The sequence below is a fragment of the Telopea speciosissima genome, chromosome 6, assembly GCF_018873765.1.
Source record: "Telopea speciosissima isolate NSW1024214 ecotype Mountain lineage chromosome 6, Tspe_v1, whole genome shotgun sequence".
Taxonomy (NCBI): Eukaryota; Viridiplantae; Streptophyta; class Magnoliopsida; order Proteales; family Proteaceae; genus Telopea; species Telopea speciosissima.
The window spans coordinates 49,097,494-49,241,672 of record NC_057921.1 but is presented as its reverse complement, the minus strand read 5'-3'; the positions used below and the strand labels follow the sequence as shown (position 1 = coordinate 49,241,672).

Below are 144,179 nucleotides of genomic sequence, written 5' to 3'. Positions count from 1 at the left end.
CTTTAGTGATGCCCTGCAGGAGGCACCTCCCCGTGCATCGATCCTTTACAAAGAAACGGTCAGGATGAAATTCAAAAAGAACGTTATTATCCTTTGTAAACTGAGAGACAGCTAGTAAGTTTCTTGTAATATCAGGCACATGCAATATACTAGGGAAAATCAAATCTTTGGTTGGAGAAATTATTTGAGTGGAACCAGTGTGAAGAATTTTCAAACCTGACCCATTTTCGACTTGAACCTGATCTGTGCCAGTGTACTCAGTTGATAGGCTTAAGTTGTCCATGTCAGCAGTGATGTGATTTGTTGCACCAGAGTCAGGAAACCAGGTATTATCAGTAGCAACAGATCTATTAAAATCAACACTATTGGCGGCCAGTGGGGAAGCGCCCTGAGTAGGCTGGTAAGCATGATTAAAGCGTTGGCGGCAATCAAGAGCCTTATGTCCAACACGGTTATAGACCTAGCATGTAATCTGATTTTGAGAGTGGGGCTGTGAAGCAGCCACTCCTTGATTAGGTTGACGGGAATAGGTGGTTTTGTAACCACCACGATCATTCTGGCCACCCCGATAGGAAAATCTTCCACCACGAGGGGAATAGGCACCACGATTGGATCTCCCTCCCCTATTTTCAGCAGTAGTTACAGTGTTTATACTGATATTTGTTTTAGACTTTTGCTCATCAAGGAGCCTAATTTCATGGGTAAGAAGCATACCACAGAGATCAGAGTATGAGATCACATCAGTCTGGGTTGTGATCGAAGTCACAAAGGCCTTATATTCTGAGCCTAATCCAGCAAGAGTATAAAGATAGAGATCTTCATTACCTATAGGCTTACTACCAGCTGCAAGAAGATCGGTGATGGATTTAATTTTCAGCAAGTATTCTTGAATGGTAGAGGATCCACGCTTGGTGGTTTGCAGTTGATAGCGGAGCTGCAGTACTCGAGCACTTGATATGCTATTGTAGGAGCTTTCCAGCATGCTCCAGACCTCATGAGATGTAGTACATCCGATAATTTGTACATGAACTGGTTCTGTGAGTGAGGAGATTAACCAGCTCATTATAAGCTGGTCTTGCCGCTGCCAGGTAATGAATGCCGGATTGAGTGTTGGTGTGTCTGTAGATGCATCGGTCCCTTGTTGTTCTGTAGGAGACGCATCTGTTGCAGCTGGAAGGTATTGAGGTGGGCAGGCAGCAACACCAGTGACAAGATCATAGAGATCATAGCCTCTTAGAAGCGGAACAAATTGCGACTTCCATAACAGATAGTTGGAATCTGTGAGCTTGATTGCAATAGCATGGTTGAAAGATGGAAATGGAGAGGACGATGAGGAGGCAGCGCCAAGAGTGGGAAGACTACTAGCAGAGTCCAAGGAACCCTGGTCAAATGATACCATGTTTGAACTGAAGAAATATTAAAGAAGAACAAAGAAAGAAGGAATGAGACAGAAACGTTTTTAATGTGGTTCGGTTTCACTGGATACCTACGTCCATAGCTCTTGTTATTTTTCCACACTCCTAGCCTTCATCTATCCTCTCTTTATATAGAGGCTTAGAGATAGATATGATAAGTTTACAAGGATAAACACTGTGATAAGGATGGGTACAGTGAGTATTACAGTTTGAGTGCACTTGGTCACGATCCTTGAGTTTGAAGGAGTTGGGTTGTAACGCAACCACTTGGTCACGATCCTTGAGGTTGGAGGAGTTGGATTGCATCTCAACAACTACAACAGCCTTGTGCGTTTGTTTAGGGATAATCACTGAGGTGCTCTTATCATCTAATCCATTGATCTCTTCAAGAGTGGTTGTTACGGATAAACCATTATCCTTATCGCTAACAATTAACAAAAAAGTGAGAGAATTGATAATATGACCAATCCAATTAAACAACACCCCCCGCCCTCCAAAAAAAAAAAAAAAAAAGAAAAAGAAAAGAAAAACTCAACTATTTTCATTTTCAGAACAGATGTGGGATTAAAAAAGTACAATGATGGAATTAAATACGACGAAATGGTTGCCTATATTCCACCTCAAAAGAGTCTCATGAATCATGAATCATGCTTCTGTAGTTCATTTTCCAGAACATAGATGAGAATCTCATGAATCAAGCCGATTCCTGCCGTTTTGCTCCGTTTTCGTGCTTCTAACAACTTTCTTTAATTTCCTTCTTTTCCACATAGCATCTCTTTCTCTCCTCTCCTCTACATTTGTATTTTGAATTTGAAAAGAGATTAATTGATGATTTTGTATTTCGTATTTTTTTGTCATGTCATTTGAATCCCAATGTGGTTTTGAGGTTTTCTAGCATTGAAAGAGCATATTTGGATGAGGGAATTTATTAAAGACCCAAGGGTTAAATGATCTGCTATTACCTTTGGATTAAATGATTTATAGTGAAAAGGCTGGGCATGCCACCAGGGTGTCCAGTATGTGTCATCCTCTTGGTTGAATTGACACACAACGAACAAATGCGCAACCACAAGGAAGAAAAGATGACACAAAGAAAAAAATACACAAGAATTTACGTGGTTCAGCAAAACCGACATACATTCACAGAGAGATCCCTTGTTTTTCATCAAGAGAAAAATACACTACAAGAATGGCTTAGGGTTTAGGGTTTAAGCACAAGGTTGCTTAAAGCAATACACCCTACATATCAAGTTTGGAATAATGCAGGTTGCTGCCTCCAGCTAGTATTTATAGGAAAGACAAGGATTTTTAGGTTAGATGGGTTCTATCCAGTGGGGCCTACCACACCCTGATTCTTTATTCAAATAGACTTATATTAAAACATATATTAGGGTTATAGAACATACCTAACAATCTCCTCCTATGTTCTACATATGGTCAGCACCAAGAATATATAAATATTGTTCAAACGAAATATTGAATCAAATAAATAGAATGTTTAAAACTTTAACAGATCACAAAATAAAACCTTTGAATTTTAGATCGAATCTAAATCCAAACAACAAGAAGTTCCACATACAAGTGAAAAATTAAAGAAAAAGATCCTTGCAATCCTTAATGACTTTACTCATCAGTAAATCATCATCATCGAGATCTAGATTTAAACGTTCTCCTCCATCTTCGCCATTCTCTGTAATTTATCAAATATGAATTTTATAAGAAAAATGAATTCAATCATTTACATAAAGATATAAGAGTATTTAGTTCAACAAAAAGAACTTAGTACAATTCATATAATGGCTGAAAATGAATCAAAATTCAACAATGAACATTACCATCAAGTTTCTATACAAGAACAAGACCCTATATAGTCTCTTTCATAAGGACCATATCATGTTTCTTTTTGGAATATTATAATCGTCATATCAATCACAAATGTTGTATCATCAAGTTTAGAATAACACATCATACTATGAAGGACTAGAAGACAAGCATACATAATATCAACGAAACATATTAGAATAATTTTCATATTTCTATGTGGAATGATAAAGTAATGAAACGACATACATAAATTTACTACACCATCAGATTTGGAATGGTTTCACAGACCTCCATACTTAGTAATCTTACCAAATTATCTGAAATATGTAAATTATCACAAATGCTTATTATGGCTAAATGAGATTCGAATAATTCAAAATAACATAGGATTAGATTAAGACCTGCCTAAAAGGTCTTTAATCCCATTTTCCCCGCAGTTTTGAATGTTCGATCTTTGTTCAGTCCCTTGGTAAGAGCATCTGCCATATTATCCTTTAATCGCATATCGATCAAAGTGATGATTTCGTGTTCTGTCAAATAATTCAGCATGGCCTGTTTCAGCTTGATATGCCTCATCTTTCTATTAAAGAGTGAGTTGTTTACTATCATTTTTGTAGCTTGATTATCACAGAATATAGATAGAGAGTTTAACTTCAAACTTCTTAATGGAATATCCATAATCAGATCTTTGATCCACTCTGCTTCATCTCCTCCAAAAGCTAGAGCAACAAGTTTCGATTCCATAGATGACAGAACAATACAAGTCTGACTCTTGGATTTTCATGCAACAACTGCTCCATCCAGTATAAAGATATATCCATTGGTAGATTTACTATCTCCCAAATCTGAGCACCACAATGCATCAGAATATCCTTTCAAAATTGAAGGATGTCCAGTATAGTGTAAGGCATACCTTAGAGTACCCTTAAAGTATCTCATGAGCCTTGTCAGAGCATCCCAATGTTCTTTGCTAGAATTACTAGTGAATCGACTCAGTATGCCTATCGTAAAGGCTATGTCTGGTCTAATACAACTTATTGCATACATGAGACTACCAATCAGTTTAGAATAATCCAACTAATTCATAGTTTCACCTGTATTAGATTTCAGCTGTTGATTATAGTCATAAGGTGTCTCAATCGGTTTGCAATCACTGTATCCCGATTTAGAAAGTAGTTTCTCAATGTAATGAGTTTGGCTAAGAGCGATCCCTTGCCTATCAAAACTTACTTTCATACAAAAAATGGTGTCAACTACACCAAGATCTTTCATGTCGAATTCTTTGGACAAGGTTATTTTAATGTCACTCATTACAGAATGATCAAAATCAAAATCAACATGTCGTCTACATACAAGCAAATAATCGTAATCTTATTTGACACAAATCAAAAGTAAAGGCATTTATTCGAGTTACTGGTATGAAAACCAAAACTCTTTACTCTTTTTTCAAAACCTTCCATGATAAATCCTTTAGGTTGGTTCATGTAGGTTTCTTCCATTAGGTCTCCATTAACAAAGGCCGTTTTCACATCCATTTGATGCACAACATAGTGCTCAATAGATGCCAAAGCAAGAAGAATCTTTATCGTAGCCAAGTGACAGACCGGTGAGTAGATATCAAAATAATCTATCCCACTAATTTGAGTATAGCCTTTAGCTACCAACCGTACTTTATACTGGGCTATAGATCCGTCAGGATTAAGTTTCTTCTTCAAAACCCATTTACAGCCTATCGTTTTAGCCCCTTTAGGCAAATCAACTAGTTGCTAGGTCTTATTGTGCATTAAAGAGCTTATTTCTTCATCAATGGCTTATTTCCATAATAGTGAGTCCCTAGATCTCATCGCTTCCTTAAAGTTGGATGGATCAGCCTCTAAACGGTAAGTCACAAAGGCCTCACCAAAATTCTTGGGTACTCGATCCCTAGTAGCAACACGTCTAGACTCTGATTCAGGGAGCATTGTGAGATGAGTGTCAAAAACAATTGGTTCAAATTCCAAAGGTGATTCTGTAACCATTCCTGTCAAACCTGGTAAGGTTATGCCTTTCTCTTTGAGAAATTTATCCTAAAAACAACACAGCATCCCTAGATTCTATCATCACATTGGTTAAGAGATCTAAAAATCGATCTACAGTACTGTCTTCTGAACATCCTAGATACACACAAGTGTTGGTTCTAGTTCTCACCTTAGGTCTTCTAGGGTCTTGTATCCTTACATAAGCTATGCAACCCCAAGTTTTAAGAGTGTCAAATCCACAGGGATGGTTATGCCAAATTTCATAAGGAGTAGAAGTCAATTTAGAGTGTGGTAACCTATTCAAAATGTGATTGGCAGTCAACACTGCTTCTGCCCAATAACAAGCAGGCATGCTAGCTGTCAATAATATATAGTTTAACATTTCTGCCAACGTCCTGTTCTTACGTTCAGCTATGCTGTTTGATTGAGGCGAGTAAGGAGCAGTAATTTCAAGTATTATGCCCTGAGAGATACAAAATTCCTTGAACTCTGACAATTTATATTCACTTCTAAGTCTTTTAATCTTTAACTTCAACTGATTTTTTACTCGGTTCTTGAAAATCTTAAATTTTTCAAAAGCTTAATCTTTCGATTTTAATAGATAAATATGATAATAACTAGAAAAATTATCTATAAAGTAATTAAATACTTCCGACCACCTCTTGTGATACCCCGAATTTTAGTTTTCGAGATATTCTTATATACATAAATGCATTATATTAAATTTTCATAGATATATATATTTAATACATTCAAATAGGGTTTTCAACAAAAAGGGAGAATGGGTCATGTAGCTGAATAGCTGAATAGGTAGATATATTAATGAATATAGTTCAAAAGTCAAGATTATCAACTTCAACATCCAAATCTAAATACACTTCTCTTTATCTACACATGTAGTTGTCACATGGGTGTGTCCCTTCATTGTTTTCTTCTTCTTTAAAGCTTCAACAATATTTCTGTCGAGAGAATCTCGCAACCACGATCCTCTCCGTTGAGAGAACTTCTCCAACCACTGCGCATGATTATCTCTACCATGCTTGTCCATTCTTTGTAAATATACATTTTATACAGTAAACCCCTATTTTTGAACCAATTCTCTGCAGAACCAAAGTCATCCGGGATTCACGCCAGTTCTACACCTCATTTTTTTTTCCCGTTTGCGTCGGCATTATGTGATAGGTAGGCGGCGGGTAGGATCCCTCTGTTTTGATTTTCTTCAATCAACTGGCACTCGCATTAATACCTTAGCCGTTAAATCATGGCCGGAGCATCCTTTCTTGACTTCCCATTTCGAATTCCATCATCCCCCTCCAACGTACAGGAGTAAGAGAGAGTCTATAAAGCTAAGGCAGGGAAGGGAATGATCTTCATGCCATTAGCAAAGAGAGTGGATTGTGAGAATGAGATGGTAAGAAGAGGTAGTTTGTGAGAAAGTGAGACAAAATAGAGAGACGAAGGTGAGAGGTGGAATAGGGTCAAAGTGTAAAAGAATTTGAGGGAGCTGAGTTGCTTTTGGAATAAAAAGAGGAGGTGCTGTCGCCCATGTAGCAGCTGCGGTGCAAGACTCCACTGTCCAGAACCAGTTTCGCCGTGGAAGACGAAATCACCTGTTAACGTTTCAGGTATCCTTAGCCTCTGTAGTCCTCAACCTTGAGCATGAAATACCCCTGCCCATATGATCATAATGGACCAGATATATATAAACCCACTAGTTTTATTCCCATTCTTTTCACCTTGGTCATGACTCCGGTCATCTTCTCAAGCCGCGGTGACTAAGTCACCAAGCCTAAGACAACCGAATGCTTTCCCTCTTGAATAGTATTGGTTTCAACATAATTGTTAATTTTATATATTATAAGGCTAGTAGTGGATACTTTTCAAATCTAATACTTTATACATATATTTATGATGAATAGTATTACATGACCTCACTATGTTATATTTACATTGGTTTCATTTAATGTTTGTTGGATGATGATTACATCACCCCATTATTTAATATGTTGGTGTCATTGATGGGTGGTGGTGATCCCATTCCTAAATAGTATACCCTATTTTTAAATGAATATAGCCTAGCACCCTGTATGTATAATACTCAATAATCCAGACCAACTTCCGTGCTATGCACAGGCTAAACCGATCTCCGACTTGAATCCATGTTTGAACCAGAGACCCCTGATTATTCCATATACCCCATGGTTATAAGAGGAACACTTGAGTCGCACAACCATCCTAAATAGCTTTGGCATTCCAGAAGGGTCCATGAGAAGCTTACGCCCCATCTACCTCAGCACTAAGCTTCCTATTATATTATTGCTGCTCCTATCTAACTCCCTATTATGTTATTGCTGATTGCATGTCTAGTAATTATTTTATGTTAGTTGCTTTATCTAGTTATTATTTTATGTATCTTTCCTATTCTTCTTGTAATCTCGTGAGCTCAATAGCTAGTTAATGGCTATTCTATTGGATTGAGAAGATAGAGAGAATATGATATTGATTTCTATTTTGGAGGAGACTCCATTAATGAACCTTGATGAATCCTTGGGCAAACCTTGAAGGGCTTCTCTACTGCTTACTAGGGACCTAGGAGAGTTGCTACCCCTTTCAACCTTCTTCTCTATCGATCCTGCACTATAAGTAAACAAACAAAATAATGGTTCTTTGATTGGGTGAACCAAAGTCAAATCGGGGAAGTCGATAGTATATATAATGAACCAAAAACCAAAAATTAATTAGGACTGTCTATGTTTTAAATCATTAAAATTGAAGTAATAAAATGTTTAGATTTTAAATTAAGGAAGGATACCCATGTAGGTGACGTGGACGAATTCACAAGAAACGAGACAGAAAGGGGTTTTCATAGAACCAACGGACACAATGCAATGTGAGTGGAATATCGCCATATTATTGAGTTTTATCGCATTTTATGATTACGCATATTTCATTGCATCATGATTTATGTTTAAGTGAAATGTATTATATTATATGCTTTAGAATGTTATAAATGATATATGAAAATATGATCTTATTTATGATGAGATTTTATGACTAATATGAATTACATGAAAGAAAGATTGAAATAAATGTTAGACTCATGAAAATGAAATGAAAGGAATGGAATGGTAAAGAACCCATGTGACTACCACCCCTTTCCAGTAGGGGGTTAGGTACTGGATGAGGTGTACAGATACTAGAGTGTGATCCTTCCCGGGGTTACGATGCCCGGAATCAGGAGTAGATCATGCCTAGTGTGACAGATGTCCTCCCCGGGGTTACGATGCCCGGAACTAGGAGTAGACATAGTATATTCTGAGATAGCCCTTCCCGGGGTTACGATGCCCGGAATCAGAAGTAGACTATCCCTTATATACCGATGAGATTAATCCCTCCCAGGTTTACGATGCCTGGAACTAGGGGTAGATTATCCATTGTTCAGTGATATGGCGGTCCTCCCCAGGGTTACGATGCATGGAATCAGGAGTAGACCTTAAGTTTATGGCAGTTATGACGACCTCACTTTCTACGTAGGAGTGGTAGTTCACAATGACCAGACCAAATTAATTAAATGATTTATCTTAAGAATTAAAAGATGTACTATATTTTCATTGAGCATGTTTATAGTGTTATTTTCAAATGCCATGCATGATTATATATCTATGATCAAATGTATAATATGTTCAGATTCTATCATCCATGTTTCTTGCATCATAATATGACTGTATTCTTCTCACGGGCTAGTTGAGCTCACCCCTCAATATTTTACAGTTGCAGAGCAGGCTCACATGGAGTGTCACTATACGGAGTGCGTTAAGAAGGCTAGGGGAAAATACTTGATAATTCCTGAGTAGTGGATCCTTGATTTAATAACGCTTAGAGTTATTTCTTTTCTTTTTATGAGTCAAGACAGTTGGTGAGTTTTAGTGTGATAGTAGGTGGTCAGTAGCATTAATGCAATTTGAAGAATAGAATGGGATGTAATGCTTTATGATGATACAAGTTGTGTGATGACTTAAGTAAGAGGTTTTTAGACTATGGTTATGTGAATGAAGTTCTTTTTAGATTTCGGTCATTGACAGAATTACTTAGAATGAATAACTTTCGCTGTGCATTGAGGTGATATAGGCTTAGTTTCCACTGCAATTCAATGATATTTGAGTGATTAATTATCCGCTGCCAATGAATTAAATGTAAGTGAGATGGAAGATCGGTCGTTATCACACGGCGGCCCGCGAGGGCCAGCACCCATATCTCACCCGGATTTGGGGGCGCTACACCTCTGGTAGTGAAACTTTTAAAATCACAAAGGTTAGAATATATTGATTCAAGAAATTGTGTACTCCTAGAAATCGAACGGAAAGATTTTCTAGTCATTTTGGTTTGAGCACACACTTCACATCTATCAAATTTAATCGAAGTGTCTAATGACAAATTATGTGTTTTAGCTAGTTTGAGCAATTTTCTATAATTCACATGTCTTAATTTGCAATGTAATGCTTTAGGATCAAACAAATTTGAACTAACTTGATTAATTGTCTCATTTGCTAAACTCAATCTATACATGCCATGGACTAAATAAGCACAACCAAAATAATGAGAGTTAACAGACAATGTTACTCTACCATCATGAAAAGAAACACATACGTCAGCATCACATAATAGGCTAAGTGAAATTAAATTCTTTCCAAAATAAAAAACTACTTTAACATCTTTCAAAATTAAAGTCTTACCTGAAGACAAAACCAGATTGGCAGTTCCTTTCTGAGTCACCTCCACTGATGTTCCATTGGCAACTGTAATCGTCTCTGCTACTTTGGCTTTCTCAGTCAGCAAGTTCCTGTTGTTGCACACGTGACAGGTTGCTCCAAAATCCAACCACCAATCTGAAGAAGATCTGGCCTCACCCTTTCCAACCATGGCAACAAAATTTATAGATTCAGTCTTATCCACCATTGTGTGGACTTCCTTTTTGGTGTATCAGAATTTCCCTTTTTAGGGTGTCTACGCTCAGATGCATAGTGACCCCACTTACCACAGTTGTGGCACTTGCCCTTCTTCTTGAAAGTAGTTTTTTTGGCCTCCAACTGCTTTGGTTCACTTTTAGGTGGTTTGGATTTCTTAGAAAATATCTTGGGATGTGTAACTATGTTAGCAGCTGACTATTGTTATTTAACCATCTCCAAGTTATTCCTAGCTTTGTTCTCATTTTCGATTCGAATGAATCGCTTGAGATCATCCAACTCCACTTGTACTTTCTTTTTATACATCTCAGTTTTAAAAGAATGCCAAGTCCAAGGTAATTAAAAAATAATAGCACCAACTACGAATGCATCACAAATAGGTAATTTTTCTAGGTTTAATTTAAACCGTAAATTCTCAAGATCAGTTACTTGAGGGAGGATTGCCTTGTTTTCTTGAAATTTGAAGTCCATGAATTTATCCACCAAGTGAGTTTTGGATAGTTCCTCCTCCTTAACTTGAGCGACTAAATTATCCAAAATCTCTTTTACAGTTTCAAATTTACTGTAGATCTCTGCAAGTCTATCTGACAAGCAATTTAGCAAATAATCTTTGCAAAAGTCTTCATCACTAACCCATTGAGATTCCTCAATATCAATACAATCGTTGAAATTACTCGTTACGGTATAGAAAACATTCAGATATTTTAAACCAAACTGAGTTTTCCGTTTCCATGGACTAAACTTAGATCCATTAAAAGTTTCTAATTTGATCATCTCAAACGGAACAACATGTTTCTCCATCTCAACAATTGCTATTTATTTTTTTATTTAAAATAGAACAATCGCACCTGGTGAAATTTAAAGAACTCAATTACCAATTTCAATTCTTCCATGGATTTTATGCTTACTTTTCCATGGTGAAAAGGGCCAACTGAAACTGTATTTGGCTTATAAGCATTTGGATTTTGTTGGTAGAGAACCTTGGGGACTTTGAATATACAACACTTGAAGGGAATTGGAGATTTATGACGAAGCTTTCCTCGAATTGAAGACACCAACCATTTGTTGACATCATTTACGTTATTTGCCAAACTCATTCTCCTTCCAATTGCAGACAAGCAAAAGACCAGAAAATTATATCGGATGAGAACAAGGAGAGAAAAAGAAAAACAATAAAAGCAAAATAGAACTGATGCATATATGTGCGCTTACCCTGTTCGAAATTCTCTAAGGCTAAGTGCATGTAATTTTGATACACGAAATTCTATAAAGCATGTTAAGACATGAAATTGTATAAAGCTTGTAAACACATTAAATTTTATAAGGCATGTTAAGACATTAAATTCCCTATGGCATGTGAAGACGCGGTAATCCCTGAGGCTTGTTAAGACATGAAAATCCCTCAGGCATGTTATGTTGGATACATGATTTTGATACATAAAATTCCCTAAGGCATGATAATGGAATGCATGATACTGATACATGAAATTCTTTAAGGCACGTGAAGTGCATATATAATTTTGATACAAGGAATTCATTGAGACATGTTAAGACAATAAATTACTTAAGGCATGTTAAGACATGAAAATCGTTGAGGCATGTCATGTTGTATACATGATTTTGATATATGAAATTCCCTAAGGCATGTGTGTTGTGGACATGATTTGGACATATAAAATTGCCTAAGACATATTAACTCCCCTTGGGATTTTTGAAAACTTGAAGTCTTGATTGGGAGGCTTCTTCTAGCTTGCATGACCTCACTGCTTTGACTTACTTGTGAGTTATGAGACTACATTGTTGGTAAGTCATTTTCCTTGTATTACACAATATATTCTATTCATAAAAGGGTTAAGATGATTGTGTGTTTACACAAGGTATCACCATCTACAAGGATGGACGGGCAAGGAATTGTAGGGGATAAAGATTCAAGTTTGGTCCTGTCGGCCCAAACCCGCCCTAACCCAACTAAGGGGACTCAGGGTTGGGCTAGAGTTTTATAAAGCCTGGTCCAACCCGACCCTATTGTAGTTGCATTGTCGGGTTATATGGATTAACAAAAAAGTGGGAGAATTGATAATATGACAATCCAAACAACACCCACCCCCCCCCCCCCCCCTCCAAAAAAAAAAAAAAGAAAGAAAAACCCAACTATTTTCGTTTTCAGAACAGATGTGGGATTAAAAAAGAACAATGATGGAATTAAATATGAGGAAATGGTTGCCTACATTCCACCTCAAAAGAGTCTCATGAATCATGAATCATGCTTCTGTATAGTTCATTTTCCAGAACATAGATGAGAATCTCATGAATCAAGCCGATTCCTGCCGTTTTGCTCCATTTTCGTGCTTCTAACAACTATCTTTAATTTCTTTCTTTTCCACTTAGCATTTCTTTTTCTCCTCTACTGTACATTTGTATTTTGAATTTGAAAAGAGATTAATTGATGATTTTGTATTTTGTATTTTTTTGTCATGTCATTTGAATCCCAATGTGATTTTGAGGTTTTCTAGCATTGAAAGAGCATATTTGGATGAGGGAATCTATTAAAGACCCAAGGGTTAAATGATCTGCTATTACCTTTGGATTAAATGAGTTTATAGTGAAAAGGCAAGGCATGCCACCGAGGTGCCCAGCATGTGTCATCCTCTTGTTGGAATTGACACACAACGAACAAAAGCACAACCACAAGGAAGAAAAGATGACACAAAGAAAAAAATACACAAGAATTTACGTGACTCAGCAAAACCGGCATACATTCACAGAGAGATCCCTCGTTTTTTTATTAAGAGAAAAATACAGTATAAGAATGGCTTAAGTTTAATTTCAAATCCTAAACCTACATCCCTCGTACATCCTCTCTTAGTAAACCAAGAACAATCCACTCTCTTATAGTTTACATCTTGCATGTCCCTTGCTTGTCCCTACCTCTCCCCCCATTTTGAGTCCGCCTCAAAATATATAAAGATAGAAAGCTTATCATGCAAGCATTCTTTCCTTGCACTCCACTCAACCCAACTTGACCATCAAGTTACTCATGTGAGTCCTAATGCAATAAATGCAAGCCAAAACCCAACAAATCTTCACCTGGCGAGCATCTTGCCACTTTAGAGAAGTGTTACAATTCCACCTGCTTGTAATTGCTACAAACAAAAATATCATTGGCCTTCGATCAAAATCTACCAGCTACGCAACCAACCCGAATCAACAATTTCTTGGTCTCACCTGATTCGATTACAACGACCAATGAACAAGTGTAGCAAACCAAGTCATCTTGGCTAATTTCTATACCCAAACCGGTATGACCCACACCCCCACCTGTTGCGTCCCTATCTGACTGCCACAACACGACGCGATGTGGTCCACCTCTCAAACCGTTGTAGCCTGCTCCGAGAGATCATCATCACTCACTAAAACCGAAGCGAAAGTCACTCGCTTCTTTCTACACTTGCACATGTTATTCGCTTGAACCACTTGCAGTTTCTGCTCTCTACCTGTATCTCTTGCCTGAGTTCCAATAGGAGCTCTACCTATTTCAACACTCAAGCCTGTACACCATCCGATACCTGATTTGTACCCTTCATGCCCACCTTCAATTTTAACAAACTTGTTCACCGTTGATGCATCCATAAGATCTATACCAATGGAGCGAAATTCACCAAAACCGTGACTTCCACTAAGTTCAGAACGCCAAAAAACCTTAGAAATCCTAACCTTCGTATCAAATTCTCTTCACAAAATCAAATTTTCTGTACAAAGCTAAATCCATACGATACTGGCTTGGCAAATTGCAAACCTCTTTTCACTCTTCTTTTCTCAACGATTCACTTCTCTCAAAAGTTAATATCCGTAATGATTACTCTTTTTTTTTTGTTTTCAATTCAACCCTGAGTAACAAACTCACTGCCTTCTCTTATTAAATAAAAATAAATAAATAAATAAAAAACCATATCTTCTCTTCTTTGTACGAAACTGCAATACCCATTCCCTTATGTGGAAACCCCACCGATCAACCTTTTCCTTTCAATTTTCTTATGTAGTTAATTCTGTGATTGATGTATGCCTCTAACTTATCGCATACTTATCCTTCTCTTTTTTTTTTTTTTTTTGGTTGGTAGAAACCCCATTTTTTAATATAAAGAAAAGGGAGAGGAGGTTTCTAGCATACCCTCTGCCTCATAAAACCAATGAGAATCCATCATTGGGTCGTACCACAAATTGTTTCAAATTGTTAAATCCCAAATAGCCAATCAAAAGACAACTTGTGTCTCTTGTTAGGTGGGAAGGGCATAAAGGGTCAGACTTCAACATATGCGTGCATCTTGTTACTGTAGCACTTATCAACCTCACTAGTTGCTTAGCAGTTGTTAATATTTTTTAAGAGGCAAAGGCTGTGCTTATAAGGGGAACTGCTCATCTTGAATCAAGCCAATCATAGTGATAGAGTTCAAAAACCACATTATGATTTCCCTTTGGCTTCTTCCCCTTCTAGCTCTCCTTCCATTGATTCTCATTCTTCAGAGCAAACATGTGCAGAGAGTCAACCTTCCTCCTGGCCCTCCTAAGCTTCCCATCATTGGTAACTTGCACCAACTTAGTAAGCTGCCTCACCGCTCTCTATGGCAACTCTCTAAGGAATATGGTCCAATCATGCTTTTGCATCTTGGGCGTATGCCTACACTAGTAGTCTCATCTGCTGAAATGGCAAGTGAGATAATGAAGTCTCATGATCTTGATTGTTGCAGTAGGCCTGACTTGATGGGCCCTAGAAGGCTCTCATACAACAACTCAGACATTGTTTTTTCTCCTTACAATGATTACTGGAGGGAGATGAGGAAGGTCTGTGTTCTAGAGCTCTTTAGTGTGAAGAGGGTTCAATCTTTTGGTTCCATTAGAGAAGAGCAAGTTGCTTCAATGATTAGCTCAATTTCGAAATCTTCTCCAACTCCAATTAATCTGAGTGAGATGCTCTTTACCCTCACCGATGATATAACTTGTAGTGTTGCTTTTGGTAAGAGTTACAAGGGGAGAGAATTTGATAATAGCTTTGAAGAAACTATTCATGAAGCTGCCATTGTGTTGGGTACCTTCTCCGGCGCCGATTTTTTCCCTTATGTGGGGGTGGATCTTGGACAAGTTCACTAGCCTCCATGGAAGGAGTGAAAAGTGCTTCCATCAATTTGATGTGTTCTACCAAAGCGTGATTGATGAACACCTAAAAAATGAGAGAGCTGAATCAGAGCAGGAAGATATCATTGATGTATTGCTCAGCATAGCAAGGGATCATAAAAGTGCAGGTTCTTTCACAAATGATCATATCAAGGGAATCCTCATGGTAAGCCACCTATCTCCAATTATAGGTATTTTGGCACCCTCTCTTTAACAAATAGCTTTAAAGGATGAGTTTGACCCAAGTACCCAACTCAAAAACATGTATCTTCCTAAAGGGAGAGGATTTCCCACATTACCAGCATGGGAAGGAATTTGCATCCCACCGTCCTTACTACAGATTTTCATAGAAATTCCTTCTATGTTTCTAATAGCAGGGACAACACTGCTCCCTTAGGTTGGCTAGGCCAAGAGCCCTCCTAAGCTCTCACCTATGCTTGAGTTTTGTTTTGTACTGTTACTAGTGCTTGTATTTTGATTCTTTTACATTGCACATAATCAGTACATTGCTGATCTTTAGCAAAAACAGCATGTTTCGACTTACATACTAGTCTGAAAATTAAAGGTTATCAATCAATCCATGGGAGTCCTACATTTTCAAAATAGATAAATTAAAAATAAAACAAAAACATATATAAGACCCTGATTTGTTGTGAGAGAACATAACGGTGTGAAGATTCCTTCATCTCATGATATTTGAGCATCCTCTCCTTAACGGGCAGCTTTTAAGATTCTTTTGGTAGTACCATATACCTTGGCGGTTCCCTTGTGTTTGGCATCTTATCAAGGCCCATTTCATCTCATGGTATTTACCAAAATACTATAGGATGCCATTTTGTTGGTGTACGATGGATTGGTAGGCTGAGTCTCATGATACTATCCAAAAATTAAATTTCACCTTTGAAATCTCAACCATTCTTTTTCCCTCTTCTCCAAAGGAAATTTATATTATTTTTTGGGTTGAATTATTCTTAATAATTATTGTTTATTCTTTTTTTTTTCAGAATATATTTTTAGCTGGAGTAGACACCAGTGCTGTTACAATAGTGTGGGCAATGACAGAGCTTGTTAAGAACCCAGAAGTGATGAAGAAAATACAAAATGAGGTTAGAAGTACTGTTGGAAAGAAAGGAAAGGTTGTTGAAGCAGTTTTCGATCAGCTTAAATACCTTAAAATGGTAGTAAAAGAGACTCTAAGATTGCATCCACCAGTTCCTCTATTGGTTCCACGGGAAACCATGAACCATTTTACCTTTAAAGGATATGACATTTACCCCAAAACAAGGGTCCAAGTGAATGTTTACGCAATTGGGAGAGATCCCAAATATTGGAAGAACCCAGAAGAGTTCATGCCAGAAAGGTTCATGGATAGCTCAATTGATTACAAGGGAACACATTTTGAGTTATTGCCATTTGGAGCAGGTCGAAGAATGTGTCCTGGGATGAACATGGGTCTTTCAACGGTTGAGCTAGCACTCGCAAATCTTCTCTATTCCTTTGATTGGGGACTTCCTGATGGGATGAAGAAGGAAGATATAGACATGGATGAAGAAGCAGGTGTTACTATTCGTAAGAAAGTTCCTCTCTACCTTGTGCCTATTAATCGTACATGGGATTCAGAAGACAATAACTAGAGAGGAATGTAAGCTATTTTCATTTTTTTTAAGTGATAGAAATTACCCATCCACCCTTTGTTGTATCTAGTTCATGGTGGTGCTCTTTTGTTTTATATATAACATGCAAATTACATAAAATAATTTCTTTGTGGGGATTTTGAACTATAAAGGAATAAAAAGAGGTGGCCGGAACTTCACTTTTCTAGGGGAATCAGAAAAGTTGGAGAATAGGGGAGTTTGAGTAAATATAAGCCAAGTATAAGTGACTGAAAAAATGTACCAAAAAATATTTCTCTCCTAACGTTCCATTTTGAACCCATAAAAAAAAAAACACAATAAAAAATAAGAAACCTTAACTTTCTCTTGGACCCACTTTTTGTTTTTTATATTTTTATAAGGATTATTATACATGTAACAAGAGTAGGTTACGGTTGGAAAAATAACAAAATGGTGAAAAGACCGATACCCCATAAAGCAATGGAAGATTTTGGATAAATTAATTGTGGTAATTTCGACATTTCAGTATTTTTATTTTTTATTATTAAAATGTTATGATTATTTTGTAAATCCGTGGTTCTCTGGTGCTAGAGAGTTAGGGTTTTGATTGCCTTACATGGAAGCCTCCTTGCTGCTGCAACGATCATCATCTTCTTCTTGTTCTTCTTATTTTTTTCTCACTCTTGCTTGTTGCCTAACCCCACACGAGAGAGCAGGCATTGTCTTCGTGAGCAGCAGAAAAGCCCCTTCCCATAACTAATTGCCGTCTGTGATGCTATGCTCTGCGATTAAATGGGTTCCTTTGCTTCATCTGGAGAAGATAGTGTGTCTTACTTGCTTCTTGCTCATCTTCTGTTAGCAGTTTTATCATTATGGATGGTCATTTCATACCTGCTGTAATATCCTAATAACTTAATTTGGCAGATTGAGGTTCTGTTTTTTAACTTCCTAATATATTTCACTACTGAATCATTCCAGATTCCATTCCAGATTGGGAGACAGACGATGGATTGGGCAAAATTCATCATCCCCTCCTTAGTTCTACTAATGTGAAGTTCTGTGGGCACACCCTCGCTACTAGGCTGATGCAAGAAATCCCGATATAGCTAAGGTAATTGTTCACTAGCAGATACAACTTGTATCATTCAAGTTCTCCCATTCTTCTCATTTTTGTATTCTCTTGTAGCTATTATCGGATATGATTTTATTTTGAGGAATCCCAAATTGTATCTTTCTGTTTTTGCTGTTTTTATTTGCATCATTCTATTTTCACCCAGGGGATATGGCTTATTGAGAGAAACCGTATTGAGTTTCCTTTCTCGGTTTATTATCACATGTGATAATAAACCTCCTTCATTTAGCATATTGGATTGAGATCCTAGTTTACTTGTAAAGTCAATATTTTATGTGACCCTGAGAAATATCCTATCTAGTTTAAACTAAGACTAGGAATGTAATCTTTGCAACTTATATATTGTACTCTCTTTGAGAGGAATGAAATCAAGGAATATTATTCACTCTAATATGGTATCACGAGCCTACTAGCTCCACCGAGCTTCTCTTTCTTTTTCTTTCTATCGTTTTCTTCTCCATGATGGGGGACGAACTCAATGGCCTCTCCCCTCATACAACCGTGGACTCCTCCACCTCAAACGTGGCTGCCTCTGACTCTTTGCTTGCCGCTGGCTCTACTTCTTCTCCATCTTTCAAACAGGCACACCACTACATCTCTATCAAGCTTACTTCCAAGAACTATCTTTTCTGGCAGACTCAAGTTGAACCTTTTCTCGAGGGTCAAAACTTGTATGGACATCTTGATGGCACTATACCATGCCCAACCGAGGCTGTTGCTGATGCTACGTGGCTCCGCCAAGACTCTTTGATTCGGAGTTTTCTTATTGCCTCCCTCTCTTAGGAGGTTTTTCCCCTTATTCTTAGTAAGCGCACCAGTCGTGAGATCTGGGAGACTCTCTACGGCCTTTTCTTCTCCTTCTGAAAGCCGTATTATGTCTCTCACTATGGCCTTACAAGACATTGCATAGAAGCCTGATGAACCTGTGTCTCAATTTTTGCAACCCGCAAAATCAATCGCTTCTGGACTTAATGCTGCCGGTCATTCTTTACGGCCGAGCGCTTTTAATCTGCACATCTATCGTGGTCTCAAGATTGAATTTCGCTGAACCCTCTGTCTACTTCTCAGCCTCTTTTGCAAAGTCTACATCTCTCTCTCTCTCTCTCTCTCTCTCTCTCTCTCTCTCTCTCTCTCTTAGTACACAATTTTTACATTCTGGAGATGCTCAATGTATATAAATTATCGGATCGCATTCTGTGTGTATTTAGGAAGTTTAATTTCATATATATGATGAGAATTGCATCACAATCTTGTTTCAAGGTTGGGAATCGATTGAAAAATTCTACATATTAGCTTATATGTACGTAGTCCATAAATTAATATCATTTGGTGATTCAAAAACTGAATATTATTAATTGGGTTTTGCAGTTAGTTAGTTTGCTTCTGTAAATGGTTATTTATAGTTTTTATATATGTATCCTAGCTTACCACAGTTCTTCTCATGGGTTCTCCAGTCACCTCTCACTGCAAAGGCCTTTTACCACATTTCCTGCACATGAAAGGCTTTATTCCATGCTTTCTTTTGTAATGGGTTTGGAGAGTTCTAAAGTCTTTGAGAGGCTTTGCCTTTGGGTGATCTATGTTGTTCCTGCAACCTGGTGCACAGCAGTAGCAAGGTAGTCTGAGCATTGCTGTTGGTTGGGTCCCCCTTAGAGACTCCAGCCCTTTCCTATACTGTGATCCATGCCCTCACATATGGATCTGCAAAAACAAGCATTTCCCACCCACCCACGTACACACAAACACAATTAGGAGAGAATAACCAGCAAAGATGAAAAGAAAAAAAAGCAACAGCTGTAAATTCTAAGAATAGTAGAAGAATAAGTAATCCACTGAATCCAACTAGAACTTCTAAGACAATTTAATCATTATTATTTTTAGTTGGAATCCTACATTTTATATAATTTGTTCTTAATTTGTTGAGGCACTGATGGGTTTTGGAGATTGTGATCTCACTCTGAGATGCAACAATATTTATCTTCCTTTGAACTACACAGGCTCTCAGAAAGAGTGGAGATGAGTTTCCATTTGGTGTTTCTTAATTTTTACTTTTCTTTCTAATGTTTTTATAATGGTGAATTTCAACAACTATTTCCCCTGTAGTCTCAGATACGAAGATGATTTCTAATTTTGGAAAAAGTAGATTAAAGAAATTCATTCCTCTAATTGATTTCCTTCGTCTTTGAAATGAGTAGAATCCATGATGGAATCCTGCAGCAGATGAGCAAACCATAATGCAAATCCATTAGATTAATAAAAAAATGAAGGATTTGTATGAAAAGATTCATCGTTAAGGTAAGGTTCCTATATAACCTTGGATGTCCAATAGTCTCCATGAAGAGAGAAGTGAATTTGAGTTTGGAAAGGAATTCCTATATAACCTTGGATGTCCAATAGTCTCCATGAAGAGAGAAGTGAATTTGAGTTTGAAAAGGAAAACAAATATGTAGATGTGTATTAAGACATCTGGGCAACGCCAGATCTGATAGATTGTTTATGTTTTTAATGATTATTGAACTTATTGGTCCATCTTTACAGGTACATGTGGAGACTCGATCCATTAAAATGGACAATATTGAGAGAGGAATTTTACTACTCATTGTTCAGTATGGGATCATAGAGCTTGTCATGGGAGCAGCAGTAGACAAGAATTGTTCAAAGTTGAGAGATTCATCTTTTTTAGGAAACCCTTGTACAAGGATGTGCAGAACATATTTATAAGGATGATCATTTTTCGAAAATTTTAAACATTTGGTTGTATAGTTTATTTTGGATTGACACGAAAATTTTTTTGGTATATGTTTGAAGTTTTGTAAGTATATGTAGTCTTACTGGGAAAAGAAGAACAAAAAAATATGAGGAAAAAAGAGGAAAAAAATCAATATTTTTAGTGACGGTAGTCTACTGTCCTAAGTAGATAAGAGAGAAACCTTTAGAAGGTGAGAGTAAAACGCCCCTAGAAGATGAGAGAAGAAGTTTTAATGGTAGTAAACCGCCTCTATTTTAACGTATACTGCCTCTAATATTAACCTAAGCACTTCATTTTCTCTCTTATCTTTTAGGGGCGGTTTCCCTATGCCATTGTACTTGGAGCAGTGAGAAGTACAACTTGGATGCTTAAGAATATTTTATCAGATTTGTCAACCTTGCTTATATTGTTAAAAAAATGGGATACTATGGTTATTTAGGGCATAATAGTGATATTTTGTCATGAATAAGAATAATTTGATCAAATTTGGAATATTTGATAATCTTGTTCAAACATGTGTTTTTTGTCAACCTTGCGATATGTTTATTAGTTTGGTCAAACTTAATAACATTTAGATATATTTAGGTGCGATTTGAACATCTTGGTGAAACTTGTGAAAATTAGGTCAAATGATAGAGTTTGATGAAATTACAATTATTTTATTAGATTTTTTAACCTTGTCTTATATTGTTTAAAAATAGATATTATGGTCATTTAGGGCATACTAGTGATATTTATATGATGAATAATGAAATTTGGTCAAATCCAAAATATTAGGTAATCTCGATCAAACGTGTGTTTTTTTTTTTTTCATCCTTGCACTATATTGATCCATTTTAGTCAAACTGAATAAAATTTAGGCATATTTAGGTGTAGTTTGGACGTCGTCAAATTTGTGTAAATTAGGGTCTTTATGGTTAAACTTTTGATAATTTGGTCAATTTTATCAAACTAACTTCATCCTTGTGACATGTTATCAAAAACAAGATTATTTCGACAAATCTTTGTCAAACCTGTGCTTTTGTTGAACACATAAGTTAGGAGGGCTAAAGTGGTGTTGAAGTGTGCGATTAATTGCTTGAAGGTTACAACCAGAGCTCAAGTGTTAGTTAGCCCTATTTGAATCACCACGTCTCTACCTAATCCATTTGCAAACCTAGGGTTTTGTATTGCTATTGCAATATTTGGATGAAAGTGAATTTCTATTTTACTTAATTTTCACAAAATTTTCCAATGTGTCCATACTTTTCCTAAATGTATCTAAATTTTATTCAATTTGATCAAAATTGACCAACATTGCAACGCAAGGTTGATAAAAAAAAAGCACAGGTTCGACGAAGGTTACTAAATATTTTGGATTTAATCAAATTATCTATATTCAAAATAGAATTCATCAGTTTGACCTAAATGACTCTTGTATCCCATGGGTGACCAAAGTATTTTTTTTGCTAAAGATCAGCATTGTATTGATTAAAGGAAAAGAAAAAGAAACATGTTACAAAGATAGAAAAAGAAACAAACTAAGCTGAATCATCGGTTAGAGCTGAAGCTCTCAACCTAGATCACAAAAGTCGTCCTTGCTAGCTGAATTTGTAATAAGGACGCTCGGATGCCTCCCAGGAGATCGCCTGGGCTAGAAAGGTCGGTGGAGAGCTCCAGAAATTGGTTGTTTGTCCTTTTGCTGCATAGTTGGCTAGCTTATCCGCACCCACATTAGCTTCCCTGAAGCAGTGAGTTATGCGCCAGTAGATAGAGTCAAGGAAAGCTGAAATACACTACCATATTTGCAACAAGCACCAAGGAAATTTTCGTGACAAAACACATGTTACCACCGCAGCTGAATCGCTCTCGATCCAAATTCTTTCAAAAAGTATGCCTAAATATGAAAAATATTTCTTCTTTTTCATCAAAATTTGTATCAGTTGACCTAATTTTCAAAAGTTTGACCAAGATGCCAAACTTTACTTAAATATGCCTAAGTAATAACTGAAAGTGGGTAGTATTTAATTCTTCTTGGATCTACACCCAAAATAGCAGAGCATTTAATAACTAAAACTAACTCTTCCAACTTTTTTTTTCTCCCAATGACACCATGCTTCCATGAGCTCCTGCTATCACAGAGAATAAACCCCACAATAATGAGATAAAGTCTAGTCGAGCAGGAATGGATTTTTTTTTTGTTTGTTTCCTATTTTTAGTAAGACCAAAACTAAATCTAGCTGAATGTAAGACAAAACTAATTCAAGCTTAGAATGAAGGATTAAGAACATGGATTGATGAGCATAACCTAGATCTGTTTTCTCCACAAGCATTAAAATATTTAAAAAAAAAAAAAAAAACAGCAATTCCAAGGCCATCACTCACACTTACAAAAACAAAGGTAACTCTGAAAGGAATACAACAATTCCAAGGCCAGAATTTGAAAGAAATTCCATTAAATTAGTCAACATGAGAATCTTGATGGACTCGAGCCATCATCTCCTTATAAAAAAACCTGTTGCTCTTCCTTTTTTTGCTAAAGATTCACCTACATCAATTAAAAGCATGTTAGTTTAATCCAATATATATATATATATATATATATATATATATATATATAAAAGTTATTATATGCATTTATGTGTTGCTGCATTGGCACATATTTGCTCACAAGATCATAATGCAGAGATTTCGACTGTTGGTAATAATGATGACTCTTTTAAAAAGTATATTCCCTTCATTGCTAAGTTGTTTGGTTCTCTTTCTCCCTCTTCTTATGAGTAAAGGCTATGTTGATTAATAGAAGGAGAGTAACTGCCAAAGGCAAAGGTTTTTGGGCCTTAGTTTTAGTTTTTCTTTTGAAAATCCTTGCCTTTCACTAATCCAATGCAATAGATCTGGCAAGTATGGAATGGACTCTGGGGTGTTTGTCTCTCAACCTTCTTAGTTGGGAAGGGAACCCAAAAGGCAATGATTCCTTTAATAGTAGAGAGGAAAAGGCAAAGAAAATTCTTCTCAAACTCTAATTTGACTATTACAGTACTAATAAGCTCTCACAGTGAAACAAATCAGGGCCATTTTCTTTTAAAATTATGTGATCCAGTATGAGGCATTAGTACTGAACCTTTTCCTTTAGCATATGAATTGAGGAATAACCTGTAATATGGAATTATAAACAGTAGCAGATATCAGGTTTAACAAATTAGAACCAGAAAAAAGAGTTTGAAGAAGTGGACTTAAACTATGATTCTTGAATTCGATCAAAACTCAAGAGTTTTGAAAACAGGAATCCAATCTGGAGTTCAATTCAATATCCTGATGTTAAAACTGAAATCAGGATAGCACTCAGATTCAGACATCCAAGGAAGAATCGTAGCAGCAACACATCAATGAGATGAGATAGAGAATCTTACAGAAATAGCAACACAAGGTTGATGGTCACAGCAGCAGCAGGATGGTTGCCTTTTCCTAGTTAAAATGGCCCTATCATGCACAAGTACTGACCCTGATCCTGATTCATCTTCTACTGAGCAAACTATGCTCTTAAGAAACTCATTTTAACCTTGGTCTTGAAAAATTGGTCAAGAACTCTGCCCTTTTTGCTTGCCTCAATTGATTTACTTCCCTTGAATTCTTTAAGGGTTCTCCCAAGAGTTCAAAGTCAGTACAGAACTGCAAGTACTTAAGGAGTTAGGTATCTCAAAAACTCAGCATCAGTGCAGCTGGGTTATCCTCCTACTCAACCTAGAGAAACACTAGGAACACTGAACCCCAGTAGTGAATGGAGTTATTGTTCTGCAAGTTTCTTTACTTCATTTTCTTAAGTGGATGAGAGTGGAGAATAGTTGTCTACTGCACCAACAAACCAATGTTGACCCCATGTGAAGGGCAATAGCCAAATCTGCATTGTTAAAGCCAACCAATTCGAAATCGGCACCTTCAACATGAATAAACCATGGCAACCGACATCTCAAAATCTTCCAAACTACATTCAAGTGACCTTCAGACTGGTCATGCATTAATAGGCAAGCCCTCATGTGTTATTCATGCAGTTTTTCCATGATTTTGGACAAGGCAGTCAGACACTCAGACTTAATTCATCTGAACAGGAACTATGTACAATATTGACAGACATGAACATAGAGGCAATCAAATCTAACTAATTAAATTAAAACTGTAACCAAATTGGTGAGTACCAATGTGTAAAAGTCATTTTAGAATCAGTGTTTCTGTTAGGTACTTGACCAATACGCCAAAAGCTCCGAAGCTGATGGAACGCGTTAAATCAAGCCCTTTAACCTATCCCATACTAGGCTGGCCCAATCTAGTGCCCATACACTATAGTGGGCCCCATTAGGCACATAACAGACCACCACGCTTCCGCAGCCGTCGTCCTCGGCGGCTCTCACTCTAGGTAGCTTTCACTCTGGCGGTAGGTAGCCCTTTTCAAGCGGCTTCACTCTGCTCCAAGGTTTTTTGCCTGGCGGCAGGTAGCCCTTTCTTAACGGCTTTCACTCTACTCCAGGTAGCCCTTCTCCTAGGTAGCCCTTTCCGTGACTCGAACCCTTGACCTGGTGCCCAGCTCTGATACCAAATGTTAGGTACTTGACCAATACGCCAAAAGCTCCGAAGCTGATGGAACGCGTTAAATCAAGCCCTTTAACCTATCCCATACTAGGCTGGCCCAATCTAGTGCCCATACACTATAGTGGGCCCCATTAGGCACATAACAGTTTCTGTATCCGCCGATGTACTAATTCACGGACTTGACAAAATCGACGGGATCAACAAACAGATCATTAGAGGTCGTAAGAGGGTTCAACATATCGGCGGAGACCTTACCTTCCCAAATCGGTGGGAAAAGCCTCACCTGAGCAGCAGGGAGTCTAAGCCTTAGAGGTCGCAGCAGGGTTCCTCTTCCACGATGAGGTGAAGCTTGGGTTCTTCGCAGGGTTCTTCCACGGTGGGGTGAGGCTGGGGTTCACAGCAGCAGGGTTTGTACTCAATTACGATCTTATCCTTGGCAAAAATTCTACTTAAAGTTCTTGCTTTGTTTCTGATTTTTTGTTTAATTTCCAAATGTGAATGTGATTTTACTTAATTATCTTTATAAATTTATTTCCAATTGTATTTTAACTGTAGTTTTAAAGGGGTAATTGATGTCTTGTTATGTTTGGATAAATAACATACCCTTGTTATCTTAATAATTCCCCATTAATATAATATTGAATAAAATTTTTATTTATTTTACAATTTATATCAATATGTAATACTAAATATGAATGTCTTGACTTAGATATTGATCAAATCGAATCAAATTTGTTAGTAAAGTTTGGGTTCAGATTTTCTTTCCTTATAGTATATAAACTTTTAGCAAAAACATTAGATATGTTTAAAAAGAAGCCACCATTGGACCCATATGGTAATTCAAGAGAGGGAGTGAATTGGGTGTTGGATAGGTATTGATGATATTCCAATTTAGCAATCACTTAGGACGGCAATACTTTAAATTGATTTAGTAGTCTTGACCAACATCTACTACCAAGAGCTCCTCACTTTTAACTTTCCATTATCGATTGTTTTTTTTATTTTTTAATGGCTTCAATCAAACCCTTATAGTTGTTTCCTATGTTGGCAACAAAGCTAGTAGTTTATTGGGTTCAATACCTATATAGAATAGCAGATATACGCAACTTTTTTCGATGAAAGTGTAATCTCACAAATCATACAATAATCTCAAAAGATTAACTGATTTTTAGGATTATGGAATGATGAATACACACAACATGTACACATCACACTCACACACCCGATATGGGACTAAACCCACACACCCAGCGCACACAGCGCGATATTTTTTCCTTCTATGAAAGTGCGGAGATACACAACTTGGATACCACGCAAGATGACTTAGCAGCCGGATTCAAGACTTTTTTATTTCTGTTTCTTGCAGCACAAACAAGCGGTGACTAGATACTAAATGTGACTTGCACAGCAAGAATTCTAATCACACACATGGGTACCCTCAATGCGTTGAGTTGGTTTTGATATTTTTCTTTCAATAGCCAGTTAAAAATACAACCTCTGCCTCGTGAGGTGGGCAGGACAGATAGAAAGGGACAGTCCGTTTTTTTTGTATTTATTAATCGATTTTTTAAAAGGCAAAAGCTTTCTATATAAGGGGTACATGCATGCTAGTTTTGAATCAAGCCACTCATAGTTATTGAAGTAGAAAACCACATTATGACTGCTCTTTGGACCATGCCACTATGGCTACTTCCCCTTCTAGCTCTCCTTCCATTGCTTCTCATTCTAAAGAGCAAACAAGTGAGGAGAACCAACCTTCCTCCTGGCCCTCCTAAACGTCCCATCATAGGAAACTTGCACCAACTTGGTGAGCTGCCTCACCGCTCTCTAGGGCAATTCTCTAAGGAATATGGTCCAATCATGCTTTTGCAACTTGGACGCATTCCGAATATAGTTATCTCATCTGCTGAATTAGCAAGCGAGATCTTGAAGTTTCATGATCTTGATTGTTGCAATAGGCCTGATTTGATGGGTCCAAGGAGGCTTTCCTACAACAACTTAGACATTGCTTTTGGGCGTCACAATAATTACTGGAGGGAGATGAGGAAAGTGTGTATTCAAGAGCTTTTTAGTGTGAAGAGGGTGCAATCTTATCATTCCATTAGAGAAGAGGAACTTGCTTCAATGATTAGTTCAATTTCAAAATCAACTTCATCAACTCCTATTAATCTGAGTGAGATCCTCTTTAATCTCAATGATGATGTAACTTGTAGGGTTGCTTTTGGTAAGATTTACAAAGGGAGAGACTTATTTGATAATGGTAAGTTCGGAGAAGCTATTGCTGAAGCTGATGCTATGTTGAGTAGTTTCTCTGGTGCCGATTATTTCCCTTATGTCGGTTGGATCTTAGACAAATTCACTGGGCTCCATGGAAGGCTTGAGAATTGCTTCCAAAAATTTGATAAATTCTACCAACACTTGATTGATGAGCACCTCAACAATGAGAGAGCAGAAGCAGAGCAGGAAGACATCATTGATGTCTTGCTCAAAGTTGGAAGAGATCAAACGGGTGCAGCTCCTCTTACCCATGATCATATAAAAGGAATCCTTATGGTAAGCCAACATAGCTATAGCCTACTCTTTTCTATCTCTCTCTCTTTTTTTTTTTTTTTTTTTTTAAATAATTTAATGAATTATTCTTAATAATTGTTGTTTTTCTTTCCAGGATATATTTTTAGGTGCAGTAGAGTCTAGTGCTCTAACAGTAGTGTGGGCAATGACAGAGCTTGTTAAGAACCCAGAAGTGATGAAGAAAGTGCAAGATGAGGTTAGAAGCTCTGTTGGAAAGAAAGGAAAGGTTGTTCAAGCAGTTGTCGATCAGCTTAAATTCCTTAAAATGGTGGTAAAGGAGACTCTAAGATTACATTCTCCATCTCCTCTATTGGTCCCACGAGAAACAATAAATCATTTTAGTATTAATGGATATGACTTTTACCCCAAAACAAGGATCCAAATGAATGTTTGGGCAATAGCTAGAGATCCCAAATATTGGATGAACCTAGAAGAGTTCATGCCAGAGAGGTTCATGGATGACTCAATTGATTACAAGGGAATAAATTTTGAGTTCTTGCCTTTTGGAGCAGGTCGAAGAAGTTGTCCTGGAACACACATGGGTGTTACAATGGTTGAGCTAACACTTGCAAATCTTTTGTATGCCTTTGATTGGGGCTTTCCTGATGGGATGACGGAGGAAGATATAGACATGGATGAAGAAGGAGGTCTTGCTATTCATAAGAAAACTCCTCTTTACCTTGTGCCTATCATCTATACTTGGAATTCAGAAGAAAATATTGCCTGAATTAGTAATAGGAATCCTATTTTCATTTCCATTTTGAAAACCTTTTTTATTTAAATCTGTTTTCATCTATGTATTAAATAACTTTTATGAATAAAATAAAAAGCGGGCACTTAAAAGAGTTACTACTTATTAATTCATTATTTTAGTTATGATAAGATTTTCCTTTAATTAGTAATTGATGGGATTCTCTGAAATCTTTTATTTTCATTATTTGACGCAAAAGCACTACCTTTTTTTTTTTTTTTTTGATAAGAGCAATAATTACTACCCATCCACCCTCTTTATTGTGTAAGTATATATAGCTTGCACTATAGGACCTGGCTCCTGTCCAGTCGTGGCGGGAGCTTCATCGTCCAACCCCACTAAATAACAAAAAAAATAGGGGTGGGGTGGTCAACTCACATGTGGGGTCCAGGTGGGACCGATTGGTGAAATGACCACCCCACCCTTGTTTTTCTTGTCATTTAGCGAGGCTGGACAATCCAGCTCCCGCCTCCAACTCCCGCCACAGCTGGACAAGATCCTTTTTTTTTTTTTTTGTTCCTTTTAAAAGGATTCATTAGAAAAGGGAGGAGAAAAATACTACAGAACAAACAAAAACCTGGGCATTTCTGGGACAAATAAAGTTAAAAAAGCAAGCCCACCTATGACATTGTCATTAGCAAGATTCAGATTTAGTTGAGGGGGTAGTTTCTAGTCTTTACAGCATCTTTCGTCAAAAAATCCACAACGTGGTTGGCCTCTCTATACAACATATTAACGAGCAACACTATGAACTGGGATACAACAAAGAGGGGGTGGGGGTGGGCATGGGGGATGGGTAGTGCTTATCGTACCAAACAATGAATATAATCCATCAATGACTAATTGAGGCAATATTCTCTTCTGAATCCCTTGTATGTTTAATAGGCAGAAGGTAAAGAGGAGCGAGCTTATGAACGGAACGACCTGCTTCTTCATCCATGTCTATATCTTCCTTTGTCATCCCATCAGGAAAGCCCCAATCAAAGGCATACAGAAGCTTTGCAAGTGTTAGCTCAACCATTGAAACACCCATTTGTATTCTAGGACAACTTTATCGACCTGCTCCGAAGGCAATAACTCGAAATGTTTTCCCTCGTAATCAATTGAGTTATCCATGAACCTCTCTAGCATGAACTCTCTTGGGTTCTTCCAATATTTGGTATCTCTCCCAATTGCCCAAGCATTCACTTGGACCCTTGTTTTGGGATAAATGTCATATCCATGAATAGTAAAATGATTCATGGTTTCCTGTGGGACCAATAGAGGAGCTGAAGGATGCAATCTTAGAGTCTCCTTTACCACCATTTCAAGGTAGTTAAATTGATCGACAACTGCTTCAACAACCTTTCCTTTCTTTCCAACAGAGCGTCTAACCTCATCTTGTACTTTCTTCATCACTTCTGGGTTCTTAACAAGCTCTGTCATTGCCCATACTACTGTAACAGCACTAGACTCTACTCTACTGCACCTAAAAATATATCCTGGAAAAAAAATAAAGAATTAAACAACAATTATTAAGAATAATTCATAAATTTAAGAGAGAGAGAGAGAGAGAGAGAGAGAGAGAAAAGAGCATCTCACTCAGATTAATTGGAGTTGGAGATGATTTCGAAATTGAGCTAATCATTGAAGCAACTTGCTCTTCTCTAATGGAACCAAAAGATTGAACCCTCTTCACACTAAAGAGCTCTAGAACACAGACCTTCCTCATATCCCTCCAGTAATCATTGTAAGGTGAAAAAGCAATGTCTGAGTTGTTGTATGAGAGCCTTCTAGGGCCCATCAAGTCAGGCCTACTGCAACAATCAAGATCATGAGACTTCATGATCTCGCTTGCCATTTCAGCAGATGAGACTACTAGTGTAGGAATTCGCCCAAGTTGCAAAAGCATGATTGGACCATATTCCTTGGAGAATTTCCCTAGAGAACGGTGAGACAGCCACCCAAATTGGTGCAAGTTACCAATGATGGGAAGCTTAGGAGGGCCAGGAGGAAAGTTGGTTCTCCTCACTTGTTTGCTCCTTATTAGAATGAGAATGATACGATCATAGGCTTTAGGATATTCCCTTAGTTGTTAAGGATAAATGGGTAATTAACATTGAAGGATAGATGGGTAATTTTAAGTAGGGCTTTATATAATGTAAAGGTATTGTTTGTTAAAGGGTATGAATGAATATATCAAATCCCTTTCTTCACTCTCTTTTTGTTCTCTTACCTCTGCTTCTTCTCCCCTTTGGTCTCTCCTACTTCTCTCTCTTCGCTTATCTTCTAGTCCTCTGCTCACAGAGGTGCATCATTTGGTCCGACCTGCCGGATCATTTTCTTTCCCAGATCCAGGTTCATAACATTGGTGCTTTCATTGAACCTTCCCCTACCAAATGGATCTATTCTCCCATTACAACAGCTTGGTGCTTAGTTATTATTCATGGGAACAATACCATCCGAACTCTCCGTTGCTCAAATATCTTGAAGTTGAAATCGCCAAGGAACTCGAAAGGATCTACTATCTTGACACAATGGAAGGTGCAATTCTCAGGGAGCACGACGATGCACATGCCAACTCCACGGATTTGGTTTCGGCTGCCCTGAACCAAACCCCACTGGTTCCTAGGGAGACAACGTCGCTTCCTTCTTCGATCCCTGCCCTGATGGATCAGATTCCAGATCAGCAGGAATCTGGGATTGATGTCGTCGTGGATCATGGAGACCAGACCTTCAACGATGCAGCCATGGAGCAGAATCTGGTTGCTTCAATGATCGTGGCAGCAGTGCTCGTCCCTTCCTTCGTCGGTCAGAATCCACCGGGAACAGAGCTCGTTCCTGCCGTTGTATCTTCCCGAATGCACAAAGTCGATCTGCAAAACACCGGCGCAGTGCTAGCTCTTCGTTTCACGGTGATGGAAGAGCGGATCCAATCCATTCATCTCAATCCCTCCCCTGTTTTGCTTTGGAGGGAAATGAAGAAACAAGAGATAGAGGAGGATGGGAACCATCGGCCACCACCGGAGTCTCCACCATCTCTGCGTGTATCAAGCTGCCGGCGTCTCAGCTATTGGACCAGCAAAGCTCCGGACTATATGGACACCATGGATTTCATTTTCTGTTTCTTCCCATTTCTTCAAATGCATTATGTGCCCCTGTGCCCCTGTTAGTAGTAATCACAGTCCGACCATGGCAACAGATATTCAACGAAATGCTCGAGTTCGGCGTCCAAGCCCATTGTTATTACCTACAATGTACTGATCAAGCTCTGTGCTAGAGCTGATCGCAAAGACTTAATCGTGTTTGTGTTGGAACAGATTCTGGATCAAGGAATTGAAGCATGCATTACCTTAAATTCACTTGTGGTTGGCTTCCATGATTTGGACACTGCAGAGAAGATGGTTCAAGCACTGAGAGAAGGTCGGATGGATCTCTGCAGAGTCTTGAGGGCCTTATACGATGATCAATCGATCCAGACTGATGCTGGAATGAGAACTAGAAGAGGAAGTAGCCATAGTGGCAAGGTGCAAAGTGCAGTCATAATGTTGCATCTTAAAATAATCTTAGCAACTGCCACGCAAGTAATGAGATTGATAAGTATAACAAAACACAGATATGCACAGATATAGAATGCTGTCTCTTTCTATCCTTTCCCATCTCACGAGAGGAAAAGGTTGTATTTTGATTGGCTTTTTAAAAGAAAACAATTGGAGCCAAGTTGAGATAAGACGGGTTGATAAAGCCAGTTCGATAGGCGACCTCCCCCCTTGGGTTTTTTTTCCGTGAAGGGGAAGCTGAATTGGACCATAGGAAACTTTTTGGATTAATCATATGATCGAATAGTTTTCCTTAAGCCAAAGTAAAAGAGAATTTTTTGATGGCAGCTTTTCCTGACCACAGCTTTCGGATGGGTGGGAGAGGATATCCCGCAACAGTGGAGATATCTTAAACCATTCATAAATTAGGGAATGTTTTACGGCCTAGGATGATGGCTGAACCTTCCCATGTGGTGAAAGAAAACTTTCAATCTCCTTAATCATATATTTAGCTTGAAATAAGTGATTTTTTAATTTACCAAAAAAAATGTAGATCTTAAGGATAAAACATATTAGAATGGTGCAACCAATATGAATCCTCATTGGTTACAGTTTGGTACGAGCCATTGACAGATTGAATTTTCATTTGATAATTGTTATATGTATGTCTCGAATTCTTGTACCCGTTTCGAATAATGACCCACTCCAACATTTTTTATGACGATGTGGATGGAACTTTTTTTTGAAATCTGTGATGCAGACCGGATGGATATGATCAACCTGATCTGATGGAGGAGTATTTATATTCTTTACCTGTTTTGTTGTAAAGTGAGTGAGATTTGGGTTTTTTTCGTATTAGGGTTTCAAGGAGAGTGTAGCACTGCCGTTTTTGGGTGTTCTTGAGAGATCTCCATTGTATTCATCTTTCATTAGCGAAATATCTTCAGCTTCGCCCGTGGATGTAGCACATCTTATTGATGTGTGTGAATCATGTTAAATCTCTGTGTCATCTTGGGATCCAGATCCTCTACTGCCGAGCTGCCCGGCAGGACCGTGCTGCCCAGACACGGTGTTGTGCGCAATGACTGCCTTACCCCCACTCGGGCAAGGCGTTTTGGTAGGGGTAAGACGGACATTGTGCACAACACCATGTCTCGGCAGCACGGTCCTGCAGGGCAACTCAGCAGTAGAGGATCCAAATTGGTCATCTTGCTCTATTTTTGTTTCTGTTCGTGTTTTTGTTTGGTGTTTGTTCTAACAATACTAATTGCTTTCCAATTCACCTGTTAAAGTCCACACCAAAGATAACCCTGTCAATTCAATAAAAACTTTGCATCTTCACTAAAAATAGAAGTAGAAAAAGTCTCAATGAGAAAAAAAATGCAGTGTGTTGGATGGGTGAGAAGCATTTTCTTTCTTACAATGACACTTCGGGGATCTTAGTAGGGTAACCCATTCTTCTGGTTTGTCACTATCAGCAGAGTCAGTCTCTTGGCCCATCTCGTTTATCCTTGTGGTCCAAGATTAGCGATGTAGATTCCATATCATATGTGACTTAGAGCATTATCACATGTGATATATATGGATGCCGATCCACTAAGAGTTCTCATGTGATTTGGTTATGGTATTTCTAAGAGTCTCAATATGCCTTGTAATATCTAGATTGAGTTTTATTGAGAGAACACGGCAGAATTATACAGTTTATCAATCACTTTTTATTATTTTAAAATTTAATCATCCCACTCCCAAGTCCGGACTGGATAAAATTTCGCTGTTACAGCCATAGTAGGAATGTTCCTGTTACATGTACATGGCTAAACCTCAGCAAACCACGTTTAGTTTTTATTAGGGGCAATTACTATCACTCCCCTACACTTAGCATATATTTACTAAAACTCCCCTCCTTTAAACTTCTTTTTCTAATACTCCCCTACTTTTAAACTTTTACATCTCCTTCTACCCTCTTGTTTTTAAATCCCCAGATTGCCTTTCCTTTTCACTTAGTAACCTGTTAATCCATTTATCCATTCTTAGTGAGTGGTTCACAAGTTGCTTTTACAGAATCAAGAAAGAATCAATCGGTTAACAAATTTTTAACAAGTTTGCTTTTACCAAATAAAGAAAGAAAAACATTGGCTTTTTAGCACGTTGTCTTAAGTGTAAAGCCAATCAAAATCACTTGGAACCTATGCCTAAATGTAAGGAGATGCAACTTACACGCTTGGCTTATGACGAAATTGTTTATCTTCTCTGAAGCCTCCACAATCTCTCTATTTGAAGTTATTTGTAGATATGTCACATTTGGCTGTTAATCCTCTCAAGGCTTTGATCTTTGTTTTTGAGATCCTCGTTTATGTCGAAGAGTAGCTTAGGAGCATTGCGGGGTGTAAGATTGGAAAGCTTCCCATCACGTACCTTGGCCTTCCTTTGATTTCCTCTAGGCTTGGGGTCCATCACTACTCCCCCATTCTCGATCGTCTAAATAAAAGGTTCGAATTATGGAAGAGTAGCCTGCTATCCTATGTTGGTAGGCTAGAGTTGATCCGATCAGTTATGCAGGCATCTTATCTTTATTGGATTGGTGTGTTTGGGATTTCTAGCTAGCTCTATCACCAAGAAGATTGGGCTCTTATGAGTGCTTTTCTTTGGAAAGGTTGTGATAACAATAAATTCTTGCATACTATTAGCTGGGCCAATGTTTGTCTCCCAAAGATAGAGGGTGATCTGGGTTTGAGAAGGGTGAAAGAAGTGAATAAAGTTGGGCTTTTGAAGCTTCTGTGGAAGTTAGCTGCTAAACCAAAAGGTTTGTGGGTTAAATGGATTTACTCTAAATATCTTAAGTATTTAGATCCTCTACTGCCTAGCTTCCTGGCAGGACCGTGCTGCCCAGACATGGTGAGGTGCGCAATGACCGCCTTACCCCCACTCGGGTAAGGCATTCGGGCAGGGATAAGGCAGTCATTGCACACCTCACCGTGTCTAGGCAGCATAGTCCTGTCGGGCAGCTCGGCAGTAGAGGATCCAAATTGGTCTAACTCTATCTAGACTATTTATTATGTCTTAGATGCATTTTGGACTTGAAGAAAGCTCCTCAAGATTAGGCCTATGGCGGCGGATGCACTTAAAACTTTGATTGATGATGAGTCTTCTACCTGTCTATGGGTTGATAATTGGAACCTATGTGGAGTTCTTCTTTCTACATTTGGTGACCGGATCAGATATAATGTCGGATCCTCCAAGCTGGCCTTGGTTTTTTTCCTCTATATTATATGTAATTTTTATCCTCTCCTATTCGCTACCCGAACAGGACCGTCCTGTCCCCTCATATGGTGTACGAAATGACGACTTAACTTCCATTGGGCAGTGTGTTCGGGAAAGGGTTTAGGTGGTCATTTCGCGCCCCGATGTGAGGGGATAGAACGATCCTGTTCAGGCAGCGAACAGGAGACGATAACGATGCATATTATATGATTGCTTGTGGCTCCTTCCCTCAATTTTCCAACTCTTGCTTTGGTGTGGGATCAGCTTCAAGCTATGGATAAAACACCCCTTATTGGGAATGGGGATGTTCTTTAGTGGGTTTTCTCCTCGTAACTAGTGGGGTTGGGCTTTGGGATTTATATTTGTGATTTTATTCCAATGGAAGGATTTCAAAAACGACCGTGCACCATGCTTTGCCATACATGTAACCTTTTTCCTTAAATAACACATTAAGACAATGACAAACCGGGATCCAGTTCTTTTACGGCACGTTGCCTGTAGCGGCCTAATTAGAGTAGACAGAGGGTGCAACACAATGACCGCCTTACCCCCGCTCGGGCAAGGCGCTTGGGCAGGGGTAAGGCGATCATTGCGCTGCGCCCTGTGTTTGGGTCGCTCAGGCAGCTACGGGCAGCGCGCCATAGAAGATCTGAATTGGACAAACCCTCATTGGGGATTTCTTGAGTTGTGAAAAAACCACACGTTGGCTAGGAATCGAGATAGATCCTCTCCCACGCATGCATCATGCTAGCTCAGCATGGGAGAGGATCTAAACAACGTTGGCTAAGGGCTGTCGAGAGTCAGAACTCAAGTTCGCGTTTTAGAAACCTGATCCGAACTCACTTCAAGGTAGCTTATGAAGAAATCATTTTGACGAAGCAGTCAATGACAAATAAGTAATTTGCCACACTCCCCCCCCCCCCCCCCAAAAAAAAAATATATATATATATATATATATATATATATATTAAAAGGATTCATTAAAGAAAAGAAGAGAAAAACAATACAGAACAAACAAAAACCTGGGCATTCCCAGGATAAATAAAGTTAGAGAAGCAGTCCCACCCTACGACATTGCCATTAGAAAGATTAAGATTTAGTTACTTGAGGGGGTTTCGGTCTTTACAGCACCTTTCGCCAAGAAATCCGCAACGTGGTCAGCCTCTCTATACAAAAAATGAGCATCACTATGAACTTGGATACAACAAAGAGAGGGGGGGGGGGATGGGTAGTGCTTATCGCGTCAAGTAATGAATATAGTCCATCAATCACTAATTGAGGCAATATTCTCTTCTGAATCCCAACTATGGCTAATAGGCAAAAGGGAAAGAGGAGCTTTCTTATGAACAGTAAGACCTGCTTCTTCATCCATGTCTATATCTTCCTTCTTAATCCCATCAGGAAATCCCCAATCAAAGGCATACAGAAGATTTGCAAGTGTTAGCTCAATCATTGAAGCAGCCATGTGTATTCCAGGACAACTTCTTCGACCTGCTCCAAAAGGCAACAACTCAAAATGTTTTCCCTTGTAATCAATTGAGTTATCCATGAACCTCTCTGGCATGAACTTTTCTGGGTTCTTCCAACATTTGGGATCTCTCCCAATTGCCCAAGCATTCACTTGGACCCTTGTTTTGGGGTAAATGTCATATTCATTAATAGTAAAATGATTAATGGTTTCCCGTGGGACCAATAGAGGATTTGGAGGATGCAATCTTAGAGTCTCCTTTACCATCATTTTAAGGTATTTAAGTTGATCAACAACTGCTTGAACAACCTTTCCTTTCATTCCAACAGAGCTTCTAACCTCATCTTGTACTTTCTTCATCACTTCTGGGTTCTTAACAAGCTCTGTCATTGCCCACACTATTGTAACAACACTAGTATCTACTCCAGCTAAAAATATATTCTGAAAAAAGAATAAACAACATTTATTAAGAATAATTCATAAATTTAAGAGAGAGAGAAGAGTAAGCTATAGTTATGCTGGCTTACCATAAGGATTCCTTTTATATGATCATGGGTGAGAGGAGCTGCACCTATATGATCCCTTCCTACTTTGAGCAAGACATCAATGATGTCTTGCTGCTCTGATTTTGTTTTCTCATTGTTGAGATGCTCATCAATCACGTTTTGGTAGAAATCATCAAATTGTTGGAAGCACTTTTCAAGCCTTTCATGGAGTCCAGTGAACTTGTCTAAGATCCATCCTACATAAGGGAAAAAATTGGTGCCGGAGAAGCTACCCAACATAGCGAAGGCTTCATTCATAGCTTCTTCAAAGCGCCCATTATCAAATTCTCTCCCCTTGTAACTCTTACCAAAAGCAATCCTACAAGTTATATCATCAGTAAGGGTCAAGAGCATCTCACTCAGATTAATTGGAGTTGAAGAAGACTTCGAAATTGAGCTAATCATTGAAGCAACTCGCTCTTCTCTAATGGAACCAAAAGATTGCACCCTCTTCACACCAAAGAGCTCTATAACACAGACCTTCCTAATCTCCCTCCAGTAATCATTGTAAGGTGAAAAAGCAATGTCTAAGTTGTTGTATGAGAGCCTTCTAGGGCCCATCAAGTCCGGCCTACTGCAACAATCAAGATCATGAGACTTCATAATCTCACTTGCCATTTCAGCGGATGAGACTACTAGTGTAGGCATGCGTCCGAATTGCAAAAGCATGATTGGACCATATTCCTTAGAGAGTTGCCATAGAGAGCGGTGAGGCAGCTCACCAATTTGGTGCAAGTTACCTATGATGGGAAGTTTAGGAGGTCCAGGAGGAAGGTTGGTTCTTCTCACATGTTTGCTCTTTAGAATGAGAAGCAATGGGAGGAGAGCTAGAAGGGGAAGTAGCCATAGTGGCACGGTGCAAAGTGCAGTCATAATGTTGCTTTCTACCTCTATCAGTATGAATGGCTCGATTTAAGACAAGCATGTCACTCTTATATAGAAAGTTTTGACCTCTTAAAATAATCTTAGCAAAGCACAGAGATGCACTGCAGATATAGAAAGCTGTCCCTTTCTATCCTTTCCCACCTCACGAGAGGAAAAGGTTGTATTTTGAATGGCTTTTTAGAAGAAATAAATTGGAGCCCAATTGAGATAAGACGGGATGATAAAGCTGGTTGATATATAGGCTACCCCCCTTGTTTTGTTTTTTCCCCGCGAAAGATAAGCTGAATTGGACTATATGAAATGATTGAGTTTTCTTTAAGCCACAGTAAAAGAGAATTCTTTGATTGCAACTTTTCTTGCCCATAGCTTTCGGATATGGGTGGGAGAGGGTATACCTCAACATTGGAGATATCTTGAACCATTCGTAAATAAGGGGAATGTTTTACAACCCTAGGATGATGGCTGAATCTTCTCATGTGGTGAAAGAAAAACTTTCTCCTTAATCAGATATTTCCTTAATAATATATTTAGCTTGAAATAAGAGATTTTATTTTACCAAAAAAATTGTAGATCTTAAGGATAAAACATATCAGAATGGTGCAACCAATATGAACTCTCATTGGTTACAGTTTGATATGAGCCTTTGACAGGTTGAATTTTCATTTGTTACTTGCTATGTATGTTTCGAATTCTTGTATCCGTTTCGAAAAATGATTCGGTCGAACATTTTTTGTGGTGAATTGAATAGAACTTTTTCAGAGGTCTGTGATTGATAGCTGACCCGATAGATCGACCTGATCTGACCGAAGAGTATTTATATTATTTATCCACTTTATTGTAAAGTGAGTGAGATTTGAGGTTTTTCGTAATTAGGGTTTTAGGGAGAGTATAACAGTGTTGTTTTTGGATGTTCTTCAGAGATCTCCATTGTATTCATCTTCCATTATATAGTGAAATATCTTCACGTAGTACATCTTATTGGTGTGTGTGAACCACTTTAAATCTCTGTGTCATCTTACTCTGTTTTTATTTTTGTTCGTGTTTTTGCTAATTGCTTCCCAACTCACCTGTTGAAGTCCACACCAATATATCCCTGTCAAATCAATAAAGACGAGAGTACTAGGATCCAAAAAAATCCAAAGGATGAGACGCATATTGAGCCTTACCATATAAAATAGTAAGATTAATTCATTGCATTGTGTTGCAGTGTTGGGTGGTTGAGAAGCATTTTCTGTTCAAGTTTTCATCCTTGACGCACAAAGACAAGAGAAATAAGGTCGAAGAGAGCCAAAAAAATAAAAAAAAAAGGATGGGACGGATATTGGGCTTTACTTTTTTTTTTTTTTTTTCTTTGGGTAAATTACATGGGAGGTGTCCATTATTTGAGAAAAGTACACCACATATATCTCTTTTTTGGAAAATGGACATTTGGGGTATCTAAACAAGTTTAATGTTAATCAGACATATCTAATTAAATGGATTTTACAATATTATCCTTTACCCAACACGATGATTGTTGAACTTTCAATTTCGTTTTAATTCCACGGCTAAACAAAAAAAAATTTTAAATTTGAAAACAATCGGTCTTGCAATAGAGATCCTATAATCTTCATGAACATGAATATTAAGGTTAGCATCGTCCCGTTCCATGAAGAAGACGAAGAAGACAAAGATCAAAAACGACAATCTGTATCAAGGGCTACTAGAGTTGGATTCACGGTTTCCGTCGGAATCCGGCATTTGGGTTTCGTTGTCCATCGTCCTCTCTTTCACAAAGCAAGGGTAAAAGAGAAGGATTTCGTCGGGCGTCGAGTTCAGGGTTTCTTTCTTGGTCATTCCTGGGAATCTCGGTCTGAGTCTTCATCCTATTCTCCAGAACGGGAGAAATGGGTCTTTCTCATTTCAAGGGAATCTCTTCCTCCATCCTCTGGGTTGGGAAATGAGAACCCATGAAAGTGGCTCCCTTGTCTCTTACTTTCCTGAACTAGGAATCAGAAATTTGTACCAGCATTTAGGTTGGAACATAGAGCACTCTCTGGGTTCTCTACTTTCAAACCACATGTCTTTGTTGAAGTGCTCTCTGGTTTCATTAGATTAGTCCTCATGACTGGTTTTTTAGCTTCAGAAGCAACGCAAGGTTTAGAATGATGGGAATTCCTTGCATTCTGGAAAGAACTCACTTGCAAATAACACTTCTTCTTCTTTGCACCAGAAGTAATTGTAATAATTCGGCATTAATGGATCTTGTGTCTTGATCATGGATGTCATTAACTAAAAGACAAGGTTTGGGATTTCTGATCTCTCTGTGTCTCTCAGTGTAATTAAGAGCTGAGAAGGAATGGATGTCATTAACTGAAGGCAAGTAAGGTGCTGTTTAAGAAAATTTAATTTAATTAATCAAATCGACATTGTTTTCATCTCTTGAAAAAGTCCAATAAAAAGAAAACCAAGCGCACGCAGACGAAAATGAAAACTAAAGACAAAGGCGGAGCAGAGCAAGCAAGAAACAAGAAAGGTGAAAAACGGAAGAAACAAAAAAAAAAAAAAACCAAAACTAAACTAGATCTGAAAACAAAAACCGACAGACAGATCTAGAAGAAATAAATCAAGAAAGCAAAGAAACGAAACAAGAACTAAAATTATTCCAAGACGCCGAGAACGGAACGCAACACACAGGTGAAACAAAAATTGTGAGCATCATCGGAGCTACGTTCGGTTGTAAACAAACACACAGTAACAGGGAAAGTTGCTCACTGCAGCAGGGAGACCCTTCTTGTCTTCAATCTTAAATTTCAAACCCTAAGATAGAAGACGATGAACAATCGTTAAATCAGGCAGGAGAGAGAGTGCCATTGGATTTCCTCCATTACCACTTTGATCTCCGCCGGCAATGATGATAGGCGATTCTTTGCCAAACCCTGGGTTTTGCTCTTTGCCGTGGAAATATGAGATTGGAGGATCTAGATCCTCTACGGCCCATGTATAGCAGCGATCTAACCGGCCCTGTGATATGAGTGTGACACGTGTAAAGTTGATGATCCAACGGTCACTTTTAAAAACTTTGAGTTAAGACGGTTTAGCCATATGATAAACTCACCCGAACCGGTCTATGTTTGCCAAGCCGGACCGGTCTACAACTTAAACAAATGAAACGATTTGGAACCATCGTCCCATTTTCAAAATCTGAAAACCCTAAGCTTTCTCTTCTCCCTCCTCGTTCAAACCCACCCCCATCGTCTTCGGTCTCTTGCACTCTCTTACCTCCTCTGGTCTGGCCAATGTCGAAGTCGTGTACGTCCCTTCATCGTCTTCCAATTTGTGAAGAGACCCTGTTGGCGAACCTTGAAGGTGGGATTCAAAAACCTAGAAGAAACCCACCCCCATCGTCTTCCTCCTCTGGTCTGGCGAAGGTCGAAGTCGTGTACGTCTCTTCCTCGTCTTCCACTTTGTGAAGAAACCCTGCTGGCGAACCTCGAATTCAAAAACCCAGATCTGGATCTGGGAAAGAAGAAATAGGGGAACTCTACTGTGAGAGAGACCCAGCTTCGCTCTTTCTGTTTGTGTGTGAGTAGATGACAATTTAAGCCTCTCTTTATCTCTATCTCCCTGTTATCTCTCTCTCACATGCTCGACCTTCCTTCTTTGTTTTCTTTTTTCTTTTTTTTGATACAGAGAATTATAATTATAATTAAAGAGCAGAAATGTCTGAAGTACATATACTAGATCTATTACATCTGGCCTGAACAGCTAAATTATGAGCAAGAAACACAAAAGCTCTATTTTGTTTACATAAGTTAAAGCTGTGAAAAACTCCCAAAAAATGCTTAATGTCCCAAAGCAGAGTAAACAGTTCCCCTGGCCATTCATTGGTAGATTGGGTGAGCCATTGGACTAGGTCCTTCCTTCTTTGTTTTCTTATACTGTTAGTTTTCACTATTAGTAATGAACCTCAAAGTTGTTCGTCCTGTATTATTGCTGGGTCTGCTAGTTTTAGGATTATTAGGTGGCGTTGCTATCTAGGTTTTCTTGGGTTGATTTTGATTTTGCTCAGTCTGTTTGAAGCTGCCAAACGGCCAATCTGGGTTATATTTATGTTTTATGTTTCTGTTTTTCCTTTTTTTTTCCCTAATTAAGATTGATTGGATTGATTGTTCCTGTGGATATGGATGGAATTTGCTTAAGAGTGGTAACATCCCTTTCCTTGATGGTGTATTTTTTTTCTTGCCTAAGGCTGTACAGTGTGGAATGAACCACTGAGAATGTCTAGCCAATTCAATATTCCAGAGTCTAGTATCATGCAACTTCCATAGAAGAACCAAAACTTTGGAGTTTGTTATAATATGAATAATATAGTAGTGGACTAAGCACAGATTCTTGAAATTTTTGCAGATTAGAATTCCATCTCCTTGCTAACCTTTCTACAAGAATATATAAATCAATGAACAAGTGAGAATTTAGAAATAGAGTATTCTTTCTCAGAACAGGAATGGTCAAACTGCTGTACTTTAGGTCACATATTCTACCCTTAGAAATCCTAGACATATAAGCAAAATTGCTTTTTCTCAGATCTGTTCTCTTTCCGGCTTATTACTTTGCCCTTTTGTTTGATGTTGCAATATAAGTTAAATCTTGTCCATTTGTTTCTGATTCAACTGCCTCCATTTTATGCCATGTATTATTATTAAAATTTGTAAATGATTTGATTTTGGTTAAGTAAGTTGTGTCAAAAGTCAGTAATCTATGTGCATTCAGATGCCACAAACCTTGTTTCAAAACCCAAGAAAGAAAAAGAGTTTCATGATTCATGGGATAAAGGAATGTGATACTTTCACAAGAAGGTTTATACAGATAGGTGAGTCTTTAGCTCAAAAAGGAAGAGCACTTGGGTTTGTTCCCAGGAGATGATGGTTCGACCCCATCGAGATTCATACAGCGTCATATTTGGTTTATTTCTTTCCTTGTCCGATTAGGTTTGATTTCTACTTTTGAATTATATGTATTCCTCAGATTTGCCAAAGACTAATGGTACAAGGCCTTCCGGGAACAACAGTTTGCACTGGCCATTTGATGTTATCCATAAAGGGACCAAGCCTGGTTTTCCTGTGTTTTGGTTTGATATAGAGATCATGTTTTGCAGAAATGAAAGAGAAGAACTGGATATAATTTTTAGACAAACACAAAAAAAAAAAGAAGAAGATGAGAAGTAAATTCAGAGGCCCTTGCATCTCAACTATAGCTCTCCCAAATCTTTTTATGTTTTTGTACAATTACTATGGATGAAAGGGGCTCCAAAACTAACCAGTTGGTTAAACAATCATCCAATTCATAGCACAAAGCACAACCACACTGCTGGCAAAGAGAAATCATCACAAAAAATGATCAAGAAACATATTTCAAATTTCACTAAACATGCATAAGACCATAAATGGTGTTTTTATTCTCAGCAATACTGGTAAAAGCTTCATTACAACCCATATTAGAGTAATGACACCCTCAACTACCCCATGAAAGATAAAAGACAAGAAGTTCACACAAACAACCCACTTAGAACTTCAACCACACAAAAGTTAAATACAAAAATCTCACAAAATGAGATTAAATCCACATCTCATCATACACCAGAGTCATAATATATGCAAATTCTTCAGCTCTCAGAAGCCATATATCTTGATCTGTTCTTTCTTAATAATGCCAGCCTTCCCCCCCCCCCCCCAACTTCTCGTCCCCACAAGATTACCATCATAGCAAAACTCCTTCTTGAGGGCCATGAGTATCTTCTCAGAATTATATTCTGCTTTCAGCCTTTGCACTGTTGTCAAGCTCTTCTTTCAATTCCTCTGTTGTATACTGATGTGTACGTTATCCGTTCCCCAAGTGGAGCCAGTCTTTAGCCTCAGCAAATGGATTAAAAGAAGAAGGGATCTCCACGTCGAGTTCAACCATGTACTTTGAATGGTGAAAGATTTGAATCCTGTGAACATAATCGACACATTACATCTGTTAATATCAAACACAAAGGATTTGCACACTTGAAAACCATGAAAGTTCTCAAGGCCAAAAGGAAAACCAACCAGGGCATATAGTTAATTCGCTTGATCATCAATTTTTTTCTTTTATTTTGTAAAGGATTCAACAAGAAATCAAATATGATAAGCAGTAAGGATGGCAATGATCCACTAATCACCCAATGGACAAGTCCATACAAATAACATTATTTTTTTTTCTCTCTTAAACCCAAGAAATACCAGAATCCTCCTTGATATTCATTTCTCAAACCCACTGGGCAGAATGGATTGGTAAAACAAATATGAATAAACAACCAACCAAGCCCATCTCCATCCACATCCACATGAACAATCAATCTTAATAGGGATAGAAAGGAAAAACAGAAACATAAAACATAAATATAACCCAGATTGGCCGTTGACAGCTTCACACAGACTGAGCAAAATCAAAATCAAACCAAGAAAACAAAACCCAGATAGCAACGCCACCTAATAATCCTAAAAATAGCAGACCCAGAAATAACTTTAAGGTTCATTACTAATAGGGAAAACTAACAGTATAAGAAAGCAAAGAAGGAAGATCGAGTATGAGAGAGACAGATAACAGAAAGATAAAGATACAGACAGAGAGAGAGAGAGATGCTTACATTGTCATCTACACACAAACAGAGAGAGCGAAGCTGGGTCTCTCCCACAGTACAGAGCTCCCCTATTTCTTCTTCTTTCCCAGATCCAGATCAGGATTTTTGAATTCGAGGTTCGCCAGCAGGATTTCTTCACGTACACGACTTCGACCTTCGCCAGACCAGAGGAGGTAAGAGAGTGCAAGAGGAGGAAGACGATGCGGGTGGGTTTCTTCTGGGTTTTTGAATCCGACCTTCGAGATTCGCCAACAGGGTCTCTTCACAAAGTGGAAGACGATGAAGAGACCTATACGACTTCGACATTGGCCAGACCAGAGGAGGTAAGAGAGTGCAAGAGATGGAAGACGATGGGGGTGGGTTCGAACGAGGTGGAAGAAGAGAAAGCTTAGGGTTATCAGATTTTGAAAATGGGACGATAGTATCAAATCGTTTCATTTGTTTAAGTTGTTGACCGGTCCGGCTTGGTAAACATAGACCGGTTCGGGTGAGTTTGTCATATAGCTAAACCGTCTTAACTCACAGTTTTTAAAAGTTACCGTTGGATCATCAATTTTACCCGTGTCATGCTCATATCACAGGACCGGTTAGATCGCTGCTATACATGGGCTGTAGAGGATCTGGATCCAAGATTGGAAGTGGAATAGTCATCATGTTGAGTAAAGTATAATATTATAAAATCCATTTGGTTAGTTACACCAGAGTACCAGACTAGTTTTAAACTTGTTTAGATACCCCAAACGTTTATTTTCAAAAAATGAAAAAATGAAATATCTATGTACTTTTCTCAAATAATGGGCACCTCCCATGTAATTTACTCTTTTTTTTTTATAAAGATATTGGGCCTTACCAATTGCCATATAAAACAGTAAGATGCATTGTGTTGGGTAGGACATGTAGCCTTGCAATAATAGGGGCAATCCGGCCATTTTTCTGGCTTGTCACTATTAGTGGATGGGGTTCCTCTGTAGCACGACATGGTGTGTAGTGCACCATCCAATGGCTCTGTATGTTTGGACACGCAATCTGAGCATGCAAGGCTATTGAATGATGCACTACATGCCATGTTGTGTTACAGAGGACCCAAATCCCACCATCAGCAGAGTCACTCTCTGGGCCCGGCCATCTCATTTCTCCTTGTGGTTCAAGATTAGGGATCCACCACTTTTTGTCTGATTGACCTAATCAATATATATATATATATATATATATATATATATATATATATATATATATACCAGTAGTTTTATCCAAGATGCTCAATAAAAATATGCAGTAATGAAAATAAATACAAGTGAAAGCTTGAAAATTGCCTTGTGTGCGGAGCAGGTGCTGCAGTCCTTAATTTGGACCGGTCGCTGCACTCGGAGGGGGTAACCCTCTTCGGTCTACCGTTTTGCAGGTAGTCTTTTGCTGTGCAAAAGTAGGCGGCTGAGCCGGCCAAATATTTTGAAAGTAAAGTTTGAAGAAATAAAACTTGAACTTATATATTACTTGGAGAACTTGAATTACAATCTTGATACAGGACTTTGAAGTAAACTTGAAGGTAACTGGTAACTTACAGGTTCTTTGAAGGAAACTTGAAAGCCTGAGATAAAGGCTTGGGACTTTGAGTTACAACTTGGACGAATACTTGAAGAACACTTGAATAACACTTGAAGAATACTTGATATATATTACACTTTGAACTTGAAGAAATAAAATTAAAATGTTTTAAAGGGATCTCTGTTAGATCCTTTGATGCAAGAGAACTTGAAGAGTTGGGTCGCAGAGGTGCTGCGTACTTGTGTTTTTTCTCTCCAAAATTCTCCTCCTCTTGCTTTGAGAAGACTAGGGATCTTATAGAGCTTGGGAAGCTTTGGATGCTTTACTTTTCCATCGAAAGTAACCTTATCTTGAAGGAATCTTTGGCAGAGCGGAGTAAGCATGTGGGCATGGGCCCAGACTGTTGAAACTTGAGGCAAACTTTTGACTTCGGAGGCAAAGGCGCCGAAAGTAACTTTGGAAGGTAGTGTTACAGTAAAATTGACTTTTTACTATTCACTACTTTGTTGGTGGATCTTGGACAAGTTGAGAAGAATCTTCAAAAACCGCACTGAGGCATTCTACGTGTAAAAACACTGTTTTCCTCATTGGTTTGGTTTAGACTGGGTCACTGTATTGGACTAGGCCCAGTGGTGGCTTAAGACCAGAGATAGTAGCTGGGACACATCTTTGGATACAGCCACGTGTCAACTACTGTGCCATTCTTTTGGTGTCGTCATGGCTGATGATTTTCCAACATCAGGGCTTGGAAACTAACCCGTGGGCTTATGGCCTAGTTTTCTGGATGTCTGGCCCATAGAGCGTCTGGTGGATCTTGCTGACGAAGAAGAGAACTGTTGGCTTATGAAATCCAGCCCATCATCAGGTTCTTGAGCAAACTGGCCTTCATGGAGATGGGGGTCTATGGACCCAACACTGGAGTCCGTGCCTTCTCCTTCTTCAATATCAAGGGCCGCAAGCTGGGCCTCGATTTCTGCTTGTTTGGCCTTTAATTTAAGGCGTCTACTGTTGCTAGACTTGTCTAATTTTTTCGAAAGGGCTACTTGAGGAGTAACTTTTGTGATTGATTGGATGAGGGCCTCAGGGGTGCACCTGCTAAGGTCACACTTATCCCACCATTTGACCCTAAAATTTCTTATGAGAACAGGGATGGAACAGTCGGGGTTTTCCGCCCATTCGATTGCATATTCCCAATACATAATCCAAGCCAAATGGCAATGGATGAAGAATCTCATAAGATCAGGTTGTTCAGGGATCTGTTCAGTATGCTGACAATATATGTTGAAGGCATCAAAAACTGGATCTGGTAGGATATCTTGGATTGGCCCATAGGTGGTCCACCATCGAGGGAACCAATGGGGGATTTGGCTTGAGAACTTGTAGTCAAAACAGAAAAACCATGAATATTGGTTCTTGCTATTTTGATAAAAGAAAACATGGTGCCATGCATCCATATAATCAAAATAGTGGTACTCTTGTGGTTGGTAGGTTTGGGAGAACCGTTTAGGAGTGAGGGGATGTGTACACCAATCTTTTGAGCTGATTATTTGAAGGATGGTTACTGAAGTATGAGCAACAAGGTTTGGATCATTTTTGTCAAAATTCTGCTTGAGATGGATAGAATCTGTATCAACAAGAACAAATTCATAAAACTCTTGGGTTTTTGAACTATTTGGGGAATAAAAATTTCAATCTTTGTAAAAGACCCTTCGAGCAATTTCTACAGGAGTTTTGCAACCTTTGGTGAACTGGTCATCTAGGGCAAAAAGGTCTTGATAAGCTTGTTTAAGAACATATTGGCTCTTGGGAAGGTTCTGGGAAAGAACTGGTTGGGAAACTGTTGTGGAAGAACTGGGCTTGGTAAGAAGTTGGGAGGACCTTGTATTCGAGACCATTTGGGTCGACTGGCTAGCCACAACTTAGGTGAAGGGGACACTTGCAACTCCTGTTTTGAAAGGAGAAACTTTGACTAATTGATTTAAAGGGGCAGACTTGGTATAAGTGTCTTTTGATTTAATACTGGTTTTTGCTTTGGGAGGCTCTTTGGGAGCCATGATTACAGATATGATTTTGGGATCCTGCAAGAATTCACGGGTCAGGAAATCATGAATTAAATTCATTTCTCCTTTAATATAAGTTATATCAAAATCAAAACTTGATAAAAGGGCTTGGCATCTTGCAAAAATTTGTTTTGATGCAATGTTTTGAACATCATTTTTTAAAACTTGTTTTGTAGCACTACAATCGACTCTAACTAAAAATTTTTTGTTTAGTAAATCACTTTGAAATTTTTGAATACAAAGGACTACTGATAAAATTTCTTTTTTGATGGTACTGTAGTTTTGTTGAGCAGGGTTCCAAATTCCTGAAGTGAACTGGACTAATAGTTCTTTGTCATTTTGGACTTGTTTAAGAATACCTCCGTAACCAAATTCTGAGGCATCAGTTTCTACTATTTTGAAGAGTGTTGGATCTGCTAGATTTAGGCAAGGGATTTCCTTGACAAGCTTCTTGATGTCCGGACTCACGTGGTAGATTTGAAGTCCAGGGGGTTTTTCTTGAGCTAGTAAAGATCTTTACATAACGAGAGAATAAAATCTCGACATAATTGAGGCTTCCTAAAACCTTTGTAGTTGTTTTTTGTCTAGAATTTGATCAGGGAATTTGTCAGCAAATGCTATAGACCTTTCTATAGGAATAATTTGGTAAGTGACCTAAGAATCTAACCTTTGTTTGGAACAACTCCATTTTCTTCTGCGAGAGGACTAGCCCACTAGTTTTCATGGTGTGGAAGAAACTCCTTGGGTACTTGAAATGTTGTTCCATGGTTTTGGAGAAAATTAGGACATCATCAATGTAGACTATTATGAACTGGCTGAAAGGATTGAGGATGTCATTCATGATATTTTAAAGTTTGCTGGGGGTATTTTTTAATCCAAAAGGCATTACATTCCATTCGTAATGACCAAATGGTGTGGTGAAAGCAGTTTTGTAGTGATCTTCTTTGTGAACTTGAATTTGCAAGTATTCAGATTTGAGATCGAATTTGAAAAAGATGGTAGCTTGGTAAAGTCTCTGGAGTAAATATTTTTTATTGGGGATGGGGTACCTGATCCACTGTAAGGCTTCATTCAGGGGTTTGTAGTTAATGACTAGCCTGGGTGTTCCTCTCTCTATTTCAGCATTCTTGTTGACGTAGAAAGCAGCACAACTCCAAGGAGACTTGCTTTTGCTTATTAAATTTTTGTTAAGAAGATCTTGGATTTCTTTTTTGGATACCTCTTGTAATTCTTGAGTCATTTGAATAAGTCTAGCTCTGGTAGGAATATCTTTGTCTGAGAAACTTGGTTCATATGGAAGACGGACAATATGCCTACACCTATGCCAGAAGGCATCAGGAAATTCTGAACAGAGTTCTTTTTTAATTTGGATTTTGATGTTAGAAATTTGTTTCTGAATGGTTCTATCTTGGAGTCTCTGTTCAATGGCTTTGTGAATGACTTCTTGTTTCAAATATTGGAGGTGCTTTTGTTTATTATGGATTAGGCTTATAGTTGATTGTTTCGATAGAGCAACTGTTTTGAGCAAATCTATTTCTTTTGTCTTAGCTGGTTCGAAGAATTCAAAATGAACTTGTTTGCTTAGGATATTGGTTGTGATTCCTTGGTTTGACACAGTGAAGGGTTTTATGAGTTCTAGGAAAGGTTGTCCTAGAATGATTTCAGTGTTTAAGTCTTTTACTAATATGAACATTTGTTTGAGGCAGATTCCTTGGTTGCAGATGTGAACATCTGAAAGTTTGTAGTTGACATTTAATCTTGACCTGTTTGCTCCTGTTAACTTTTGGGTTATTTTTTCAAAATATTGGGTCGGGACTAACCCTTCTTGTATACAGTTTATATGTGCTCTTGAGTCAATTAGGGCTATAGTACTGATCTCGTGGGAGGAAGATATGACAATAGTTATATTGACATACCACTGTTGGCAAGTGACTTTGTTAATGAGATCAATAAAATCTTCATTATTATTTGGTAAAGACTGTGTAATGTTACCTTCTTCCCCTGTTTCTTCTTCCCCTATCTCGATTATTTGCTTGAACTTTTTTAGGTTTGCTATGTCTGCTTTTATGTTTTTTATTTCAGTTTTTAAATCGTTGGTAGTGGCTTCTAGGTTAGCAACCCTTATTTGGTCTGGATTTTGTGAAGGAGTAGGAGGTTTATCAAACTTTTTATAAATATTTTTTATGTTATTAGGGGTTGCCTTAGTTTGGGATTTTGCAATGGAGACTTGTTGTAAGAGTTCTTGGGCATGTTGTAGGTATAGAGTTTTGGTGTGCATATCCTTGATTTGATCAACAAAATTGAGGAATTCTTCTGGTTTGTTAAAAATTTTTATTCCTGAATTTGCTTGTATCATATTGATAGACTTTGATGATCTGGAATCATCATAATTTTTACAAAATATCCCTTGACTACAATTACAAGGAGAAGCTTGTTCATCACTATCTAACTCTATTTTGTTTATTCCATCTTCTTGGGATTCTATTTCACTTTCGAAGCTGTTCTTTTCTAAGTCAGCTAGGAGTTGGATTTTTGTATCATCAGGCATTATGAGTGAATTGATCTTTTTTGCTAATCTGCAGTACTTTGCTATGTGGCCTGGTTTACCACAGTTATAACATTCAGTTTTAGTGTTTTGTGTTGGTTTTGATTTTGGAAAGGACTTCTTGTAAGGTCTATCTTTTTGGGGCTAGGTCTATTTTCTAATTTGTGGTCCGGGTCTTTTTGGGTTTTGTATTTATTTGAATACCTATTCTTGGATTTCCTATTATGCCTATGGCTCTTATGTCCCTTTTGGGAAATGGTTTTAGGATCAAATCCAAACTGTTCGCAGAATCCTCCTAACTCTTTTTTGTAGGATTTTGATTCTTTCCTAATTTGTTTTCTGAGTTTGATGTCTGTACACAAAGCTAATCCTTCTTTGTGAACAAGACTTATAAGGTCACCATAGGTGAGAGTTTGGTAAGAAATTTCTCCATTGTTTTCTTCTCTTAATTTTTGTTTTAATTTTTCAGAGAATAGACTGGGTAACCCAGTGAGGAACTTCTCCTTCCAGCAGGGAAGGTTTGCATCTTCCCTAGTTAGGAGTTTGGTCATGAAGGTATCTTTATACCATTTAAAGTCGTGTAATTTTTTACACTTAAGGTTTGATAGTTGTTCAGAAGATCTATCCTTAAGTCTTGTAGGATCTCCTAGAAAATACTTGGTTATACTGAAAATTAAGGTATTCACAGCATCTTCGACTGGTTGGTTGTCAATTATGATTGGTAATCCTTGTTCATTTATTTGGATTGCATTTAAGATTGATTCTTTCTCAGTTGGACTGAGGACATTATCCCACCAACCTTTGAGTTGCCCTGTAAACCCAGAAATAATCATTTCTGTGATGGCTTGATCGGGTATGTTTTTGATACAGTGGACATTACTCACCATGGTCATCTCTTGAAGTTTATTAACCAAATTATAGTCAGACATACCATCTATGTTCCATTTATAGATGATGCCGCTTTGGTAGTTTGCTTGGGAAAAATCCCTCCTTTGTTCAATCTGGAGATCTAGATAAGTTGGTCTAGAGTAGTAGTTATTGTTCATATATGAACTGGTAATTGCATTTATATGGTCTTGATCTTCATCTTCACTTGATGATTCAGAGAGGGCTAGTTTTTATATGTTTGCTACATTTGAAGTAGAGCTTCCTTGTGCCTCTTTTTGAGGTGTGTCAGGGACTACCATGTTTTGTAATCTTGTAGAAATTTAGCTTATTAAATCCTTACTTTCCTAGGTATTCAGATTTTTTAAGCTTTTGTTAGATATTGTTAAAGGTTTGAACAGAGTTGTTGTCGAGGAAGTACTAGCTTGATCTTTAAGAGAGGGAAGTTTAGTAAGGATGTCCTTTTGAACTAAGTTCTCTATTCGGATTAGTTGGCTTCCTAGGGTTTGTAAGTATTGGTTTGTATAGTTGGCTTGTTCTATGACCTTTTTGGACCCATCAGTGACACCTTCAATAGATCTAAAAGGGGTCGCTGAGATTTCTGTGTTATTGATTTTAAACTTGATATTAGAAGCAGGGGGTGTATGGTTTCAATAACTTTGTCATCAGCTAGTTTCCAGGTGTGGTAGACCTTTTTACTAGCATTTATGTTTGAGAAAGGATAGGGAATGTTTCTATTGCTTGTATAAATATCCAAATATGTAAAAAACATAATATTTATCTTGATGGCTCTCATTTTATCGTACCAAAGGTTCTTGATTTCTTGTTGTTGTTCTTTTGAGAAGTAGCTAAAAAACCATTCTCTTTTTTCATCATTTCTGGGTAACATAAAATCTATTCTAAGTTTGGGTTTGTCTATCTCATAGTCTTCTATTGTAATGACATCAACTCTTGCTTCGTGTTGCATGTCAGTTTGGGTAGGTGAAGTTGGGTTATTCTTTGGAGAAGACTGGCTAGACTGTTCTTCATAAATTCCTTGAGTAACATTACTATTATTTGGAGTGTGTAAACCTAGGATTTGGAAGGTTCTTAATTGTTCATGTAACCTTTGGTTTTCTAAGTGTAGACTTGTTAGAGTACTTGATGTTGAGGCTCTACTTGGGACTTGGCTGAGTCTTTCGAATTCCTCAATATTTGGTTTTATTTGCTTATCCTTTCTTTGGAATGTTATAGTGACCATTCCATCGTGATCTTGACTTATAGATTCTACATCACTATTTGGTTCAATAAGTGGTTCTGGGCAAGGAGACTGGAGACACCATTTTGATGAAAATTTAATGTCTTTCCAACTGACAGTTTTTGGATGAACATTTCTTGAATGGACAACGTCTGTTTCTATAAACGTAGTTTGTCCTTTGATAGTCCTCCTTAGAGCTTTGGGTCTTAAGGTTTTCATGGCTTTGTACTGGATTCTATGAATTATTGCAATGGGTATAGATCCTTGTTTCATTTTATAACCATTGGTAAGTATGTTAACCTTAAGGGTGTCTAAAAGATTTGCATCATTCAGGGAGAGATTTATATCTGGGTAACAATTGAAATAGACGGGGCCTTTGCAAAGACTGGTTTCTATCATCCCTAAAAGGGAATCATCAAATTATAAGAATCTTTGGTCCCTGAGTTCAAGCAGGAGGGCTACGTTGAGTCCTTCCCTATGTAGGGGTTTTATGGCAACTTGAATGAGTCCTATATGAAGATAATTGAAATCTTTTTTGAGTTTGTTAAGATTAGAGGGATCTAGAAGTTGGATCTCTTCCATATCTGGAGAGTAATTTATGGTCTGTTCGACTGTTTTGATAGTTTCAGCGAAACTATACCATTCTTGTTTATAGACTTCTTTGGTTGGGACCTTGGGTAAGGTCCAGTTTTGAAGGGATTGGTCAAGATCACTTGTCAAAACTTCATTACTAATAATTTGATTGGGCGAACTGAAGTCGCCAACTAGTCTCGAAGACATGGATCTACTTAGCCTACTCATGGTTATCGGATCATATCCCCTCTAAACAAAAATATACTTCCATCCACCAAAGGATGAAGGAGATTTTAGTTGTTAACAACTGATAACGGGACTTATCGCTGTCCTACATGGCTCCAGATAGCCACTAATTCTCACAACGCAACTCACAGAGGGCTGCCGAAAAGTAAAACTGGAAAGGAGAGAAGAACTTAAACTAGGGGTTGGCTAAATAGATACTTGGCTTTGATACCAGTAGTTTTATCTAGGATGCTCAATAAAAATATGCAGTAATGAAAATAAATACAAGTGAAAGCTTGAAAATTGCCTTGTGTGCGGAGTAGGTGCTGCGAGTCCTTAATTTGGACGATCGGCACTCGGAGGGGTAACCCTCTTCGGTCTATTGTTTTGCGGGTAGTCTTTTTCTGTGCAAAAGTAGGCGGCTGAGCCGGCCAAATATTTTGAAAGTAAAGTTTGAAGAAATAAAACTTGAACTTATATATTACTTGGAGAACTTGAATTACAATCTTGATACAGGATTTTTGAAGAAAGCTTATAGATAACTGTTAACTTAGATGTTTCTTGAAGGACACTTGAAAGCCTGAGATAAAGGCTTGGGACTTTGAGTTACAACTTGGACGAATACTTGAAGAACACTTGAATAACACTTGAAGAATACTTGATATATATTACAATTTGAACTTGAAGAAATAAAATTAAAATGTTTTAAAGGGATCTCTGTTAGATCCTTTGATGTAAGAGAACTTGAAGAGTTAGGTCACAGAGGTGCTGCGTACTTGTGTTTTTTCTCTCCAAAATTCTCTTCCTCTTGCTTTGAGAAGACTAGGGATCTTATAGAGCTTGGGAAGCTTTGGATGCTTTACTTTTCCACCGAAAGTAACCTTATCTTGACGGAATCTTTGGCAGAGCAGAGTAAGCATGTGGGCATGGGCCCAGACTATTGAAACTTGAGGCAAACTTTTAACTTCGGAGGCAAAGGCGCCGAAAGTAACTTTGGAAGGTAGTGCTACAGTAAAATTGACTTTTTACTATTCACTACTTTGTCGGTGGATCTTGGACAAATTGAGAAGAATCTTTAAAAACCGCACCGAGGTATTCCACGTGTAAAAACACTGTTTTCCTCATTGGTTTGGTTTAGACTGGGTTACTGTATTGGACTGGGCCCCATGGTGGCTTGACTATCTAAGACCAAAGATAGTAGCTGGGACACGTCTTTGGATACAGCCACGTGTCAACTGCTGTGCCATTCTTTTGGTGTCGTCATGGCAGACGATTTTCCAACATCAGGGTTTGGAAACTAACCCGTGAGATTATGGCCCAGTTTTCTGGATGTCTGGCCCATAGAGCGCCTAGTGGATCTTGCTGATGAAGAGGAGAACTGTTGGCTTATGAAATCTAGCCCATCATCAGGTCTTGAGCAAACTGGCCTTCATGGAGATGGGGGTCTATGGACCCAACACTGGAGTCCATGCCTTCTCCTTCTTCAGTATCAAGGGCTGCAAGCTGGGCCTCGATTTCTGCTTGTTTGGCCTTTAATTTAAGGCGTCTACTGTTGCTAGACTTGTCTGATTTTTTCGAAAGGGCTACTTGAGGAGTAACTTTTGTGATTGATTGGATGAGGGCCTCAGGGGTACACCTGCCAAGGTCATACTTGTCCCACCATTTGACCCTAAAATTCCTTATGAGAACAGGGATGAAACAGTCGGGGCTTTTCGCCCGTTCGATTGCATATTCCCAATACATAATCCAAGCCAAACGACAATGGATGAAGAATCTCATAAGATCAGGTTGTTCAGGGATTTGTTCAGTCTGCTGGCAATATATGTTGAAGACATCAAAAATTGGATCTGGTAGGATATCTTGGATTGGCCCATAGGCGGTCCACCATCGAGGGAACCAATGGGGGATTTGGCTTGAGAACTTGTAGTCAAAACAGAAAAACCATGAATGTTGGTTCTTACTATTTTGATAAAGGAAAGCATGGTGTCATGCATCCATATAATCAAAATAGTGGTACTCTTGTGGTTGGTAGGTTTGGGAGAACCGTTTAGGAGTGAGGGGATGTGTACCCCAATCTTTTGAGCTGATTATTTGAAGGATGGTTACTGAAGTATGAGTAATAAGGTTTGGATCATTTTTGTCAAAATTCTACTTGAGACGGATAGAATCTGTATCAACAAGAATAAATTTATAAAACTCTTGGGTTTTTAAACTATTTGGGGAATAAAAATTCCAATATTTGTAAAAGACCCTTCGAGCAATTTCTACAGGAGTTTTGCAACCTTTGGTGAACTGGTCATCTAGGGCAAAAAGGTCTTGATAAGCTTGTTTAAGAACATATTGGCTCTTGGGAAGGTTCTGGGAAAGAACTGGTTGGGAAACTGTTGTGGAAGAACTGGGCTTGGTAAGAAGTTGGGAGGACCTTGTATTCGGGACCATTTGGGTCGACTGGCTAGCCACAACTTGGGTGAAGGGGACACTTGCAACTATTGTTTTGGAAGGAGAAACTTTGACTAATTGATTTAAAGGGGCAGACTTGGCATAAGAGTCTTTTGATTTAATACTAGTTTTTGCTTTGGGAGGCTCTTTGGGAGCTATGATTACAGATATGGTTTTGGGACCCTGCAAGAATTCACGGGTCAGGAAAGTAGGAATTGAATTCATTTCTCCTTTAATATAAGTTATGTCAAAATCAAAACTTGATAAAAGGGCTTGCCATCTTGCAAAAATTTGTTTGAACATCATTTTTTAAAACTTGTTTTGCAGCACTGCAATCGACTCTAACTAAAAATTTTTTGTTTAGTAAATCACTTTGAAATTTTTGAATACAAAGGACTACTGATAAAATTTCTTTTTTGATGGTACTGTAGTTTTGTTGAGCAGGGTTCCAAATTCCTGAAGTGAACTGGACTAATAGTTCTTTGTCATTTTGGACTTGTTTAAGAATGCCTCCGTAACCCAATTCTGAGGCATCAGTTTCTACTATTTTGAAGAGTGTTGGATCTGCTAGATTTAGGCAAGGGATTTCCTTGACAAGCTTCTTGATGTCCCGGACTACTGTGGTATGATTTGAAGTCCAGGGACTGGGTTTTTTCTTGAGCCTGGAGTAAAGATCTTTACATAACTAGCTAATTTGAGGAATAAAATCTCTGACATAATTGAGGCTTCCTAAAAACCTTTGTAGTTATTTTTTGTCTAGAATTTGATCAGGGAATTTGTCAGCAAATGCTATAGACCTTTCTATAGGAATAATTTGGTTTTGGTAGATATAGTGACCTGAGAATCTAACCTTTGTTTGGAACAACTCCATTTTCTTCTGGGAGAGGACTAGCCCACTAGTTTTCATGGTGTGGAAGAAACTCCTTAGGTGCTTGAAATGTTGTTCAATGGTTTTGGAGAAAATTAGGACATCATCAATGTAGACTATTATGAACTGGCTGAAAGGATTAAGGATGTCATTCATGATATTTTGAAATTCGCTGGGGGCATTTTTTAATCTAAAAGGCATTACATTCCATTCGTAATGACCAAATGGTGTGGTGAAAGCAGTTTTGTAGCGATCTTCTTTGTGAACTTGAATTTGCCAGTATCCAGATTTGAGATCGAATTTAGAAAAGATGGTAGCTTGGTAAAGTCTCTGGAGTAAATCTTTTTCATTGGGGATGGGGTACCTGATCCACTATAAGGCTTCATTCAGGGGTTTGTAGTTAATGACTAGCCTGGGTGTTCCTCTCTCTATTTCAGCATTTTTGTTAACGTAGAAAGTAGCACAACTCCAAGGAGACTTGCTTTTGCTTATTAAATTTTTGTTAAGAAGATCTTAGATTTCTTTTTTCATACCTCTTGTAATTCTTGAGTCATTTGAATCGGTCTAGCTCTGGTAGGAATATCTTTGTCTGAGAAACTTGGTTCAAATGGAAGACGGACAATATGCCTACACCTATGCCAGAAGGCATCAGGAAATTCTGAACAGAGTTCTTTTTCAATTTGGGTTTTGATGTTAGAAATTTGTTTTTGAATGGTTCTATCTTGGAGTCTCTGTTCAATGGCTTTGTGAGTGACTTCTTGTTTCAAATATTGGAGGTGCTTTTGTTTATTATGGATTAGGCTTATAGTTGATTGTTTCGATAGAGCAACTATTTTAAGCAAATCTATTTCTTTTGTCTTAGCTGGTTCGAAGAATTCAAAATGAACTTGTTTGCCTAGGATATTGGTTGTGATTTCTTGGTTTGACATAGTGAAGGGTTTTATGAGTTCTAGGAAAGGTTGTCCTAGAATGACTTCAGTGTTTAAGTCTTTTACTAATATGAACATTTGTTTGAGGCAGATTCCTTGGTTGCAAATGTGAACATCTGAAAGTTTGTAGTTGACATTGAATCTTGACCCGTTTGCTCCTGTTACCTTTTGGGTTATTTTTTCAAAATAATGGGTCGGGACTAACCCTTCTTGTATACAGTTTATATGTGCTCCTGAGTCAATTAGGGCTATAGTATTGATCTTGTGGGAGAAAGATATGACAATAGTTATATTGACATACCACTGTTGGAAAGTGACTTTGTTAACGAGATCAATAAAATCTTCATTATTATTTGGTAAAGACTGTGTATTGTTACCTTCTTCCCCTGTTTCTTCTTCCCCTATCTCGATTATTTGTTTGAACTTTTTTAGGTTTGCTATGTCTGCTTTTATGTTTTTTATTTCAGGTTTTAAATCGTTCGTAGTGGCTTCTAGGTTAGAAACCCTTATTTGGTTTGAATTTTGTGAAGGAGCAGGAGGTTTATCAAACTTTTTATAAATATTTTTTATGTTATAAGGGGTTGCCTTAGTTTGGGATTTTGCAGAGGAGACTTGTTGTAAGAGTTCTTGGGTATGTTGTAGGTATAGAGTTTTGGTGTGCTTATCCTTGATTTGATCAACAAAATTGAGGAATTCTTCTGGTTTGTTAAAATTTTTTATTCCTGGATTTGCTTGTATCATATTGATAGACTTTGATGATCCGGAATCATCACAATTTTTACAAAATACCCCTTGACTACAATTACAAGGAGAAGCTTGTTCATCACTATCTGACTCTATTTTGTTTATTCCATCTTCTTGGGATTCTATTTCACTTTCGGAGCTGTTCTTTTCTAACTCAGCGAGGAGTTGGATTTTTGTATCATCAGGCATTATGAGTGAATTGATCTTTTTTGCTAATCTGCAGTACTTTGCTATGTGGCCAGGTTTACCACAGTTATAGCATCCAGTTTTGGTGTTTTGTATTGGTTTTGATTTTGAAAAGGACTTCTTGTAAGGTCTATATTTTTTGGGGCTAGGTCTATTTTCTAATTTGTAGTCTAGGTTTTTTTGGGTTTTGTATTTATTTGAATACCTATTCTTGGATTTCCTATTATGCCTATGGCTCTTGTGTCCCTTTTGGGAAATGGTTTTAGGATCAAATCCAAACTGTTCGCAGAATCCTCCTAATTCTTTTTTGTAGGATTTTGATTCTTTCCTAATTTGTTTTCTGAGTTTGATGTTTGTACACAAAGCTAATCCTTCTTTGTGAACAAGACTTATAAGGTCACCATAGGTGAGAGTTTGGTAAGGAATTTCTCTATTGTTTTCTTCTCTTAATTTTTGTTTAATTTTTCAGAGAATAGAGTGGGTAACCCAGTGAAGAACTTCTCCTTCCAGCAGGGAAAGTTTGCATCTTCCCTAGTTAGGACTTTGGTCATGAAGGTATCTTTATACCATTTAAAGTCGTGTAATTTTTACACTTAAGGTTTGAAGTTGTTGAAGATCTATCTTAAGTCTTGTAGGATCTCCTAGAAAATACTTGGTTATCTTGAAAATTAAGGTATTCACAAATCTTCAATTGATTGGTTGTCAATTATGATTGGTAATCCTTGTTCATTTATTTGGATTGCATTTAAGATTGATTCTTTCTCAGTTGGACTGAGGACATTATCCCACCAACCTTTGAGTTGCCCTGTAAACCCAGAAAGAATCATTTCTACGATGACTTGATCGGGTATGTTTTTGATACGGTGGGCATTACTCACCATTGTCATCTCTTGAAGTTTATTAACCAAATTATAGTCGGACATACCATCTATGTTCCATTCATAGATGGTGCCACTTTGATAGTTTGCTTAGGAAAAATCCCTCCTTTGTTCAATCTGGAGATTTGGATAAGTTGGTCTAGAGTAGTAGTTATTGTTCATATATGAACTGATAATTGCATTTATATGGTCTTGATCTTCATCTTCACTTGATGATTCAGAGAGAGCTAGTTTTTGTATGTTTGCTACATTTGAAGTAGAGCTTCCTTGTGCCTCTTTTTGAGGTGTGTCAGGAACTACCATGTTTTATAATCTTGTAGAAATTTGGCTTATTGAATCCTTACTTTCCTGGGTATTCATATTTTTTAAGCTTTTGTTAGATATTGTGAAAGGTTTGAACAGAGTTGTTGTCAAAGAAGTACTAGCTTGATCTTTAAGAGAGGGAAGTTCAGTAAGGATGTCCTTTTGAACTAAGTTCTCTATTCGGATTAGTTGGCTTCCTAGGGTTTGTAAGTATTGGTTTGTATAGTTGGCTTGTTCTATGACCTTTTTGGACCCATCAGTGACACCTTCAATAGTTCTAAAAGGGATCGCTGAGATTTCTGTGTTATTGATTTTAAACTTGATATTAGAAGCAGGGGGTGTATGATTTCAATAACTTTGTTATCAGCTAGTTTCCAGGTGTGGTAGACCTTTTTACTGGCATTTATGTTTGAGAAAGGATAGGGAATGTTTCTATTGCTTGTATAAATATCCAAATATGTAAAAAACATAATATTTGTCTTGATGGCTCTCATTTTATCGTACCAAAGGTTCTTGATTTCTTGTTGTTGTTCTTTTGAGAAGTAGCTAAAAAACCATTCTCTTTTTTCATCATTTCTGGGTAACATAAAATCTATTCTAAGTTTGGGTTTGTCTATCTCATAGTCTTTTGTTGTAATGATATCAACTCTTGCTTCGTGTTGCATGTCAGTTTGGGTAGGTGAAGTTGGGTTATTCCTTGGAGAAGACTGACTAGACTGTTCTTCATAAATTCCTTGAGTAACATTACTATTATTTGGAATGTGTAAACCTAGGATTTGGAAGGTTCTTAATTGTTCATGTAACCTTTGGTTTTCTAAGTGTAGACTTGTTTGAGTACTTGATGTTGAGGCTCTACTTGGGACTTGGCTGAGTCTTTCGAATTCCTCAGTATTTGGTTTTATTTGCTTATCCTTTCTTTGGAATGTTATAGTGACCATTCCATCGTGATCTTGGCTTATAGATTCTACATCACTATTTGGTTCAATAAGTGGTTCTGGGCAAGGAGACTGGAGACACCATTTTGATGAAAATTTAATGTCTTTCCAACTGACAACTTTTGGATGAACAGTTCTTGAATGGACAAAGTCTGTTTCTATAAACGTAGTTTGTCCTTTGATAGTCCTCCTTAGAGCTTTGGGTCTTAAGGTTTTCATGGCTTTGTACTGGATTCTATGAATTATTGCAATGGGTATAGATCCTTGTTTCATTTTATAACCATTGGTAAGTATGTTAACCTTAAGGATGTCTAAAAGATTTGCATCATTCAGGGAGAGATTTATATCTGGGTAACAATTGAAATAGACGGGGCCTTTGCAAACACTGGTTTCTATCATCCCTAAAAGGGAATCATCAAATTGTAAGAATCTTTGGTCCCTGAGTGCAAGCAGGAGGGCTACGTTGAGTCCTTCCCTATGTAGGGGTTTTATGGCAACTTGAATGAGTCCTATATGGAGATAATTAAAATCTTTTTTGAGTTTGTTAAGATTTGAGGGATCTAGAAGTTGGATCTCTTCCATATCTGGAGAGTAATTTATGGTCTGTTCGACTGTTTTGATAGTTTCAGGGAAACTATACCATTCTTGTTTATAGACTTCTTTGGTTGGGACCTTGGGTAAGGTCCAGTTTTAAAGGGATTGATCAAGATCACTTGTGAAAACTTCATTACTAATAATTTGATTGGGCGAACTGAAGTCGCCAACTAGCCTCGAAGACATGGATCTACTTAGCCTACTCATGGTTATCGGATCATATCCCCCCAAAACAAAAATATACTTCCATCCACCAAAGGGTGAAGGAGATTTTAGTTGCTAACAACCAATAACGGGACTTACCGCTGCCCTACACGGCTCCAGATAGCCACTAAATATATAGATATATATATATGTATGGTGGACTCTCTATTGAGAGAAGTTTAATATTTAATCATCCCACTTCTGAGTCCACCTGAACCACTTTTTGTCTAATTTACCGTATCCGTATTGCATCACGTTTGAGCACCAGCAATTAATGGGCTCACAATAATTTGGTCAGTTTGTCTTCGCATGGAGAGCCATCTTACTTTTTGGTATAAAATCAGAAAGAATATATTGAAAGACAAGAAAAAGAGGATACATAATTAAAGTATAGGAATCCCTAGACGAATAAAAGAAACAAAGGAAAGGAAAGATCGGAACCCCACTTTCTGATTTACTAAAACTTAGTCTATATTTATTATCATTCCCCTACACTTAGCTTATATTTACTAAAATTCTTGTACTTTAAACTTCTTTTTCTAGTACTCCCCTATTTTTAAATATTTACATCTCCTTCTCTCCTCATGTTTTTAAATACCCAGATTGTCTTTCCTCTTCACTTAGTAACCTGTTAATCTATTTATCCATTCTTAGTGAGTGGTTCACAAGTTGCTTTAACCGAATCAAGAAAGAATCAATCGGTTAACAAATTTTTAACAAGTTTGTTTTTACCAAATCAAGAAAGAAAAGTGTTGGCTTTTCAACATGTTGCCTTAACTTTAAAGCCAATCAGAATCAGTTGGAATCTATGCCTAAATGTAAGGAGATGCAGCTTACACACTTGGCTTATGCTGGAATTGTTTATCTTCTCTAAAGCCTCCACAATCTCTATTTGAAGTTATTTGTAGATATGTCAGGTTTGGCTATTAATCCTCTCAAATCTTTGATCTTTGTTTTTTGAGATCCTCGTTGATGTCAAAGAGTAGCTTAGGAACATTGCGGGGTGTGAGAGTAGAAAGCTTCCCATCACGTACCTTGGCCTTCCTTTGATTTACTCTAGGCTTGGGGTCGATCACTATTCCACTATTCTCGATCGTCTATGTTGTATTATTATTTCTAAAAGTATCTTTTAGAGTCAAAGTTTCAAAATGTGCTTTTTGTTCATTCCCTCCTTTTTACCTTCCCTCCATTTTTTGGTTTGAAATTGTTGTGCACTTTTGTGTACAAGAGGCAATATGGAGCTCAAGAATAATCCCACATTGGTTGTGGAAAAGTAACTTGAGTGGTATATATTTATGGTTGGTTGCTTAAGGTGTGAGCCTTTTGGAGAGATAGTCACCCTTCTCTCTTGTGTGTGGGGGTCCTTGGGTGGTTTTGAATCACGCGCGTGCTAGTGCTGTGTCGAGCCAAGCCGGGGCCGTGGCCGAGGTCGGGGTGGGTAAAACCTTCGTTTTAGATAACAGAAATTTTGCATTTAAGCTTTAACTTTCATTTTAAAACTCGGTTTGGTTCACCTATGGTTCATCTATACGATTGATTATTACGATTTATCAGGAAGGAAAAGGAGATTACATTATCTCAATCTCATTATGTCGAAAATATACTCAAAAAGTATGATTATTATGATTTATCACCGGTAAAAACACCTTTGGACATTAATTGTTTCTTACAACAGGATTTGGGGGAACCTGTCTCCCAAAAGAAATATTCTCAAATTATTGGTTCAGTTACATATCTAATGAATTGCACTAGACCAGATATCGCTTTAGCGGTTAGAAAATTAAGTCAATATACTCATAATCCAAGTATAAAGCATTGGCATGCCATAACAAGACTATTACGATATTTAAAAAGAACGATAGACTATGATCTTCACTATAGCGAAAAACTAACCGTGTTAGAGGGCTATTGTGATGCTAACTGGATTTTGGATACCAAGGAAACGTTAGCAACTAGTGGATATATTTTCACACTAGGAGGGGGAGCGATTTCGTGGAAATCGGTAAAGCAATCCTGTGGAACAGGATCCACCATGGAAGCTAAGTTTATAGCTTTGGAAAAGGCGGGAACTGAAGCAGAGTGGCTCAGAACTTTGATGGCAAATATTCCATTATGGCCAAAACTGTTGCCTTGGATATCACTTCATTGTGATAATCAAGCGGCAATAGTTAAAGCTAAGAATAAAATGTACAATGGAAAGAAACGCCACATCTGCCTAAGACATAATTTTGTACGGTAGTATATTAATGAAGGAACAATAGCTATTGACTTTGTGAAATCTAAAAGTAATTTAGCTGATGTTTTCACAAAACCGTTGCCAACAAAAATAATTCATGATTTATCTAAGGGAGTGAGCTTGAGGCCTATGATATAAGTCATGTGATAGACACCCAACCTATGTGAAGAGGTACATTCCTGAATTAGGTTCAAAGGGTACAAACGAAGTCACTAGATGATCTAGTTAGTACTACTATATATTAGCTCATTCTAGGTAGATAGGAAAAGTAGTACCACCAGAAAGAAAGGAGGATGAGTCTTATAGACTCTTAATCAAGTCGGGTCTCATGTAATGTGGGGGTGTGTTAACTGTGGTGCACACTATCGGCTGACCTAAATAGACGTAGGAGGTGAGGCCGCCTACCGATGAGAGTTTTATAGGCGAATTCTCTAAACATCTATGAGACCAAGATAGGGGACAAGGCCAGTTAAAAATGTCCATCTTCATAAAGAGATATCACTAACGGTCGACTGGTATGATGTGGCTGGTGAACTAGTCTGCTACACCGATGAGAAAAGGTTCAAGAAGTCTGACTTCACCTGTACTCTGTAGCGTAATTCATCAGACCTAGTGTAGGTTCAAGTCCTGAAGACACCTGCAACGATGTGTCCTACTATGTCTAATATATTTATCACTCATTATGTATCACTATTTTGAAACTTGTGGGGGGAATTATTGTATTATTATTTCTAAAAGTACCTTTTAGAGTCAAAGTTTCAAAATGTGCTTTTTGTTCATTCCCTCCTTTTTACCTTTCCTCCATTTTTTGGTTTGAATTTGTTGTGCACTTTTGGGTGCAAGAGGCAATATGGAGCTCAAGAATAGTCCCACATTGGTTGTGGGAAAGTAACTTGAGTGGTATATATATATGGTTGGTTGCTTAAGGTGTGAGCCTTTTGGAGAGGTAGTCACCCTTCTCTCTTGTGTGTGGGGGGTCCTTGGGGTGCTTTTGAATTGCGTACGCGCTTCGAGTAGAGCCAACCTGGGCCGGGCCGTGATCGTGGCGTGGCCGAGGTCGAGGTCAAATTCAACGTCGGGGTCGGGGTGTGGGTGAGTTGCTCCCTGTACGTAGGTCACCTGTATTCGTATGGGTATATCCCTTCATGAAAGGGTACTCCAGCACTACAAATACCATGTCTTGCCTGCCATTCAAAAACACACAACATATTTCGTTTTCTGTCTCTGCAATTGTTCAATCCAGAGACTATTTTACCTTACTATTTTTTCTTATAAGCAGAGTGATAGTATAGCCTTTGGAATCCTACTGTTCTCGTATAAGGTATTGCAAACCTATACGTTTAGGAGTTGTTTCATCTTGGAGGGCTAGGTGCAAGGTCAACTTAGTTTGCAGAAGTGGGCATCTAAAACCTTAAGGAGAGTATCTGTTAGATATGACTCAACTCACCCTGTTCGTGCTTGTTCCTGTTTGTGCTGTTCGAAGTTCTCCTCTCTGGTTCGTGTCTCGGTGCTACTAATAGGTATTTTCTTATTACCATGTTATAGATTGGTCTTACAGTCCTTGCCTTGTATAATAGTCTAAATAAAATGCTTCAATTATGGAAGAGTAGACTGCAATCCTCTATGTTAGTAGGCTAGAGTTGATCCGATCAGTTATGCACAGGCATCTTATCTTTATTGGACTGGTGTGTTTGGCATTCCTAGCTCTATCACCAAGTAGACTGCTATCCTATGTTCTTTATTATTGTGTTAAGTTTATCTATATCTCTCTACTCCTTCCATTAGAAGGTACTCTGGAGGGAATTTAGGAATAGGTACAGTTTTTCCTATTCTATCTGCACTTCTTGTTGTTTTAATTGGTATTGTTTGCCTCTTTATCATCATGAACATCCTAGCTTGGAATGTTAGAGGTTTCCATAAGAAGATTGTTAAGAGACGCCTTTCTTCTCATTTAAACAAGTTCAAACCTGATATCATCTTTCTAAATGAAACCAAATGTAGAGATCATCACACTCTTACCATCCCAAAATGTCTTAAATCCTTTTCTTCCATAGCCTCAGTTAACAGTGAAGGAAAAAAGGGATTAAAGGGATGCATTTGGATACTTGCATCAGCTCACATTAATGTTCTAAATGTTCAGTTCTGCAATAACTTTATTGTCCTCCTTATCAATGACACAACCAGGGACCCTTGGAACCTTATTTGTGCCTAGATACTCACATCTTACAAGCCACTTATCCTATGGCTGTTATTGGGGACTTCAATGAGACTATATCTCAATTTGATAAGTTAGAAGGTAACCCATACAAAGACTCCCTATCCTCCAATCTCTTGCATAATGTCCTGACCTCCTTCAATTTGGAGGAAATCCCTTTTTCTGGTTCCAAATTTCACATGGTCAAACAAGTAGAAACCTCCCAACCTGATCCGAGAATGCCTTGATAAAGCTTATGCCTCCCCACAATGGTATGACCTATTCCCCACAGCTTCTATCATCAAACTTTCTTCCATGATGCGAGTTCCTCCAACCCTAAGACAATCATACACAACATAAATCGTTGGATCGTTGATCTGCGTTTATCTCCTTTTTACTCTGAGGACAAGGACTAATTCACCATTGGAAATGGTAATGCATCTACTCTCCTCTTCATAATTTTAGAAATTCCTTACCTAATGCATCCTATTTTAATTTGTGCAGGAAATTTTGATAGGAAGCCGAACAAGGTAGGATGGGCTTTTGGAATTCTGATTAACGGAACTTTTGTTTTGGTTGAGTTAGACCATATTAATACAAATAATAGTATAGAAGCAGAAGCAAGGGGCTTCTAACAGGTCTAACTTTTTCTCTCTCTAAGGGATGGCATGATTTACAGGTTTGGAATGCATCGAAGGAACTATAGGAAGCTATCAAAGAACCTCTCACCTCTCATATGTTTTGGAACTCTTTCCATATCTTTGAACAGTTGGAATCTCTTACTCAAATAATTACTTTTTGCAATATTGGGACTATTAGGATTATTGACTTGTTTAATATGTTCGCTGCCAAAGCAAGGCAAACTGCATCAACTCTTCTATCCTATGTTATTAGTGTTTTTCTTTGGAAAGGTTGTGATAACAATAAATTCTTGCATACTATTAGCTGGGTCAAGGTTTGGCTCCCAAAGACAAAGGTTGATTTGGGTTTGAGAAGGGTGAAAGAAGTGAATAAGGTTGGGCTTGTGAAGCTTTTGTGGAAATTAGCTGCTAAACCAGAAGGTTTGTGGGTTAAATGGATTTACTCTAAATATCTTAAGTCTAACTCTATCTGGATTGTTTATTGTGTCTTGTATACAACTTGGACTTGGAGAAAACTCCTCAAGATTACGCATATAGCGGCGGATGCAATTAAAACTTTGATTGATGATGAGTCTTCTACCTGTCTATGGGTTGATAATTGGAACCCATGTGGAGTTCTTCTTTCTACATTTGGTGAGCGGATCAGATATGATGTCGGATCCTCCAAGTTGACCTTGGTTTCTTTCCTCTGTATTATATGATGGCTTGTGGCTCCTTGCCCTTAATTTCTCCAACTCTTGCTTTGGTGTGGGATCAGCTTCAAGCTATGGATAAAAGACCCCTTTTTGGGAATGGGGATGTTGTTCAGTGGGTTTTCTCCTCGTAACTAGTGGGGTAGGGCTTTGGGATTTATATTTGTTATTTTATTCCAAAGGAAGGATTTCAAAAACAATCGTGCACCAAGCTTTGCCATTGATGTAACCTTTTTCCTTAAATAACACATTAAGACAATGACAAACCCGGGATCCAGTTCTTATACGGCGCGTTGCCATAATGGCCTAATTGGAGCAGACAAAAAATGCAACGCAACGCAATGCAATGCAATGACTGCCTTAGCCCCACCCGGGTAAGGCGCTTGGGCAGAGGTAAGGCGGTCATTGGGCTGCACCCTCTGTTTGGGTCGCTCAGGCCGCTACGGGCAGTGCACCATAGAAGTTCTGAATTGGACAAACCCTCATTGTGGATTTCTCGAGTTGTGAAAAAACCACGCGTTGGCTAGGAATCGAGACAGATCCTCTCCCGCGCGTGCATCGGGCTAGCTCAGCATGGGAGAGGATCTGAACAACGTTGGCTAAGGGCTGCCGAGAGTCAGAACTCAAATTCGTGTTTCAGAACCTGATCCGGACTCACTTCAAGGTAGCTTATGAAGAAATCATTTTGACGAAGCAGCCAATGACAAATAAGTAATTTGCCACACTCCCTCCCCCCCCCCCCCCCAAAAAAATGTATATATATATAAAAGAAATAGAGCAAAAAGATTAATATATATATATATATATATTAAAAGGATTCATTAAAGAAAAGAAGAGAAAAACATTACAGAACAAACAAAAACCTGGGCATTCCCAAGACAAATAAAGTTAGAGAAGCAGCCCCACGTACGACATTGTCATTAGCAAGATTAAAATTTAGTTACTTGAGGGGGTAGTTTCCGGTCTTTGCAGCTCGCCAAGAAATCCGCAATGTGGTCAGCCTCTCTATACAAAAACAAAAAATGAGCAACACTATGAACTTGGATACAACAAAGAGGAGGGGATGGGTAGTGCTTATCGCGTCAAGTAATGAATATAGTCCATCAATCACTAATTGAGGCAATATTCTCTTTTGAATCCCATCTATGGCTAATAGGCCGAAGGTAAAGAGGAGCTTTCTTATGAATAGTAAGACCTGCTTCTTCATCCATGTCTATATCTTCCTTCTTAATCCCATCAGGAAAGCCCCAATCAAAGGCATACAGAAGATTTGCAAGTGTTAGCTCAATCATTGAAGCAGCCATGTGTATTCCAGGACAACTTCTTCGACCTGCTCCAAAAGGCAAGAACTCAAAATGTTTTCCCTTGTAATCAATTGAGTTATCCATGAACCTCTCTGGCATGAACTTTTCTGGGTTCTTCCAACATTTGGGATCTCTCCCAATTGCCCAAGCATTCACTTGGACCCTTGTTTTGGGGTAAATGTCATATCCATTAATAGTAAAATGATTAATGGTTTCCCGTGGGACCAATAGAGGATTTGGAGGATGCAATCTTAGAGTCTCCTTTACCACCATTTTAAGGTATTTAAGTTGATCAACAACTGCTTGAACAACCTTTCCTTTCATTCCAACAGAGCTTCTAACCTCATCTTGTACTTTCTTCATCACTTCTGGGTTCTTAACAAGCTCTGTCATTGCCCACACTATTGTAACAACACTAGTATCTACTCCGCCTAAAAATATATTCTGAAAAGGATAAACAACATTTATTAAGAATAATTCATAAATTTAAGAGAGAGAAGAGTAAGCTATAGTTATGTTGGCTTACCATAAGGATTCCTTTTATATGATCATGGGTGAGAGCAGCTGCACCAGTATGATCCCTTCCTACTTTGAGCAAGACATCAATGATGTCTTCCTGCTCTGATTCTGTTTTCTTATTATTGAGATGCTCATCAATCACGTTTTGGTAGAAATCATCAAATTGCTGGAAGCACTTTTCAAGCCTTCCATGGAGTCCAGTGAACTTGTCTAAGATCCATCCTACATAAGGGAAAAAATCGGTGCCGGAGAAGCTACCCAACATAGTGAAGGCTTCATTAATAGCTTCTTCAAAGCGCCCATTATCAAATTCTCTCCCCTTGTAACTCTTACCGAAAGCAATCCTACAAGTTATATCATCAGTAAGGGTCAAGAGCATCTCACTCAGATTAATTGGAGTTGAAGAAGACTTCGAAATTGAGCTAATCATTGAAGCAACTCGCCCTTCTCTAATGGAACCAAAAGATTGCACCCTCTTCATACCAAAGAGCTCTATAACACAGACCTTCCTAATCTCTCTCCAGTAATCATTGTAAGGCGAAAAAGCAATGTCTGAGTTGTTGTATGAGAGCTTTCTAGGGCCCATCAAGCCAGGCCTAGTGCAACAATCAAGATCATGAGACTTCATGATCTCACTTGCCATTTCAGCAGATGAGACTACTAGTGTAGGCATGCGCCCGAGTTGCAAAAGCATAATTGGACCATATTCCTTAGAGAGTTGCCAAGTTGGTGCAAGTTACCTATGATGGGAAGTTTAGGAGGTCCAGGAGGAAGGTTGTTTCTTCTCAGCTGTTTGCACTTTAGAATGAGAAGCAATGGGAGGAGAGCAAGAAGGGGAAGTAGCCATAGTGGCACGGTGCAAAGTGCAGTCATAATGTTGCTTTCTACCTGTATCAGTATGAATGGCTTGATTTAAGACAAGCATGTCCGCCTTACATAGAAAGTTTTGGCCTCTTAAAATAATCTTAGCAGAGCACAGAGATGCACTGCCGATGTAGAAGGCTGTCCCTTTCTATCCTTTCCCACTTCACGAGAGGAAAAGGTTGTATTTTGATTGGCTTTTTAGAAGAAAAAAATTGGAGCCCAGTTGATACATAGGCTACCTACCTTGTTTTGTTTTTTCCCTCCAAGAAAGTGAAGATGAATTGGACTATATGAAATGATTGAGTTTTCTTTAAGCCACACTAAAAGAGAATTCTTTGATTGCAGCTTTTCCTGACCAAAGCTTTCGGATGTGGGTGGGAGAGGGTATACTGCAACATTGGAGATATCATGAACCATTCGTAAAATAAGGAAATGTTTTAAAACCCTAGGATGATGGCTGAATCCTGTTTTAAAACCCTAGGATGATAGCTGAATCTTCTCATGTGGTGAAAAACTTTCTCCTTTTCATCAGAGGAGGAGGTTCTTTTGGCTCATGTGACTTTTGATCAGCTTAGTGTATATGCTGAGCTCCCCCGACAATCAAATAGGATAAGGACCCCCTCGGTACACCTCGCAGATCCCCCGTTGCCTTGTTTTATTTTTTCTCTCGGGTAAGCGAGTGGCTTGAAGCCCTCGCCGATATGGTTTAGGACTGAGTCCCTCCTTTTTAAGCTTTAACTTTCTTTGCCAGTATTCTGTCATAGGGTTGTTTGTCCCCTTTTATATATTCAATAAAATTTCTCTTTTAAAAAAAAAAAGATTTTATTTTACCAAAAAAATGTAGATCTTAAGGATAAAACATATCAGAATGGTGCAACCAATATGAACTCTCATTGGTTAAAGTTTGATATGAGCCTTTGACAGGTTGAATTTTCATTTGATACTTGCTATGTATGTTTCGAATTCTTGTATCCGTTTCGAAAAATGACCCGGTCCAACATTTTTTGTGGTGAATTGAATGGAACTTTTTCAAAGGCCTGTGCTGATTGCGGACTAGATAGATCGACTTGATCTGACGGAAGAGTATTTATATTATTTACCCACTTTATTATAACGTGAGTGAGATTTGGGGTTTTTGGTAATTAGGGTTTTAGGGAGAGTATAATAGTGTAGTTTTTGGATGTTCTTGAGAGATCTCCATTGTATTCATCTTCTATTACGTAGTGAAATATCTTCACATAATACATCTTATTGGTGTGTGAACCATTTTAAATCTGTGTCATCTTATTCTGTTTTTATTTCTGTTCGTGTTTTTGTTAATCGCTTCCCAACTCACCTGCTAAAGTCCACAGTTCTACACCAAGGATATCCCTGTCAAATCAATAAAGACAAGAGTACTAGGGTAAAAAAAAATCCAGAGGTTGGGACGCATATTGGGCCTTACCATATAAAATAGTAAGATTTATTCATTGTATTGTGTTGGGTGGTTGAGAAGCATTTTCTGTTCAAGTTTTCATCCTAGAGGCACAAAGATGAGAGAAATAAGATCGAAGAGATCAATAAATAAATAAATAAATAAAAAAGATGGGACGGATATTGGGCCTTACCAATTGCCATATAAAACAGTAAGATGCATTGTGTTGGGTCGGACATGTAGCCTTGCAATAGTAGGGGTAATCCGGTCATTTTTTTGACTTGTTTTTTTTTTTTGCTAAAGATCAGCAATGTATTGATTATGTGTAATGTAATGGAAACAATCTACAAGAAAAATTAAATGACTGAAACTTAGGCCAATTTCACTATCAATGGATGGGGTTCTTTTGTAGCGTGATATGGTGTGTAGTGCATCAGCCAATGGCTCTGCATTTTTGGGCACGCAACCCAAACATGCAGGGCTATCGAATGATGCACTACATGCCATGCCACGCTACAGAGAACCCAAATCCCACTATCAACAGTCACTCTCTGGGCCCGGCCATCTCATTTCTCCTTGTAGTTCAGGATTAGGGATCCACCACTTTTTGTCTGATTTACCTAATCCATATCCTATATATATATATGTATGTATGTATGTATGGTGGACTCTCTATTAAGAGAATTTTAATATTTAATCATCCCACTTCTGAGTCCACCTGAATCACTTGTTTTTCTGATTTACCGTATCCGTATTGCATCATGTTTGAGCACCGGCAATTAATGGGCTCACAATAATTTGGTCAGTTTGTCACTTTGTTCTCGCATGGAGAGCCAACTTACTTTTTGGTATAAAATCAGAAAGAACATATTGGAAAAAAAAAAGAAAAGCCAGATACAAAATTAAAGCCTAGGAATCCCTAGACGAATAAAAGAAACAAAGGAAAGATCGGAACCCCACTTTCAGATTTAGTATCCCTCCCCTACCCTTAGTCTATATTTATTAAAATTTTTTTATTTTAAATATTTTTTTCTAGTACTCCCTTGCTTTTAAATTTTTATATCTTCTTTTCCTCTCATGTTTTAAAATACCCAGATTCCCTTTCTTTTTCACTTAGTAATCTGTTAATCTATTTATCCATTCTTAGTGAGTGGTTCACAAGTTGCTTTTACCGAATCAAGAAAAAATCAATCGGTTAACAAATTTTTAACAAGTTTGTTTTTATCAAATAAATAAATAAAACGTTGGCCTTTCAACACGTTGCCTTAAGTTTAAAGCCAATCAGAATCGGTTGGAATCTATGCCTAAATGTAAGGAGATGCAGCTTACACACTTGGCTTATGCCGGAATTGTTTATCTTCTCTAAAGCCTCCACAATCTCTATTTGAAGTTATTTGTAGATGTGTTAGGTTTGGCTGTTAATCCTCTCAAATCTTTGATCTTTGTTTTTGAGATCCACGTTGATGTCAAAGAGTAGCTTAGGAGCATTGCGGGGTGTGAGAGTGGAAAGCTTCCCATCACGTACCTTGGCCTTCCTTTGATTTACTCTAGGCTTGGGGTCGATCACTACTCCACTATTCTCAATCGTCTATGTTATATTATTATTTCTAAAAGTATCTTTTAGAGTCAAAGTTTCAAAATGTGCTTTTTGTTCATTCCTTCCTTTTTACCCTTCCCTCCATATTTTGGTTTGAATTTGTTGTGCACTTTTGTGTACAAGAGGCAATATGAAGCTCAAGAATAGTCTCACATTGATTGTGGGAAAGTAACTTGAGTGGTATATATATATGGTTGGTTTCTTAAGGTGTGAGCCTTTTGGAGAGGTAGTCACCCTTTTCTCTTATGTGTGGGGGGTCCTTGGGGTGTTTTTGAATCGAGTGTGCGTCGGGCCGGGCCGGGCCAAGCCGAGCCGAGGTTGGGGTTGGGGTGTGGGAAAAACCTTCTTCTTAGATAGTAGAAGTTTTTTTAAAACTCGGTTTGGTTCACCCATGGTTCATCTATATGGTTGAACCGTACATGCCTATTCGTATATGATATACACGAATACGAATAGATACACCCCCTCCCTGTACACGAAGGAAATACATACTATCACACCTCCCTTGGAAGAGTTGCTCCCTGTACGTAGATCACCTGTATTCGTATGGGTATATCCCTTCATGAAAGGGTACTCCAGCACTATAAATACCATGTCTTGCCTGCCATTTAAAAACGCACAACAGATTTCATTTTCTGTCTCTGTAATTGTTCATTCTAGAGACTGTTTTACCTTACTGCAACCATTTGAGTTTTAACTTTCATTTTAAAACTCGGTTTGGTTCACCCATGGTTCATCTGTATGGTTGAACCGTACATGCCTATTCGTATATGATGTACATGAATACAAATAGATACATCCCCTCCCTGTACGTGAAGGAAATTCATACTATCACACCTCCCTTGGAAGAGTTGCTCCATGTACGTAGATCACCTGTATTCATATGGGTATATCCCTTCATGAAATGATACTCCAGCACTATAAATACCATGTCTTGTCTACCATTTAAAATCACACAACAGATTTCATTTTCTGTCTCTGCAATTGTTCACTCTAGAGACTGTTTTACTTTATTGTATTTTCTTATAAACAGAGTGATAGTATAACCTTTAAAATCCTACTGTACTCGTATTAGGTACTGCATACCTATACGTTTTGGAGTTGTTTAATCTTGAAGGGCTAGGTGCAAGGTCAACCCAGTCTGCAGAAGTGGGGCATCTAAAACCTTAAGGAGAGTATCTATTAGATACGACTCAACTCATCATGTTTGTGCTTGTTCTTGTTTGTGCTGTTCGGAGTTCTCCAATCTGGTTTGTGTCTCGGTGCTACTAACAGGAATTTTATTATTACCGTGTTACAGATTGGTCTTACAGTCTTTGCCTTGTATAACAGTCTAAATAAAATGCTTCAATTATGGAAGAGTAGATTGCTATCCTATATGTTAGTAGGCAAAAGTTGATCCGATCAGTTATGCGCATGCATCTTATCTTTATTGGACTGGTGTGTTTGGCATTCCTAGCTCTATCACCAAGTAGACTGCTATCCTATGTTCTTTATTATAGTGTTAAGTTTATCTATATCTCTCTACTCCTTCCATTAGAAGGCACTCTGGAGGGAATTTAGGAATAGGTACTGTTTTTCCTATTCTATCTGCACTTCTTGTTGTGTTTTAATTAGTATTGTTGGTTTTCATAAGAAGATTGTTAAGAGATGCCTTTCTTCTCATTTAAACAAGTTCAAACCTGATATCATCTTTCTACATGAAACCAAATGTAGAGATCATAACACTCTTACCATCCCAAAATGTCTTAAATCCTTTTCTTCCATAGCCTCAGTTAACAGTGAAGGAAAAAAGGGATTAAAGGGAGGCATTTGGATACTTGCATCATCTCACATTAATGTTCTAAATGTTCAGTTCTGCAATAACTTTATTGTCCTCCTTATCAATGACACAACCAGGGACCCTTGGAACCTTAGTTGTGCCTAGATACTCACATCTTACAAGCCACTTACCCTATGGCTGTTATTGGGGACTTCAATGAGACTATATCTCAATCTGATAAGTTAGAAGGTAACCCATACAAAGACTCCCTATCCTCCAATCTCTTGTATAATGTCCTGACCTACTTCAATTTGGAGGAAATTCCTTTTTCTGGTTCCAAATTTCACATGGTCAAATAAGCAGAAACCTCCCAACCTGATCCGAGAATGCCCTGATAAAGCTTATGCCTCCCCACAATGGTATGACCTATTCCCCACAGCTTCTATCATCAAACTTCCTTCCATGATGCGAGTTCCTCCAACCCTAAGACAATCATACACAACATAAATCGTTGGATCGTTGATTTGCGTTTATCTCCGTTTTACTCTGAGGACAAGGACTAATTCACCATTGGAAATGGTAATGCATCTACTCGATCTCCTGTTCATAATTTTAGAAATTTCTTACCTAATGCAACCTATTTTAATTTGTGCAGGAAATTTTGATAGGAAGCCGAATAAGGCAGGATGGGCTTTTGGAGTTCTGATTAACGAAACTTTTGTTTTGGTTGAGTTAGACCATATTAATACAAATAATAGTATAGAAGTAGAAGCTAGGGGGCTTCTAACAGGTCTAACTTTTTCTCTCTCTAAGGGATGGCATGATTTACAGGTTTGGAATGCATCGAAGGAACTATAGGAAGCTATCAAAGAACCTCGAACCTCTCATATGTTTTGGAACTCGTTCCATATCTTTGAACAGTTGGAATCTCTTACTCAAATAATTACTTTTTGCAATATTGGGACTATTAGGATTATTGACTTGTTTAATATGTTCGCTGCCAAAGCGAGGCAAACTGCATCAACTCTTCTATCCTATGCTATTAGTGTTTTTCTTTGGAAAGGTTGTGATAACAATAAATTCTTGCATACTATTAGCTGGGTCAAGGTTTGGCTTCCAAAGACACAGGTTGATTTGGGTTTGAGAAGGGTGAAAGAAGTGAATAAGGTTGGGCTTGTGAAGCTTTTGTGGAAGTTAGCTGCTAAACCAGAAGGTTTGTGGGTTAAATGGATTTACTCTAAATATCTTAAGTCTAACTCTATCTAGACTGTTTATTGTGTCTTAGATGCATCTTGGACTTGGAGAAAGCTCCTCAAGATTAGGCCTATAGCAGCAGATGCAATTAAAACTTTGATTGATGATGAGTCTTCTACCAGTCTATGGGTTGATAATTGGAACCCATGAGGAGTTCTTCTTTCTACATTTGGTGAGCGGATCAGATATGATGTCGGATCCTCCAAGTTGACCTTGGTTTCTTTCCTCTGTATTATATGATGGCTTGTGGCTCCTTGCCCTCAATTTCTCCAACTCTTGCTTTGGTGTGGGATCAGCTTCAAGCTATGGACAAAAGACCCCATTTTGGGAATGGGGATGTTGTTCAGTGCTCATAACTAGTGGGGTTGGGCTTTGGGATTTATATTTGTGATTTTATTCCAATGAAAGGATTTTTGGGATTTATATTTGTGATTTTATTCCAATGGAAGGATTTCAAAAACAATCGTGCACCATGCTTTGCCATACATGTAACCTTTTTCCTTAAATAACACATTAAGACAATGACAAACCCGGGATCCAATTCTTTGATGGTGCGTTGCCCATAGCGGCCTAATTGGAGCAGACAAAGGACGCAACGCAACGCTATGACTGCCTTAGCCCCACCCGGGTAAGGCGCTTGTGCAGAGGTAAGGCGGTCATTGCACTGCTCCCTATGTTTGGGTCGCTCAGGCCGCTACGGGCAACGCGTCGTAGAAGATCTGAATTGGACAAACCCTCATTGTGGTAATGTTTTTCGCGAGTTATGAAAAAACCACGTGTTGGCTAGGAATCGAGACAGATCCTCTCCCGCGCTGGCTAAGGGCTGCCGAGAGTCAGAACTCAAGTTCTTGTTTCAGAACCTGATCCGGACTCACTTCATGGTAGCTTGTGAAGAAATCATTTTGACGAAGCAGCCAATGACAAATAAGTATTTTGCCACACCCCCCTCCCCAAAAAAAAAAGTATATATATATATATAAAAGAAAAAGAGCAAAAAGATTTTTTATTTATATATATATTAAAAGGATTCATTCAAGAAAAGAGAGAAAAACATTACAGAACAAACAAAAACCTGGGCATTCCCAGGACAAATAAAGTTAGAGAAGCAGCCCCACGTATGACATTGCCATTAGCAAGATTAAGATTTAGTTACTTGAGGGGGTAGTTTTTTGTCTTTGCAGCACCTTTCGCCAAGAAATCTGCAACGTGGTCGGCCTCTCTATACAAAAAATGAGCAACACTATGAACTTGGATACAACAAAGAGGGGGGAATGGGTAGTGCTTATCGCGTCAAGTAATGAATGTAGTCCATCAATCACTAATTGAGGCAATATTCTCTTCTGAATCCCAACTATGGTTAATAGGCAGAAGGTAAAGAGGAGCTTTCTTATGAACAGTAAGACCTGCTTCTTCATTCATGTCTATATTTTCCTTCTTAATCCCATCAGGAAAGCCCCAATCAAAGGCATATAGAAGATTTGCAAGTGTTAGCTCAATCATTGAAGCAGCCATGTGTATTCCAGGACAAATTCTTCGACCTGCTCCAAAAGGCAATAACTCAAAATGTTTTCCCTTGTAATCAATTGAGTTATCCATGAACCTTTCTGGCATGAACTTTTCTGGGTTCTTCCAACATTTGGGATCTCTTCCAATTGCCCAAGCATTCACTTGGACCCTTGTTTTGGGGTAAATGTCATATCCATTAATAGTAAAATGATTAATGGTTTCTCGTGGAACCAATAGAGGAGTTGGAGGATGCAATCTTAGAGTCTCCTTTACCACCATTTTAAGGTATTTAAGTTGATCGACAACTGCTTGAACAACCTTTCCTTTCTTTCCAACAGAGCTTCTAACCTCATCTTGTACTTTCTTCATCACTTCTGGGTTCTTAACAAGCTCTGTCATTGCCCACACTAATGTAACAGCACTAGTATCTACTCCACCTAAAAATATATTCTGAAAAAAGAATAAACAACATTTATTAAGAATAAAATTCATTAAATTGGATCTTAAGAGCTAAGTTAAAGGGAAGCTAAGAATAGGAGATAGGTGGCTTACCATAAGGATTCCTTTTATATGATCATGGGTGAGAGGAGCTGTACCTGTATGATCCCTTCCTACTTTGAGCAAGACATCAATGATATCTTCTTGCTCTGATTCTGTTTTCTCATTGTTGAGATGCTCATCAATCACGTTTTGGTAGAAATCATCAAATTGTTGGAAGCACTTTTCAAGCCTTCCATGGAGTCCAGTGAACTTGTCTAAGATCCCTCCTACATAAGGGAAAAAATCGGTGCCGGAGAAGCTACCCAACATAGCGAAGGCTTCATTAATAGCTTCTTCAAAGCGCCCATTATCAAATTCTCTCCCCTTGTAACTCTTACCAAAAGCAATCCTACAAGTTATATCATCAGTAAGGGTAAAGAGCATCTCACTCAGATTAATTGGAGTTGAAGTAGACTTCGAAATTGAGCTAATCATTGAAGCAACTCGGTCTTCTCTAATGGAAGCAAAAGATTGCACCCTCTTCATACCAAAGAGCTCTAGAACACAGACCTTCCTAATCTCCCTCCAGTAATCATTGTAAGGCGAAAAAGCAATGTCTGAGTTGTTGTATGAGAGTTTTCTAGGGCCCATCAAGTCAGGCCTACTGCAACAATCAAGATCATGAGACTTCATGATCTCACTTGCCATTTCAACAGATGAGACTACTAGTGTAGGCATGCGCCCGAGTTGCAAAAGCATGATTGGACCATATTCCTTAGAGAATTGCCACAGAGAGCGGTGAGGCAGCTCACCAAGTTGGTGCAAGTTACCTATGATGGGAAGTTTAGGAGGTCCAGGAGGAAGGTTGGTTCTTCTCACCTGTTTGCTCTTTAGAATGAGAAGCAATGGGAGGAGAGCTAGAAGGGGAAGTAGCCATAGTGGCACGGTGCAAAGTGCAGTCATAATGTTGCTTTCTATCTCTATCAGGATGAGTGGCTTGATTTAAGACAAGCATGTCACCCTTATATAGAAAGTTTTGGCCTCTTAAAATAATCTTAGCAAAGCACAGAGATGCACTGCAGATATATAAAGCTGTCCCTTTCTATCCATTCCCACCTCACGAGAGGAAAAGGTTGTATTTTGATTGGCTTTATAGAAGAAATAAATTGGAGCCCCATTGAGATAAGACGGGATGAATAAGCTAATTGATATATAGGCTACCCCCCTTGTTTTGTTTTTTCCTCGCGAAAAGGTGTGCTGAATTGGACTATATGAAATGATTGAGTTTTCTTTAAACCAACAGTAAAAGAGAATTCATTGATTGCAACTTTTCTTGACCATAGCTTTCGGATGTGGGTGGGAGAGGGTATACCGCAACATTGGAGATATCTTGAACCATTCGTAAATAAGGGAATGTTTTACAGTCCTAGGATGATGGCTGAATCTTCTCATGTGATAGAAAGAAAAACTTTCTCCTTAATCATATATTTAGTTTGAAATAAGAGATTTTATTTTACCAAAAAAATGTAGATCTTAAGGATAAAACATATAAGAATGTTTGATATGAGCCTTTGACAGGTTGAATTTTCATTTGATATTTGCTATGTATGTCTTGAATTCTTGTATCCATTTTGAAAAATGATCCGCTCGATCCGACATTTTTTGTGATGATTTGAATGGAACTTTTTTCTAAGATTTGTGTTTATAGCGGACCCAATGGATCTATCCGATCTAACGGAGGAGTATTTATATTTTTTACCCACTTTATTGTAAAGTGAGTGAGATTTGGGGTTTTTCGTAATTAGAATTTTAATGAGAGTACATCTTATTGGTGTGTAAACCACTTTAAATCTCTGTGTCATCTTGCTCTATTTTTGTTTCTGTTCGTGTTTTTGCTAATTGCTTCTCAATTCACCTGTTAAAGTCCACACCAAAGATATCCCTATCAAATCAATAAAGACAAGAGTAATAGGGTCGAAAAAAATCCAGAGGATGGGATGCATATTGGGCCTTACCATACAAAATAGTAAGATTAATTCATTGCATTGTGTTGGGTGGTTGAGAAGCATTTTCTGTTCAAGTTTTCATCCTAGAGGCAGAAAACGAGAGAAATAAGATCGAAGAGAGCAAAAAAAAAAAAAAAATTAAAAGGATGGGTCAATTCGACTATTATTTCTGCTTGTTTTCTATTGTCGTATGCATCTCACGCACAAGCAAGGCGGAATGTACTATCTTACCCCTATCCGAGCAACTTACCTAAGCTAAAGTAAGATGATATTTTCCACCGGACTTTTGTGTAAAAATGCAACGATAGTACCGAACAGGGGGAAATAGAGGAGTTGGATATTGGGCTTACCAATTGCCATATAAAACAGTAAGATGAATTGTGTTGGGTGGGACATGTAGCCTTGCAATATAGTAGGGGTAATCCGGCCATTCTTCTGGCTTGTCACTATCAGCAGAGTCACTCTGTCGGCCCGGCCATCTCGTTTCTCCTTTTGTGGTTCAAGATTAGGGATCCACCACCTTTTGTCTGATTTACCTAATCAATATCCGTATTATATATATGTATGGTGGACTCTCTATTGAGAGAAAATTAATATTTAATCACCCTACTTCTGACTTCTGAGGTCACCTGAACCACTTTTTGTCTGTTTTACCTAATTCATATCTGTATTACATCATGTTTGAGCAACCAGCAATTAATGGGCCCACAATAATTTGGTCAGTTTGTCCTCGCCTGGAGAATCATCTTACTTTAATCAGAAAGAATACATTTATAAAAAAAAGAGGATACGAAATTAAAGTCTAGGAATCCCTAGACGAATAAAAGAAACAAAGGAAACATCCGAATCCCACTTTCAACTTTCTCATTAGTAGATGGGGATTAAATTGGTCAGTCTAACATGGGGTAGGTTAAATAACTTGATTTAACGTGTTTTAGTAGTTTTAGAGTTTTTGACATATTAGTTAAATTTCTAATATTTCGTATCAAAGTCGGACACTACGTCATGAGTTCGAGTCATGAAAAGGGCTATTTAGGAGAGAGCTACTCTGGAGTAAAGTGAAAACCGTCAAGAAAGGGTTACTTGAAGTCAGGCAAAAATCCTAGAACAGAGTGGATCCACTTAAAAAAGCTACCTACCACTAGAGTGAAAGCTGCCAGAGTAAGAGACACCGAGGACAATGGCTGCGGAAGCATGGTGGTATGTTGTGTGCCTAGTGGTGCACACTCTAGTGTATGTGTAATAGATTGGATGAGCTTAGTATGAGATAAGTTAAAGGGCTTGATTTAGAATGGGTGCAAAATGACCGCCCTAACCCCTTAGAAAGGCAGAAATTCCGCCCCCCATGATGCTTGCATGAATGCTCCCATTAGCACCCGTACTAGTTTAGGGGCTAGGCGCCCAGACAACTTTCTTTTCTCCATGTAAAATATTAGAAAGAATGTGCCAAAATTATGTCGATACAGTTGCAAACAACATAATTAACAATCAAGCTACAATTAGTTGTGTCTAACCCTAAGGGTGTTGGTTGTAAATCCCAACATGATCCATGAGGCTGGCTTGAGGGACATGAGATTTATCCTTAGCAAGGAATGCATTATATATTTCTCACAATGTCTTCACATATAGTGATCCAACAGTATGACAACATATCCTTTTAACATATCCGAAGGTATGAGATTAAAGGTTGTGGTTTCACAATAGGCAAACGTGCCTTTGCACCAAGCCATGGCCATGTCATGTGGCTTTATGGAGTCAATCTTTGCAGTGAGTGTGCAATTTGTGATGACATTGTGATGCTGCGGCTAACAAAGACCCTAATTGGCAATCCGCCATGAGTGATGAGTTTTATGCACTCTTGCGAAATGGAGCTTGGCAACTACTACCACCTCATCATTCTCTTAACATTATTGGCAACAAATGGATCTTTAAGATAAAAAGAAATGTAGATGGAATTATTTCAAGGTATAAGGCTTGTCTTGTTGCTAAGGATTTTCACTAACAGAAAGGCATCGATTGTTGCGACACTTTCAACCCTTTGGTGAAACCTACCACAATACGAACGGTTTTATTCCTAGCAGTCTCTAACGGATGGGTTCTTCGGCAACTTGACATACAAAATGCATTTCTACATGATACTCTATAGGAACAAGTGTTCATGACTCAGCCTCAAGGTTTTGTGAATCCAACCTACCCGAATCATGTTTGTCATCTCAAACATGCATTATATGACCTAAAACAAGCACCACGTGCTTGGGCCCATAGACTTGGATTATTCCTAGTTACTCGTGGCTTCAAATCTTCATAATCGGATACAGCTCTATATGTCCATAAAAGAGATGGCATGATGACCGACCTATATTCTAGTCTGCGTCAACGATATTTTAGAAACAGCATCTCATTCTAATATTGTTCAAGATATCATAAGTCGACAAGGTAAGGAATTTCTCATCAAAGATCTAGAAAGTCTACATTACTTTCTTGGAATTTAGAAGATTGTATCTGTCACAAACCAACTATACACTGACCTTTTAAAAAGGACCAACATGGAAGCAGCCAAGCCTATGCCCACACCAAGCTCCACCACAGCCCTATCACACCACAATGGCATATCCTATGCTCTACCGCAGCATTGTAGGTGCACTGTGATATTTAACTTTGACAAGACCTGATATTGCCTATTCGGCCAACAAAATTTGCCAATTCATGCATTCATCCACAATAGATCACTATGCTACTGTGAAAAGGATCTTGCGTTATTTAAAGGACACTGTTGATCTTGGTATTCATCATCGTCTCTTGCCATAATCACAATTCAATGCATATACAAATGTCGATTGAGCCGGTTGCCTTGATTATCGACGGTCAACAAGTGGATATTGCATGGAGCTCCAAGAAGCAACACACAATAGCATGATTCTCAACAGAACCAGAATATAAGGGTCTTGCAAATGCATCAGCCGAAGTTTTATGGGTACATCAATTACTCCTTGATCTTGGAGTTTCACCATTGCCTCCAAAGTTGTTTTGTGATAACATCAAAACCACAAATCTTGCAACAAATCCACTCTTTCATGCACGGATCAAGCACATTGACATAAATTATCATTTTGTTCGTGAACAGGTAGTGTCCAAGCATCTCTGTTTACGTTTCATTCCAAGTCAAGATCAAATTGCAGATATAATGACAATGGGAGTACTGGTGGCACCGAGATTCCGTGTTCTAAGAACCAAGCTCAACGTCATCCATCGGCCGTTCATCTTGAAGGGTTGTATTAAGGATAAGATAACGAATTCAAATTCAAATCTAAAGTGTGGAACGACATTGCATGTTGACTAGGTCCATGCAATCCCATGGACGTCTCCAAGCGGTTGCTACTGTTATCTCATCATCAAGCTGTACTCTCAATCTCCTATTGTTTTTTCTTATCAAGAGCTGTACAGGGTAGTTTAGATAAACTCTAAACTCTCTTTCTCTCTTTTGAATTTCATATTACTCGTTGTACTCTACCAATCAATATATAAATATAGCATCCCAAAATCAGAAAGTGATAAGGGGATAACTCAACTCCAGTTCTTTACAATGATGAAATCATTTTGATGAAGCTCCTCTGAAGTAAGTAATTCGCCATACCCACCCCACCCCACCCCACAAAAAATTAAAAAGACTTTTTTGTTTATGTAATTCGCAAGCTAAAAAAAAAACGAACAAATGAGCAACATTGTGAACTGGGATACAACAAAGAGGGGGGATGGGTAGTGTTTATCACGTCAAATAATGAAAATAGGATTCCTCTCTCGAGTCCATCATCATCAGTTACTAATTGAGGTAATGTTCTCCTCTCAACCAACAAATATGGTTAATAGGCATAAGGTAAAGAGGAGCTTTCTCATGAACAGAAATATCTTCTTCTTCATCCATGTTTATATGTATCTTCCTTCTTCATCCCATCAGGCCTGAAAGCCCCAATCAAAGGCATACAGATCGAAGACATGCCAGTGTTAACTCAACCAGTGAAACACCCATATGCATTCTAGGACAAACTCTTCGACCTGTTCCAAAAGGTAAGTATTCAAAATGTGATCCCTTGTAATCAATTGAGTTATCCATGAACCTCTCTGGCATGAACTCTTCTGGGTTCTTCCAATATTTGGGATCTCTCCCGATTGCGTTGACATTCACTTGGACCCTTGTTTTGGGGTAAATGTCATATCCGTTAATAGTAAAATGGCACATGGTTTCTCGTGGGACCAAAAGAGGAGCTGGAGGATGCAATCTTAGAGTCTCCTTTACCACCATTTTAAGGTATTTAAGCTGCTCAATTATTGCTTCAATAACGTTTCCTTTCTTTCCAACTGGGCTTCTAACCTCATCTTGCACTTTCTTCATCACTTTTGGGTTCTTAACAAGGTCTGTCATTGCCCATACTATTGTAACAGCACTAGTGTCTACTCCACCTAAGAATATATTCTGAAGAAAAAAGAAAGATTAACAAAAAAAAGTTAATAAGAAAACTTCATCAAGGGTCCAAGTGAATGTCTATGCAACCGGGAGAGATCCCAAATATTGGATGAACCCAGAAGAGTTCATGCTAGAGAGGTTCATGGTTAACTCAATTGATTACAAGGGAATACATTTTGAGTTCTTGCTTTTTGGAGTAGGTCGAAGAAGTTGTCCTGGAATACACATGGGTATTTCAATAATTGAGTTAACGCTTGCAAATCTTCTGTATGCCTTTGATTGGGGCTTTCCTGATGGGTTGAAGAAGGAAGATATAAACATGGATGAAGAAGCAGGTCTTACTGTTCATAAGAAAGCTCCTCCTTACCTTGTGCCTATTAACCATATTTGGGGGCCATTACCTCAAATAGTAATTTGATGATGATGGACTCGAGAGGAATTTTATTTTCATTATTTGACGCGATAAGCACTACCCATCCCCCCTCTTTGTTCTATCCCAGTTTATAGTGTTGCTCGTTTGTTCTACATGTAGCTTGCAAATTACATATTAAAAAAAGTCTTTTATTTTTTGGGTTTTTGACAAATGCCCCCCTGAAAAATGAAAATGCCCTCCTACAACTTTTATAATTGCAAATGTCCCCTTACTTTCAAAACATGTAGCATTTTGGTCCAATCCGTTAGAATGGGACGTTAGAGGTTAGTTTTAGGGAATCTAATGATTAAAATGCCCTTCTGATTAAAACCCCCTAAAATTAAAAAATAAGATGATCAAATTGCCCTCATCTTCTCCAAATTGTTTAAGGTTTGAAACTGAAAATCAAATCCTAAACCATTTGGAGAAGATGAACCCTAAAATCAAGATTTTATCTACAGAATCCAGAATAGATAAACATGAAAGAAAAAGATAACATAACTGACTGAAATTATGAAACAAATTTCAGTCAAATTTCTGCTTGAGTATTCCTTTGGGTTCTCTGCTGCAAGAGTTGGGCAAAAGCACCTGTTACTGAGGCTTCTACTTCCATAAATTGCCAGTATTTCCATGATAAGACAACATGCAATCCCACTCTGTATGTGCCAAACCTTACACCTTGAAGTTCATGGTACAAATCATTAGACAAACAATCTAATAAAAATATTAGGCTCGGCTGGAGTGGTGAATGTTTGCTTGGATACACTGAGAGAATCCGCAGAGCAAGGTGTAAATGTATTTTGCATCGTGACATCTAATTGCTAAATGGATATGGTGTTTGAATGGAAGTAGAGATGTAAATGAATAGTCAAAATCCGTTTCCGTATTCGTGTTCGTATTTGTTTTGCACTATCCGAATCTGTCCAAAAGCTAAATGGATACGAATACGGACAGGTTATAGCTATCCAAAAAACTATATTTACATGTAAACGGATAAAATATCTGATCCGTATCTGTGTCTGTATCCATTTAGCACTATCCGAATCCGTCCGAAAGCTAATCGGATGCGAATGCGGATATAGCACTATCCAAGCCGAATCCAATCCGTTTACATCCCTAAATGGAAAGGAGATGACTCCATATTAGCTTGTGAAACCATTTTTAACCAAGGGTTTAAACAATGAGTTGACTGATGTGAATTCAGAACACCAATTATTAAAAACTGAAAAAATCTGGTTAGGATTCCACCTCTCAAAGCTTTAAGCTGGGCATTCTATAGAATGGGAATAACGGTGCAGGAGAATGTGCAAAGATAGATTCGATAGAATATGTTTCCCTCAAAATTCCTTCCGATTTGGAGATTGTTACAAACTGAGAAAAATAATAAAGATATTGTTGCAGATGAAGATGGGTTCTACCAATACCTTGGTAATCCAAGGACTTTTCAAAAAGAAATGCGAAGATTGCAATGCCAAGAACAACAAAAAAGAAGCAATCAAATTAATTCTCTCCAGATACATCTTTGGTAAAATGAAGGACTGCAGAGATCTTCAATTTGACTTGGAATGATGCATCATTGCTGATAGTACTATTGGAGAGTACCCCACTAGATTCGTTTAAGGAAAAGAACAGAAATCATTTACAATTACACTATTCTTAAAAAGAAAAATAAAAGATAAAAATAAAGACTTATTCGATTTGATTTGTGGGTCCCTTTTTTTATGCTTGGCTTCTTCTTTTATAAGCAGCATGGTAGTTTGGGTGGTTCCTGTCAGCAACTGCTCCTATTCAAATTTGAAATTTGAATAATTTCTTACGAACAGTTTGCAACCGTATTTGTTTAATCCAATTGTACAGCCCAGTGATGATCGAAATAGGGGTGTAAACAGAATCATTTTTAGTTGCTTTATTGGATCCATGAGTAGATTTTGTTTCATCTGAAAGAACGATCAGCTGTTGTTAAACCTAGAAGCTTTGGTAAGATTGCTACGGAAAGTTGAAGCATCACATGGTCAAACCAATAATAACAAGAACTGGTTTTGGCTGTGTTTAATTGTGCCTTTCGGTCATGTTTTCTGAATTCCCCTGCCAATCCAACAGCAAAAAGGTGTTAAGAGGATTCCTGAATCCAGTCAAATTTTTGTCAAATTTGCTTCATAATTTCAGTCAATTATGTTCTCTTTTTCTTTCATGTTCATCTCTTCTGGATTCTTTGGATAAAATCTTGATTTTAGGGTTCATCTTCCCCAAATCAAACCCTAAACGATTTGGGGAAGATGAGAGAAATTTGGTCATCTTATTTGGAAAATTATCGTCCCCAGTACTACTAGGGGTGTTGTGCGCATCGTGCGGCACAGCACTGCCCATGTTTGCACAGTGGGCCCCATCGTGCACACATGGGCGGTGCTATGCCGGATGATGCGCACAGCACCCCCAGTAGTACTAGGGGTGATAAAGGTCCATCTTATTTATTAATTTTAGTGGGTTTTAATCAGAAGGGCATTTTAGTCATTAGATTCCCTAAAACTAACCTCTAACGTCCTATTCTAACGGATTGGACCAAAATACTACAATGTTTTGAAAGTAAAAGGGCATTTCCAATTAGAAAAATTGTAGGAGGGCATTTGGACAAATGGGAATTTTCAAGGGGGCATTTGTCAAAAACCCTTAAAAAAAACATTCTTTAGTTCTTTCACTCTGATTCAACTGCAGTCTTCCGCTTTCATTGCTGGCCGTATCCCAAACCAAGCGGGATTTCTCCCCTTTCCTGTACAGTTTTCTTGATCGTGATTCCTGGTTTTTGAAGCTTCGTTGCTGAATGCAGGTGGTTCATGCGATCCACGTTGATTTGCTAATGGCATAACTCTCGGTAATGATGAGAGCTGGTAACATTGACGCAGCAAGTCCAGTAGGCGACCCCCTTCATGGACGAACTTACTCTCAAGAACTTCTTTGTTTCCTGGGATTATAGCTTTGAAGAAACGAAAGACGACCTGAGAGAGGGATTGACGCTGCAACTGGTCTGGAATGGGAACAAAATGATATAACCTCTAAACCATTTGGGGAAGATGAGGGCAATTTGATCATTTTCCCTCTTAATTTTAACACTGTTAATCATGAACTGACGAAATGGGTGTATATGTTAACGTTTGTAAACTTCAGGGGTACGTAGAATTATCCAAAACTGGAGGATAAAATTATACTTCTGTTAAACCTCAGGGATGGTATGTATAAATTACCCAATTTTTTAACATCTTTTATATGTCCTCAAATCCTCGAGGGATGTCAATAAGAAAATCTGTATATAAAATAAAAAAAAAATAAAAAGGATTTGAGAAAAAAACCCTGCCCTCACATGCTGTTCATATTCTATCTATTAAAATAAGAATAAAAAATAGAGAAATTACAAGATGGGCTACAAATGGGTTTTAATTTTCCAAGTTACCCATCCAATCCAAAACAAAAATGGGCATTACAAAACTACCCGAAAGTCCAAAACAGTGTCATTCCCTTGTCCATGTATGTTATTTTACATTTTTGCCCTCAGTAAGACTCCACTCCGCCTGCCCATTTGCCTGAATCACCTATTCGTCGTTACCACAAGCACTTTGGGCGTACTAACCACGCCTAAGAGGAAAATATGATCTGCTACAACCTCGACTTCTCTTTTGCTTGGGACATCAAGTCATCAACACTCCCATTTCTGACATGATGCCTCTCTCTGCACCCATCTCTTCTATCCTGGTAATTTTAGACAACATGAACATATGACGATCGAACGGTCATTTTTAAAATATTTCAAAGTTGTTTGTGTGAAATTCGGTTTTGGATTCATCAAAGCAAGACGGATCTTTATCCCCTACAATTTCATGTCTGATACAATTTCTGTGGTTTCCTAACCAGGGGACGCAATGACCATTCCACCCCAGACCGAACACTCTGCCTGGGTGGGGTCCATCCCCCACCCCCCTCTTTCTTATTAGATGCACTAGGGGAACAGGACCGGTCAGGCAAACTAAAACAGACCAAACTAGTTCGGTTTCAAAACAAAACCCTAGGTTTTTGTTTTGATTGCGATGGAGGAAAGGGAAAATCATTCGACTCCTCTCGTCTTCTTCCTCTCACACACTGAAACAGGGATTTTGCAATGGAGCGAATGAACTAAAACTCAAAAATAATGGATCGTCTTCAACCAAAATGAACTGAAACTCGATCCCTTTTTTGAGCTGTGGTTCTGAAAATTTGTGGTGCAAAATTTAAAATTTAAAATACTTTGGCTGAATAGATAATTAGAAACTAAACAATAAATTGTAAAGCATAACCTAACATAGGGTCGGGCTGAGCCGGCCTCAACCCAAGGCCTCAACCCTAGCTCAGCCCGACCCTAACCCTAGGCCTTAAAATTTCAACCTTTATCCATCCTGACGATTGAAAAATCCAGCCCACACCTTGTTTGGCCTCAAGATAGGCTCGGGCCGACAGGGCTAAACGTACTCCCTACTTGTAACCCTGTTCAAGAACTTTGCCGTCTGTTTTTGGGTTCTAATCAATCATGTCAAGAACTTTGCCGTGTTTTCCCACCAAGTGAGGACTCAGTTGCTACTTGCTAATGATCCAAAGTGTTATTCAAAAAGGAGAAAATTCTTGTCAGCCTCCCAATACTATGCATCCTTCTGTTTTTATATGGCAAGGCCCAAATATGTTGGGTGAGTACTCAAAGCACCTGTAGGCCTTACAGGCTATCTCGCTAACATTTTCCCTTTTAAGGGAGGTGGGGGAGGACCTCTCCTCAACCCTATCTCTTCTTCTGTTTTTATTTTTGGCACCACAAACTAGTGGTGACTTTGCACAGCTAGGATTCAAATCACACTCTGGCGTCCTTTTCCACCACTTGCTCAATAAAGTTGCAAGTCTTTATTGATTTGATTGGATTATGTCTGTGGGATTTACCAGGTGAATTAAGAAGCAATTTTTAATTCTAATATGTTTTATCCTTAAGATCTACATTATTTGGCAAAATAATTTCAATTTAAATATATGATCAGAAATATATCATTTTGAAACATAAAAGTAGAGAAGTTAAAATTTTTAATTTATTGAATTGTCAAATTATATTGATTAAAAAATTAGAAGAAATTTTTCTTTTTCCTCACGGGAAGGGTTCAGCCACAATTCTGAGGTTATAAAATATCCCCTATTTACGAATCAAGAAGCAATTTTTAATTCGAACTTACCCCCCATTATTGTGTGATATCCTCGGTACATCCAAAAGCTGTGATCAAGGAAAATATTATATTGATAGGCCAAAGATGATGCAATACATCAGAGCTATCGGCTATATATAGCCATTACAACAATTGAAATCCAGACTTAATAACAATACAAAGCACATGACATATCATGACACAACAAGACACGACAACGTAAATAGCTTTAGTAACATGACAAATACATGATAAGATACGATAAAGTAAACAGTTTTAAACAGCTTTAGTCTCGGGGCTGTTGGAAGAATCGGTGCCTGTGTGGTAGTGGAAGTATTGATGAACTTCATACTCTACATGGTGCCTCATGATGTGACGGATCATTGGGTGTTATAGCAAATTATTGATGTCCCATGATGTGTGAGTGGAGTTAAGAAGTATAGAAGTTAATGTAGCTTGGTCCACCTGATTTTCCATGCACATGGTATACATGAACTGCTTCCATCTTTCCCGTGTAGACTCATTATCATCTCTTTAGGTAAAGAGGTCATCATCACTAGTCCCAAGGATGGAGAAGGATGGACTATAGGTTATGAGATGCTGATCAAGGATTGGGGGCTCAACAAAATCAAGGTGGAGATGGTCAACAGGTCGATGGAAGAGGATAGTGACAAAGAGGTGGTCGTGAGGCAGGCCGGATAGAACATTTATCCAATGCGGTATAGGGGCAAAGAGTTGAAGAAATCTCACAAAGTGAGAGGGAACTTCAAGATGGAGAAAGGCGTTGGGCCTAGACAGTAACCTGTATCTGGAAGAGGTTCGTCGTAAGTAGTGGATGAGGCCAGGGATGGAGAAACACATGGCAATTTTGTGGACAACTAACAGGTACCAAAAGAATACCACGAACTCTTTTTCAAACATATAGTATTGGGTAATGGTGAAAAGAGTCAGGTATGGGTAATCTGGATGACAAACCATCTAATCATATTGAAGACCATATTTGTGGACAATGATTGCAAGTAGGGATTGGTATGTTTGGGTACTGTAATCAACCATGGTTCTACCAGAAATGTCTAAGTAGACTTCGGGGGATGCACAAGGTCAGGTAAGGGTGGGTTTGGTGGTGGTGGTTTAGTTGGTCCTGGTTCATTTTGATTGGACCGGGAAGATGAAGCACGGGAGCAAGAGGAAGGCTAGAATGCCATACACAGAACAGGAATGGATGAGTGGATTGGTCTTTTTGTTCTGAAAAGGAAATCTGCAAGAATTTTATCTTTGCCTTTGATGTGCTTGACCTTAAAAGATCACTGTGAAAACCAATCTGCCCACCAGAGAACCTGTGGTTCAGGAAGAACCTTTTGCTTGAACAGAAGCATTTTAGGGAAGGAAGACATGTCCATCTCGACCTGACTCGATCCTTTGATTAATCCAAAAGGTTTCCTATGGTCCCAATTGTGTCCTCTCCCACGGACACAAAAAAAAAAAAAGGGTGCATGAGCTGTCCAATTGGCCGGCTATGTCATCCTTTTTTTCCCTCGTCTAGAAAGGGACGGCCTTATACATATACAGTGCATCTTTGTGCTTTAGTGTACTCATCAATCTCAATACTTGTTTAGCAATTGCTAAGATATTTTTTAAGAGGCAAAAGCTTTCTATATAAGGGGGACATGCTAGTCTTGGATCAAGCCACTCATAGTGATAGAGGTAGAAACCACATTATGATTGCTCTTAGCACCATGCCACTATGGCTACTTCCCCTTCTAGCTCTCCTTCCATTGTTTCTCATTCTAAAGAGCAAACAAGTGAGAAGAACCAACCATCCTCCTGGCCCTCCTAAACTTCCCATCATAGGTAACTTGCACCAACTTGGTGAGCTGCCTCACCGCTCTCTATGGCAATTCTCTAAGGAATATGGTCCAATCATGCTTTTGCAACTCGGGTGCATGCCTACACTGGTAGTCTCATCTGCTGAAATGGCAAGGGAGATCATGAAGTCTCATGATCTTGAATGTTGCAATAGGCCTGATTTGATGGGTCCTAAAAGGCTCTCATACAACAACTTAGATATTGCTTTTGGGCGTTACAGTAATTCCTGGAGGGATATGAGGAAGGTTTGTGTTCTAGAGCTCTTTAGCGTCAAGAGGGTGCAATCTTTTCAATCCATTAGAGAAGGGGTAGTTACTTCAATGATTGGCTCCATTTCAAAGTCTTCATCAACTCCTATTAATCTTAGTGAGATGCTCTTTACCCTTACTGGTGATGTAATTTGTAGGATTGCTTTTGGTAAGAGTTACAAGGGGAGAGAATTTGACAATGGGCGCTTTGAAGAAGCTGTTAATGAAGCCTTCGCAATGTTGGGTGGCTTCTCCGGTGCTGATTTTTTCCCTTATGTAGGATGGATCTTAGACAAGTTCACTGGGCTCCATGGAAGGCTTGAGAAGTGCTTCCAACAATTTGATGATTTCTACCAAAACGTGATTGATGAGCATCTCAACAATGAGAGAACAGAAATAGAGCAGGAAGACATCATTGATGTCTTGCTCAAAGTAGGTAGGGGTCATAAAGGTGCAGGTCCTCTCTCCAAAAATCATATAAAAGGAGTCCTTACGGTAAGATACCTATCGATCTCCTATTCTTTTATTAAATAATGAGACAAAATCATGACGATGCAACGATTGATTTATGTGTCTCTCTCATTTAATTCAAATTGTTTTTTAATTTATTTTTCTTTTGTTAACATCCAAACATATTCTTAGCTCCTAATATTCTATTTCTTTGTTGATTGCCCTCATAATTCTAAAACTACAGGGACCCCCATAATATGGACAATGTGGATAAGCCCCTGTTAGACTTTCATGGGCTAAAATACCTTGCATGATATCAACCCTAAACTCCCACCCCAAATTTTTTTTCTCTGATACTATTAAGAAACTCACTTTTTTCCATGTCAAACAAAAAAAAAAAAAAAAAAACAAAAGAAAAGAAAACCCTTCACCTCTTAAATCTCAAGAATTCTTTTTCTCTCTATCCAAAAGGCGGGATTGTACCTTTTGATTTTTTTTTTGATGAAGTATTCTTATTAATTTTTTTTGTTAATATTTCTTTTTATTTTCAGAATATATTTTTAGGTGGAGTAGACACTAGTGCTGTTACAATAGTATGGGCAATGACAGAGCTTGTTAAGAACCCACAAGTGATGAAGAAAGTGCAAGATGAGATTAGAAGCACTGTTGGAAAGAAAGAAAACGTTATTGAAGCAATAATCGAGCAGCTTAAATACCTTAAAATGGTGGTAAAGGAGACTCTAAGATTGCATCCTCCAGCTCCTATATTGCTCCCACGGGAAACCATGCACCATTTTACTATTAACGGATATGACATTTACCCCAAAATAAGGGTCCAAGTGAATGTCTACGCAATCGGGAGAGATCCCAAATATTGGATGAATCCAGAAGAGTTCATGCCAGAGAGGTTCATGGATAACTCAATTGATCACAAGGGAACCCATTTTGAATTCTTGCCTTTTGGAGCAGGTCGAAGAAGTTGTCCTGGAATACACATGGGTATTTCAATAATTGAGCTAACACTTGCAAATCTTCTGTATGCCTTTGATTGGGGTTTTCCTAGTGGGATGAAGAAGGAAGATATAAACATGGATGAAGAAGCAGGTCTTACTGTTCATAAGAAAGCTCCTCTTTACCTTGTGCCTATTCACCATATTTGGAGTTCAGAAGAGAACATTACCTCAATTAGTAATTGATGATGATGTACTCGAGAAGAATTTTATTTTCATTATTTGACGTGATAAGCACTACCCATCCCCCTCTATGTTCTATCCTAGTTCACAGGGTTGCTCGTTTGTTCTATATGTAGCTTGCAAATTACATAAAAATAAAACTTAAAAAAAAACTGTTTTTCTGGAGGGGAGGGGGTCGCGAATTACTTAATTACCCCATAGAAGCTTTCTCAAAATGATTTCCTCATAAGTTACCTTTAATTGGGATAATAAATTCTAGCTCTAGGAGAGGACGAGGGATGAAAATCCGTTACTCTCACAGTACCAACTCCACAAAGGGAATGTCAAGCTTCTAATGTTATTTGGTATTTTCTACTATAATGGTATCCATTTCAGTTAATTTTGATTGTTTGTTTTTAGTTTTATTTTTTAATATTTTGTGTTGTGTAATAAGCTTGAGCTAACTATGCATTACCGTGTCATCATAAATTGCATACATCACTAAAAAGATCGAATCTAACTCCTCTCAGGTTCCCTGCCCGGTCAGGTTTGTAGGTTCCTCTCATAGGGGGTTGGAAATGACGACCTCATCCCCTGTCCGAACACACTTGCCATCGTCATTGCCTGGTGTGGAGGCACACAGTTTACCTATGGTGAAATGACAACCTTTAGTGTCATACCTTCGAACAAATAAAAAAATGATGTGTTGTCATACCATTAGATCACTATATACGACAATTTGGATCCTCTACGACCGGGCAGCCGACTGGCCATTGTGTGGCCTCACACAGGCAGGGCATGGACCCCACCCTGGAAAAGTGCTTGGACAGTGGGCAGAGCGATCATTTCGTCCCTGCTTGTGTTGGGGCCGCACAATGGCCCCTCGATTGCCCGGCCGTAGAAGATCAAAATCCATATATACGAAGGCATCATGAGAAAAATATAATGCGCTTCCCTCAAGTCAGCCTCATGCATCATGTAAAGTCTCAGAAATAACACGCTTAGGTTCGACACAATTAATTGTAGCTTGGTTGTGAATTATATTGTTTGTAGCTGTGTCGACATAATTTTTTGGCACGATTCATTCAAATTCTTGCATTGTTTACCATTTCTCAAAACTGTAAGATGGTGCTCAATTTGTGGATAGATGGATTCCCTGCTGATGGCAATGGCAAAGGTAGGGTTGCAATCTTTCCTTCGTTTCTTGTATTCATCTAAGGATGCTGACGTTAATTTTGTACTCTCCTTTATTTATTTCAATATATTCTTTCTGATCTGGTAGCAGCAAAAATAAGTTTAGGACTCAATCATGTAGGCTTAGGGTTATTTTATATTTAAGCAATTATTGCATGCTCTCACATGCTCTGACAGTTTATTTTTCATTATTCTGTCATATTTAGATAATATTCCATAGAATAGCATATAATTATGGTATAGAGATTTATTTTGTATGATAATAGTAGTTTAAATTTATTATTATGTATAATCTTTTATATTTACTAACCTTTTCTTTGTTGCGCATTTGTTGAGGTAAGTTCTCATATTCCCTTTTTTTTATTTTCCTATTATGTTTCATTGACATCTATAATTTAGCATATGACGTGTTATGTTTTAGATTATTCATTATTTTTAATAAATATTTCAAATAAATAGAAAGATTGGTTAATCAGGCGGATCGCGGTGTCTAACATTATTCGGGGGTTAATTACAAGTTTAGTTGGTTTCAAATTTGTACCCTTCACGTTGGTGATGGTGTTAATGGTGGTGGGTGGTGGTGGTATTGGATATCTACATTGTAAAAGAAGATGATGATTTGGGGAAGATGAGGCCATTTTGATCTTTTCAAAATTTAGCAAATAGGTCAGGGCAATTAGGTCTTTTCAAATTTTAAAAAAGATAGAAGAAATGGTAGTTTGGCCATTTTAAGCATTTAATGCTTGGTGTGGACTTAAATGGCTTTAGGGGGGTAAAGTAGGGGTAGTATGTGCAATTTTCAGGGGTGGTACATGGACTTGTCAGAACCTTAGGGGGGTACGAGGAATATTGGGTGCATTTTAGGGTGGGTACGCGTATTTAACCCTAAAAAATAATGAGACACAATGTGATTGAGTATTGATTTGTTTTATAGTCAATTGACTATTATACGTTTTTGGGTTAAAAATCGGTCCAAAAGTTAAAATTTTAATTACTTTCTCTAAATAGTTAATTAGATACTACACAAAAATTGTAAAATGTAAACAATAAATTGTGGATAATCTGACACAGGCCAGGTCGGGCTGGACTCAGCCCAAGACCTCAACCCAACCTTGACCCCGGACCTGAAAATTTCAACCCTAACCTGTCCTTAGATCTTGTTCGGACTTATAGTGGGCTCGGACTAGCAGGGCTAAATTTACACCTGTACCTATAACCCTGTTGAAGAACTTTGCCGTGTTCTAGTCAAGCATGTCAAGAACTTTACCGTGTTTTTCCAGCAACTGATCCAAAGTGTCATTCTTTTGTTTTTATATGACAAGGCCCAATATGTTGGGTGAGTACTGAAAGCACCTGTAGGCCCTTACAGGCTGTATCAATAGCATTTCCCTTTTTTTGGGGGAAGCTCTCTTCAACCCTATCAAAAAAAGGGGGTCGCCTGTCCAAGTGGCTGCCCCAATTGGCTATATATGTCATCCCGTCGTACCTCAACTTAGCTCGAATAGTTTCCTTCCAAATAGACAGTCGAAATACGTACAACCACTACCCCTCGTGAGGTGGGAAGGATAGAAATTAAGGATAACCTTCTACAAGTGCAATGCATTGTGATTAATTTGTTGTACCAATCAATCTCACTACTTGCTTAGCAATTGCTAAGATATTTTTTAAGAGACAAAAGCTTTCTATATAATGGTGACATGCTGGTCTTTAATCAAGCCATTCATAGAGATAATAGAAATAGAAAACCACATTATGATTGCTCTTTGCACCATGCCACTATGGCTACTTCCCCTTCTAGCTCTTCTTCCATTGATTCTCATTCTAAAGAGCAAGCAAGTGAGAAAAACCAACTTTCCTCCTGGCCCTCCTAAACTTCCCATCATACGTAACTTGCACCAACTTGGTGATCTACCTCACCACTCTCTATGGCAACTCTCTAAGGAATATGGTCCAATCATGCTTTTCCAACTCGGGCGCATGCCTACACTAGTAGTCTCATCAGCCGAAATGGCAAGTGAGATCATGAAGTCTCATGATCTCGAAAGTTGCAATAGGCCTGATTTGATGGGTCCTAAGAAGCTCTCATACAACAACTTAGACATTGCTTAGATACAAGCGGAGATAAGAGGGGAGAGGAGCGTTGATGTCGTTCCGAAGGTGTCCAAATAGAAGAGCGAAGCTCTCCTTAAATAAGAAAAGTCGGATCTGAAATTTAAGTTTGAAATCCAAATAGTGAAGGTAGGCGCATAGCGCCGGGACTGTTCATGAATAGTGTTTTTTGTCGGGTACCGTTCATGGTGCTTTAATAATGTGTGCTGATGCAGGTGGTGAAGTAAGCAAAAGTCAATCGGATTCGTTGTTGGGTTCATCCGAATCCATTTGAAAGTCTGAAGCTATGAGTGGAGGTGCAGTTGCTTCGTTAGCTATAGCCAGAGCTTCAAGTTCTGCAAGAGCCTCTTCAACCTCATAGAGAAGGGCAACCGGAACGTCCAACAGAGTGAGTCTCTGTAGGTTAAGGACCAAATCAAAAGAAGCAGCCACAACTTCATCAGGAATTTCGTGATCCATAGGAAATTGGGTGACAAAGATACGTCTGCTGTCAGTTACAATGTACCAAAAAACAGGTACACCATGCTGAAGAGTGAGAGTAAGGGCTTCTTTGTGTAGAGCCATGAGGGACTGCTTAAAGAGCTGGTCTGCATGGATGAAGTGATTGGCAATGGTGACGGCTTCATCTTCATCAATGATGACCGAAGGTTCCTGGAATGAGTAACAGGAGGCCGGTCGAAGGTGCCAGATTTGATATGGCTGGAAGAAGTGTTCTCTTTGTCGTCATCCCAATGTACTGGTGATGGTGAATTCGAGTCCACCGGAGAATCGCCAGTTGGTAGTGGCGTGGACAACCATGGTGCGGATCATCAGGGGTAACTGATCAAGGACCTGTGCACAGTCGCTTTGGAAAACTAACTGTCCGACGAGTCCCCATTCAACAGCAGCAATACTCCAAGGTTCATGTCTGGGGTAGAAGATAAGTCTATTCTGTTGATGATGTGTACGAAAAATGCTTTTGTTATATTCAAGCATAAATTTTTTGTAGAGAAAATGTTGTTCTTCATCACATTGACGTTGTATCAACGGGAAGATTTCGCAGGGAAAGGTATCCCGTGCTTTTTCATATAAACATATTTTTCTGATTTTATGGAAAAGAGGGTCTTTTAGATTATTATCAACAAAATCAGAAATACGGAGAAAGGTGTGTACTTTCTCAAGAGAAACAGTATCGTCCCAATCAATTTGTTTAATTGAGTTGAGAACAATGATTTGAAAGTCTAGGTGTTTTTTGTAGAAGGCGCCTAGAGATTTAGAAAACTGTGTACGTGTTGTCCTGAAGGGTTTCTTCTGGTCGGACAAATGTGCATGCCAAAGATTATTGATTAGTTCGTACCACTTGGTAGGTACACCATCATGCCTGTGGAAATCAGTCGTTTGGGTAACAGACTGAGCAAAAGAAGATGGAATATTAGTCATTGCTGGCCGTTTTTGTACTGCTTGTGAATAGCTAACTGGGGCCATATTCCATAAATAATAAGGATCCTGACAGTCCTGTTCATTACTATTTCCTGGGTAGAAATAGGGACTGTAAGGTTGATAAATGGATGGAGTGAACTCTACTGGTGTAGCAAGAATTCAAACATAATCAGTCCTTTGGGTAGGACCGTATGCTCCAAAAGTATTCCTTTGGGTAGGAGTTGCTACAGCTGTCTGGGGATCTCGAATGAGTATTCCGCCAGGTGGAGAGGGAAAGAGAAGTATTCCTTTGGAGGATTTTTTCTTGCTACTTCCAAGAGGTACTTTACCTTTTCCTTTGTCCGGAGGGTGAGGATTCATCTCTGCTAAGATAATCAACCAAAAAGTTGTCAGTGCCTTTAATATGAACAATTTCAAATGTATATTGATTAATGATGTTGTACCAATTAATCCGTCGAGAATTTTCTTCCCATTTTTTAGATTTAAGAAAATCTCTAACAGCCTGGTTGTCAGTGAGTATAAGAAAATTTTCAGGAATAAGGTAAATTTTGAACCGTTGCAAGGCATTAACGATTGCAAGAATTTCCTTTTCATAAATAAGATAATTAATTTGAGCAGGAGTAAATTTTCCATAATTATATCCGCACACTTGCTCATTAGCGGGGTTTTTGAGGGGACGTGCTTTTAAGACACATCCCCAATGTTCATTGCTAGCATCTATCTCTAATATCAATAAATCACCGGCAAGGGGAAAGAAAACAGAAGGGCAAGATTGCTGTATCTCATCCTTGATGGACTGAACAAGTTGGGAATCTTTTGTTGTCCAAGTAAACTCAACGTCTTTTTTTAATTTTAATAAAAGTCTCTTTTCTTTGCAAAAAAGATCCTTGATATAGGTTCGTCCATAATTAAGAATTCCAAGAAACTATTGTAAATGTTTTTTATCAATCAGGTCGGTAGGAAAATCTCTTATTTTGACTAAAATATGATCTTGGAGTTGGAGACCTCGATCAGATAATACTAAGCCGAGAAATTCGATTTTAGTTTGCTCTAATTCAATTTTAGTAGGTGACAATATGATTCCATGTTGTAGGAATAAGTCAACAATAATTTTAAGATGTTTCTGATGTTCCTCTCAGGATTTAGAAAAGACGAGAATGTCATCAATGTAAACAACACAGAAAGGGAGATTACCAAAAATGGAATCAATCCATCGTTGGAAAATCTGTGGGGCCGTGCATAATCCAAAGGGCATAACTGTCCATTGGTAATGTTTATTAAAAGGGACACTGAAAGCCGTAAGCGGTTTAGATTCTGCTGTAAGCTTAATTTACCAGAAGCCAGATTTACAGTCAAACTTACTGTAAATAATTGCTTGTTTAGCGCGATGGATAAGGTCATCTTTGCGTGGAATGAAGTATCCATCAAAGATAATATTCTGGTTTAACCTTTTGTAGTTAATTACCAGACGAGCCTTACCGCTCTTAATCTTGGCATGATTGCGTACCATAAATGCTGGGCAAGTGTGAGGACTAGTTAAGTGTTCAATTAATCCAAATTTAAGCAATTCGGGAATTCGCTTGTCAAATTCTTCAATATCAGGCTTAAAGTAGAGAATCGGTTTTACACGGATAATCTTAAGTGGATGACCTAGTTTTATAGAGCAAAACCGAGGGCTCTTATCCCAAAGTAACAATGGATTGTCACTAAAATTGGGTTTGAGCAGATCATAGATCCAATGGGTTGGTTCTATAATAGAAACTGTGATTGGCTCTTGAGTAAATCCTTTATCACAAATATAATAATGTGATGAAAGTAATTTAAGATCGACCATGCCGGTTGGATGTTGTATCCGGAAGACACGAGGTAGGATGGTGATAGGCATATAATTAAAAAGAAAATTAGTACCTAAGATGAAATCACCATGCATGGAGGGAAAACATGTAATTTTTGGGATTATAAATTCCTTTCCTCCAAGGGTAATAGGGACATTTAGAGCTTTGTACTCTAAGGTAATGGAAGGTCCAGAAACGCCGCTGACAAAAACTGATTTATCTATTTTTGTCTAGAAATGTTTCGGTATAGCATTACGTTTGCATATACAACCTGTGGCGCCGGTATCCATAAGGACATCAAGGGTATAGGATTTGAATCCAGGAAAAACAAAGTGTCCTTTAACATAAGTATAATTTTTTGGACTTTGGTTAGTCAAACAAATTATATCAGAACCTTCAGCGATGTAGTGATTAAATATGGTGATGACGCCGTATTCATCAGTTGGCTCATCCTGCTGTTGGTTACTTTTATATAATCTAGCGGGCAGAAAGGAGGAGGTGGAGGAGGTAACGTTTTCTTTCCTTTACGAAAAGAAGAAGGAGTTCGGCCGGGAAAGGCAGGTGTGTTTGAAGAAGAAGAGGGGCCAGAAACGGAATTTTGCCGTTTGATGTAGAGGTTGTTTCCAGAGGATTGTAGTTCAAAGGTTGGATTTTGTTCTAACCTAAGATGCTGGGGGGTATCAAGGATATCGTTAATTAACCATTCTTTTGGTAATTTAATATCCCTCCAATTGAGCACACGCGGTTGAATTTCTGATTCAAAGGGTCGAGGCTCAAAGAGCTCCACGAATTTTTTATCGCGAGGGGGAAGAAGCTTAGTGGAGGTGACGTTTGTCAACTCGTGTAGGCATTTCCAGCTAACCGCAAGATTGTGGCAATCGGCTTTCATGCCCGTCCATCAGGTCTTGATTTTTAAAACCACTGAATCAAAAAGATTCGGGTCATGGATGGAAATAAAGAAATTTGGTTTTAGTTTAAACCAAACCGAACCATTGACCATATTTGACTCGATTCCACCTATAAGGGCGTTGAGTGGCTCTTTGAGGAATCTTTTATCAAAAATAGCTGCCACGATAGGTGTGTCTATTCCTTGGCAGAAGAGGGCAGTGAGTTCAACCTGTATGAGGCCAATATGTATATATCTCAATTTTGAATGCTTCTTAATTAACCGCTTGATTTGGTCAGGATTAATGAGGTTAATCTCGAGGCTGTCATCATCTATTGACTGAGCTGTGGTGTTTCCACTAGCCTGATCAAAGAAACGATTACTCCAGAGGTTAAGCTTGGATAGCTTGTAAACCTCACTATGGGTGATCTCCTTAATCTTGTCAAAGAGATTCAAGTCAAAGGAAACAACTTCTCTAACAAGATCGTTAAGAGAGACTGAAGCCGTTTCTGCCTCAGAAATTTTTGTAATTTCAATGGCAGGGAAGAAGTGGATTCGTGAGTCATAAACACGAAATCCTCAGAGTCAGAATCAATATCAGACTCAGAAAGAAGTTCATAGAGGAGGTCGTTAGGGTCAATTACCTCAGAACAGTAAAGAACGTCGTAATTAAATTGGTCAAGAAATTTAATCATCTTTCGGGCATTGTTAGTTTTATTGAGACATTCATTTACAAAATGCCCCTTTTCATTACACAAATAGCAAGTGCAGTTGGCCTTGTTTTTCTTTGTGTAAGGAGTCTTCCTTTTACTAATAAACCGTTTTTTGGTAAACGTTTTATCTTTTTTCTGTGATGAAAAATCCTTAGGTGTAAAAGGTTTCCATCTATATCTCTTGTTAGAAAACCGTTTGGCCTTCAGTTTGTTCTTATAATAAATTGGTTTGTACCAAATTCAAATTCATTTTTGAGCATATCTTTACATAGACCTGGTGAGATCTTGTGTTTGATAGCTTTGGCTGCTCTAGCTTTAAGGCAGTGGCCCAAAATATGACGGAAAACAAAGTTTATCCGATTTCCTAATGTATCACTACTTTTGGTAGTATTGATAAATTCAGGATAGGTAGTATAACAAAGTTCATCTCAAGGTGGGGTAACTTAGGGAAGAACTGATCGCGATAGTACTCAGACTTGGCCGAATCAAGTAACTAGTACAGGCTCATATATTTTTTAGAAAAAGCCTCAAATTCATCTAGATTGTTCAGTTTAATTTTTGTCAAATTAAACGTAACGTCCTCGATAAGTTTGTCAGGAGCATGAAAACCACAAAAATCGATTTTTATGATTTTCGTAAATTCGACTAAAAATTTTTCAAAATTAGTCTGCAAAACAATTAGGTTTGTTTTGGCAATTTTGCCTTCGTCAGTTTGATCAAACTTTCTGATGAATTGCAAAACATCTCCTTGTAGGAAACCGCTGAGATATTCAATGAACTTCTCAGCTTGCCAAGTAGCCTTATTATTGGCAATTAGAATGGCAAAGGTTTGCGCCCATTCGTTAATAGCCTTATCAAAATCCTTAAAGGGTATATGGGTCAAGTCGAGGTAGGTGCCTCCAGAAGCTAACCCATACTTGTGTAAGTCATCTTTTCGGGCGTAAAATCCCTCTGTTTCAGTTGCAAAAACAAATTCACCAAAAGATGTACGTACACCCTCTTGGGGACGGAAGTCGTCATCATCATTAAGCTAATCATGACTGTCAACTTTGCGTTTTGAGATGTTGGAACTGGTTCCTTCCTCACGGATGCTGGGGGAGAGGCTCGGCTTTTATTTCTGAATCTGTGGTGTTAGAATCAGAAGAATCGGAAGATGCAGCATATATTGTTTCATCATCATGATCCGAAAACAAAACAAAATGATGTGCCTCAAAGCTCTGTTGGTGGTCAGCATAGAGTTGTTGCATCATCACCAAAATTCTGGTTTGGTCGTCAAGATTGAAACTATTTTTATAACGATCCTTCCAGTGATCCATAATTTCCTTGAGATAAAGAAAATCATCATCAGGTTCAGGGTCTTCAGTGACAGTACCTATACATAAGAACGTAGCCCGTGGGGGAATGTCAGGGATTGGTTGTGTGTCAACCGACTCTGATAAAATTCTTTCAATGTTATCTAATTTTTTTGTGATTTTTTCATTTTGTAAAATATTTAAATCAACAAGAAAATTTAATGTACTGCTAAGGGTTGTATTTGAAGATGCATGCGCACTATATAGATACGGATGATCATGTTCGGCATAACAAGGGGGTTTATATGAATCCATAATTACTTTATTAATCAGCTAATAACACAAGATGATTTCCTAGGGGTTAAACCCGTTCTATAGTATAGGCAGACAATGGTCCAAACACCTCCTTGGCTCTCTAGCTGTGGTGTCAACAGGACATCTAACCACTACAGAATATATGGCCGTGGAAACCATGAATGAAATGAACTGAAAGTAAAACAGATATGAAAACGTACTTCACACCTCGTTAGCGGTAGAACCGACCTTGAGGAAACAGTACAAACTAAAGTAAAGCTGCGGATAAGAAGAAAGATTTCATACATATATTATTTCCCTTACTTACCATACAAGTAGTCGGAGATAAGCTCTCTTCTTTCACTCTGCTGCAAATCTGTAGAATAAAAGTGACGATCTGTGGTAGATCCTCGATGCTATTCCTAGAACATTAGCAAATATCTTGGAGGGAGATGAGGAAGGTTTACGTTCTAGAGCTCTTTAGCTTCAAAAGGGTGCAATCTTTTGGTTCCATTAGAGAAGGGGTAGTTGCTTCAATGATTAGCTCAATTTCAAAGTCTTCTTCATCAACTCCTATTAATCTGAGTGAGTTGCTCTTTACCCTTACTGATGATGTAACTTGTAGGGTTGCTTTTGGTAAGAGTTACAAAGGGAGAGAATTTGATAATGGTAGATTTGGAGAAGCTGTTAATGAAGCCCTCGCTATGTTGGGTAGCTTCTCCGGAACCGATTTTTTCCCTTATGTAGGATGGATCTTAGACAAATTCATTGGACTCCATTGAAGGCTTGAGAAGTGCTTCCAACAATTTGATGATTTCTACCAAAACGTGATTGATGAGCATCTCAACAATGAGAGAACTGATTCAAAGCAGGAAGACATCATTGATGTCTTGCTCAAAGTAGCAAGGGATTATAAAGGTCCAACTGGTCCTCTCACCAAAAATCATATAAAAGCAATCCTTATGGTAAGCTACTTATCTCCTATTCTTAGGCTATCCTTCCACTTAGCTCCTAATATCCCATAACTTTGTTGATTTCCCTCATAATTCTTTATAAATGTTTTTTGTTGTTCTTTTCTTCAGAATATATTTTTAGGTGGAGTAGACACTAGTGCTGTAACAGTAGTGTGGGCAATGACAGAGCTTGTAAAGAACCCAGAAGTGATGAAGAAAGTGCAAGACGAGGTTAGAAGCACTGTTGGAAAGAAAGGAAAGGTTATTGAAGCAGTAATCGAGCAGCTTAATTACCTTAAAATGGTAGTAAAGGAGACTCTAAGATTGCACCCTCCAGCTCCTCTGTTGCTTCCACGAGAAACCATGCACCATTTTACCATTAACGGATATGAAATTTACCCCAAAACAAGGGTCCAAGTTAATGTCTACGCAATCGGGAGAGATCCCAAATATTGGAAGAACCCAGAAGAGTTCATGCCAGAGAGCTTCATGCATCCCAGATGATTTATTTATTTTCATGAAGGCTGAATTGAAGGGTGTCAAGCGGGTAATGAGCTTCCTTGAAAATTATGGAGCATACTCGGGCCAAAAAATCAACTTGGCAAAAAGCAAAGTCTTCCTAAGAAGAATCTCAGCGACCAGGCGGCAACGGCTTTCTATGGAGCTTCAAATCCCTATTTGTGCATTCCCTACAAGATACCTGGGTATTCAACTCAGGAAAGGCAGGGTGAACCGTGACATGGTCTTACCACTCGTGGATCAATTTAAAAATAGGCTGGCATCTTGGAAGGGACGCCTTCTCTCTATAGCAGAACGTGTTGAGCTGGTCCGATCTGTTATGGGAAGCATCCCAATTCACAACTTTTCTATCTATTTATGGCCGACCTCAATGGTAGATTTAATGGAAAGGTGGATTCGCAACTTCATCTGGACGGGTGAGGCGGATAGTTCTAAATCCATTACTGTCAGGTGGGACTGTACTTGCAAGCCAAAAAAAGAAGGAGGCCTAGGGATCCGTCGCCTACGGGAGCTTAACTTAGCTTTGCCATCCAAATTTGCATGGTCTATAAAAACAGACAACTCAGAATTTGCAGCGTTCATGCGAGGAAGATTACTTAAAGTAGATGGATCACTTAAAAAAGCTACTGGTTCTTCAACAATTCTCCCTGGAATCCGCAAGGTCTAGAACTTTGTTTGTGAATCGGAGCGTTGGGTGGTTGGGAATGGGCACTCCATTAATTTCTGGTATGATAAATGGATTGGGAATGAAAGTGTTGAAGACCTCTTGCAGCCAACTCAGATTGCACGCTCCCTTAATGCTTTGGTCTCAGATTTTCTAAGGGATGGAGCATGGGATTTCCCAGCAGCTCCTAATTCTGAATTACATAATGTGTTCAATCATATCCAAGCTTTGTGCGCCTTTGATACAAGCAGGAGTGACCAGCGTTTTTGGGCTCATACCAGATCCGGTTCCTTCACAGTGGCATCTGCCTGGGATGCTATACGATCTAAGGCTATGCCTATTGGGTGGGGCTGGGCAATATGGCAGAAAAGATTACAGCCTCGGACCTCAGTTTTTGGATGGCGGTTGATGCATGGCGCCATTCCAACTGACGAAGCAGTGAGTCGACGAGCAGTGCCATTGGCATCCAGATGCGATCTATGCAGTAGCGACAGTGAATCAGTAAACCACATCATCTTGAGCTGTGCTAATTCGAGTAATATATGGAGGGAAGTGCTTTACATGTTCAATGAAGGCTGGAGAGGTTTCCCATCTATCCAACTCCTCTTCTCTTGGTGGAGAAGAAAGCTGCAGAGCATCTCCTTGCCCAATGTTTGGAGTGCTCTAATTGTAATTGTTTGCCACCAGATCTGGTTAGAGCGCAATAGGCGACGCTATGAAAACCATAAAAGAACACCTACTCAAGTAGTCAAGCTTTGCATCAGAGAAGTCTCAGACAGCTCTAGCATTGAAGGAGTAAAAGTTTGCTCAGTAAATGAGCTGATCCTTGTGAGAAGACTGTAGGTCAACATCACCAAACCGAGAGCCAAAACCATTTTGGAGGTGCATTGGAAACACCCACCTGCAGGTTGGTGGAAGCTTAACATAGACGGTTCCTCTTTGGGGAACCCAGGAGCTACTGGAGCGGGGGGAATTTTCAGAAACCATATGGGCTTAATAGCTAAATGTTTTGACACTTAACAAGGGATTGGAACAAACTTTATGGCAGAGATGGGGGCGTTCATGGAGGGAGTAAAAGAAGCCAGGAATCTGCGCATTACAAAGCTCTAGATCAAAAGTGACTCGGCTGCAGTGGTATATGCTTTCCTCTCTTATAAGATTCCATGGATTTTTATGCAAGAATGGTGGTCCATTTCTATTTTTTTGGACTCTATTCAGTGGAGAATCACACACTGCTATCTGGAAGCTAATGTAGCCACTGATGCATTAGCAAATCATGCAGCTAAAAGCAAGATTTCAAGCACTTGGCTAGCTCCCCCGCCTCTCATCACTCAGGCTGTATTTTGGGATGCTACTGGCCGGCCTAATTACAGATTCACTTGACATCCTCTTTTGAGCTGTAAATCCCTTTGAGGGGTTTTAAGTTCGACCTTCTGTTCTCTTTGTAACACTACATTTTTCATTTTCATGTCAATACATTGTTGACCTTTAGCAAAAAAAAAAACAAGGGAACCCATTTTGAGTTCTTGCCTTTTGGAGCAGGTCGAAGAGTTTGTCCTGGAATTCACATGGGTGTTTCAAAGGTTGATCTAACACTTGCAAATCTTCTGTATGCCTTTGATTGGGGCTTTCCTGATGGGATGAAGAAGGAAGATATTGACATGGATGAAGAAGCAGGTCTTTCTGTTCAAAAGAAAGCTCCGCTTTACCTTCTGCCTATTAACCATAGATGGGATTCAGAAGAGAATATTACCTCAATTAGTAATTGATGGTGATGGACTCAAGAGGAATTCTATTTTCATTATTTGACGCGATAAGCACCACCCATCCCCCCGCTTTGTTCTATCCTAGTTCACAATGTTGCTCGTTTCTGGGCAAATTACTTATTTACCCCCATAGAAGCTTCATCAAAATGATTTCCTCATAAGCTACCTTTAAGTGGGATAATAAATTCTAGCTCTAGGAGATGACCGAGTAATGAAAATCCGTTACTCTCACAATGGCAACTCCACAAAGAAAATGTCAACGTTATAATGTTATTTGGTATTTTGTTCTATAATGATTTCCATTTCAGTTAATTTTGATTGTTTTTATTTTATTTTGTTTTACTATTTTTTGTTGTGTAATAAGCGTGAGGTAACTATGCATCACCATATCGTGACAAATTGTACATATCACTACAAAGATCGACCCCATAAAGCAACGTGGCATAGTCATTGCCTTGTGTGGAGGCATACGGTTTACCTACGGTGAAATCACAACCTTCAGTGTCATACCTTCTAATAAATAAAAAAATGATGTGTTGTCATACTGTTGGATCACTATATACGAAGGTATCGATCGTGAGAAAAATATAATGCACTCCTTGCTAAGGATAAACCTCGTCCCTTGATCAAGTCAGCCTCATGCATCATGTAAGGACTTAGAACTAACACGCTTAGCTTCGACACAATTCATTGTAACTTGATTGTGAATTATATTGTTTGTAACCGTGTCAACAAACTTTTTGGCACGATTCGTTCAAATTCTTGCATTGTATACTATCTCTCAAAACTGTAAGAAGGTTCTCAATCTGTGGTTAGATGGATTCCTTGCCGGCAATGGCAAAGGTGGGCTTACAATCTTTCTTTCTTTTTCTTGTATTCGTCTAAGGATGCTGGCATTAATTTTGTACCCTCCTCTATTTATTTTCAATATATTAATTATGATCCTATAGCGGAAAAAGTAAGATAGTTCTTTTTTTTTGTTTTGGTAGAAAGATGATCTAGCCACAAGAGGCGCAACTAGGCAAGGATCGGAATTGGGCCAAACAATCCTATTCGTAATGGATTAGGCCCTCCTGGCAAGGGTATCTGCAATAACATTTGCCACCCTTGAAATGTATTGAAATTGACAATCATCCAAATAAGAAGCTAGATACAATATACGTACCACAATAGACCGAATGGAGAGGTTAGAGTTCTTCATTGGATTCTGAAGAGCAGAGATGACGTCTAGATTGTTACTCTCCACCCTTAGCCTATAAGCCCCTTCTAATATAGCTTCCAGCAAGCTACTTTGTATTGCTAACACCTCCCCACCATAACATCAGTATAGCTCAAAGGATCAGAAACCGCTAATTGACATCACCCCAGGTGATCTCGTAGAAGAAAACCCACCCACTACGATTACCATCCTTATGATAGGTTGCATCACAATTCAATTTATAGTAATCATGGGTGGGAGGTTCCAGGTTTGGTCTGTTGTCTGTCTCAATGTGGGAGTCTAAATCGTTGTCAACAAACGACCTGCATCCAGGAGCTTTATACATGCCCACTCAACTGCATAAAAACTTCCTTCGATGATCAGGTTTTCTTCCCAAATAAGAGCTCATTTTGTGCCGTCCACAGATACCATATTATAAAAGAGCATAAAGTGGTAATCCTCTTAGCTTCTTGCTTACTTTAAATGGAGAACTTTGTTCAATTTGCTATCCATTTGTGGAGCTTAACATCCTCTCCTCCTGGCACCATATGCGATAAACTACATCCAAAACACACTCATCGTGCAAAAGGGCAGGTTAACAAAATAAGCGCATTTGTTTTAGCATACGACCCACACCTTTGGCAAACCTTATCAATTGGGATCTCCCGCTGATATAAAGTCGAAGCTGATGCTAGTCCACTTGAGCAAGCCCTCCACATAAAGCTCCTAATTTTGGATAAAGTATTGCACTTTCAAATCATCTTCCACACCACATCTAGTACATCCTCCCAAGCATGGTTATTTGAAGTAGAGGGTTTCGCCTTCTCAGACAACAACCATTGATTACATAAAAGGTGATATGCGCTCTTGACAAAGAAGGCACCTTGCCTTGAAACTCCCTAAATTTCCCGGTCTTCAAGTTGGAATAAATTTAATTGAATCTGGTGATATCTGCATAGTCAGTAGGATGAAAATATCGATCCAATAGCTCCTTCCTCCAACATCTATTTTCCTGATCGATTAAGTCTCATATCATGGTGAAGGGGCAGTCTTCAAATGGTGGACATTGGGGTTTCAAATCAAACGTATTAGGAATCCAATTATCCTCCCATATGTGAATACGCTCACCCGTTCCAACATGCCAAATAAGACCCGATTTAAGGACTTAGCGACCAACTAAAATACTCCTCCACGCCCAAGAGGGGTTTGAGCCCAACGCTGCCTCCATGAAATCTCAACTTTGTTATGTAATATTGGGTCCCTAAACCCCAAGCCTCCTTTCTCCTTTGCTAAGCATAGCTGAAACTAGGATATTCAGTGAATCTTCCTTTTGTCGAAACCATCACCCCAAAAAAAGTTTGTTGCCACCCTCTTTAGATGTGAATGATGTGAAGCAGGTAGCTTAAAGTGTGAAGAGGCATAGTTAGAAAGTGAGAAAGCAATTGATTCCATCCTTATTTCCTTACCCTCATGTGAAAGCCGGTGATTCTTCTAACCATCAAAGTGTTTCCTTGCTTTATCTGATATCTCCTGGAATAGTTTTGCCTTTGAAGTCCCAAAGCTCATTGGTAGCCCCGAATACTTATTAGGTCCCTTGCCATATTTAACCCTAAGTATGCGGGAAAACCAACGACGGAATTTAGAATGAACATTGGGGCTGAAAGATAGAGTAGACTTCTACAAGTTTACTGCTTGACCACTTGCTTTACAGTAGATATTCAGGCATTCTCACAAATGGCACACCTCCACAAGCTTCATTTCAAAGAACAGCAAGCAGTCATCTACAAAAATTAGATGCGTAATGGGTTCTGATCGATTTCGCACCCGGATCCCCTTAAGAAGACCTTCATTTCTTGCTTTTACTATGAGACTGCTCAAAGCCTTTGAACATAGTATAAGCAGTGCCAAGGAGAGAGGATCACATTGCCTTATACCCCGAGAAGGGATCACCTTACCACGCTCGCACCATTTATCATTAATGTATAGGAAATTGAACGCAGGCACGACAACACCATCTGAACCCAATGATCCGCAAAGCCAGACCAATGAAGTAGCTTGTCAATGAATTCCCACTCCACTCGATCATACGTCTTCCTCATGTCAACCTTGAGCGCATGCAGAAGTTTTTGCTTTCCTTTCTTCTTATGATTGATGTAGTGGAAGAGCTCATAACCAATATATATGTTGTCTGAGATGGATCTGTTGGGAATAGAAGCTGATTGTGCTAGTGAGATCAATAGCTCCAGTACATCTTTCAACTTGTTTGCCATTATTTTGGTAATAACCTTTATAGCCACCGAACAAAGGCTAATCGGCCTATATTGATCTGTAGCCTCAGGGTTAGAGCATTTGGGAACTAAACAAAGTATAAAATAGTCTCATTACAATGCATTGGTAGAACATCAATAGTAAAAAAATAATAATTTACAAACAAAAGCATACAAATCAGCATTTGTAAAATCCCAGTATTTTTGGAAAAAGGCAGGAGGAAGGCCATCAGGCCCTAGTGCCTTTAAAGGGGTCATTGCATAGAGCGCAGACTGCATTTCTTCCACCGTAAGGGTAGCAAGGAGTCTTCCATTCATTTCCTCGAAAACCGTTGGTTCTATAGAGTCAAGGAATAGATGCAAGGAATCGGATCAATACCTTCAGATGTGAAGACATTATTGTAGTAATTCTCCATCACCTTGTAAACGTCCTCCTCTGTCTATTTCCAGTTCCCATCAGTCGTCTTTAATCGAAGAATTCTGTGATGACTTCTTTGAATTGTTGACATATGAAAGAACTTTGTATTCCTATCTCCTTCCTTCAACCATGAAATCTGACTCTTCTGCATCCACATCTCTTCCTCCCTCGCTAGAGCTTCATTTAGTTCATTAGAAACAGAAAGCTCTCTCCTTCGTAAGATGGTTCTCAATGCATGGACAAATGTGACCAAATTATTGTGGGTCCATTAACTGCTGGTGCTAAAATGTCGATGATCTGAATCTTGGTTCTGGGTATAGTTATCAAATTGGATGTCTTGGCGGGGTAAACCAAATAAAATTAAAAGTGGTTCAATATTGAAATTACGCTCGATACCTACTCCATATAGCCATACTCCTATCTGGAACGGTATACCAATACCTGCAATCCTATTCAAGAACTTTGCCATGTTTTTCCACCAAGTGAGGACTCAGTAGCTACTTGCTAATGATCCAAAGTGGGATCCGGATCCTATCCAATTACTTGGGTGTCCAATTCCTCTTCAACGACCCATCCAACAGCTGGGAGGACTTGGACGTGCATCCCAACACCTGTCAACACCTAGGAATGTGTATCCAAATCCTCCCCGCCATTGGATGGGTGGTTCGAGAGGATCTTTTTGCTCCAAAGTGCTCTTGTTTTTATATGGCAAGGCCCAATATGTTGGGTGAGTATTGAAAGCACCTATAGGCCCTTACAAGTAGGGATGTAAATGGATCAAATTCGGCCCAAGTTTACTACTATCTGAATCCAAATCCGTTTACCCAATGACATATCCGTATCTAATGCAATATTCAACAGAATTTTAAAAACTAATATCATATCCGAATTTGAGAATTTATCGGATATCTAGATATTATTCGATCTGATAAACTATCTGATTAGTAAACGAAACCAACCTATATCGATTATGGATTTCTGACTCCGATTACCAATTACCGATTACTGACTCCGATTATCAAATTATCTTTATAATAAAAGTAATATAGTAATCTATCATATGTTTTTACAAAAATATTAAACTAATCGCATTTTAATTATAATCGGATAGTAAATTATCTGAATATTATCTGATCTAAAATGAAACAATCTGAATGTGATTATCTTTCGGACAGATTCGAATATTCTTCAGAACCAAAATTCGGGATTCAGAAGCAGTTTCTGTTTTTCATTTTAGAACCACAAACAAGTGATGACTTTGCACACCTAGGATTCCAATCACACACTGGCGTCCATTTCCACCACTTGCATGCATGTGGCGCTTACCAATCCTCATCAAGATAAAGAGATAGATGGTGGGGTCATGTTCTGTTCAGTAAAGTTGCAAAGTCTTTATTGATTTGATTATAGATGGTGGGGTCATGTTCTGCTCAATAAGTTGATTTGATTGGTTTCCTTTGGTGTGGACTTTACCAGGTGAATTGATCAAGAAGCAATTAGACCATGGACTTTTGAATCAAAAACAAAAAAATTAGACCATGGACTTTCTGTTTATCAAATAAAAACTCACCATTCTGATATGTTTTATCCTTAAGATGTATATTATCTAGTAAAAATAAAATCAATCATTTTAACTTAAATATATGAATAGAAATTTATCATTTAGAAACATAAAACTAGAGAAGTGAAAATTTTTAATTTATTGAAGGGAGAAAGTTCTCTGTCCAAGAGTGTGGTCTATGCCAGCACTCCCATGAGTCTATCTCTCTCCTCTCTATTTGAAAAGACACCTCTGCCCCTTTATTTTGAGGAGGAGAGAGATAGACACATGGGAATGCTGGCGTAGGCCACACTCCCGGACAGGAAACTACTTTCTTTTATTGAATTGTCAAATTATACTGCATAAAAAATTAGGAGAGATTTGATATATGTTTAAGGAGAAACTTTTCGTACCTAGGGTTGTATAACATACCCCCATTATTCCGTGGTGCGTACCTCTCACAAACAAAAAAGTGGGTCGCCTGTCCAATTGGCTGACCCAATTGTCTTTATCATCACCGGATTTTATCTTCCCCAGTGTGGTGCACCACACTTAAGAATCCAACCGTCCATCCAACACATGAAAGGATAAAATAATGTCAATGCCTATGTTTTTACGGTTGGATTCCTCAATGTGGTACCTCAACTTGGCTTGAATTGTTTTCTTCCAACTAATAGCCAATCAAAACACAACGTCTATCTGTCGTGATGTAGGAAAGGATAGAAAGGAAACAGCCTTCTATATATGCAGTGCATCTTTGTGCTTTGTTCTACTTATGAATCTCACTAATTGCGTACCAGTTGCTAAGATGTGTTAAATCGGCAAAAACTTTCTATATAAGGGGGACATGCCTGATCTTAAATAAAGCAACTCATAGTGATAGAAATTAAACCACATTATTATGACTACTCTTTCTGCAGTGCCACTGTGGCTACTTCCCTTTCTAGCTCTCCTTCCATTGATTCTCATTCTAAAGAGAAAACGAGTGAGAAAAACCAATCTTTCTCCGGGTCCTCCTAAACTTCCCATCATAGGTAACTTGCACCAACTTGGCGAGCTGCCTCGCCGCTCTCTATGTATGGCAGCTCTCTAAGGAAGTAGATCCAATCATGCTTTTGCAACTCTCTAGGACTTTGTTTCTTTACTTAAGATAATATATACATCCACTTGGATTGGGATACTACGAGAGATGACCTTGACCTTTCTGGATTCTTAGACACGCATTTCAAGAACTTTGTGGTGTTTTTTCACCATGCAAGAACACTCTTTGTTTTGTGATTTGTGAGAAGCCAAATCAAGTGCTAGAGATATACTTATAGAAGTAGGTAAAACACTGAATATGCACTCCACTACTTAATTAGCAGGAATAATGTGCTTTCTTCTTCTGGTTTTTTATCTTCTTTTTGTCACCACAAGCAAGTGGCCGTTGGGACTTGCACAGTTAGGATTCCAAACACACACAGGCGTCCATTTTCACCACCTGTTTGTGGCTAAGAGATAACCATTTTCACCACTTTCTTGTGGCGTTTAGAATTCCTCGTTAAGAAAAAGAGATACATGGTGGGTCCTGCTATGCTCAATAAAATAAAGATGTAAGTCTTTATTAATTTGATAAGGTTATCTGTATATAGCGTGTGCTTTACGGGCAGGTGAATTGAGAAAAACATAAGGGAAAATGTTCTCTGTGCCGCAGTGCAGGCTGCGCCCAGACACATGGGCCTTCCACTTAGTAGGGGCAGGGTGATCATTGTGCCCATCCCCATGTGCCTGGGCATAGCCTGCGCTGCGGCACAAAGAACAGCGCCCCTTCTATTGCACCATGGGCATTTTGTGTATCAATTGAAAACTCAATCTATTAAGACTCATATCAAACTATAAGCAATGAGGGCTCATATGTAGAAAAATGTGAATCTAAACCGATGCAGAAAAGAATGGAAAATCGCAAATAAGTTTAATCACACAATCAAGCACAAGGATTTACGTGGTTTGGTAAAATTATTTACCACCATGGTGAGATGAGATATGTTTCACTATCAATGGAGAATAGGACTGGTCTTCATATTTCTCTCATATTAATTGCAGAAAAGCTATAAATTAATAACAAAACAATAAATATAAGAATTTTATCAAAATACCTATATAGCCCTAGCTACACCCTCTTAACGTTCTTTCAAAATCAACCCACATATGCAAACGACAAAATACAAAACTGTCAAACCCCCAACACCATATTAGTTACACCATTCTGATGTTTTATCGTTAAAATTTACATTGTTCGACAAAATAAAATCTCTCGCTTCAAGCTAAATATATGATTGGAAATTTATCATTTTGAAAGTTTTTAATGTATAAAAATTTACATTATTAGACGTGAAAATTTTGAATTTTTATCAAATTGTCAGATTAAATGGCAGACTTGAAGAAGAAGATGATCGATGTGGGTCCCATCTACTCTGATACTTAAATAAAATAAAACTAAACTAAAAAATAAATTTAAGGAGAACTTGCTGGGTATACCTTTTCCACGTGTCTGCTTACTGCCATATATATATGTGGAGAGTAATTATACCCCAACTCGGCTCGAATTGTTTTCTTCCTGCATATGCAGTGCATCTCTGTGCTTTGTACTTATCAATCTCACTGCTTGCGTACGTAACTGTTGTTAAGATTTTTGAAGAGGCAAAAAATTTCTATATAAGAAGGGTGACATGCTGGTCTTGAATTAAGTCACTCATAGTGATAATAAAATTAGCTACAAAACCACATTATCATGACTGCTCTTTCTAGCTAATTCCCTGTCTAGCTCTTCTTCCATTTTTTCTCATTCTAAAGAGGAGCAAACTATTAGAAAATTCTTGGGTTTTGTCAAACCCGAATTTATCCCTATACAGAGATCTAGAATACGATTGAATAAAAGAACAGGGAAATAAAGTGTACCTGGCACCCACCTATGTTGGCGAAGAATAGGTAAGAATACCCTGATGAATAGCAATGATCCGATGAAGAATGGTTGTGAATCCTCGAATAAACTTGAATAACCGCGATGGGGATCTTCCACAGTCTCCTAGACTCCCACAGAGTTCTCTTTCTTGTAGAGAAAAGAGAAAAGAGAAAAGAGAAAAGAGAATAGTAATTGCAGGGACCCCTCATCATTAGTATTTATGATACTCTCCAAACCCTAACCCACTTCCACAATGGGTCAGATCGGTCCGATCCATCTCAATAAAATAAATAGTAAGCCACGTCAGCCCTTGTATTTCTTGATTCCCATCAATGATCTACCCGATAATTAATCAAGCCCATACATCGTTATTGAAAAATGTCTAACACAAACAAGTGAGGAGAACCAACCTTCCTCCTGGCCCTCCTAAGCTTCCCATCATAGGTAACTTGCACCAACTTGGTGAGCTTCCTCACCACTCTCTATGGCAACTCTCAAAGGAATATGGTCTAATCATGTTTTTGCAACTCGGGCGCATGCCTACACTAGTAGTCTCATCTGCTGAAATGGCAAGGGAGATCATGAAGTCTCATGATCTCGAATGTTGCAATAGGCCTAATTTGATGGGTTCTAGGAGGCTCTCTTACAACAACTTAGACATTGCTTTTGCGCCTTACAATGATTACTGGAGGGAGATGAGGAAGGTTTGCGTTCCAGAGCTCTTTAGTGTCAAGAGGGTGCAATCTTTTGGTTCCATTAGAGAAGAGCGAGCTGCTTCAAAGATTAGCTAAATTTCACAATCTTCTTCATCAACTCTTATTAATCTGAGTGAGATGCTCTTTACCCTTACCAATGATATAACTTGTAGGATTGCTTTTGGTAAGAGTTACAAGGGGAGAGAATTTGATAATGGGCGCTTTGAAGAAGCTGTTAATGAAGCCTTCGCTATGTTGGGTAGCTTCTCCGGCACCAATTTTTTTCCTTATGTAGGATGGATCTTAGACAAATTCACTAGACTCCATGGAAGGCTTGAGGAGTGCTTCCAACAATTTGATGATTTCTACCAAAATGTGATTGATGAGCATCTCAACAATGACAGAACAGAATCAGAGCAGGAAAACATCATATAAAAGGAGTCCTTACAGTAAGATACCTATTGATCTCCTATTCTTTTATTAAATAATGAGACAAAAATCATGAGGATGCAACGATTGATTTATGTGTCTCTCTCGTCAAATCCAAATTTTTTTTGAATTTATTTTTCTTTTGTTAGCATCCAAACATATTCTTAGCTCCTAATATTCTATTTCTTTGTTGATTTCCCTCATAATTCTAAAACTAGAGGATCCCCCATAATATGGATAAGCCCCCATTAGACTTCCATGGGCTAAAATACCTTGCGTGATATCAACCCCACACTCCCACCCCAAAATTTTTTTTCTCTGATACTATTAAAAAACTCACTTTTTTCCATGTCAAACAACAAAGAAAAAACAAAAGAAAACCCTTCACCTCTTAAATCTCAAGAATTCTTTTTCTCTCTACCCAAAAGGAGGGATTGTACCTTTTGAATTTTTTTTTTTTTTTTTTTGGTGAAGTATTCTTATTAATTTTTTATGTTATTCTTTTTTTTTATCTTCAGAATATATTTTTAGGTGGAGTTTTACAATAGTATGGGCCGGCAATGACAGAGCTTGTTAAGAACCCACACGTGATGAAGAAAGTGCAAGATAAGATTAGAAGCACTGTTGGAAAGAAAGGAAAGGTTATTGAAGCAATAATCGAGCAGCTTAAAAACCTTAAAATGGTGGTAAATGAGACTCTAAGATTGCATCCTCCAGCTCCTATATTGCTCCCACAAGAAATCATGCCCCATTTTACTATTAACAGATATGACATTTACCCCAAAACAAGGGTCCAAGTGAATGTCTACGCAATCGGGAGAGATCCCAAATATTGGATGAACCCAGAAGAATTCATGCCAGAGAGGTTCATGGATAACTCAATTGATTACAAGCGAACACATTTTGAATTCTTGCCTTTTGGAGCAGGTCGAAGAAGTTGTCGTGGAATACACATGGGTATTTCAATAATTGAGGTAACAATTGCAAATCTTCTGTATGCCTTCGATTGGGGCTTTCCTGATGGGATGAAGAAGGAAGATATAAAAATGGATGAAGAAGCAGGTCTTATTGTTCATAAGAAAGCTCCTCTTTACCTTGTGCCTATTAACCATATTTGGGGTTCAAAGAGAACATTACCTCAATTAGTAATTGATGATGATGGGACTCGAAAGGAATTCTATTTTCATTATTTGATGCGATAAGCACTACCCATCCCCCCTCATTGTTCTATCCCAATTCACAATGTTGTTCGTTTGTTCTATACGTAGCTTGCAAATTACATAAACAAAAAAAGTCTTTTTTTTTTTTGGGGGGGAGGGGAGGGTTGGCGACTTACTTAATTACCCCATAGAAGCTTACTTAATTACCCCATAGAAGCTTCATCAAAATAATTTCCTCATAAGCTACCTTCATTGGAATAATAAGTTCTAGCTCTAGGAGAGGACATAGTTAGTAAGTTCGGGAACGGCAAATTGAACGGGAACGGATACGTACAGGAATTAAACGGACTAAATGACAATAATATTTTTCAAAAATTCGGCGTAATAAAATGCATATGGTAAGAGTAATTTGTAGGGTTGCTTTTGGTAAGAGTTACAAGGGGAGAGAATTTGACAATGGTCGCTTTGAAGAGGCTGTTAATGAAGCCTTCGCTATGTTGGGTGGCTTCTCTGGTACCCATTTTTTCCCTTATGTAGGGTGGATCTTAGACAAGTTCACTGGACTCCATGGAAGGCTTGAGAAGTGCTTCCAACAATTTGATGATTTCTACCAAAACGTGATTGATGAGCATCTCAACTATGAGAGAACAAAATCAGAGCAGGAAGACATCATTGATGTCTTGCTCAAAGTAGGAAGGGATCATACAGGTCCAGGTGGTCCTCTCACCAATGATTATATAAAAGCAATCCTTCTGGTAAGCCACCTATCTCCTATTCTTAGTTCCTAATATCCTATATCTTTTTTTTTTTTTTTGAATTATTCTTAATAAATGTTGTTTATTCTTTTTTATTTTTTCAGGATATATTTTTAGGTGGAGTAGATACTACTACTGTTACAGTAGTGTGGGCAATGACAGAGCTTGTTAAGAACCCAGAAGTGATGAAGAAAGTACAAGATGAGGTTAGATGCTCTGTTGGAAAGAAAGGAAAAGTTGTTGAAGCAGTTCTCGATCAGCTTAAATTCCTTAAAATGGTAGTAAAGGAGACTCCAAGATTGCACCCTCCAGCTCCTCTATTGCATCCACGAGAAACCATGCATCATTTTACCATTAACGGATATGAAATTTACCCCAAAACAAGAGTCCAAGTGAATGTTTATGCAATTGGGAGAGATCCCAAATATTGGAAGAACCCAGAAGAGTTCATGCCAGATAGGTTCATGGATAACTCAAATGATTACAAGGGAACACATTTTGAGTATTTACCTTTTGGAGCAGGTCGAAGAATTTGTCCTGCAATATACATGGGTATTTCAATGGTTGCGCTAACACTTGCAAATCTTCTGTATGCCTTGAGTGGGGCTTTCCTAATGAGATGAAGAAGGAAGATATAGACATGGATGAAGAAGCAGGTCTTACTGTTCATAAGAGTTACCTTGTGCCTATTAACCATATTTGGGGTTTAGAAGAGAACATTACCTCAATTAGTAATTTGATGATGATGGACTAGAGAGGAGTTTTATTTTCATTATTTGACGCGATAAGCACTATGCATCCCCCCTCTTTGTTCTATCCCAGTTCACAGTGTTGCTCATTTGTTTTATTTGTAGCTTGCAAATTACATAAACAAAAAAAAAATCGTTTTTTTTTTTTGTGGGGGGGGGGGGGTGGTGGGGTGGGGAGTGGGGGAGTAGGTAAATTACTTATTTACCCCCATAGAAGCTTCGTCAAAATGATTTCCTCATAAGCTACCTTTAAGTGGGATAATAAATTCTAGCTCTAGGAGAGGACCGAGTGATGAAAATCCGTTACTCTCATAGTGGCGACTCTACAAAGGGAATAATAAATTTAGAAAGATTGTGAAAATCACCGTGTATTTTCCATTAGAATTGCAAAGAATATATACAGATTACAAGCCTTGATTTACAAGGAATAGAAGAGAAGATTGAGATGAGAAGAGACGGTTATGGAAACCATTAAGGAATCCATATCACATGCAATATGGAATTCTATATCGCATGTGATAGGGATTCAGTTACAAGGGTAGAAGTGGCTAACAAAAAGAAAAGGTTTTTTCCACTAAGCCCGGTCTAATACTCCCCCTCAAGTTGGAGCGGGTAAATCACAAACGTCCAACTTGGAAATGAGAGAATGAAAAAGATCCCGGCCCAATGCCTTGGTGAAGATGTCGGCGAGCTGAATCCGAGAAGGAAGATGGGCGGTGGTGAGACAACCAGATTGGATACGTTCATGGACAATGTGGCAGTCAATCTCAATATGCTTCATGCGCTCATGATAGACGGGGTTAGTGGCAATATGGAGGACCACCTAGCTATCACAGAAGAGGCGCATGGGAGACTGGGGGACACCAAGGTCGGCAAGGAGGGCCCTCAACCAGATGAGCTCACAAGTAGCGAAGGCCATAGAACGATACTCACCCTCAGCAAACGAACGGGAGACGGTGGGCTGCTTTTTGGATTTTCAAGACAGAGGACTGTTGTCGAGAAAGATGATGTAGCCAGTAACGGAACAGCGGGTAGTGGGGCACGCTGCCCAGTCAGAGTCCGAGAAGGAAGTGAGCTGGAGTGAATTCTGCGCAGGAAAGAAAAGACTTTTTCCACTAAGCCCGGTCTAATAGGGAATGTCAAGGTACGTTCTATTGTTATTTGGTATTTTATTCTATAATGATAACCATTTCAGTTAATTTTGATTGTTTTTACTTTATTTTGTTTTACTATTTTTTGTTGTGTAATATGCTTGAGCTAACTATGCATCACCGTTTTTACCAAAAAAAAACTATGCATCACCGTGTCATTACAAATTGCACACATCACCACAAAGATCGACCCCATAAAGCAACGTGGCATAGTCGTTGCCTTGTGCGGAGGCACACGGTTTACCTATGGTGAAATCAAAACTTTCAGTGTCATACTTTTCAATAAAAAAAAAATGGTGTGTTGTCATACTGTTGGATACCTATCTACGAAGGCATCGATCATGAGAAATATATAATGCACTCCTTGCTAAGGATAAATCTCTTGTTCCTCAAGTCAGCCTCATGTATCATGTAAGGACTTAGAACTAACACGCTTAGCTTCGACACAATTAATTGTAGCTTGGTTGTGAATTATATTGTTTGTAACCATGTCGACAAAATTTTTGGCACGATTCTTTCAAATTCTTGCATTGTATACCATCTGTAGGTGCAGCGGACGGAGGGTCGTTGGCGTATGCACCCAGGAGAAATAAGGAAAATGGGAAAATGGGACTCGCCACCTAGATTTAGGGTCTAGGACCCTTGAATGGTGCCCCTCCTTCGAAGAAGATGCGCTAAATTAACTCCAATGACTCAATGGATGGTCTGCCCCAGATCTTTGGGTAAGTGTCAAGTTTTTGACTGGGAAGGTGTTAGACACCCAGCAACCACCCGGTCGACAGCCGGTCTTCCTAGACCAAATTTTGTTGTGTACTGTTGTGTTATATATATTATGCACCTAATTAAACTATTCTTTTTTTTGTGTTTTATTCAAGATAGAAAACCTAACCCTATGGTAAAAATAAAGTTAACTGTACAAAAGTGATTAAGACCCTAATCCTATGATTATATCATGAAGAAGGACACTTACCTAGAATACAAACTTACTTGAGCCAAAATGACCAAAATTATGAAAATGCCCCTAGAGGGCCAAAATGTGTACAAAAAGCATGAAATCACATTTAAATGCTATGAAGGATTAAAACATGATTAACGGTATGCATATGACTCAACAGAAACACATAAAACGCTATGAAGATGCAAGGTGGTAAAAATTACCAAAATGCCCCTGTTAGGGCAAAAATACAAATATGCATGAAAATGCAAACTTATACTTAAAACATGCAAATAAAAGTTAAAACATGCAAATAAAGTGACATAAACCTTTCCAGGGCCCTAAACATGATTCGGTCACAAAATGACCAAAATGCCCGTAAAGGGAAAAATAGTAAAATTGCAAGAACATGCACTCTCAAGTAATTTCAAGCATTTGATATGTCATTAAACATCCTAAAATTACTAAAATACCAAATAAGGCTACTGGATGGTACATTGGGACCACATTTGGTAAAATTACCAAAATGCCCCTAAGGGCAAGAATGAACTTTATGCATGGTTATGACACATGATACGCACGTATGCATATGAAAACATCCTTAAACATTCTATAACAGCATGTCATGTATAAAAGCATTTTTTTTTTTTTCTGATATCTTGGTATTTTTCATTTTTTTGGGTTTTTCACCTACAAAATTACCATTATACCCTTGTGGTGAGAAAAGGAATGGATGACATACAAATCAAACTCACACACGGTTAGGGATTGTTCTCTGTAATATGATGCATTACAGAGGACACTCCATGTCCTTGCCTGTAAAGAAAGTCATAAAAAACATTTTTTGCATTTTTGGATGGTAAAAACATGGATTAGAACAAAGAAAATACAAAATAAATATTAAAAATCCAAATCAGACTAAACCAAAACAAATACATACTAATATAAACATGCTCTTCACACCCATATCAGTGTCTACACCTGAATCCAATTTTGTGGGCCCCACTCTTGTAAAATCCTAAAACATTCACAGGGGAAAAGGTGTCCCAAAAAATATGATTTGGACCTCAGGAAAATTAATGGACATAAAAAACAGTGGTAAATATAATCCCTACAATTTTCAGAATTTTATCACTCTTTTACGATTTTTAATATTTTTGTAACTGAAAAACAGCCTCTTTATGTAAAGAAAATCAAATAAAATATATAAAAATATGTAAAAATACCCTTGAACCGTGGAAGGGCCTGGACTCAGCTTGGGTAACCTTATTTGGCCGTAAATAGTCACCAGAAACCTCTGAAAGCCGTTCCAAATGTGGTTGCTCCGAATGGCAAGAGTGGTGAGGAAGGAATATTTGTGGAATTTTATATATCTACGGGAGCATAGTCTCGGGATATGTTTAGCATGAATTTAAAGAGGGGAGCATGGGCTTCACAAATGTAATTTTATCATGATTTTTCTCTGTTCTTAAACCCTCCAAATAGCCTCCTATTTATAGGAAAAAATCTATTCAAGGAAAAGACTGAATGCAAGGAAAAGACTGAATGAGCCCTGGGGCCTTAATGGCTGGGGATAAGGTGGGTGGGCAGCTGGGGCTTGCGTGTGCCTAGGCCTGCTGGGCAGCCTAGGCCGGTGCAGCCCTCCTTGACTTGGCTGGCACACATGCATGTGGGCATGGGTGATGGGCCTTGTGTGGCTTAGCCTAAATGGTGGGGGTTTGTCCCTTCTCGACAGTTCAGCTGGGCCGGGTCAGACTGGGTTGACCCGATTCGGGTCAACTCAGTTTGCCCCACTTTTTTTAAATTTATTTTTTATATAAACCTTTTAAAGATTCCATTTTAAAGATCCACGTTCAAATGCTAATATCTTTAAAACCGAATGGCCGATTTCGACGCACCACATATCGCCGCGAAGGTCTCAACCTGTACTTTCCATCCGTGTGGCAGATATTGCCGAATTTTGCCTAAAAATGGCACAAATATTGAGAAAAGCACATAAATGGTGTTTCACACCGATCAAGGTCCAAATGATACCAGAATTACATGAAATTTTATGTGTAAGCATAATATGGCCAAATAAAGTTATCCAAATGGTTTCAGGTCACATCGGGTGGCTCGGGTACCAAGAATCATACCAAGGGCAAAACGGTCATTTTCATAAAAGTTACCTGATTTGGCTGAAACTTTACGTGAAAGCTTAATATGACCAAATGAGGTCATCCAAAGTATTTCGGACTAAATCGAGTGGTCCAGATATCGAGAACTGTGCCAGGGGCCAAACGGTCATTTTCATAAAAGGTGTTGGATTTGAGTGAAACTTCAAATGTGGACTTAAAATGGTTAAATAAAGCTATGTTAGGGGTTTAGGCTCTATTTGGGACAGTTTGGTTACAAAAAGTGGGGTAGGGGTAATTTGGTAATTCTTGCCATTCAGTCACCACATGAGTTACGTCCTTGACCATCATTGCCAAGACACACTTCCAAGGTGTCAAAATGTGGTGTCTACAGAATGCCCCCATTTGACTGAAGGCATGCAGTGTACGAAAGTCAAATGAATGACTCCGCATTTTGTCACAGGGGAGTGAAAATACGACCTACACCTTGCTCAAGGATGCAAGTGTTAAACTGAAAATCCGAAAAATGAAAGCCCCCTCGGCAAATAAATTCCAAGAGTTTCAAAAAGAGAAAAATAAGCAAAGTAGACCGGAAAAGAAGTCGTTAAAGATCAGCAATATGAGATACCCAATAACCCAAATAGGCAGTTATCCGATTGAAAACCCGATAAATCCCTTAACTATTCTAAACGTCTAGCAAATCTTGCTTAATTTAAAGGGAGGAGGTCAGATACTTACCTGAATCTCCGAGAAAAAACAATTTTTTTTTGGTAACCTCATGGCCTTAAACCAAAGGATCTGTGGGTAGTCATATGACTTTGAACCAAATGATCCGGGGGTAGCCGTGTGATGTTGAACCAAAGGATCTGGGGGTGCTGATAACCCATGTTGGCAACGGTGTACAGCTTTGGACCTAAAAAGGGTGGCATCTTACAGTTCCTACGCCAATTGTTAATTAACAACAGGGGATGAAACCTCCGAAAATCCGAAAAAAGAAAGCCCCCATCGGCAAGCAGATTCCAAGAATTTCAAAAAGAAGAAAATAAGCAAAGTAAATCGAAAAAGAAGTCGTTAAAGATCAGCAATATAAGATACCCAATAACCCAAATAGGCGGTTACCCGATTGAAAACCCGATAAATCCCTTAACTATTCTAAACGTCGGGCAAATCTTGCTTAATTTAAAGGGAGGTCAGATACTTACCTGAATCTCCGAGAGAACTTCATGGCCTTAAACCAAAGGATCTGTGGGTAGTCATATGACTTTGAACCAAATGATCCAGGGGTAGCCGTGCGATGTTGAACCAAAGGATCTGGGGGTGCTGATAACCCATGTTGACAACGGTGTACAGCTTTAGACCTGAAAAAGGTGGCATCTTACAGTTCCTACGCCAATTGTTAATTAGCAACCAGGGATGAAACCTCCGAAAATCAGGAAAAAGAAAGCCCCCTCGGCAAGCAAATTCTAAGAATTTCAAAAAGAATAAAATAAGCAAAGTAAACCGGAAAAGAAGTCATTAAAGATCAGCAATATGAGATACCCAATAACCCAAATGGGTGGTTACTCGATTGAAAACCCGATAAATCCCTTAACTATTCTAAACGTCCGGCAAATCTTGCTTAATTTAAAGGAAGCAGGTCAGATACTTACCTAAATCTCCAAGAGAAAGCAATTTTTATTTTTTTTTTGATAACCTCATGGCCTTAAACCAAAGGATCTATGGGTAGTCATATGACTTTGAACCAAATGATCCGGGGGTAGCCGTGTGATGTTGAACCAAAGGATCTGGGGGCGCTGATAACCCATGTTGACAGTGGTGTACAGCTTTGGACCTGAAGAAGGTGGTATCTTATAGTTCCTACGCCAATTGTTAATTAGCAACCGGGGATGAAACCTCCGAAAATCCGAAAAAAGAAAGCCCCATGGGCAAGCAGATTCCAAGAATTTCAAAAAGAAGAAAATAAGCAAAGTAAACCGGAAAAAAAGTCGTTAAAGATCAGCAATATGAGATACCCAATAACCCAAATAGGCGGTTACCCAATTGAAAACCCGATAAATCCCTAAACTATTCTAAACGTCCGGCAAATCTTGCTTAATTTAAAGGGAGGTCAGATACTTACCTGAATCTCTGAGAGAACTTCATGGCCTTAAACCAAAGGATCTGTGGGTAGTCATATGACTTTGAACCAAATGATCCAGGGGTAGCCGTGCGATGTTGAACCAAAGGATCTGGGGGTGCTGATAACCCATGTTGACAACGGTGTACAGCTTTAGACCTGAAGAAGGTGGCATCTTACAGTTCCTACGCCAATTGTTAATTAGCAACCAGGGATGAAACCTCCGAAAATCATGGAAAAGAAAGCCCCCTCGGCAAGCAAATTCTAAGAATTTCAAAAAGAATAAAATAAGCAAAGTAAACCGGAAAAGAAGTCATTAAAGATCAGCAATATGAGATACCCAATAACCCAAATGGGTGGTTACTCGATTGAAAACCCGATAAATCCCTTGACTATTCTAAACGTCCGGCAAATCTTGCTTAATTTAAAGGAAGCAGGTCAGATACTTACCTAAATCTCCAAGAGAAAGCAATTTTTATTTTTTTTTTGATAACCTCATGGCCTTAAACCAAAGGATCTATGGGTAGTCATATGACTTTGAACCAAAGGATCTATGGGTAGTCATATGACTTTGAACCAAATGATCCGGGGGTAGCCGTGTGATGTTGAACCAAAGGATCTGGGGGTGCTGATAACCCATGTTGACAGTGGTGTACAGCTTTGGACCTGAAGAAGGTGGCATCTTATAGTTCCTACGCCAATTGTTAATTAGCAACCGGGGATGAAACCTCCGAAAATCCAAAAAAAGAAAGCCCCATGGGCAAGCAGATTCCAAGAATTTCAAAAAGAAGAAAATAAGCAAAGTAAACCGGAAAAATAGTCGTTAAAGATCAGCAATATGAGATACCCAATAACCCAAATAGGCGGTTACCCAATTGAAAACCCGATAAATCCCTAAACTATTCTAAACGTCCGGCAAATCTTGCTTAATTTAAAGGGAGGTCAGATACTTACCTGAATCTCTGAGAGAACTTCATGTCCTTAAACCAAAGGATCTGTGGGTAGTCATATGACTTTGAACCAAATGATCCCGGGGTAGCCATGTGAAGTTGACACTCTACTAGGTCAGGAAAGCAAATTGACACTCTACCGGGTCAATTTGATAGGGGTGACACTCTATTAGGTCAAGATACAGGTGTAAACATAATTCACATGCAAGTTGGGCTCTTTAAACATCATGTCAAGTTAAACTAAATTTGGAATAAGTACAGATGCAAGCATGAAATATATACAAATGCAATCAACATGCATGCATGAAAGAGATGCTAATTAGGGTAAATGACCACAATTAATAGAAACACGGTCTAACAACATGTTCATGCAAGAGAGTATAATCCGTCACCAGGGGACGAGGATTGGAGAAACAAGAAGGAAACCCATCAATGAGTATTGCCCCGGATCAAACTGCCTCTGACCCAGTCAACATGAATTTAGAAAAATTCCAACTCCCTAATTTTGCTATGAAATATGTCAATTCTCTCATCAATTCCTCTAGGGGTATAGAAGTATGGTTTTATCTGGAATTTTCTGATTTAGCCTAAACTGAAAACAGAAGCAGGGAAACATGTGTGAGTCATCAGCATTACTCTGCCACATCCATTATCCAAAGCATGCATTTCTCAATTTTGTAACGGTCACCAATGATAATCTTATCTGATTGCCCGGTCAATTCCCCACCTCACAATGATCCACTACATAGGGGTGAAACCAACCACAACATATTGTGATCTTTTTGTTGGAATACTCCCCTTTTGTTCCTATTGACATTCAAGGGTGATCTGTTCATGTTGTTATCATCAAGAGGAAACATGCTATGTCTGGACCCACTCAAGCCTAAAATGACTACAGGATACACTTTTGTAAGACATCGTAGAGAGGTCCGATGGGTTTACCATGGACGGAGAGACTAACAGGAATGGTGAGCTCGTGAGAGAAATCGTACCATTAGAAAAAAATCAGTGGTTTGAAGGAAAAAGGATGGCACGATTGCAAGAGCAAACCCGTCGACTCTAGAGGTGGATAAAACTCTTTGGGAATTCCACTGATGAAGTGGGCGGTGGAAAGAGCTCAGTTGAGATGGTGAGAGAATTAGATGATGAAAATCGCAATGAATCCGTCGTTCCCTTAAAATAGGAGAGTTGGTGAGGAAATTCTTATGAAGCCCTAAAATGATGGGTAATGAAGTTTGGTGTGGCAATGGTGGATAATAAAGTGAAAATGATGTTTAGTATGACCGAGCTTGAAAGCTGCCTACGTATCCCAAGTTGGGAATCAGGTCGAACGTAATTCATGCCTGATGATGGTTAAAAATGAGGTTTAATGGAAAGATGTGATGGATGGTATGACCGAGCTTGAAAGTTGCCTATGTATTCCAAGTCGGGAATCAGGTCGAACGTAGTTCATGCTTGACGATGGTTAAAAATGAGGTTTAATGGAAAGATGTGATGGATGGTATGACCAAGCTTGAATATCCCAAGTCGGGAATCAGGTCGAACGTAGTTCATGTTGATGATATGTTGGTGCCAAAGCCTTGATAATTAAGTTCCATCATAACCAGGTGAGCTTGAAGCTGTCGAAGAAAACTTCACCATATCTAGCCTAGGAGGACTTATCAGATTGTAATGGGGCTTTGGATTCAGCTGCAAAGGATGGTAAAGGCTCAAAAATACCCATAGAGTCTAACCAGAATTTGATAATTTTGGCTCCAACAAGTTAACTGAAAACTTGGCATTTCTAGCCCCAAAGGTTTAATAAAAAAGTTTCTAATCTTGTGATTTGCTGAATAGATTGATAATTTTGCCTCAAAGACTTAATTGGGAAGATTGGAAACTTTTGCCTCCATGGTTACTTGCAAGATCTTTCCCAACTTCACTTGAACCGATGCATCTCATTGATCTTTGATTCTATCTTCTTCTTTTTCTTTTTTGTCTTTTTTTTTTTTTTTCTGTTTTTGAGATTACACCGGCTTGGGTTTTGAAAATCTTTTCTTTTCTCATTCCAGGGGGCCTCATTGCCTTTATGACATTAGGTTTCAACACAGAGATTTCTCCTAATCAGACCCTAGAAGATATAGGGACATACTACAAGTAGGAGGGTATTTGGATAATGGGTTGTAGGTAAGCTAAGATGAGCTTTCCAAAGAAAAAGCCAAGGCACAACAGGGGAACTACCAAATTCAAATGTTTCAGGATTCATTTGGGATAGCAAGCGGCCGAAGATGGCCTCCCTTAATAGGTTCAACACGGTGAAATCCCTTCTAAGCTCCACGCTCGTTGGAAGGGGATTAGATGTATGGAAAGCTCGAGATCTTTTATCATCTAGACTTTGATACCCAAAATGGACAATGAATGGCTGATGAGTTTTTTTTTTTTTTTTTTTTTTCCAGGAAAGCTAGGCAACAGACCGTCGCAAGATTCATCATCAAAAGATAGAAAAAAGGGAAGAATAAACAATGTACTAAAAAAAACTATTTTAGTGAAAGCTGAAAAGGTAACATCAGACACAAACTCACTAGGACTAACACGACACTAAGAAGGAAAGATAACATCTTTCACATGAGAAAAATCGGAGAGAAAAAAAAAAAAGAACAACAACATGACTACCTAACACTAATGGACTTAGGCCCAGACATGACCAAAACTGAATCCAACTCCATGGGATGAACAGAATCATCCAGGAAACTTCAATTGATAAAGACACCCACACAGTAGGGTGAATTCACATATGTGTGGTGGGAAACCATTTCTTCCGTCTTCAGTAAACTTTAGGAAACAAATCTATCAGATCCAGGTTATCTGCCTCTTCCATTTGCAGCTGGCTCATCTACTATTGAATGTTGTATTCTATCTCAAGTCTAAATATTCAACCCAACCAAAATGTTGATAGTACAAGAAAAAATGTGTCCTTCTAACCGGAGTTGGGAGCCTGGAATTATTTTAAGTCAGTCAGCAAGACTAGTCTCACCAATTTAATGATCGTAGTTTAACGCCTTCGAGCGATTACCCTTCAATTATTGTGGACGTGTTGGGAAGGGATTGGTAATCATGATTGGTTGTTGTTGTTGGGGATGAAGTTCACTCTTCTCTGCATCTAGTAGATCCTGCACTGCGTGCCTCAGGTTATAACATTTGTCAGTGGGATGACCTCTCTAAGCGTGGAAATGATAATACAGGTCCGATTCATACCATTTTTGCAAGGGATTTGGGGTTGGTCGAGGTCCCATTTCCGTGATCAAACTAACTTTGAGCAACCTGCTGAAGACCGTCCCCAAAGGCATCCTTAGGTCTATAAATTGTCTCTTAGGGTGACGAGATGAAACTCGCTTCAGAATACATTGTGTCGCTGTCACCGGGGGCTTCGAAGATTGTTATAGCTTTGGATCTCCTGATACATCTTATTGCTGAAGCTTATCAGAGGATGATGCCTTCTTGAAATGGAAAACCTCACCTGTGTCGGGGTCCTCTCCCTCAAACCTTTTTATGGAGGAATTGCTTGCAGCAAGCCTAAACAAAGATTGTCGGCTTAGAGTGATTTTTTCATCTATTGAATCACTGAATTGATATGGACTTACTCGCATGCATTTCGTAACTTGTTATGCAAAGGAGGATTGTGCCCCTTTAAATTCTTCAGATGGCCGTGTAATCCTCTCAAATGATTTGGTTCCTGGGGAGGCCTCTTTTTCAACTGCTTCTCCTTTCTCATTCTTGAGGGTACGCTCCATATGTTCCAGTTTTTCCATCAGTGCTTTCTCTAGTTGGGTTTTAAGTGTTTCAGGAGTGGGATCAGAACGCATCATCCAAGCACAATCTTCTTCCAGAGTTAAGTCAGGGCAAGCAATCTCGGGAGTATAAAGACAATCTCGTTCAGGTGTTAGCTCGGCCAAATTCATCTGCTTTTGTATCATGACGGTCAGGTTGGACAACATCTGCTCTATATTGGTCACTCGAATCACCAACGAATCCATGCCAGCAAGTAGTTGATCTCGACTAGAACTCATGCTCAGGGGTCAGCTCAAGATTGGTTCAAGTTTGGAATGATTCCCCCACCCCTTGAAATGAAATAGTGCCAAAAAACAAAAAAGATGAAATAGTGAGATGGTAACAGATGCATTCTCCTTTCCGAGTATAATTATAAACAGTACACATGCGCAATGTAGTTCTAACACACAAAAGTTAGCCCAAAAGAGAGTACCACCAACTCAGAGGCATATTGGAGAAAAGTGCACTCAAATTGGGTGAACTCTCTCTTGATAAATCAATCAAGTGGTCCAAACAAAAATTTCCATGCAGGCAATACTACCTTGAGACAGTCACCGAAAACTAGGTGGTGGATAAATTCTGATCTTCCCCTAATACCGAGAAAACAAATGTGGAACCATTACCAGGTTGAGATCTACGCCACACTGGATTGATTATCGAGGAGTAGGCATCACCCTACTGTTCTAATATTGTGGTGTGGACGTAAAAACCAACACTGATGTAATTATAAACACTTGTGCTCTAGAGTTATAGTCAAATCCTTATTCATCCGTGGGTAGACAGGAGACTGAAACTAGTAGGATCGGCTGTGAAGGAATTTCAGAACGGACCGCAGACAAAGCACAGTCAGTTGTGGCACTCCTATGCATTGGGTCTATGTTCAGTACATGATGCATGCATAGGGTAGGCTATAGGACAGAAAAAGGTCACCCTTGACAGAACCGATATACCTATCGCTAGTATGTAAGAAGCGAGTCGAGGATACGTGGTTCCTTTGATATACCAGAGGTACGATATCAAGGGCTGTGGCTTCACCGCGGAATACCCATGACTACACATGGGTTCCAACGACTAACCACAGGGTTGAGTGATTCCATGCAGTGAGTGTGTGTATGAATGTGATGCAGGAAGTGGCTATCATCCGATCTCAGAATACTTAGTATGATATGCCCCACCTCCCGGGGGGTAGAGCCACAATAGGGAGTACCCTCATCATTTGATTTCACTTCGAGCACGATGAATGATGCAATTAGTACAATCACAATATATACAAATAATTATGTATAACACAACAACTATACAACAAAGTGTGGTCAATCAGAAGTCTGACAGTCCCCAGCAGAGTCGCCACTGTAGGTGCAGCGGACGGAGGGTCGCTGGCATATGCACCCGGGGGAAAGAAGGAAAATGGGAAAATGGGACTCGCCACCTAGACTTAGGGTCTAGGACCCTTGAATGGTGTCCCTTCTTCGGAGAAGAGGTGCTAAATTAACTCCAATGACTCAATGGATGGTCTGCCCCAGATCTCTGGGTAAGTGTAAAGTTACGGGCTGGGAAGGTGTTAGACACCCTGCAACCGCCCGACCGATGGCCAGTCTTCCTAGACCAAATTTTGCTGTGTACTGTTGTGTTATACATATTATGCACCTAATTAAACTATTCCTTTTTTTGTGTTTTATTCAAGTTAGAAAACCTAACCCTATGGTAAAAATAAGGTTAACTGTACAAAAGTGATTAAGACCCTAATCCTATGATTATATCATGAAGAAGGATACTTACCTAGAATACAAACTTACTTGAACCAAAATGACCAAAATTACGAAAATGCCCCTAGAGGGCCAAAATATGTACAAAAGGCGTGAAATCACATTTAAATGCTATGAAGGATTAAAACATGATTAACGGCATGCATATGACTCAACAGAAACACATAAAACGCCATGAAGATGCAAGGTGGTAAAAATGACCAAAATGCCCCTGTTAGGGCAAAAATATAAATATGCATGAAAATGCAAACTTATACTTAAAACATGCAAATAAAGTGACATAAACCTTTCCAGAGCCCTAAACATGATTCGGTCACAAAATGACCAAAATGCCCCTAAAGGGCAAATTAGTAAAAATGCAAGAACATGCACTCTCAAGTAATTTCAGGCATTTGATATGTCATTAAACATCCTAAAATTACTAAAATGCCAAATAAGGCTACTGGATGGTACATTGGGACCACATTTGGTAAAATTACCAAAATACCCCTAAGGGCAAGAATGAACTTTATGCATGGTTATGACACATGATATGCATGTATGCATATGAAAACATCCTAAAACATTCTAGAACAGCATGTCATGTATAAAAGCATTTTTTTTCTGATTTCTTGGTATTTTTCATTTTTTTGGGTTTTTCACCTACAAAATTACCATTAATACCCTTATGGTGAGAAAAGGCATGGATGACATACAAATCAAACTCACACACGGTTAGGGATTGTTCTCTGTAATATGATGCATTACATAGGACACTCCATGTCCTTGCCTGTAAAGAAAGTCATAAAAACCATTTTTTTGTATTTTTGGATGGTAAAAACATGGATTAGAACAAAGCAAATACAAAATAAATATTAAAAATCCGAATCAGACTAAACCAAAATAGATACATACTAATATAAACATGCTCTTCACACCCATATCAGTGTCTACACCCGAATCCAATTTTGTGGGCCCCACTCTTGTAAAATCCTAAAACATTCACAGGGGAAAAAGTGTCCCAAAAAATATGATTTGGACCTTAGGAAAATTAATGGACATAAAAAACAGTGTTAAATATCATCCCTAAAATTTTCAGAATTTTATCACTCTTTTACGATTTTTAATATTTTTGTAACTGAAAAACAGCCTCTTTATGTAAAGAAAATCAAATAAAATATATAAAAATATGTAAAAATACCCTGGAATCGTGGAAGGGCCTAGAATCAGCTTGGGTAACCTTATTTGAACGGCTTTTAGAGGTTTTCAGCTACTATTTACGATCGAATAAGGTTACCCAAGCTGAGTCCAGGCCCTTCCACGATTCAAGGGTATTTTTACATATTTTTATATATTTTTATATATTTTATTTGATTTTCTTTACATAAAGAGGTTGTTTTTCAATTACAAAAATATTAAAAATCGTAAAAGAGTGATAAAATTCTGAAACTTTTAGGGATGATATTTACCACTGTTTTTTATGTCCATTAATTTTCCTGAGGTCCAAATCATATTTTTTGGGACACTTTTGCCCATGTGAATGTTTTAGGATTTTACAAGAGTGGGGTCCACAAAATTGGATTCGGGTGTAGACACTGATATGGGTGTGAAGAGCATGTTTATATTAGTATGCATCTGTTTTGGTTTAGTCTGATTCGGATTTTTAATATTTATTTTGTATTTTCTTTGTTCTAATCCATGTTTTTACCATCCAAAAATACAAAAAAATGTTTCTTATGACTTTCTTTACAGGCAAGGACATGGAGTGTCCTCTGTAATGCATCATATTACAGAGAACAATCCCTAACCATGTGTGAGTTTGATTTGTATGTCATCCATGCCTTTTCTCACCACAAGGGTAAAATGGTAATTTTGTGGGTGAAAAACCCAAAAAAATGAATAATACCAAGAACTCAGAAAAAAATGCTTTTATACATGACATGCTGTTCTAGAATGTTTTAGGATGTTTTCATATGCATACATGCATATCATGTGTCATAACCATGCATAAAGTTCATTCTTGCCCTGAGGGGCATTTTAGTAATTTTACCAAATGTGGTCCCAATGTACCATCCTGTAGCCTTATTTGGATTAAAACATGACTAAAAATTATTAACAGCATGCATATGAATCAACAAAAACACAAAATGCTATGGAGATGCAAGGTGGTAAAAATTATCAAAATGCCCCTGTTAGGGCAAAAATATAAATATGCATGTAATTGCGAGCTTATAATTAAAACATGCTTATGAAAGTTAAAACATGCAAATAAAGTGACATAAACCTTTCCAGGACCCTAAACATGATTCGGTCACAAAATGACCAAAATGCCCTTAAAGCGTAATATGGTAAAAATGCAAGAACATGCACTTTCAAGTAATCTCAGGCATTTGATATGTCATTAAACATCCTAAAATTACTAAAATGCCAAATAAGGCTACTGGATGGTACATTGGACCCATATTTGGTAAAATTACCAAAATGCCCTAAGGGCAAGAATGACCTTTATGCATGGTTATGACACATGATATGCATGTATGCATATGAAAACATCTTAAAACATTCTAGAACAGCATGTCATGTATAAAAGCATTTTTTTTTTTTTCTTGGTTATTTTCACTTTTTTGGTTTTTCACCTACAAAATTACCATTATGCCCTTGTGGTGAGAAAAGGCATGGATGACATACACATCAAATTCACACACGGTTAGGGATTGTTCTCTGTAATATGATGCATTACAAAGGGCACTGCATATCCTTGCCTGTAAAGAAAGCCATGAAAAACATTTTTTTTTTGTATTTTTGGAAGGTAAAAACATGGATTAGAACAAAGAAAATAAAAAATAAATATTAAAAATCCGAATCAGACAAAACCAAAACAGTGACGTACTAAGATAAACATGCTCTTCACATCCATGTCAGTGGCTAAGCATGAATCCTATTTTGTGGGCCCCACTCTTGCAAAACCCCCAAAATATTCACAAGGTCAAAACTGTCCCAAAACACATGATTTGGAGCTTAGGAAAATTAGTGAACATAAAAAACAGTGGTAAATATAATCCCTGAAATTTTCAGAATTTAATCACTCTTTTACGATTTTTAATATTTTTGTAACTGAAAAACAACCTCTTTAAGTAAAGAAAATCAAATAAAATATATAAAAATATATAAAAATATGTACAAATACTCTTGAATCGTGGAAGGGCCTGGAATCAGCTTGGGTAACCTTATTTGACAGTAAATAGTAGCCTGAAAACCTCTGAAAGCCGTTCCAAATGTGGTTGCTCCGAATGGCAAGAGTGGTGAGAAAGGGATATTTGTGAAATTTTATATATCTACGGGAGTATGGTCTCGGGATATGTTTAGTATGGATTTAAAGAGGGCAGCATGGGCTTCAGAAAGGTAATTTTTTCATGATTTTTCTCTGTTCTTAAACCCTCCAAATGGCCTCCTATTTATAGGAAAACATGAGGAAATGACTGAATGCAAGGAAAAGACTGAATGAGCCCTGGGGCCTTAATTGCTGGGGATAGGGTGGGTGGGCTGCTGGGGCTTGCATGTGCCTAGGCCTGCTGGGCAGCCTAGGCCGGTGCAGCCCTCCTTGACTTGGCTGGCACACATGCATGTGGGCATGGGTGATGGGCCTTGTGTGGCTTAGCCTAAATGGTGGGGGTTTGTCCCCTGCCGACAGTCCAGCTGGGTCGGGTCAGACTGGGTTGACCCGATTCAGTTTGCCCCACTTTTTTTTTAATTTATTTTTTATATAAACCTTTTAAAGATTCCATTTTAAAGGTCCACATTCAAATGCTAATATCTTTAAAATCGAATGGCCAATTTCGATGCACCACATATCTCCGTGAAGGTCTCAACTTGTACTTTCCATCTGTGTGGTAGATATGGCCGGATTTTGCCTAAAAATGGCACGGATATCAAGAAAAGTACATAAATGGTGTTTCACACCGATCAAGGTCCAAATGATACCAGAATTACTTGAAATTTTACGTGGAAGCATAATATGACCAAATAAAGTTATCCAAATGGTTTCAGGTCACATCGGGTGGCTCGGGTACCAAGAACCATACCAGGGGCAAAATGGTCATTCTCATAAAAGTTACCCGATTTGGTTGAAACTTTACGTGAAAGCTTAATATGACCAAATGAGGTCATCCAAAGTATTTCGGACTAAATTGGGTGGTCCAGATATCGAGAACTGTGCCAGGGGAAAAACAGTCATTTTCATAAAAGTGTTGGATTTGGGTGAAACTTCAAATGTGGACTTAAAATGGTTAAATACGGCTATGTTAGGGGTTTAGGCTCTATTTGGGACAGTTTGGTTACAAAAAGTGGGGTAGGGGTAATTTGGTAATTCTTACAATTCAGTCACCACACGAGTTACGACCTTGACCATCATTGCCAAGACACACTTCCAAGGTGTCAAAATGTGGTGTCTACACCATCTCTCAAAACTATAAGATGGTTCTCAATCTGTGGTTAGATGGATTCCTTGTTGGCAATGGCAAAGGTGGGCTTACAATCTTTCTTTCTTTTTCTTGTATTCGTCTAAGGATGTTGACGTTAATTTTGTACCCTCTATTTATTTTCAATATATTCATTATGATCCTATTGCGGAAAAAGTAAGATAGTTCTTTTTTTTGTTTTGGTAGAAAGTTGATCTAGCCACAAGAGGAGCAGCTAGGCAATGATTGGAATTAGGCCAAACAATCCTATCCGTAATGGATTGGGCCCTCCTGGCAAGGGTATCTGCAATAACATTTGCCACCGTTGAAATGTATTGAAACTGACAATCATCCAAATAAGAAGCCAGATACAATATATCTTCCACGATAGACCGAATGTAGAGGTTAGATTTCTTCATTGGGTTCTGAAGAGCAGAGATGACGTCTAGATTGTCACTCTCCATCCTTAGTCTATAAGCCCCTTCTAATATAGCTTCTAGCAAGCTACTTCGTATTGCTAACACCTCCCCACCATAACATCAGTATAGCTCAAAGGATCAGAAACCGCTAATTGACATCGCCCCAGGTGATCTCATAGAAGAAAACCCACCCCATTACGGTTACCATACTTATGATAGGATGCATCACAATTCAATTTATAGTAACCTATGGGTGAGAGGTTCTAGGTTTGGTCTATTGTCTGTCTCAATGTGGGAGTCTGAGTTGTCGTCAACAAGCGACCCACATCCAGGAACTCTACTCATGCCCACTCAGCTGCATAAAAACTTCCCAAATAAGAGCTCATTTCGTGTCGTCCACAGATACCATATTATAAAAGAGCATAAAGTGGTAATCCTCTTAGCTTCTTGCTTATTTTGAATGGAGAATTTTGTCCAATTTGCTATCCATTTGTGGAGCATAACATCCTCTCCTCTTGGCTCCGTATGCGATAAACTACATCCAAACCACACTCATCGCGCAAAAGGGCAGGTCAACAAAATAAGCGCATTTATTTCAGCATACAACCCACACCTTTGGCAAACCTTATCGATTGGGATCTCCCGCTAATGTAAAGCCGAAGTTGATGCCAGTCCACCTACGCAAGCTCTCCACATAAAGCTCCTGATTTTGGGTAAAGTATCGCACTTCCAAATCATCTTCGACACCACATCTAGTACATCCTCCCAAGCATGGTTATTTGAAGTAGAGGGTTTCGCCTTCTCAGATAACAACCATTGATTATATAAAAGGTGGTATGTGCTCTTGACAGAGAAGGCACCTTGCCTTGAAACTCCCTAAATTTTTTGGTCCTCAGGTTGGAATAAATTAAGTTGAATATGGGTGATATCTGCATAGTCAGTAGGATGAAAATATCGATCCAATAGCTCCTTCCTCCAACATCTATTTTCTTGATCGATTAAGTCCCATATCTTGGTGAAGAGGAATCCAATTATCCTCCCATATGCGAATACACTCACCTATTCCAACACGCCAAATAAGACCCGATTAAGGACCTGGCGGTCAACTAAAATACTCCTCCACGCCCAAGAGGGGTTTGAGCCCAACGTTGCCTCCATGAAATCTCGACTTTGTTATATAATGTTGGGTCCCTAAACCCCAAGCCTCCTTTCTGCTTTGATAAGCATAGCCGAAACCAGGATATCCAGTGAATCTTCTTTTTGTCAGAACCATCACCCCAAAAAAGGTTTGTTGTTGTCCTCTTTAGATGTGAATGATGTGAAGCTGGTAGCTTAAAGTGTGAAGAGGCATAGTTAGAAAGAGAGAAAGCAACTGACTTCATCATTATTTCCTTAGCTGCATGTGAAAGCAAGTGATTCTTCCAGCCATCAAAGTGTTTCCCTGCTTTAGCTGATATCTCCTGGAATAGTTTTGCCTTTGAAGTCCCAAAGCTCGTTGGTAGCCCCGAATACTTATTAGGTCCCTTGTCATATTTAACTTTAAGTATCTGGGAAAACCAACGACGGAATTTAGAATGAACATTGGGGCTGAAAGATAGAGTAGACTTCTGCAAGTTTACTGCTTGACCACTTGCTTTACAGTAGATATTCAGGCATTCTTGCAAATGGCACACCTCCGCAAGCTACATTTCTGAGAACAAGAAGCAGTCATCTACAAAAGGTAGATGCATAATGGGTTCTGATCGATTTCGCACCTGAATCCCCTTAAGAAGGCCTTCATTTCCTGCTTTTACTAAGAGACTGCTCAAAGCCTGTGAACATAGTATAAACAGTGCCAAGGAGAGAGGATCATCTTGCCTTATACCCCGAGAAGGGATCACCTTACCACACATCGCACCATTTATCATTAGTATATAGGAAACCGAACGCAGGCATGACAACACCATTTGAACCCAATGATCCGCAAAGCCAAACCGATGAAGCAGCTTGTCGATGAATTCCCACTCCACTCGGTCATATGCCTTCCTCATGTCAAGCTTGAGCGTGAGAAGTTTTTGCTTTCCTTTCTTCTTATGATTGATGTAGTGGAAGATCTCATGAGCAGTATATATGTTGTCTGAGATGAATCTGTTGGGAATAAAAGCTGATTGTGCTGGTGAGATCAACAACTCTAGTACATCTTTCAAATTGTTTGCCATTATTTTGGTAATAACCTTTATAGCCACCAAACAAAGGCTAATCGGCCTATATTGATCTACAACCTCAGGGTTAGAGCATTTGGGAACTAAACAAAGTATAGTCTCATTGCAATGCATTGGTAGGACACCAGTAGTAAAAAAAAATTACAAACAAAAGCACACAAATCCGTATTTGTGAAATCCCAGTATTTCTAGAAAAAGGTAGGAGGAAGGCCATTAGGCCCTGGTGCCTTTAAAGGGGCCATTGCATAGAGCGCAGACTGCATTTCTTCCACCGTAGGGGTAGCAAGGAGTCTTCCATTCATCTCCTCTGATACCATTGGTTCTATAGAATCAAGGATTAGATGCAAGGAATCGGATCAATACCTTCAGATGTAAAGACACTATTGTAGTAATTCTCCATCACCTTGTAAATGTCCTCCTCTGTCTGTGTCTAGTTCCCAACAGCCATCTTTAATCGAAGAATTCTGTGATGACTTCTTCTTTGAATTGTTGACATATGAAAGAACTTTGTATTCCTATCTCCTTCCTTCAACCATGAAATCCGACTCTTCTGCATCCACATCTCTTCCTCCCTCGCTAGAGCTTCATTTAGTTTATTAGAAACAGAAAGCTCTCTCCTTCGTAAGATGGTTCTCAATGCATGGACAAATGTGACCAAATTATTGTGAGTCCATTAACTGTTGGTGCAAAAATATCGGTGATCCGAATCTTGACTCTAGGTATAGTTATCGGATTGGATATCTCGGCGGGATTATCCAAATAAAATAAAAAAATGGTTCAGTATTGAAATTACACTCGATACCCAATCCATATACCCCTATTCCAGCCTATCTGAATTGGTATACCAATACTTGCAATCCTATTCAAGAACTTTGCCGTGTTTTTCCACCAAGTGAGGATTCGTAACTACGGATCCAAAGTGGGATCCGGATCCTCTCCAACTACTTGGGTGTCCAACTCCTCTTCAACCATCCATCCAATGGTTGGGAAGACTTGGACGTGCATCCGAACACCTGTCAACACTTGAGAATGTGTATCCAAATCCTTCCCGCCATTGGATGGGTGGTTGGAGAGGATCGATCTTTTTGCTCCAAAGTGCTCTTGTTTTTATATGGCAAGGCCCAATATGTTGGGTGAGTATTGAAAGCACATATAGACCCTTACAGATAGAGATGTAAATGGATCAAATTCGACTCAGATTTACTACTATCCGAATCCAAATCCATTTACTGAATGACATATCCATATCTAATCCAATATCCAAACAAGTGATGACTTTGCACAGCTGGAATTTCAATCACACACAGGCGTCCATTTCCACCGCTTGCATGCATGTGGCGCTTATCAATCCTCATCAAGATAAAGAGATAGATGGTGGGGGGGTCATGTTCTGCTCAATAATATTGTTGCAAAGTCTTTATTGATTTGATTGGGTTATCTTTGGTGTGGACTTTACCAAAGATATAAGGGGGACATGGCTGATCTTAAATGATAGAAACCACATTATTATGACCGCTCTTTAATTTGCACCATGAAACTATAGCTACTTCCTCTTCTAGCTCTCCTTCCATTGATTCTCATTCTAAAGAAAAAACAAGTGAGAAGAACCAACCTTCCTCCCAACTGGGGTTGTAAACAGATCAGATTCGGCTCGAAGAGTGTTATATCCGCATCCGCATCCGATTAGCTATCGGACAAATTCGGATCGTGCTAAATGGATATGGACACGGATACGGATCGAATCTTTTATCCGTTTACATGTAAATATAGCTTTTCGGATAACTATAGCCTATCCGTATCCGCATCCGTTTAGCTTTTAGATGAATTCGAATAATGCTAGACGGACACGAATGCAGATATACAAACGGATTTTAACTATTCATTTACACCCCCTACTCCCAACCCTCCTCAACTTTCCTTCATAGGTAACTTGCACCAACTTGATGAGGAGGAGCTGCCTCACCGCTCTCTATCTATGGCAACGTACTCTCTAAGGAATTTGGTCCAATCATGTTTTTGCAACTCTTTAGGACACGCATTCAAAGAACTTGACTTTGCTGGATTCTTAAACACGCATTTCAAGAACTTTATTGTGTTTTTCCATCACGCAAGAAAACTCTTTGTCTTGTGAGAAGCCAAATCAAGTCCTAAAGATATACTTATAGAAGTACGTAAAACACTGAATATGCACTCCACTACTTAATTTGTAGGAATATATAATGTGTTTTCTTCTTCTGGTTTTTTATCTTTTCTTTTTGTTACCACAAGCAAGTGGCCGATGGGACTTGCACAGTTAGGATTCCAAACACACACAGGCGTCCATTTTCAACACTTTCTTGTGGCCAAGAGATAACCATTTTCACCACTTTCTTGTGGCGTATAGAATTCGTCACTAAGAAAAAGAGATACATGGTGGGTCCTGCTATGCTCAATAAAATAAAGATGTAAGTCTTTATTAATTAACTTGATAAGGTTATCGATCTGTATATAGCGTGTGCCTTACGGCCAGGTGAGTTGGGAAAAACATAATTACGTACACCATGGACATTTTGCGCTTCAATTGAAAACTCAACCTACTAAGGCTCATAGCAAACTGTAAGCAATGAGGGCTCATATGTAGAAAAACGTGAATCTAAAACGATGCAGAAAAGAATAAAAAATCACAAATTATTTTAATAATACAATCGAATAAGAATTTTCATGGTTCGGCAAAATTGTTTACCACCACGGTGAGATGAGATATGTTTCACTATCAATGGAGAATAGGACTCGTCTTTATACTTATCTCAAATTGATTACAGAAAAGCAACAAATTAATAGTGAAACAAAAAAAATATATATATATATATAGAAATTTTACTAAAATACCCATATAACCCTAGCTACGGCCTTTTAACGTTCCTTCAAAATCAACTCTGTTAAGGAATCTCGTTCGAATTCAGATTTGAAAGCTTTCGCATGACCTGGTCATACCTTATCAAGATGTTTGTAACAACCTTATCAAAACAAATTCTAAAAAACCACAACATGTGGCAATCCATTTGTAAATAGAGTTTTATAAATACAAACTGCTACCCATTACAAAGGGTAAGCGAGAATTCAAAACAAATCTCTCTCGTAACTTTTATAAACTCACATATGCAAACAACAAAAATACAAAACGTTAACCCCCAACACCATATTAGTTACACCATTTGGATGCTTTATCCTTAGAATTTACATTGTTCGACCAAAATAAAATCTCTCACTTCAAGCAAAATATATGATTGGAAATTTATCATTTTGAAAGTTTTTAATTTATCATCATTTACATTATTAGACGTGAAAGTTTTTAATTTTTATCAAATTGTTTTTTTTTTTGCTAAAGGTCAGCAATGTATATATATAAGAAATGGGAAAATATGTACAAGGAATGACTCATGATTTCCTAAGAAGCTATCCTGAGTTCTAACGTGAAACCTTCGGCATAGCCCTTAGTTTACCGTTAGCCGAAGATGCAATCTAAGTAAATCTATAGAAAGGCCGTTCTAGCGCTTCCCAATAGACAGTATGCATAATAAAATGGGGTGGACTAGTCCAACAAGTGGTGCATTTCCTTTTCGCTGCGTGGGTTGCAAGCGCATCAGCTGCAGATTTTGCTTCTCTGTAGCAATGAGTGATTCGCCACCTGATAGTGTCCAGAAAAGATGAGGCCTTCCACCACTTATTCATTAGATACCAAGGAAGCTTACTAGAGAGAATTGTAGAGACGACCGCCTCCGAGTCGCATTCAATCCAAATATTTTCAGCTCCCATTTCTCTAGCATGGCCAACTCCAGTAAAAAAGGCCCCCAGCTCAGCCATGTAGTTTGAGCCCACTCCTTGGTACTGAGAGAAGCATCTTAAAACTGCTCCTAAGTGATCCCGAATTATTCCCCCTGCTCCAATTGATCCTGGGTTGCCCAAGGAAGAGCCATCGATG

At 38.6% G+C, this 144,179-nt stretch overlaps 5 protein-coding genes and 2 pseudogenes across 7 annotated transcripts in view; 4 read left to right on the top strand and 3 right to left on the bottom strand.

The window, feature by feature from the left end:
• The first annotated feature begins 14,761 nt into the window (after positions 1-14,761).
• On the top strand, positions 14,762-17,024 carry LOC122665880 (annotated as a pseudogene).
• A 10,078-nt stretch (positions 17,025-27,102) lies between these two features.
• On the top strand, positions 27,103-108,182 carry LOC122665145 (cytochrome P450 71B10-like). 3 transcript variants are annotated; one of them, XM_043861219.1, is made up of 5 exons: positions 73,950-73,953; positions 77,832-77,837; positions 92,525-93,401; positions 93,908-94,504; positions 108,146-108,182. In XM_043861219.1, exons 3-5 carry the CDS (start codon positions 92,529-92,531, stop codon positions 108,173-108,175), a joined length of 1,500 nt encoding a protein of 499 aa, XP_043717154.1. In that variant the 5' UTR covers positions 73,950-73,953; positions 77,832-77,837; positions 92,525-92,528; the 3' UTR covers positions 108,176-108,182. The 3 variants fall into 3 exon arrangements, with proteins under 3 accessions (XP_043717153.1, XP_043717154.1, XP_043717152.1); XM_043861218.1 differs by lacking the exons at positions 73,950-73,953; positions 77,832-77,837; positions 92,525-93,401 and adding an exon at positions 27,103-28,003; XM_043861217.1 differs by lacking the exons at positions 73,950-73,953; positions 77,832-77,837 and having other exon boundaries at positions 92,442-93,401.
• LOC122664420 (cytochrome P450 71B34-like) lies at positions 78,034-79,671 on the bottom strand. Its single transcript, XM_043860223.1, has 2 exons — positions 78,781-79,671; positions 78,034-78,678 (listed from the first exon to the last, which is right to left on the bottom strand). The coding sequence occupies exons 1-2, from the start codon at positions 79,669-79,671 to the stop codon at positions 78,034-78,036; spliced, it is 1,536 nt and encodes a 511-aa protein (XP_043716158.1).
• Positions 108,183-116,928: 8,746 nt separating the features above from the next.
• Positions 116,929-118,862, top strand: LOC122665879 (annotated as a pseudogene).
• A 347-nt stretch (positions 118,863-119,209) lies between these two features.
• On the top strand, positions 119,210-120,198 carry LOC122665878 (cytochrome P450 71B10-like). Its single transcript, XM_043862011.1, has 2 exons — positions 119,210-119,575; positions 119,680-120,198. Exons 1-2 carry the CDS (start codon positions 119,210-119,212, stop codon positions 120,196-120,198), a joined length of 885 nt encoding a protein of 294 aa, XP_043717946.1.
• An 18,925-nt stretch (positions 120,199-139,123) lies between these two features.
• Positions 139,124-140,215, bottom strand: LOC122665877. The gene is made up of 2 exons (XM_043862010.1): positions 139,772-140,215; positions 139,124-139,699 (listed from the first exon to the last, which is right to left on the bottom strand). The coding sequence occupies exons 1-2, from the start codon at positions 140,213-140,215 to the stop codon at positions 139,124-139,126; spliced, it is 1,020 nt and encodes a 339-aa protein (XP_043717945.1).
• A 3,504-nt stretch (positions 140,216-143,719) lies between these two features.
• The window catches only part of LOC122665876, a 3,381-nt gene continuing 2,921 nt past the window's right edge, over positions 143,720-144,179 (bottom strand). The window contains exon 1 of the mRNA XM_043862009.1: positions 143,720-144,179. This exon is cut by the window's right edge and continues 2,921 nt beyond it. Coding sequence (XP_043717944.1) covers positions 143,720-144,179 — 460 coding nt within the window.

Excerpts from the sequence above, each read along its gene's own strand:
- LOC122664420 (XM_043860223.1), bottom strand. The coding sequence starts at position 79,671 with ATGACTGCACTTTGCACCGTGCCACTATGGCTACTTCCCCTTCTAGCT. Across the intron at positions 78,679-78,780 it reads ATATAAAAGGAATCCTTATG|AATATATTTTTAGGTGGAGT; the intron begins GTAAGCCACCTA and ends TTCTTTTTTCAG.
- LOC122665145 (XM_043861217.1), top strand. The coding sequence starts at position 92,460 with ATGCTAGTCTTGGATCAAGCCACTCATAGTGATAGAGGTAGAAACCAC. Across the intron at positions 93,402-93,907 it reads ATATAAAAGGAGTCCTTACG|AATATATTTTTAGGTGGAGT; the intron begins GTAAGATACCTA and ends TTTTATTTTCAG. Across the intron at positions 94,505-108,145 it reads CTCTTTACCTTGTGCCTATT|GAAGAGAATATTACCTCAAT; the intron begins CACCATATTTGG and ends AGATGGGATTCA.
- LOC122665878 (XM_043862011.1), top strand. The coding sequence starts at position 119,210 with ATGCATATGGTAAGAGTAATTTGTAGGGTTGCTTTTGGTAAGAGTTAC. Across the intron at positions 119,576-119,679 it reads ATATAAAAGCAATCCTTCTG|GATATATTTTTAGGTGGAGT; the intron begins GTAAGCCACCTA and ends TTATTTTTTCAG.
- LOC122665877 (XM_043862010.1), bottom strand. The coding sequence starts at position 140,215 with ATGGCAAACAATTTGAAAGATGTACTAGAGTTGTTGATCTCACCAGCA. Across the intron at positions 139,700-139,771 it reads GCCTTCTTAAGGGGATTCAG|CTTGCGGAGGTGTGCCATTT; the intron begins GTGCGAAATCGA and ends TCAGAAATGTAG.